A 144,179-nucleotide genomic window follows, 5' to 3' on the forward strand; every position below is an offset into this window, starting at 1 on the left:
AATGACACAATCCAAAGTATAAATTATAAATAAAGTGCAAACTGAGAAATTGTTAATAAAGGGCAAACTGATCTGTAAAGGTTATTAATATTTTTCTTCGTATCAAGTGTTTATTTCAATGTCCCAAATTTATCGTTTATGCGTGATTGGAGCTGATGACATATAATAACTGTCCAGCAACCACATGGCTTCAATAAACAGAAAATATGCATCAAGGAAGGATCATAGTGATTATATAAGGATGATGTTTTGAAGAAAATGAAACAGCTGTGAAGAGACAATATAGAAATATAGCTATTTATTTGGTAAACACTGTCTAGTTTCTGAAGTTTCTGAAGTTCTTTCGCCTTAGCAAAGGTTATGCAAACATCATATAGAAGGTTATGACTGTCTAATCTTTATTACATTAAGTTCTTTAAAGCTGACGGTTCTACACCACCTGTCGTTTATAAGAACTTTCATAGATGGTAAACAATATATCTGTCTTCCAGATCTTGATGATGTGTGTAATCTGACAGATAGTAAGCTCAACTGCTTAAGGATTATCGGTCAGTCAACGTCTCATAAGTGAAAACATTTGCAATGTCTGATCGTTGCATTATCAAACAATTCAGAGATCGCATGTTTCTCGTCAGTAATTTAAGATCGTGACATAGACATTGGAAATGGGACAGACGTTCTTTGCTGCCTATCTGGAACATTAATGAATCTGGAATAAAATGACAGATTTTTCCCAATCATAAGACCAACTCTATGTATAATAAGATGTCGCTACTTGCACTATTAAGGCTAAACAATAGTGTAAATAAAGTTAAGCTTGCAATAACAAACCAACTATGTCATTGAAAAAAATGACGACTGAGGACGTCACGCAAATCTTTATGAAGAAGGTTGAAATCAGACATAATATATATTAGTTCTTCAGATATAGATTATCTCTCGTAGTGTAGCATTATGGTTTACAGTTAACATGGGTAAATTTAGAATTGTATTAAACCTTAAAGTTTAATGCACTGAGCATTAAAATTTTATCACATTTAAGCCAGACAAATCTTTGAGAAGGGTGACTTCGATCTTTCTTCTTTTCTCCCCCATGTCAGTGTTAAGACTTGAAAGGCTAGAATTTTTGACTCAGTGAGATTGTCCCAGGCATTGCTACGCTGTCCTGAGAAAGTAAACATTTGAGCTACCAGCTATCACCGCTTGGTAGGAACCCATGTCAAATTATCATTTCAAAGGGAAATGTATATGCCAGTACTTCAAGAGGAAGATTCTACCCTTAATAGAATACCCGGATTGCAAAGAAGGAGTCCGTACGGAACTTGCCAGACGGCGAGGTAGAATTCGTGCTGAAATGGGGTATCTTGTTTCGATACGCCCGGAAAGGATCCGAAAGGTGTAAGCAAGTGATTATACCTCGATCTATGAGAGAAGAATTGCTTAGCCTAGCACATGAGATTCTACTTGGTAGTCACATGAGCGTATCAAGAGAAGAGATAGGTTAGAGAGGGAATTCTACAGGCCAGGTGTGTATGGAGATGTTAGCAGGTTTTGTCTGTCGTATGACAATTGTGAGTGGGTGGCACCTAAGACCTCACATCGCCCAGAGCCACTAGGAACCACCCCTCTGATTGATGAACCTTTCTCGAGGGTGGCGATGGACTTCATAGGTCCGATAAATCCTGCGTCAGAAAGTGGTAATTGTTATGTGTTAACGATTGTTGATTACGCTACCCGATACCCGGAAGCCGTTGCGTTGAAAAACATTGATCCAGTTACGGAGGCTGGGGTTCTGTTAGGAGTTTGTTCCAGAGTTGATGTTCCTGAAGAGATACAAACTGACCAAGGGACGCAGTTTGTTAGCCAGGTGATGCAAGAAGTGAACCAGTTACTTTCCATTAGGCACCTAACTACTACCCCGTATCACCCGCAGTGCAATGGTCTAGTAGAGCATGTCAGTGGGACGTTGAAGCAAGCTCTGAAGTTGTCAGACCCAAGGATTGGGTCAATACCTTCCCGCGATATTCTTCACGTACCGCGAAGTACCCAAGGCTAGTCAAGGATTTTCACCTTTCGAACTAGTTTATGAGAGGAGAGTGAGAAGACCCATGGCTGTATTGAAACAGTTATGGACGGATGAAAAGGCATGCGAGGAAGTACGAACAACGTATCAGTATGTTGTTGATCTCCTTAACAAGCTGGAGGAAGTTTGCAGCTTGGTCCAGAAGAATCTCTGTGACTCATTGGGACGTCATGCCAAGTACTACGACAAGAGGGCGAAGGAACGGAAATTTGAAGTTGGTGACAAGGTGCTGTTGTTGTTAGCGTTGGAGCACAATAAACTCCAAGTATCCTGGAGAGGACTGTCCGTTGTAACGGAAAAAAGGGTGTATAGAACTACCGTGTCCAAGTAGGAGATAAAGAGAAGTTGTACCATGTTAACCTTCTTAAACGCTATCGTAAAAGGGAGACACCCACTGAGTTCGTGGTTGCTACAGCTGTAACTGAGGAACTCGACGACAATGGAGGAGGGGCGGACGTACTTCCTAGTTGTCCTTTAACGAGGGATGAAACCTATGTCTACGTTGTCCTTGACGTAACACTAACGTCAGAACAACGTGAAGAGGTGGAGGAAATACTCCACGACTACGCAAGTGTCTTGAAAAAAAGACCAGACATGACGGATTTGGAAGAGTTTAGTTTGAAGTGGCTGGATGAAACACCTGTGAAACTGAAACCCTCTCCACTACCTCATGCGAAATTAGAAACTATATAGGACGAAATTACAACTATGCTTGACTTAGGGTTTATTGAACCAGCCGAATCAGCATATAGTTCACCGGTTGTTTTGGTCCAGAAGAAGAATGGTGATAACCGCTTTTGCATCGACTATTGAAAATTAAACAGGATCACAGAATTTCAGGTCCAAACGTTAACGGATGCTGAGTCTATATTTGCCGGAGTAACCAACGACAAATATTTTTCTGAAATAGACTTGTCCAAGGGATATTGGCAAATTCCAGTTCGTAGGGAAGACCGTCCAAAACTTGCCTTTGCAACACCAGATAGGACATACCAATAGGTAGTCATGCTGTTCGGGGTTCAGAATGAACCCAGCATTTTCACCCGAATGATGAGAAAACTGCTATAACCTTTAAGAGGGACCGAAGTTTCAAATTTCATGGAGGATTTGTTATTGGCGACACCTACTGGGGAAGAACGCGTGGTCTTATTGAGAAAAGTTCTGGAACGACTTAGACAGACAGGGCTTACTGCCCGACCATCTAAATGTTACATAGGATTTTGGAGGCTGACTTATCTAGGACACACACTTAGTGAAGATACAGTAACCCCAGACAGTGCTAAAGTCGACCAACTTCGGAACGCTGCACGTCCAACTACGAAGACAGAAGTGCGATCTTTTTTAGGAATTGCATGTTATTATAGTAAGTATGTCGCCAATTTCAGCGGTATTGCTAGTCCGTTGACTGACTTGACAAGGAAGAAGGCTCCGACGAAGATTATTTGGACAGACGCTTGTGAGGAGTATTTCAGACGTTGAAGGATAAGTTGACGTTAGACGCCGTAGTGAGACCACCGGACGTGACAAAGGACTTTGTCTTACATACTGACGTTTCTGACAGGGGTCTTGGTGTAGCTTTACTGCAGAAGCATGATGGGAACTTATTCTCGGTTGCTTATGGTAGCAGTAAGTTGTCGCCAGCAGAGCGTAATTATTATGTTACTGAAAGAGAATGCCTAGAGATTTTCTTTGGGATCTCTAAATTCCAACGCTATCTGTATGAGCGAAAGTTTATTCTGGAAATTCATCACCAACCACTTGCTTATTTGGCCCAAGCTAAATTGACAAATGGGCGTTTAGTGAGATGGTAATTATTTCTTCAGTAATATCAAGTTCAATTGCGCTACATTAAGGGAAGTACCGATGTCGGAGCAGATTGTCTGAGTAGACTAATTGATTCTGATGTAAAGGGGTCACTTCAAATGCAACTTCGAAATTCGGAGAGCAAAATCCCGGATTTTACTCTAAAAGAGCTCTAAGTGTAAAGTGTCGAATTTTGAATTGTATTGAACCTTAAAGTTGAATGCACTGAGCATTAAAATTGTATCACATTTAAGCCAGAAAAAGTCTTTGTGAAGGTTCACTTCGATCTTTCTTCTTTTCTACCCCATGTCAGTGTTAAAACTTGAAAGGCTAGAATTTATGACTTAGGGAGATTGATCCTGGCATTGCTACGCTGTCCTGAGAAAGTAAATATTGGAGCTACCAACCATCGCCGCTTGGTAAGAACCCATGTCAAATTATCATTTTCAAAGGGAAATTGATATGCCCGTTCTTCACAGGTTCTATGCTGTCTGAGATCTGAGGGAAAAAATGATCATCTTGGGAAAAATTTAGGAACAGCAGCTTACCATTGGCCAGAGTAAATTAGGGCGTACACTTTGAAAGTAATGTGAATTTAAAGTGACGACCTTGGTCGAAATTCTTTAGTCAAAAAATCCAGAGGGTAGTTTGATTCCGAGGACGCCTAAAAAGAACAATGCTTTCCTCGTTAAACAAGAAAAGGGGACCAGGTTGCTCTTGAACAGGGTTTAGTGCTAGGATGCGCAATTTCTGAAAGAAAACAGCATTAAGTTATGCAATTTTAATTTCCCATGTACTTTTTCTAATGTTTGATTGTTTGTTTTATGCAGATGTGTTGATATGACTATGATTCATATTATGTATCGTTTATTCAATTGCATGGAAAAACTGGTAATGCTAGAGTTGTTATGCAATTTATCTCTTTAATTTTACAGTTACTAGTTCATTGATAGAATTGACTATTGCATGCTAACCAAGTTTTGATATGTGTAGGATTTCATAGGGTTATATGAAATAATTTCCTTTGTTAGGACGATACAGATTATCGTGAGTTAACGATATTCGCATATTTATATCTGATTTTGTAATGTTTAAATAATCTTGTAAGTTAGGGATTGCTGTGAGCTAGAATTTCGTGAATTTTATGCAATAGTAATCGAGCATGTGGTAGCGTAGGTAAAGCGATACGATTACGTTCGACATACCACTAACGTGGTAATTATGGCCTGTCGCTGTGAAGAGAATGTGATGTTTTATCGGACGTGTTCAGAATGTATGCAGTGTGAAGAGCTTGTATGCTTCTGAGCAAAGTAAATTAGGGAATTTATGTACGTGTAGAAAGTGGTACCTATATAGATTTAGGGGTAATTTTGTCCTTTAAGGAACATCTTTCTGGTGAGAGACGGGACGGTCCGAAGACGGAAGTCCAAAAAAAGGAGTGACGAGTTCGGAATAAAGGATTAGGAAGTTTAGGAAGGGGTGAAGCTTAGAGAATATGAAGGCTTGAGCAAACATGAAGAAGTTGATAGACGGTCAAGAGAGAAGGTGGTGCAATCAGTCGTGGACATTGCGTTCTTTCACCACTCGTTATTATGATGAAATAAATCCAAGCTAGACACTGCTATTAAATTATGTTGGCATAATGACATTAAGTTTTTGTCGTGTTCTTTATTATAATGTTAGTAATATACTGCTTAATTATAACTAAGATTTTATTTTGTAAACATTAGGACTCTTCTATAAAGAGGTCTGCTATTAGGTAATATTTTATATATATATATATATATATATATATATATATATATATATATATATATATATATATATATATATATATATATATATATATAAAAAATGATAATTGTGACCTAAGGTTAAGTAGAGGACTGCATAAAAAATATTTCTGGAAAGTATTTTTTTTTGTGCTGTAAGATCTTAGCATAATCAGTTGTATTATTGTTATGTCCAATAATGACGTTGGATTGAAGCTTATTTTTCAAATTATTTATTCGCTGGAAATACAAAGTGCTCATCAAAAATAACATTCGTGGGTTTATAAATATTTTGTTAACACTGCTCGTAATTGGGCTAAATATTTCTTTTAACACTATTAGGTCAAAATTATTATGTTATTAGGGCTAAAATATTATGTAACCGCTGCTCATATTAGGGCTATAAACATTATGTTAACCCTGCTCACATTTGGGCTATAAATATCATTTTAATACTGCTCACACTAGTAGTAAAACGATTATGTTGACGCTGCTCACATTAGGGCTATAAACATTATGTTAACGCTGCTCACATTAGGGCTATAAATATAATTTTAATACTGCTCACACTAGTAGTTAAACGGTTATGTTAATGCTTCTCACACTAGTGCTATATTCATCATTTTCATACTGCTCATGCTAGGGCTAACAAGAGTACATTAAAACTTCTCACACTAGTGCTATAAACACTATACATGTTTAAAGCTGAATAGAATATTCTGTATTATGCCTTGTTTGATTTCCGGGTACATGTACTTATTTGTGGACAAGCGTTAATCTCAGTACAAATATAGTCTCCTAATCACAAGACACATTACCTATTTCAATTTTGTTATTTTTAAACATTTTAAACAACTAGTCAAGATATACATGTTTGACATGTTACTGATTTTAAAGTGCTTGCTTCCAATTTGATGCTGTTGATTATTGTTCTTCGTTTAAACTGCTTGAGGGATGTTGGGATAGAGTTTGTTTTTATAAGATTATCCTGTGTTTAAAACTATCCTCAGTTTCGTCTTACTCGTCCCTTTACAAAACTTGCTCAACGCACAATACGTATGTCATCCCTAATCAAACGTTGTTTTTTTTTCTTCTTTCCTTTCCTTGTGTTTCTTCATGGTTTACACGTTTAGCTCAGTTTAGCTTTCTCGAGTCGTAGTCTATATACTTTTAGCCGTTGATAAGATTTAAGAAAAGTACACCGTTCCTGAAAAAAACGCTACCGATAGTGTTTGACTTAACTGGTTGTACGAAAACTTCATAAAACATAAGGTTTATATGTCGTGAGGTAGAAAATATCGAGAAACAAAGAACTGCAAAACCACTGATCAAATAACCCCAATATTTCTTTTCCGGGAGTGGGGTGGGGCAATTATAATATAAAATAGCAATAATAAAACTAAAGAGTGTATAATCAAGTGGACCTGATCAAATAAGCCATGAAATGCCGGAATGGTTTACCTTTATCTTAATAGACAGAAAGCCTTAACGATTAACGGAAAACATTCCACGGAGGCAGAAATGTTTTCATATGAACTCAGATAACTCTCTCTCTCTCTCTCTCTCTCTCTCTCTCTCCATCGATCTATTATATCTGCTTGATACACTTCATAGCTTTGTCTAAAATTGGTCAGATTTAATGCACCCAAGACTAAGGTCTCAGTCATCAATATTAACTGAAGTCCTCGGTGAGGCTTAAATTCTATTATTATTCTACAATTCCTGACATCTTCAAGTGCTCGCTTACCATAGGATAACATCGAATTTTAATGGATAATTTACTATGGATTGAAGAAGACAGCAAGCCCATCTATAGCGGTTTCAGAGTAAATAACATATTTTTTGCACTAAATACACACCAGCTGGGGTATTGCTGCATTTATTTGGGCAAACCAATTATATTGTATAAATATGAAATCTGGAGATTGATACTCGTCATAATTGTAGAGTGCTTAATTTATTTTCCTTTAGGGCAATACATTTTTTGCATATAACCAAACACAAAAGTAAAAAATCAGGTTAACCCTATATTATCAAAACCATCCATAAATATTCGAGCTTTAATGGCGTTAAGATATTATCCACTGAACTAATATGGCGATTTCAACTGATACATATTTACGAGGTTGTTTGCAGTATCACAACAATAATGAAAACTATGGCCCATTGTATTGTTCAGCTTAAGAGGCAAAATAATTACTGCTATGTTGAAAAAGAGACTTGATGATTGTAATCTCAATGAAAATAAAGCTATAGCCACATCCGAAATTATTATTGTCTTTACACTCTCTGTCGCTTAAATTACTGTCATCTTACCCATGCTATTTGATAATATGCTAATATCTAAATGGATATTAAGTGTACGTATAAAAGAACTGGCATTAACTGGTTTGCAGCTGTTTTAATATGCTCATTGTAACCTCTTTTATTAGCTGTCTGCCATCTCTTTTGTTGCTACTGGAGAGATTTTTCTTATTCAGTATACCTGTGCGCTTCGTTTTCTTTGATGAATGCGTTTAACAAAGCATCGTCGTCCTCTTGAGGCGTTCCAGTTTCACATCCATTTACCATTGTTACATCATGAATATTAGTGTCCTTAAAAAATAGCATGCTCGTCCTGACTTGGATGTAGCTCGATAGTCTTTGTCTGGAAACTATTTAAAATTCTCCTAGGTATTTATGTTATTCTTACAGTAACAGGCATTTTGGAAATTTATTGTTATTTGTTATAATATAGCTGTACTATTGTGAGATACAGTAAACCACATCACATCAAATAGCACCCACGACGCATGCTTGGTGTTCTGTCCCGGAACAGCCTGATGGAGTCGTCCATGTCTAACTGCTCTGAAAAAAGAAATAAATAGATAAAAATATTCATGTAGTTATTGGAATAATGGATTATGGAGACTTTGCTTTTGGAGATTGGAATGTACGAGGTCCAATACACAATATAATGTAGATCGTACTGTCATTCCAATTATGCTATGAGTTGAGTCTGGAATGTCAGCTAAACGACAAGATAGGAGTGTTTTCTATATGAACCAACATATAAAACAAACCAAATACAAGCAAATATACTTACGCATCGAGTGTAGAGCAGCAACATAATCTTCTGCAATTTTCTTGAATAATACATCTAGATAATGCGAAAAGAAAAATAATTATAAAATTGTATCAACAAGAACAAAGAATAACCTACTACTACTACGAATACTAATAATAATAATAATAATAATAATAATAATAATAATAATAAAAATGATAATAATGGTGACGATGATTGTAAGAAGCAATTGAAGAAGAATTGAACCAAACCGTCAGTTAACAGTTCCACACATTTTTTTTACATATTTCACCCTATCTTACAACACTAACTAAAGACTCCTATCCGTACAAGATATCGGTATGTGAATCCTATCGGTACAAGATATCGGTATGTGAATCCTATCGGTAAAGACATGTGAATCGTATCGGTACAAGAATAGTTGCGCTCTATATGTCGTGGAAAGAAACTTAACAACTAAAATTCCTACCATCAGATAAGAAAAAAATTGTACCAGATTTTGAATAGATTCAACCGTCATCTATTGTAAATTCCAACGCGCCAGACTATAAATAGTTTTCCTCACATCAATGCATGACCACAAAATATCACAACTTCACAACTGCATGGCAACATCACAACTGCATGGTTTCTCCTTATTACATTTCCGTAACGTAGCGTCAGCACTTGACGTCGTAAAATATATTTAAAAAACTCAAACACAAAATACAAGGAACTATTTTCCTACACTAACCCTAGGTCAGTTAAATCGTGATTTAAAGCCTCATTTCGCCTGTAACTCAACACCATATTTACCACCACAACAACAATAAAGGCGTCTCCAGATAATGGAGCAATCCCTTCTCAATTACTTAATTGTACAAATTATCAATCCCTTTCACAAATACTTCACACGGAGATACACAATCAACACATTTAGATTTTAATAGGAACTACATGGCTAAAGGCCCGCTTATACGGCTGAGACCTGAACTCTCTAGGAAACTAAACCATGCCATCATGAAATCTCATCAACACTGCACTCTGTGACGTGTACCACTAGCGAGGGCTAAATACTCCGGATGAGGAATATTTCCACAACACAGATTTCCCATAATCAAACAACTACAAAAAAATCTCATCAATCTACAGAAATTGAGTTCTGTGAATTAAATTTCAAATAATACCAAATGGTCCTAAAACAAATTCAAGTACATAGAATGTTCTGAATGAATTCCAGCAGTCGCTAATACCCTCATGTACCAATAGCCTCGAATGTCCTGAAGGACCGAGAATCTTAAATGTCCTAATAAACTAATTCCGAATGCCTTTGAATGAATTCACAAAATTTCAAAGCAATGTTGTCACGGAATTGTATAAATCCTTTAATTTATTAAATACATGTACTCGGGTTTCGTTTTTTTTTTGTTTTTTTTTTTTTTGTTTTTTTTTTTGTGTACAACGATACCCAAGAGTGATTATGTATATTGTACACAGATTTCGAAATAGTGAGTTCGGTTAAATCATATGCCGCACGAGCGAAGAGCACTCGATGGGAAGAACAATACTTCCAGCGCACAGACGATGTATTGCGGCATCGTCTGTGTATAAATACCTCACCGTAGGTCAAAATCTTTACATTACGGAACGTCTTCTCAGTGAGCGGTCTACTTTAAGGACATGCACATCTTCAGCTGTAGAGATATGTGAGTTATTAATTTATTGTGTATAAGTTATAACTATAGTACTACCACGTTTTATTTTTGTATATTTTCTATGTTGCTTCGGCTTACGTAGAAACATGCAAATATTTTATATTCTTGTTTGTGACTTAGCAAGAGATTTATATTAGCAATATAAAGTTGCAATTTTAAGAAACGTTTATTACCGCAGGATTCTTATCGGGCACGGTTAGGATCACTTCTGAACTTGTGTATTGTTTTGTAAGTATCGTGCCGATAATGTAATCTGTGTAGGTTACCGTAATAAACGTCATTACGTTTTATCGTATATGCCCCTGTCATGCATAGTACACGGTGTTAGATGTATTTTCAGCTGACCAGAATGATCGGAGTGATGACCAGAGTGATCAGTTATCGCAGTGATCGGAGTCGACGTGGTACTAGCTGCAGAGCTAACCATAGAAGTTGACCATAGCAGATGTGAAGCTGATACATAGTAGCCGTAGCGCTGAGTAAACAATATTGCTGGTCGAGTAGCAGGTGATCGGGAGTTGCTGACCGAGATTGGTGGACGCTAATTGTTTGACTGACCGACATGGAATACTGACTGCATAACTGACCAGTGTGACTGGTAGCCAACTGTGCTAGTGACGGAGTGTGTAACTCCATAATGCAATTTTTTAGCCGTGGGCTAATCTTTGGGGATTGTAATACCCAGTGTGTTTTTGGGACTGTAAAGATATTTTGTTCATCTGTCCCTTTGTTTCCATCATTTTCACTATTTCAGTGAATACATTTTTACTATATGAGTAAAATACCACAGTTTACTATTTGAGTAAAACACATCATTCTTTCGTTGTGAAATCACTGTGAACCATTCATCCCTTGTTCTTGTACTGTGTAAGGTCATTTATTGTGGTGGAAGTTGTAATAATAATACCAGTAGCAGAAGTGGTGGAAGTAGTAGTAATAATAGCAGTAGTAGAGGTGGTGGTAGTAAAAGCGGCAGTAGAATTGGTGGAAGTAGTAGTCTTATGTATATTTGATTTAATTTATATTTGATTTAATTTAATTGTCTGTAAGTTTAAAAAAATTTATTACATGTTAAAATAATGTAATTTTGTTGACTGGAATTTGATATTTTCCAGAAATTAGTTTGACCTAACTGTTTTGTCGTGAACACCGGACGTTGTATCTAAAAGCTGACGTATTTCCTGGCCTTGATTCAAAATCAGTAACATTTGAGTAAAAGAACTTTTAAAAAATATATATTTTTATTGTAAGATACATAGAGAGAGGTCGAGGCTGTGCTGGAATACGTGACCTTAGACATGTAAATAGCTTCTACCCTGTTCTGGAAAGTGATCACGTGACCCTCGTACCGGTATCTATTTTGCGTCTTCCTTGGACTGTATAACCTTTGTCTATAGAGAAATTAATCAGTTGGGCGTTTTACCTTGTTGTGACCAGATGAGTTGAAATTTTAATTTTTGGACTCATTCTTGTTCCTGGAAATATCTGAGTGCTGTTGTAGAATTCTTGGGCAAAAACATGTTTTTAAATTTTATTCTGAATTCAAACACCGGAATATTATTGTTTGTGGATCACCAAAGAACTGTAGACACAACAGCACTATACTAGCTATAATATACGTCATCGCCTTCCATTTTGGTTTTTTCGTCGGGACTCGAACTCAGATTCATTTGAACATTTAAGTACTAGGACTTCAAATATTTAATTCGATGAGTATTCTTGGATTTTATTTTTATTATTATTTTTTATCTGATTCTTAAAACCGTAAGGTTTATTCCCCATTTTAACTTTGATTTTCCAGGGAAATAAAGTATTTGTTAAATTTTACAAAGCTTGTTGTTTTCACTTTTTCTTTGTTACTGTTTATTAGAACCTAATCACGTAACAGTAGTAGTAATGGAAGTAGTATAAGTGGTGGAAGTAGTAATAATAATAGCAGTCGTAGCAGTGGTGAAAGTAGTAATAATAATAGCAGTCGTAGCAGTGGTGGAAGTAGTAATAATAATAGCAGTCGTAGCAGTGGTGAAAGTAGTAATAATAATAGCAGTCGTAGCAGTGGTGGAAGTAGTAATAATAATAGCAGTGGTAGAAGTGTTGGCAGTGGTAATAGTAATAGCAGTCGTAGCAGTGGTGGAAGTAGTAATAATAATAGCAGTAGTAGAAGTGGCGGAAGTAGTAATAATAATAGCAGTGGTAGAAGTGTTGGCAGTGGTAATAGTAATAGCAATGGTATAAGTGTTGAAAGTAGTAATAATAATAACAGTGGTAGAAGTGGTGGAAGTGGTAGTAATAAAAGCGGCAGTGGAAGTAGTAGTAATAATAGCTATAGTAATTGGTGAATTAGTAAATGTACTATAGGTTGTGGTGATGATGGTAGTAGTGACATATGTAACGTTCTTACCTATATTTTCTCCCGTTTTACTGGATGTTTTGTATATATGAGCTTTACAATCTGAAAAATAGTATATACCGGAAAATTACCATAGAGTATAAATAGAAATCAAACTAAAAATAACGTTTATGGATGCTTGACGCGATGAAACAATTTATCAGATCGCAGTGTTATAAACTGACCTAAATATTTTCCATCCACCCCTCGCATTAAGTTCGGTTTAAATATTTAATAACTTTATTTAATGTTGGTCCTACGAGATGATGGCTAAGAGTGTGCAGATGAGTAAATGTCTAAGTTGCACAGGTACTACTGTCGCCTCTTGACTTCAAGCGACCTACGCTAAGCCCGAGTCTGGTAACAGTCTGTGTAACTAATCACGTTGTTGTGGTGGTGGTGGTGTTTAACGCCATTTTTCAGCAAAAGATAGACTATACATGGCGGCCAGTATAATATGTGTAGGAAGAACACAGGAAGACCCCGGAAAGAACCACCGACCCACGAGAAGCTACTGGCAAGCTTTTTCACCTACCCATATTGGAATGTATAGCTAATATATTGATAATTTTTACACACGGGCTACAACAGGCTATTTTTGCATATGCGTTAAATGTAAACATGACTGCTCTGTACTTTAGAAGTGAGCAGTAATTTAAATACTAATTCTGGGCCTTATACTTACATGTGACCCATCCGATATTTATTTTCGTTTGAAGCCATAGTCCACTCCCTTCTTAATCTATGAACCTTTTAATGGCGAAACATGGGCCACTGGACTTCAAAGTTAAATTTATAAGCCTGCACAACTAACACGTTTATGATAAAAACTTGGATCACTGGTCACCAAATTTTTAAGAGAAAAGCTGAACAACATGCGCTACCAACCCTCAATCTTTTTTTAAAATCTTGTGATAAAAAAGCTGGCCATCTAACCCACCAGCCTTCAAAATTTTAAGATAAGAAACGTAGATCACTGATAGGTGTATTAACATAGTAAGCAGAACGCATAAGATTACGTGTTTTGTTAAATGAGTCAATAGTTTGTTACATTTTTGGTTAATCTTATATATTGTTCCTTGTAGATTGCTTCTTCCTCAGAATAATTTTAGTTCCATCCATTCTTCTGTTTATTCCGTATTTGGGGCCATAGGACTCTCGAAAGTACATGATTATGTTTAATCTGAAAAATCTAATAACTATATCATGTGGCTCCTAGTACAAACAATAATGCATGGAGATGTTGATTTGCAAACAAACTTAATATATATCTTAAATCTGCTGCTTTGTGTCAACCAAGACATACAATTATTACCAATATTTCTTTCGTTTGGTAGAATATGCCCATGTGCTTATTATCCTTTATTTGCTGTAAATAAGTGTTTCCATCGCTCTCTTCATTAACATTCCTTTCGAAATCCTGTATAATATCAAAATCCAACAAATCTTTCCATTTTTTTTTCATGCATACTTTGTTGTTTATCATTAATTCATTGAGCTCTATATTTATTAAATCTGCTTTAAGTTGTACATTAATAGGCTTTCTGAGTTTAGGTTATGTGTTTGTATTTTCTGCATTCCATTTTGTCAAGTATAAAAAATAGCATCATTAAACAGTAGAGGATTTTTAATCTTTAGAATTTAAACTCCGAAAGATCCTCCAAAATCGTGCTGTTAACGCCTCCGCAGTAAAATTATTTCCAGCAATTTTGCATTAGTCCTTTGTACGTCACTTAACTAACTTCATATTATCGCAAAATGTTTGTGTTATTGGAGCTGGTTCACAGCCTTTTAAACCAGTAGTAAATCTGACTTCGCTAAAATGTGTAACAAAGTTGCCATTATTAGAATTTTTTTGTAGAAAGCAAATCACGAGACTGTTTGCGGGACGTTTTAATCAGAATGCTTTAATTTCTTTGCGTGCGTCCTCGTTTCAGCTACCTTTGTTTAAAGATAGGCTATATATATTTACAATGAAAATTTGCGATAAAAACGATGCCTGGAATCGATGTGAAAATTGGAATGATAGCGTATGTTCAAAAAAGGGCGGTAACCGAGTTCCTTATATGAAGACAAGTACCTCGCGTTTGAAGATCAGTGGCCAATGTTTGTTTTTTTTTTTCTTTTATCGATACCAATAAAGAGGATAACAAAAGAGTTGTCTAGGTTCTCGCCACACACACCTCTCCCCCCAAAAAAACAAAAAAAACAAAACAATAATATGACAGATAGGTAACATGTTAGTATTTAGATTACCACTCGAGTGATAGAGAATACTGGAATCAAGCGGATAATGAATCAATCAATGGGTGTCAGTCTGATGACTTTGACTTACACAATGTTTTAAGCTGAATTGAAACTTTATATTACCTCTGTGTGTGTATGTCTCTCTCTCTCTCTCTTATATAATATATATATATATATATATATATATATATATATATATATATATATATATATATATATATATATATATATATATATATATATATATATATATATATATATATATATACATATATATATAATGTCGTTAGATCAAATCATAAGCATAGATAGGAAAATGGTGTAACGGAGCATGTACGTGGTCTAATTGTTAAGAATGATGGGTAGCCTGCCTACGAACAAGAGACTTAATCATCGTCTCGCTAAGCCTCGTTTTGGAGACAACAGTGATCTTTCACCACAATCTCGCTATGCGTAGATCTCTCGTAGTTATACGACAGTCTGACTGAACGAAACTACACAGATTCGATATGTAACGTTACAAATTAAAGTGAAAATGTTGAAATTGTTAGCGCAAGTTTGCGTTCACTGGCTGTGGGGATGTTTTAATCTCCGGCCAAACACTTTCAGATGGTTTTGGGTTGCAGAACTCTATAATTAAGCATTTATCTTGCATGGCCGTGTTTTTAAACGGGTTTATCTTGCAAAATACAACACACAACATTAAAGTACATTAATTAGATCTTCCAGCTAAGTAAATGATATTTCTCTTTCTTCTAAAAAAAGTCCAAACAGATTACAGACTGGACCAATAATATTTTCTGAAAGGAACATAAATCAACCAATCTGTCAACCGAGGTGAATATGAATGATAAACAACACAAATTTACAATAAATCAGCTGACTATAGTACACTCTATCAACAACACACAGCTGAAAGACGAAGCAAATTTAGTTTTCCTAGGGCAGATGTTATTTCCGTGCACTCTTACTTCCACACTTTTTTTTCTTTTGCTGTCATGGCAGAGTTTAAGAAATGATGAGTAAAGCTTCTTCAGTGAGTTGCATATGCAATAGTTCAAAGTAGTATATTAGAAAATTGTTATCTTAGACAGTGAAAATAAATATATTTTGAAGAAACTTATGTGTCCTCATACCTTCTTAGACAACTGTCATGTTCATACAAGTTAAATATATTGATGTTTCATGGGTATTCCATTAAGTGTCCCCCCCCCCGGACAGCTGTACTTGATATAATATTAGCTTCCGGAAGCATCATTCTATACTTTATGTTTAGAGTGGTGCATTCACGCTTTTAATTTCCACCTTCTGCTAGAGTCATGCTGGTAGCTATGTCAACCTCTCTACAGCGTTGATTTTCATCGACTAGGTCCATTTTGGTTTCGCAGAGGTAAATTTTACAGTCCTACAAAAGGTAGAAGTAAATGGCTTTAGTTTCAAGACATGACTTGATGAGATTCAAACCAACTAATATATTTTGATAATTTAATTACAAACTCTGTGCGAAATCCGTTATTTGAATGTTGGTAAAATATTGTTTACATTTGTCAGTAAAAAAAAAAAATCTTTTTTATGTTGTAAGCTAAACATCGTGTAAGTCTTCGAACCTCACAGGATTTCTTGCGGGCTGCTTTTTGTAATACGTGTATCAAAATTAATTGGGCAAACTGTTAGGAACTGCCACTTCTAATGCCTTTTAAACAGTCATTTATCTTCGAGGAACGGAGGTAAAAATTCTTTTACAATTCCATCTCATTTAAGATAAATATTTTTTTCTACATCTTGATTACTTGTATGACACAAATTTTCTTTGTAAAGGTTTCTGTCTGAAAAAAAGAAAAAATATGCGGCTCCAAAGAAAATCCAAGGACCACTCCTCTGTAAGATTATTTGTGCCTAATTGAATCCAGTAGAATACAAAGTCTGTCAGTCTGGATTCTTTGTATTTAATCTCATACTGGTTAGTTTGTTTGTGAGAATAAAATTATAGAAGGATAAGATAATTCTGAACTAGAATCAGAAGTTTGTTTACAAACCTTTTCCGTCTTAGTAACTTCCTGTGACCAGTAGCATGCCTTGTCAAAGCTTTTTCGGCTCGTGACGTCATAGCAGATAATGACTGCATCAGCCTTCCGGTAGTACATCTTTGTTAGTGAATCATATCTTTCGTTTCCAGCTGTATCCTTTGAAGATTAAAAATCAGATTTTAAATGAGGTTAACAACAAATGCATGTCAATGTAATGATATGAAAGCACAAAGAGCCAACGCCTGCCAATTAGTAATATCAGAGCACTAACAACCATTACGCCTTCATACTGAAGGCTTCTCAATAAATTCTGGAAAATAGTTTTAGTTTTATTTGGTAAGGAAAGGTAGGACTGGATATGGCTTGCTACTGGGCACACAACGAAACTCCACAGGAGAAAAATCTTGGTTCTTAGAGCTGAACCCAGTAGGCATTGAATCTAATGCAATTCACCTTTCATTCAAGGCAATACCTTGAGAACGAAACAAGTCAATCTAAAAATTAATCAGTAGCCCCCCTTACCGTCTCTCTCTCTCTCTCTCTCTCTCTCTCTCTCTCTCTCTCCACACAAACACACATACACACATGTTTTAATTGTTCAAGTGACTAAAGGAAATCTCTGGTTCAGTTTCCCTGCATTTAAGGGGCTAATTTAAGAAAACATACCTTCCAGTGGGGGGTGGGTCAAATGAATGACACAACATAAGAAATGAAATTAGACGCGAATCGTGTAGAGCTACTCAACAGAATGGACGATACGATCCAACACTGTGTGAAAGAATCCCATTGATCAGTAACTTTCTCGAAACTTGGATTGCGAATGATAGACATATTGTTCACATTGCTTTTATTTTCGTTATACTAATTACTCTTTTGTTCCATAACTTTTCGTTATACTAACCAGTCTTATTTTTGAAAAGTTGCAATTCACGTGTAGTATGGGGTAAGAATACATTTAAAAGTCGTGTAGAAATTCTTTGGTTGCTGGAAGAAAAGAAATGTATATATTATCTGCATCGACAACTGAAGCATAATCAAACTACAATCAGCTTTCGGGGAGTGTACCATAATAAATCAACTCTCATTGCTGCGATCGTCGTCGTCATCACCATCATCATCAACAATAACAGCCATAACAAGAAGTAGTGTCATTATGCCATTTTTGCCTTTTTATTCCTGATATTCGTCATGGTCTTTACCCCCGACCCCCCACTCCCCACGACTTGTGCCCATTTTGGCAAGCAAGCCACATAATATGTGCAACCTGTGGGTTATTAATCCATGAAAGTTGAGATTGTTTTACTCAACTCGTATTGTCTGTAATGCCACTACGTGGTTTCTTATGTGTGCTCAGAGTTGTCGGTGATTTCCCAATTCCGCCAACTCAGTCTCAAACTGGGCCATGCTAATCTTTTAATTACAACAGAATACAGTTTACTAATCGTGTTGAGACTACTTTGTGTCGATGCAAGCAGTTCTAAATAGACACGTATTCGTGTATATAATCCTATAAAAATTTATTTACTAGCACCACCAGAGAACCGACAATAATTCTGATTGGTACACCTTGATGGTTGTCGTGGTTGAGATTCCAGTCACACCAAGACCAATAGTTGTTACCGCAGCAAGACCAAAAATAGCATCTACGACCAAACGCACGTTTGTATTTCATGATCAACGCGGTTCTCTTGGTGTTTTCATCTCGCAGCTGTTGCCCCGCTTTTTACCAATTTTTTTTCACGTCGATAACATTGAGGGTCCATCATAATTCTTCTAATAATAATACAATATCGTATTACAAATGCACGACTGGCAGACACTGTCCGGACTCACTTACAGGTGAAAGACGCGAACGCTCTTCTAAACAAATACCTTTTTTTACTGGTGCAATTTTTGAAAAATCATTCAAAATAGAAAATATCTTCTTGGAAAATATTAAAAATTTTGTCGATTGTGCGTTCTGGAGGTTTACCACCCTTTTCATTTAAAAAAGACCACAACAATTACGCTTATGCATTTTGCATCTAACAATCGTCTTTACCCAATAACTGTTACCCGAACAAATGCGTTCTTGTTGAATAACATTCGAGACCTTTCTTGTCTCACTTGAGTCAATGTGAGAGTACAAAATTCATTGGTGAATGTGACCGGAATTGATACAGTGGTGAATACCACTTTGCGAATATAGAAACAATCCCTGAATGTTTTGACACCTGGTAGTGTAGTCAGCTTTTGGGCGTTTGCCTGTGCGTCGATTCCAAGACCTCGAGTGAGTTGGCATTATTACATGAAGATGGTTCCAACTGCCAATTTCTACCTGACCTTTAACAAAATTATATGCCAGTTCATACGAGGATATGGTTAACACAATAGATGACAAAGTCCCCTTTCGGTTAAACGTTGAGTGCTTCGAACCGAATTTCATCTCCGGCTACTAATGATGCTGATAATGCAGATGTGTACAACAGAATATAAACTCACCTTCCGGCTTGTCAATATGTAATATTACTGGAACATAATCACGATCAAGATGCCGCTTATCATTTATTAACACACCAATTCCATCCGATGAACCTTTACTTCCAGTTAGGATAAACAAGTATGATCCAGCTTCGCGCAGCTTTAACAAGTGATTTTAGGTCTATTAAAATCATTTTTAACAAGAGAACCTACAATAAGTCGATCATTTGCTAAGGTTAAGGTTTATGTTTCTTCCTCTCCTTCTTTGATTAATATTCCCATAATTTATCTACATGAAATTACGCGTGATGGCGCGAACACTTTAAATATTTGTTCATCCACGTTTTGTTTTTTGGAAGCATTACACTGGTGTAGTCGAATAAAACACTGGTTGTCGTCCAGATCCGCCATGGATACTAGTGCCTTTCGTTAAATAATTAACAATTTCAACCGGTGGCGCAAGTCCGAATCAAAATACAAACGATGTTGATGTGTCATCACATATCTCTTGGCATCCGTCCGTCTACGGGAGACGATGGCGTAGCTCCAAAGTAAGCTTTTGTCTATCCTTCTTTCTAGCTCTCTTTTCAGCTTGTTTTATTCTTCTCTCTTCCTCTGCGTTTTGAAATCCCTGCCTGACAGCTAGGCGCCAGCTGGAACGGTTGTTTGCACAGCTCTCCCAGTCGTTGACAGTGATGTTTGCCGTCTTCATATCCTTCTTGCAAACATCTTTGTAGCGCAGGTGTGGTCATCCAGTTGGTCGTGCACCTTCTGCTAACTCCCCATATAACAGGTCCTTGGGAATGCGACCTGGGTCCATTCTTTTGACATGGCCAAGCCAGCGAAGGCGCCTCTCGCTGAGAATGGATGTTGCGCCATTGAAGCACACTGTGCTGTGCATGTTCTCGTGGAACGACATGATGACAGCAAGCAGACATGGGGGGCAGCCGATCTTTTCAGGAGTCTGAAGAGTCCATGTTGGCGCGTTCTAGAACCTCCGTGTTGGGTACTTTGTCCTGCCACTGGATGTGCAGAATGCGCCGCAGACATCTCAGGTGGAAGCTGTTGAGTTTCCTCTCGTGTCTTGCATAGGTGGTCCATGTTTCGCTGCTGTAGAGAAGTGAGCTGAGTACGCAGGCTTGGTAGACACGCAGTTTGGTCTTCTCTGTTAGGTTGGGGTTGTTCCAGACTCTCTGGTTAAGTCTGGCAATCACTGCTGCTGCCTTGGCAATCCTGCCGTTCACCTCAGAATCAATGGAGAGTGAGCTGGAGATGTTAGACCCGAGGTATGTGAAGTTCTCGACAACTTCCAAGTTGTACCCATCGATGGTGACAGAGGGAGGAGAGTCAGCAGCAGAGGGGGCGAATCGGACATTTTGTCCAATCGTTATTTTGCTTAATTATTACTTTCTGCACTCAACGATCTAGTGTCGTCAGCGCCTGGTAAAAAAAAACGACGACGTCGTTGGGGGATCGTCCAATCGTCATTTGGTTTAATTAACACCTTCTGCGCGCCGATCCCCAGCGTCGTCAGCGTCCGGTAAGCACATCGACGACCGCGTCGATGTCATCGCCCCCTCTGCTGCTATGATCTTACAAACAGAGTAACCACTAACTCCTCCTCTTGTTGATCAATTAGGTTATTTGACTGATCGGTGAGTCTGAAATTAATTCTCGTTAAAAACCGATTATGGCATCTCATATAGACCGGATTAATCGGACTCTCAACTATTAAAAATCCGGGAGGGGCTGTTGGTGAAAACGAATAAAGGATATACCCCTGTTGAGCCTGATTTGATTGCTTGGTATCCACCTGGTAACTCCCTTCGATAGCATCACACACTAGATTGATTGCTATCACCAATGCGATATTTACGTTGTATGGGGCAATATGCCTACCACCATCTCCGTTATCGTGTCTGAGGATATGAGTTGATGGACTGAGAAAATCTCTTAATGATTTTCTTAGTTCTGGCGCGTTGTATCCTGGAAACCTAAAATTGGGTAAATTGGCTTCTATAATATTATTCTGGGTTAGAAATTTTTGTTTATTATCATCGCTGTTAGTAGATATTGTCTCAACAATTCGTTTATTAATATATTCCATGTCTGATATAAGTTGATTTAACACCTCAACGTGTTTTCGTGCTTTTGTTTTCCGTAGCTGTTCTAGTTGTGATTGGCAAATATAATTAATCTCGATAAAAAAATTATTGATATCATTTAAACTAACTGTGATCTCCTCGCCGGACGATTTAGGAGTTTCCTTATGCGGAAATATCCATTGCATGGTATTCCTGTTTTGAAATATAAACCTACTGGGTAATAACGTGCCTTTTATAATAGACCAATCATTTCGATACCCGGGATTAATCTCATGATACGATTGCGCATTCGTGTGCAAGTCCGCGGGGATTTCATGAGGTGAATTCTTGGGCCAACCTAGTATGGTTCTTATTGAACTGTTGTAGATATCAACCATATACCCCGGTGTGCTTATTTCAATCGTCGACGATAACGTCGGTTCATGAACCGTAATAGCGATTTTTGACTCTTTTCCTGTGATCGATTTTATCCTGCGTTGAAATTCTTTATCGATTTGTTCTATTTGGTATGACCCAGTTGGTACTGTAACCTTCTTCCAGTCTGGGGTCCCATCGGGTTTATTTGTCCATGCAAAAACCAGCGAGTTATTAGGTTGTTGTCCGTTAAATGCTTCCGCTCGGATATTAGGCCAACTGTGATATACTCGCAATTTTGCCAGCGCTATTTCCTTCACTGGAACCGGCGATGGGAAGTTCACACTAAATTCGGGTTTCGTTGACGTTATTGATATCATATTTGTTTGTACCGGAGTGGTGTTCTCCGCGATCCGCTGAAGCAACTGAAACCCTTCGGGGTTCAGTGACATTATTATTATTCGTTGTCTTTAGTGTCTAATTTCAACAACCAGGTGGTTCCGGCTTCCAGTTGAACATCCTCGATTTTTGACATCGCGGAGCTATACAACTGGACCATCGTGGAGAATTCAACATCGGATACGAACAAATTATCAATCGATAACGAGATCAACCCGGATAATTTCGAGTACGCGTCGGATACTATTTGATGTTTTACTGTGTACTCGTTGAGTTTTTTCTGAAAACACGATGATATCTTCCTAGTGATTGCGTTGGCGACTCCAGCAATTGTTGTCATCGCGGAGACGGCGATTGGAACAGCGATCGGGGCTATCGTGGTCACCGTGGATAAAACGACGCCGGTACCGGCCACTATACCCGACACCGAGTACACGACCGCGTCGATGGCGGTTATTTTTCGGCGGTATTTTTTTATTTTTGCACGGTATTGTTCGGAAAGCGTTTTCAAGTTCGCGGAGAATTCTTTTGCGGTATCGAATCGATATTGATGTGACGTTGGTGATGCCTCTGATTCAATTACCCTGGTGGTCATTTTTATTCTAAAAGAGCTAGTGTTTTTAATTACTCACTTAGATTCGCTACAAATTCCACATACCATGTAATGTTTGCCCCGGTTAAATTTCTATCGACGGCATAAATTGTGAACGGTTCAGTTGCGTCCTTGTCTATAATTGTTGATATTGTATTGTCAAACCCGGATGAACTCGACGATAATATATTAAACTGCATCATTGAAACCAGTGTCAATCGATAAATACCCTTAACAGTTGCGGTGATATTTACTGTATTCCGTGTAGGAGTCCAAGCGAATGATCCATGCCGAATCGTGTATACTGTGTTGACGGTGTTCTCGTGAGGGATTTTTATTTTTTCGAGTTGCTCTGTCATTTTAGGTAGTCTGTCTTTAATCGCCGCAACATCAGTTTTAATCGTTCCTATTTCCTGTATATGCGTGTCCACATCTTTTTTGTTCGCTGCAACCCTAGTAATGAGTGTATTTATTTCCTGTATATGCGTGTCTATACTTTTTTTGTTCGCTATAACATTAATTTTGAGTACTTCTATTTCCCCTTCATGCACGTCTATACTTTTTTTGCTCGCTATAGCATTAATGTTGATTGTTTCTATTCTCTGTCCATGCGCGTCCACATTATTTATGATCGTTGTAACATTAGTAATGAGTGTATTTATTCCCCGTTCATGCACGTCTATACTCCTTTTGTTCGTTGCAACATTAGTGTTGATTGTTTTTATTTCCTGTCCATACGCAGTGATATCATTTATAGTTATTGTAATCTCATCCGGTTTGACATTTTTTTTACCAAAGAATTTATCAACGGCGTTATCAACCCTGTTAAAATTTTTTCGTATCGAGGTAAACTGACCCGACAGCGTCGTAAACTCCGAAATAGTATTCTTTATTGTTGCAATATTTGGTTCGGTTACCGGCGGGGTCCCAAAAAAACTAGCGGTAGTGAGTTGTATATCGGTTACCAATCTATCCAACCTTATAAAACCGTTCTGGGCGGATATTATCCTATCCGTTATCATCGATATATCTTCACCCGGTTTGAGTCGTCCGTCGCCGGTATACAACACGATAGCGTTCTCGGCGGCATCACGCTGTCGTGTTAAAACGTCATCCAGCGACACATTACTGGATTTCAATTTACCCTGGCGGTCTTGAAATACAACTATTTCGCCCGGGTCAACACTTGTTAGATTCAACATATCAGCGATTTCATCCTCAATTAGTTTTTTTATGTCGGCGGCGGCCGTTTCCGTGGATTCTTTCAGCGCCGAAACCGGTCGTCCCCAAATATCAATCATTATTATTGTAAATGTTATTCTCTAAAATCCGTTGAGCTTCTACGACCCCACTAGTGTATTCGTTTACAACCACATGAGGTGGTTTCCGCGATGATGAAATCGCCGCGAGTACGTTCAATACCTCACGGCCACATATCGGTGGGTCACTTAATCGCTGTGTTGGCAGCGTGGAATAAAAAACCCGGGCTGAACACGCCCGGGCTGAACACGCCCGGACATACCGCATGAACTCTTTCGGCGGGGCTAACCCGTATGAATCAAAATAGACGATCGCACGCGGATCAATCGCGTACGCAACCCAATGAGTTCCCGCTCCGGAGGACCCATCGAGGTTAATTATGCCTGTTTCAATATTCTTTGGTGCCGCCGGTAATTGATCCCTCATAAAAACACCTCTGAAGTTTTTTATCGCTAACGCGTTTGCGGCGTCTATTAAATCAAAATTAGACATTGGAGTCATAGACTCAGGAGTCATAGACTCCCGAGTCAATAAACGGTTCCCGGTAGTCTTAGACCCTTTCCCGAATACCATGAATACGGGGTTCCCGGTAGTCTTAGACCCTTTCCGGCCACGGGTCGTTTTTTTTTGTAACCTTTCCCGGTTGCCTTCTTTAATGCCATCCCCGCCGCGGTAGCAACGGCTCCTAACGCCGCCGCCTTAGCCACTGCTGGTGCGGCCGCGGCAATCAACGCTGGAATCGCAGCTAACAGCGGAAATATCCCACCGGTCTTTTCCATGTTTTTAATTGCTGCGGCTGAAAAATCTATTTGAACTCCCTTTTTATTCTTCATCGCATCATTGAAATGTTTTATTTGACGCGCCGTCAACGATATCTTATGATTACCACCCGCCATCTGTGACGGCTTCAGCGTTATTGTGGTCCCGTATTGTTTAGCCGACTTTGATCGTAATTTCTTGACTTGACCATCAGTCAACTCTACACTGACGACACTATACGACATTTTATTGTAAACGCGTTTGTGTTTTCAATTACATGTTTTCCACTGGCGCATCAACGATTCTCATTCGTCCACCAACACCTTCTAGCAGCATTGATTTATCGCTGAGAATGACAGCAACCGCTCTATAATTAACACCACCCGGGGCTATACGAGCTCGGAAGTGTATATCAACAACGGATTGTCTCGTTAAATCAAGATGTTCCAACGAAAAATAATAAATCGGATACAGGTTTTTAAAATCAAGTTGCGATATTTGCAAACCAGTGTCGACGTTTTGATCACGACCCATATATGACAGCAATCGATGATACACACGTGCGATATGGTTGTCGCCGTAATTAAGCTGTATGTCCTCGGATGGTTCCTGTTGTCCGTTTATTCTCAGCGAAACATCCCTGACTCCTAATTGATCAAATATCATATGGCTGCGTTCTTGACTGCCCAATCGTTCCCTATTCTGTAGCGCTATGAATATATGACGCGGGGCTGAAACACCCTGTTTTGATGCCAAGTGTCATGTAAACGTATCGGCGACGTTATCCTCTTTAGCATCAGTTGTTACCGCTAGCCAACTCAACAACGATTTTCCTCCCTGTTCCATAAATGCTAACAATCGTGCTTCCGTGGTAACTGATGGAGTCAGCACCGGCATCCACAATGCCATTTTAGTTAAAATGACTTTACCGGCAGCGACGCCAGCAGCACGCCATATTGCATTGTTATCATTGCCCCTTCGCGTCAGCGCGATTGTATGCTTAGCCCCATAGACAACTTTTCTGACATTTCTGCAGAATCCAAATATGTGATGGAGTGGAATCGCGCATGAAAACTGTCGGCGTGGTCCTTGCAACATTCCTACTCGTGCTGCGAATCCTAGATTGTAATCATTGTTGGTGCTTTTTATAATATTGAAATTAGCGCCTGGTCTTGCTCTGCGGTCTGGATTGGCTGCTTCAGCCTGTGGGTCAGTTGCGGTATCTCTTTCCACCAGCACGTTGATGTACTGAAGATGATCAGCGCTATTAGCGGTGTCCTTCGCAAACATCATAGATGGGCCCGCCGATCTTGTATAATCATCCGAGTATCTCGCTAACCCAATTATCGTTGTTGCAACATCAACCTCGCGTTCTATTGATTCAATTTCTCGCCCGTCAATAAGATATCTGGCGCTCTCAAATAACGCCATGATACCGTTGTTGACAAAGCCAACTCGAACACGATGGTCATCTGCGTATGGTGCATTATCGGCAGCATTTGTCACGAGTTCTCCCTCAATTTCGATAAACGCTTCACACGGCAGAAAGTATTTACTGGTATCTTGGACTTGAAGTTCAATTCGCGATCGTAGGTCAGGTTGCGCTGCATAATAAGAATAAAATTGATAATCACGGACAGAATCATCCCTGCGCACTGGGGCATCCATATCAAACGCGGGGTCAGCGGTTCGCGCAAACATTTTATTATTATTCATGTCGGTGTTTTCAATTGAAATCCATCAACGTCGTTTTCGTCGTAGACCACTCCCCGCTATCGCGTTCATGAGCGCGTTGGTTGCCGCATCGGCTGATGGCGAAGTCGCCAACGACGGAGTCGTCGCCAACGACTGAGTCGTCGCCAACGACTCTAATTTTTCTTCCACGGCGTTATTTATTACTTTACTGACATTTGCAGGCATCACTGTCGTTGATGGCATTACCGGTGGTTTCTGTTTTCTTTTTGAAAATCTCTTAGATTTCACCAACGACATTAGTTTGTCCCGCGCGGCTGAAAGCGCCTTTCCGGCAACATCTCCAATAGCGCTGATTCCCTTATCACGAATAACATCAATAGCCTTCATTCCTAATTGTTTGGCTAACGGCGCTACTTTTGGAGCCATTCTTGTAAATAACCCCGCAATGGTGCTACCGAGACCATCTCCATAGTACGCACGGTAAACAGGCAATCGCGAGTTTACCACGTAGACGAGTACTGGTTTATCATGGTTGTAGTGTATGATCATCCTTATTAAAAACACCAGTTTTCCAATTAGTGATTGTGATCACCAGTGATTGATTACCCCCCCACCGAATCAAAAACCGGAATAAATTTTATCAAAATTTCCTTGGGTTTTTGCCCTCGATAAAAATCTGGTTTTTTTCTGGTTTTTTCTTGATTTTTAGTCATTTTTGGTCGTTTTTTGTTGCCTATAGTCGTTTTTTTCTCGATTTTTCAGAAAAACATCGATTTTCTCTAAATGATTTCCTTGGGTTTTTGCCCTCAAAAAATGGCCAAAAACAGTCAAAAAATGGCCAAAAACAGTCAAAAAATTAACAAAAACAGTCAAAAAATTAACAAAAACGATAATTTTATAATTTTATAATTTTTTTAATCATCCACGAGCTCGTCTATGAGCGTTCGATATGCATTAATGTCCATAATACCGCCTGTAAATAACCGCTTGCAAATATCAGCGGCCTCATTGATTATTTCCGTAGAGTTATTTCCGGCTCGTTTTCCTCCGATTAGTACTTCCAGCCGTGATATATCACTGAGAACACTATTAGGACAGGTAACGCCGTAGGATTCTTTACCAACAGAGTATCCTTTTCCTTTTTTTGGTGTTATACTCTTAACTTCCTTGTGGAATGCGTCGTAATCGGATTTACTATGATGTGGTAATGCATCTTTATGTTTACTTGCTAAATACACTATTCTTGCCCAGTCCTTTAACGACTTTATATTTTTCTCGTAACCGCTATTGATATGCTTCTTATCTCGTATGCTCTTAGCAAAATTGTTGGCAGTAAAATTAATTAATTCTTCCCTGTTGCTGAAGCCTCTAATTTGATCTATTGTGCTCTTCTTGAGTACAATACGGGGTATATTCCCCTCTTTTTCTTCCGGTATTTTTTCTTCTGGTATTTCTTCTTCTGGTATTTCTTCTTCTGGTTCTTTCGCAGTAGCGCCTAGTTCTTCCTCGTCGGCCATTGTAACATAAGGTTCTTGTGGTTCGGTTATAGCGAGTGGTGGTGGCCTCCGTGTTGTAGCAGCCGCTATTTTTGCAGGGAGTGTTTCTAAAGACCTTTTTGTTTGTTTTGTCTCTGCCGCTATCTTTTCAAGCGCACCAAGAACGGGTACAGTTACCGCCGTAACATCCTTAGTCGCTTTAGTTACCGGGGCAAATAACTGTTCACTTCCAACAGCAAAATCAGTTTGCATTTGTTGTCGCGTTTGAAGTTTCTCTCTCACTCTGTCTCGTAACGGTATAAACTTTATAAGCGCTGCTAGCCGCTCTCTGGCTAGCCGAGTAGTAAGTGATTCACCTACCATTATTGTAAATTGATCTGCAATTTCAAATAAAATTTTCCGCCGGGTCTTTCCATGGTGGCAGAAATATATCGTGTCATTGTGTACATCACATATATATAATGTTACATTTGTATGCCGACTTCGTCACGCGACGTGGGCATAGGTAACTTCAAGCTGAGGCTCCCCACAGGGGTTTCGTCTATGATCCTCCTAATGTTTTTAATCTTACTAGAGATCTCGCGGCGTTTTTCATAAAGCTGCCCGAGTTTTTTTCGTATTGTTTCAACGGCAGTGAATAACCCAATGAATACGCTTACGTCATTGCTATACAGGTTCTCATTAATTGTATGTTGTAATCGTTTTATAAAAGAATACTCGCGGGCTAGCGTAAAACGCCCTCGCTTCGATTGTTCGTTTATAGCCTCATAATCGGATAATATTTCCTCGCTGTTGAGCCTATCAGATAATACAATTCCTTGATTTTTTAATTTTGAAATCTCAGTTAATATATTATTGATGTCTAGGGAATCCATATTCTTATAAACATCTTATTTCTAATATCAAAAATTTTATTAAAATCTAGGTTTAAAGTTTAATAAAATTATTGGGGGTCATTTTTGACCCCGTTTATTGTATGGACAGTACAATGCCGTAAATCTCCACTCGAGTGTTGTGGCAGATTGCAGGCATATACATATACTTAATTATGGACAGTACAAACAATGACGGGGGCGTGGTTTGCACTCAACCGAACCAAAACGCAACCCATGAAAATCAATCATGGTTGCGTAGTTGGAAAAAACCAACCGCGCACACACTAGGAATGATAGTGTGGGCTGCGTTTTGGGTCGTTTTGAACTTCAACGAAGGGGGTTTTATCCCCTCCCCCCAATTATATAGAAAAAAAAAACATCTGACCGTTTCCCGCCAGGCAATTGCCCGCTGCGAGGCGCGAACCCGTAAATTGTTGACTCGAGTTTCATAGTCAAACATGTTTGCATTGGACTACGGACCGCACCTAACAAATAACGAGTTTTTAAAAAATATAAGCACGTAATGCGTTCCAGGTGAACGCGCATAGGTAACTTATTTACATTGAAACAGACGACTATTTGCAAATCACGTGACAGCATAACTCTATCATGGTGACTTCGTCATACCCTCACGAGTTATCCCCCTTCAAATATGAAAATCGAATTCTATGTCCGTTTTTACTTGAGAAAGCTGTTTGATATACTCGTTCTGCAACAAATCGTACTGAGGCGCTACAAATGTCAAAATATTTTCCTGCCTCATTCATTGACTGAAATATTTTTTCCTCGTGCTTTGACGTATCAAATGATTTGACGCCCCTTGCTGCTTTTGAGTACTTACCAGTCTGGCCTTTTTTAATATTTTCACTCTGAGAGATAGCTTGCAGATTACACAGTCTGTTATTTTGATAATTAGAATCAATGTGATCAATAACGAGACTATCTTTGATCAATCCGTGGAAACATTCATAGATGATTCTGTGACAGAGATATTTTTTCCCTCCAGCAGTAAACATTAAATACCCGTGATTGTTTTTCCATCCAACCGGCTTCTTCAGTCTGCGGTTTCTAACAATACCGTCGCGAGATGCCTCGTAATTGACGAGCAGGGGATGCGGCTGAAATTCTTGGTCCATTTATATAATAATACTACTTGTCTAATTTATTATTTGGTTTAATTATAAACCTTTCAATGTAGTCTTGGGGGGTTTTGATGACGAAGTCGGCGGTGGGGTCAATGACGGCGTTTTTTATTCGTTTATCGTAATAGCGTTTTAGTTCCCTGTATCGCTTTCCGCCACAATTAATACACAACTGCGATTTTCCTCTTACACCAACGTGACAAACCAAGCACGGGAGGGGGCCAAGAGAACCATTACGAACGCTTTGTAAATGATACCCGCAGAATTCACCTCTACATGATTTATTGCACGGGGTTATCGACCCAATCATCAACCATTTGCATTTATTCATTATACTATATTCTTTTATTTAAATACTTGTTTTAATTATATGGATGAGTTTGAGAGATTAGCAGTAATTAAGCCCTGGAAAAATATTAGGTTTAATCTCGATAGAGTCCTCAAGGACGTACCAAAAGCGTTAATAAACGATAAAACCCTGTTGAATAAAATACGCGATTGTATCAATGAATTCAAACGTGATGGTGCATCTCATAGTTGGTCAACATTTCGAATTGATGGTGTTGTTGATGCTACCATGAACGACAACCGCGCAGCAATGATAATATCACAACTTGACGGTAAAAGGTATTTCTTCAGAGTAAAATTCATTGTCCGGGTGGAATCAGGCGATTGGATCATGCGTGATAAATTTGAACCAGTTCTCAGCGACAAGAAAACAGTCACTGTCAGCCGCGACTCCAAGCCGGGGTTGTTAACCGGAATTGATAGACCATACTATGAACGAGCGTATCCTGAAACAGCAGTTGTTTATGGAATATACCCATTAAATAAGAAACCTGATATCGGAAAACTGAAACCGATGAAACAGTCAACTGGGATAAATTGTGTAGCAGAACGAATAATAGAGCATTTTACAAATGCATGTCGAGGAAACAAATTGACTGATTTACGACGTAGCAAAATCAACCAGTGGGAACTAACCGTAAAAGAGCGTGGAGCGACCATCAGCGACATAGCGAGATTAGAAACATCGCTGAGATTTCCAATAACCGTTACAACGATCACCGGTGAAGTATTATACGAATCGAAGTATAAATCGAAGGGAGCCCCAATCAAAATTATTGATCATAACGAACACGCATGGACGCCCGCGATCACAATATTTCCACGGGATAGAACAGTAAAGTATATACCCGAAGAATTCCTGGGAGAAGAATTCTCCAAGGACGGTTTTCTCGCGGAGAGGAAACTATTTGATGCTATTGCCTACTTGTGTAAAAACGACCCTGTATCAGTGTGGTTACTTCGCAGCGCTGAAAACGATGCGGATACCTTTGATCAGTTTGTAAGACCAAACGGCGAATTATATCGCACTGAAGCATTTCACAACAGGATGAAAAAAACCGCCATGGAATTTGAAGAGCATGATGAACAACTGCTAACAAATTGTTTTACGATTCCATCGGTTGTAGCTCATGTTGCAGCAAGGAAAAATGCGTGGAGACCAACGCGCAAGGAATTTCTGCCGGATGTACAATCCAGTTGTTTGGAATACTATCACGGTGGACTATGGAACACTGAATACAACCGCGACGCTATGATCTCGGTTGATATGGTTGCCTGTTATCCAGCGAGTTTTCTCGGGTATGGATCCGCCGCTGAGTACTTTAGACGATTTGGACACCCCAGTCATGAAATGACTCGTGTTGCTATTAATGGACCACTGCCTGATTTTGATTTAACCGGATTCGCTCGCATAGTATCATTTGAATTCGCGGCAGGACTCCATCGCTGTTGCTATATTTGGATCGGTAGACACATGGCTGAAAAGAAGTGGTTGCCAATAGCGCTGCTACGGTATATGATTGATTGTAGCATGCTAGTTTCGTTGATTGTCAGTGACGCGATTATATCATACCGGGCGCAGACTGAAGTCTGGTTACCAGAACCGGAGCGTCTAGATAGCATAATTGACGAGTCCAGGAAAAACATTGATGCCGACGAGGAATATATCATCGAATGGTCCAGGAGGATATTCAACCAACGAAACCACGAGGCAAAAGATCTCGGTAGAAGAATAATTGGTAAGTTCACACAAGGTGGAAAAAACCACGACTACAAACGATATTGCTCACGGCTGATTATAGATGACGCAGAATATGATTTCGTAATCAAGGACGCAGTGGCAAAAAATAGATACGTGAACTGCAAAACAGCTTTCTTGTCCAATGGAACGAGGTTGGGTACAGTTGTTACCTACAGCGATGGAGACAGCCCGGCATACCCGCATTTGAGGGCGTCTATGCTGGGTTATGCCGCTATCAATTTATTCTCGATGATAAATAGATTCCCCGATACCGCGGTTAGAGTAGCCGTTGATTCGTTTTATGTTGACGTAGCGTATAAGGAAAACGTAGCCGGGTTTACTAGTCCGGACGAGAGTTGGGGTACATGGAGAATTAAAAATGAAATACGACGCGATTATTCCCCGTCAGCAGATGTCACCGTTGAGAACAACTACTTACGCGGTGATAAATTGTCAGAATGGTCTAATGCACCATCGTGTTCTGATCCAATTTGTAGACACAAGACGGTTTATTTAAGCGGCTGTGGCGGGTCAGGAAAGACGACTCGGGCAATTGAATTATTTCGAACGCGGGCAAGTATAATCGTGCTTACACCGACCCATAGACTAGCGCGAGAGATAAAACAACGAAATGTTGACGCCGTTACTTATCACAGCTTTTTTCGATACAGCGGCGATGAGTGGACTCCTGATCGAATGGGTGAAAAATTTATTCCCGACATTATCATCTGGGATGAGATATGTACTGTTTCGTTAGATACTTTACAAATGTTTCTTGAGTGGTTGCTGCGCGCGAATACAGCGGTAATCATGTGTGGGGATCATGGCCAACCACCACCATTTGTCGGCGAGGGTCCACATGATTGGTTGAGCGGGTTCGTGGACTATTATGAAGAAACCGATACTGATTACCGAGCACTTGATGAACAACTGCGCGAGGTTAAAAAACTAATCAGATTACAGCCGGATAGAGTTCAGTGTGAAATAATCCGCGAGGTGATTCCGGAAACACCGTTGAATGAATTCTGGGAAACATGGAGACCAAACGATTTGATTGTAGCGAGTAGAAAGATAGTCAGAGACACACTTCAGCGGAAGTTGTTTACGTTGCATAAGGAAAAGTTTCCAACGCGTCCAGTGCCGTTATGTTATAGACCCGCGGACACACGGCGGCAGAACATTGAAGTTGAAATTCCAGGCCGGACAGAAAAACAAATTCTCGTGCTGAATGATATCGTGCTCGTTGATATCGGTGTCGTCGAGGACGCGCTACGTGCTGATAAATCCCCGTGGACGCTAGGATACGCAACAACAATACATTCCTCGCAGGGACTAACCATCACGGACACAATTGTTTGGATAGTTGATAATCGCATCGAATGGTCGAATCTAGTCTATCTTGCAGTATCCAGAGTACGAAGGATAAATCAGCTTCGAAGAATTGTTATTGACGAAGCCACCGACGAAGCCGGCGACAAAGTCACCATCGATGCAAGCGTCATTGATAGAAAACTCTCGGGTTACCGCCAACAGGATAAAAAAAAACAGCGGCGTTTTGATATTGATGCCGAATTAATAATCTCGCTACGACAACAACAGAATAATCACTGCGCGAGTTGCAATTGTATAATGAGTTGGCGTTATTCGGATAAAGACACTCGCCAATTTACCGTGGATAGGATCGATAACAGTCTCGGTCATGTCAAAAACAATGTGAGGTTGACCTGTCTTGAGTGCAATAGACGCAACGGCGCTAGTTAATACCACGTGGGGCAATTGAGTATCGTTAGGTATCACTTGTAGTTGCTCGCGTGTAAATCCGCGCTGAGGAGCAGTTGAATCCAGTCTATAGATCGGTGGTCTACCAGTTGATCGTGTTATCGTTGATATGTTATGTGTTGTAACACTCCAAATAGGATCGGTAGCCCTTTTTTTACCGCCTTCAAGCTCTCCTGGTTCATATAGATATCTAACAGTGACATCGCCGAGAATCGGCTTGGAAACGCTATTTATTTTTGATTTTCCGGGTATATACTCGTATTTAATCGCGTCGCTGGGCTTCATGTTGATTGCTCGGGTAATCTCGTTATTTAACGCTGCAATTACACCTGGCAACCTTTTAACCCATTCACGAGATCGTTTTTCTTGGATGAATTCCTTCGCGTATTGATATCCAAATAACCGTTCAGCGAGAGTCCGATTGAATCGTTCAACAATTGCCTGATCACGATGTAGCGCAGTATGACCTCGTCGTATCGCGACGCTATGATGTTTCAGCGTTGATAAAACAGCGCCGCGAAATTCACTACCGGGATCAACTTGTAATAGATTTGGCCAGCGCAGAGGGCCTCTTCGATAAATCCGCTCAAACGCATTGGCCACTTCAGTTGCTGACTTTGTTTTCAACGGCTCCGCTTGTTTGTATCGACTCGCAACATCAACTACGGTTAGCGCGTATTTGTAACCGTTGTCATGCGGCAAAAATAGTATATCAGCCTGATGAACTTCATTAGGTACGCTGACATCAAAGCGCGAAAAGTTGATTTGTTTAGGCGGTGGTAGATAGATTTGCCATATAGCCTGTTTGGATAACCAATTAGTCGCAACGGCCCTCGTTACTTTTGCAGCGCTTGCAAGCTTACCAATTGCGGCCTTCCCCTTCCAGTATCCTCTCGGAGAATAATAGATGGATTCCATGTTGTTATTATAAACGCTATCGTTTTCAATTACCAGCGCCAGAAGCTCCGCTTCCAATCATTAATTTACCTTTCATAGCCGATTTTACCAACCATGAGGCCAATTTTTCTTTGACGGATTTATCAGGAATAGCATTTAACGCGTGAATTAATTTTACATCCGCGATATGACGCTGTTGCAGATCGCTACTTTTGTAAGCAACATCATGAGCATGACACGCCTTATCGATAGCGTTTATTGGATACTCACCGGGTTTGGGCTGATTTTGATCATCGAGTCTAATATCTAATCGTGTTCCGGGGCCACAGTAGTTATATCCTGGGAGGTGTTTTTCTCCTGGATACTTTGCCCACGGTGTTCCGGGGAGTTTTGCCAATTTGGCTGCGATGTCACCTCCTCGCTTTTTTTTAAAACATCCCCGGGTTTAATAGAAATAAATCTAAATTTCTTTGTACCGCATTGTACACACTTGCCAGTAAGGGCCGATCTGTTATTTCTTGTTGTAGCGGTTGTCATATCATTTGTGCCAGTACGTACTCTACACTTCACACAATATAGATCCATAATTTATGTATAGAGATATGAATATAATTGACTTTTCAGCGACTAAAACAAGAGAACCAGTTAAGCATGTTGCAGCGTTACCAAACTCGATCCGGATGATTATCATCGGACCATCTGGATCCGGCAAGACGCAATTGTTACTCAATTTAATAATGAGATGGATGAAATGGGATAAGTTGTATTTAGTTGCTCCTAGCGTAGATGATCAACGATGCTACGAGGTGTTGAAAGATTTCAACGAGAATGCATCAGCGATCGCTGAAAAAAATGTTATTGAGTTTATTACGGATATCAATGATGCACTAGGTATTGATGATATTGATGGCGACGTTAACAATCTAGTCGTGTACGATGATGTTATGTTAGACAATCAAAAAAACCCAGCTAGGATATTTTCTAGAGGCAGGCATAAAAACACCGACGTGATATATGTCACTCAACGATACACTCAGATTCCAAAAGTAATTAGAGACAACTGTAATATTCTTGCTGTGTTCAACGGCGTTGATACACACACACTACGAAATATTTGGCAGACATGGTGCGGCGGTGACATGGACTTTAATGTTTTTCGAAACTTTTTTAGTCATGCTCAGTCGACCCCACATGGATTCGTAACGATAAATTTACATGATCCTCGGACACGATATCGTATCGGACTTGACCAAATATTCGGTTAGTTGTAAATAATTTTCATTGTAAATAACTACTTAGCAGCAGAGGGGGCGATGACATCGACGCGGTCGTCGATGTGCTTACCGGACGCTGACGACGCTGGGGATCGGCGCGCAGAAGGTGTTAATTAAACCAAATGACGATTGGACGATCCCCCAACGACGTCGTCGTTTTTTTTTTACCAGGCGCTGACGACACTAGATCGTTGAGTGCAGAAAGTAATAATTAAGCAAAATAACGATTGGACAAAATGTCCGATTCGCCCCCTCTGCTGCTGAGTCTGCGTTCTGCGCCTCACATTCGTTTTCTTATAACTGATGGTCAGTCCAAATTCCTTACAAGCATGGGAGAGGCGGCATATCAGCTGCTGCAGTCCATCTTTCGTGTGTGATGTCAAGGCTGCATCGTCGGCGAAGAGCAATTCACGGACGAGTACCTCTGTGACTTTATTCTTAGCACGGAGACGGACGATGTTGAACAGCTTGCCGTCAGTCCTGATATGGATGTACACTCCCTCGCTGCAGTCCTTGAATGCGTACTGGAGAAGCATGGAGAAGAAGATGGCAAAGAGCGTCGGCGCAAGGACACAGTCTTGTTTGACTCCGCTGATGACTGGGAATGCTTCAGATGTTGCGCCATTGAAGCACACTGTGCTGTGCATGTTCTCGTGGAACGACATGATGACAGCAAGCAGACGTGGGGGGGGGGGGGCAGCCGATCTTCTGCAGGAGTCTGAAGAGTCCACTCCGACTAACCAGGTCAAACGCCTTCGTCAGGAATATGAAGGCAATGTAGAGGGGCATCTGCTGCTCGCGACACTTCTCCTGTAGCTGACGTAGTGAGAAGATCATGTCTACAGTTGACCTGCCGGCTCGAAATCCACACTGGGACTCTGGGTAGACGTGGGAGGCTAGGATCTGCAAGCGCGCCAAGGCAACACGGGCGAAAGCCTTTCCAACGATGCTGAGGAGGGAGATGCCCCATAATTGTTGCAGTCGCTACGGTCTCTTTTGTTTTTGTACAAAGTGACGATGTTGGAGTCACGCATGTCCTGTGAGATGTATCCCTGTTCCTAGCAAAGGCAGAGGAGTGTGTGTAGGGGCTGGAGCAGTGCTGGTTTTCCGCTCTTGAGGACTTCAGGCGGGATGCCGTCGCTTCCAGGAGCCTTCCCACAGGCAAGGCAATCGATGGCTTTTCCAAGCTCTTCCAGGGTGGGCTGTGTGTCTAGCTCCTCCATGACAGGCAGGTCTGGAATGGCGTCCAGGGCAGTTCCAGTGATACTGTTTTGGGTTGCATATAGCTCGAGATAGTGCTCAACCCATCGCTGTAGTTGTTTCCCCTGGTCTGTGATGACTTCGCCCGTCTTGGACTTGAGGGGGGGGGGGGGGCCTGTCGCCTTTTTGATACCCTCATACATTCCTCTTGTATCCCCGGTGTCAGCAGCCGTCTGTATACTGTTGCAAAGGTTCAGCCAGTAGGTGTTGGCACAGCGGCGAGCAGTCTTCTGGGCATTGGTCCTTGCAATCCTGAGGGCTTGTAATGTTCTGGGGCCAGGTGCAGCCTTGTATGCCAGGAGGGCTTTCGTCTTTGCCTCAGTCACGGGTTCCATCTCCTCCCAGTTTGCCTCATACCTCACATATACAACCCAATTAATGCGAGGTCCTGTTGTCAAAACATTTTTGATAATGCCGGTTTCAGGTGTGCACGGTACCATTGATACAAGTTCATTTAGCATAAAGAAATAACGAAAATGACCTACTGCGTCTTGTACATGGTAACTAAAGACCTCTTCCCAATTGTAATCGCGCACATTTTTCTTTTTGTATAAACCTAAAAGGTCCACGAAGCACAATGCGACTAACTACTGCCTTTTTCAGCGCCATTTCTAACCCGCAGGTTTTGCAGCCGCTGAAGCCGCTGATGCTAACAACGCTGAAATCGCTGCAAGGAGTGAAAATATTCCACCGGTGTTTTGCGTTTGCGTCACCTCAGATTTTGAATAACATCAGTTTCACCAAGGTGTTATTGTGTTTGGCTGCATTAAGCTGAGCGACTTGTGTTTTGGTCAAAAACACGGATACAATTCAAGTTAATTTTGTTGAAGAAAGTTTCTTTGTGACCCCACAATCGTGTTTCAATTTTTGTCAGCTGGTTTTCAATAAAGCCTACCTTCACTTCGTGATTATTATTTATTATTGAAACACTTTCAATTATGTGTTTTCTACAGGTGCATCATGAACTTTTGTTCGGCCAAACCAACCCTCCAGCAACAGTCTTATCCAAAGAATCACAACATAACATCGATAACCACCACCAGCGTTACCTACACGTGCATGAAAATACATGTCGACAACGTATCTTCTGAACAACACCAAGTGTTTCGATGAAAAGTAACCGGGTACAATATCATGAAGTCATACTGGAAAATCTGCAGACCAATGTCAAAGTTTTGATGCCATGCCCGTCCATACGCGACAATAGATTGTGTTATGCATTTTCAGTATGTTTGGTTTCAAAGGTAAGCCAAATTTCTTCAGAAGTTTCTTAATGACCGTTTAACAACACATAAACTTCATTCACTTCTAAGTTGTCAAATATCATTTTACTTTTCGTTTGGGCATTGTCTCAAAATTGTAGGCTGAAACGCCACAAACACGTGTTTTGGTGCTGTAAGGCCATGTTGAGTACCTTTTAGCCATATAAACTGTCCCACAATAACACCTGGTGGGTGCGCATGTGTGGTATGCGCGAGAAACGACGACGTTTAAGCGGCTTTAGATTGCATAAATGATAACAAATGTGATTCGCTAGTCAGTGAAAGAAATAACACATGCATCCACAATGTTGATGTTTCTAATCCAACGCCAACATCAGCGGCACTGCACCATGCATTATAGCATCGTTGAAGTTGTTCTTTCGGGTTAATGAGACTGTTTGCTCGGCTCCAAAATTAACCTTGCGAATATCTCTACAAACCCTGTAATCATAATGAGGCTACACGAGGTTGGGAAATCCACCACTGTTAAATTTATATACGTCATTGAGGTAATTATGACTATGATATGCAGTCAGTTTGGATCTTGCATGTAAAAATTGTTCGTTTTCTGAACATCTTTGGGCCAACCAAAACCTGTTCTCAACGACGACTATCAAATGTTAACCAAATATTGCTGACATTCAATTGCGATGAAGGAGCTGAGTGTGGGCTCATGTTCACGTATATAAAGTTTAGAGTCTTTACCGGTCAACATCGACATTCTTCGTCGGACCTCATAATTGATTGAGGTAATATCATTCGCATCTATAGGAATTTCTAACATACCTCAAGATATTCAACTACCTTGTGAAAATATAAATGTGTTATTTGTGGGCAGACTACCAAACGGTTGTGATCGTATATTAGGCCAACTTTAATAAATTCGCAGCGAGGCAATGCTATCTCAAGTGTGAGTGATTCACCACCGGTAAACGGTGTAGAAAAGGTCATACTGAATTCTGCTTTCATTAATGATGATTGTGATCATCGACGTAACACTATGGGTTATATTTACAACAACCTTTTGCATTGTAACATCTTTTCACTCAAAACCGCCTCCGAACTCGTCATCGGTGTCGTAGTAATATGCATTATTGATATCTCTGGCAAATTCATGCATCAGCGCGCGATATGTTTTTCTATCTATGATGCCATTGGTGAGCAGTCACTGACTATTTGATGTAGCTTCACCAATGAATTCAGGTGCGTTGTTACCGGCACGAAATGATCCTACAAGTGTTTCCAGTCGATCAGCAAGGTCGCTAGAGTCACACAGTCCACCAAGGCCGCTTCCTTTCCTTTCATTTTCTTGTATGGTTGCAGGTGTACGTTTTGGTAACTGTTGCTGGTCCCACCTTTTCATTTTTTTCTTTAATCCATTTGTCTTCTTCTTCTTGTTTTTCTTCTTGCGTGAATGTAAGGTTTGGTTGCTGGTCCATTTACCTCTGTGGTTGTTCCGGTTGCTGTTCTTTCCTCTGGACCTACAGGGCGCATTGGCAAGCGTGTAACAACCTCTGCACATATTCTTGCTGCTTATTTATATCCTTGGCGCGCTTAGACATTTTTGAATTGGATCCTGTTCTACTTTTGTTTCTGTTAGCAATGCCAATCCTTCTACTGTTGCTCACATTACCTTTATAATATCCTCGGCATGTTCCGCAATTTATGTTAGTTTAATCAGCGGTGCAGATGCTTGTTCGAAGCCTGCCGTTAGATCTTTAGCAGTTTATCGCAACTATATTTTCGACCTGCAATAACATTAGGAATCAGTTCCTGGTGTTCACGAGTGGTTTTACGACGTCGCTTCTCCTACTCGCTTGCAGACATTTAATAAAATTATTTTGATTGTTAAATTGCCCTGTGAGACACGTTCGTATCGAGACCCGCACAATACTTTCTTCCGCGAATGCAAGTTCCGGTCATATCATAATGAGAAAACCGTACGGGTCCGGTGTGATCCGTGCAAACATGTCACAAAATTCATCCCACGAATGATCAGCGGCACACAAAGTCCAACTAATATTTGCAGGGTCATGTGCATCAATGCCATGAAATTCCATCAACATCTTACAGTTGCTACGAATCACTTTCGGCACATATGCATATCGTTGAGTCAAATATATTTGATCGGTGTTTTTGTGTCGATATCGTGAAAACATTTGTGCGGGATTGACTTGGTACTCAAGCATCACATCGTCGTATACTACAAGATTGTTTTATATTGCATCCAAATTGTCAATGGTATGTGCCTCATCAATAGTGGAGAAGAAATCAACGGTGGCGTTGCCACTTTTGCCGCTCATCGTCTTTTTATATAAAAAAAGCTTTCAAAACATCATAACAAGGTTGATCATCCGCCACGGCGCCATCGTGTACACCCCACTTTAGCCATAGTAAAATCATATTTATCAACAGCTGAATCTTTCTTGATCCAGCTGGATGAATCAGTGCATGAACTGAGTTTGGAAATGTAGCACCATGCCTGGACAGTTTCGGTGTTGCTTGTACGGAAATGTCCAATGAGGGAAAATCTTTGGGGTTTTAAAGCATCTTTGAATTTCCTTTTACATTTTGCCGTTGAATAATACAATATATAATACAATTAAGTCGTCATATTTTGTACCATGTCAGGCAATAATATATACTGCAAATCTAACTCGAGCTTAAACATGTAATGAACGAGCAGCGAACACTGGAACTTGAGTTCCTTGTGGAGCAGAGAAGCAACTTTTGGTGGAAGTAAAGGTCCAGTTTTAAAAGTCGGTGGTGATATCGCGGCGACATTAACAAAGTCACCAGGGACACCATGGAGTAAATATCCCGGTGAAAAGCACATCGATGGATACAGCTGTTGGCCTGGTACACGGCTGGATATACGATTTGATTCTAACAACCAACCGAAGCTTGGTGAAGCACCTATGAATCGTCCTGATGCTGCGTGCTAACGACTTGACCTTGCTTATAAAGCATCTCACGATATCAGTGCACGTCATCGCGCCGGTACGGATCAGATGCAATTGCTGAACAAGGTACTGGAGAACGAATCGCATGATGGATTATCTTATGAAGACTGTTTCGGAGGTTCCACCTCTCATGGACAAAAGTCCGCTCATTAAAAGTAAATTATACCCATATAAACAAACGATGGATACCAAACATGTCGGACATTATCAAAAATATACTATAGTCCGCGTGAGTATTGGAAAGGTGAAGCGGCCGTGGAAAAGTTAACAAGCGCAGCAAAGAGGCCACTCATCGTGTCTTATAAACATTCATCACTAACATGGCTACGAGTATTACAAGTGGATCCTGGTAAAGAATTTCTCTGGTATTTTGCTGCACTAAACTTACCCAAATTTTCAATGTCACTTCTTTATTATCTATTTGCTCTTTCTTTTCATTCAGAGATGCGCCTATCGTCTGAAAGAAAAACGCAGTACGGTGAAGGTACCCGCTGTCAAGGTTAATCACAATCTTTACATGGCAATACAGTATCCGCAAGGTTGCGTAACAAAACATATTGTATCTCAGACTTAAAATTTATATATTAATTTTCAACAGCACATAAGATCATTTAGTGCCGAGTGAATGGGAATGCATATAAATACACCACGAAAGCCAACCCATGCTGGTCCGGATAGGATTTGAACCAAGATCAAATAGTCTGGATGATAATTACTAGCCAATTTGAATCCAAAGTTTGTAGTACATTTGTACAGTAAAGAATTAAGTGTGGCAAGTTCGACATTACAAATTTGATTTTGGTCGGTAGCATTTTCCATAATCCTTGTTTGTCCATGTTCTCGCTCACTGAACTGTGACAAGTTTACATTTCCGTCAATGCAACACTTAGAATGCATCTTATGTTGACCTTTTCTGTCCATTTTTATTATAGTTTCAGCTACAGAATCTTCATTTCTTTCTGTCTGTCAATCTGTCTATCCGTATGTTCTTGTGCCCGAACGTCCGTCCCTCCTGGTAAGGCACTTCGCATGACAAAAAAAAAACTAATCCATGTAATCAAAAAAAGCCGTCAGACGTGTTTTATTATATACAATTAAAGTATGTAAATGTTAGAAGTGTTTTCCATTTTTTATTTATTTATTTTCTTTTCAAAGACTGGAATTTTGGTTAAGAAATGTTTAGCCTGTTTACACAAAAACAATTTTGCAATGACAAATTAAAGTTCGTGAACATGATTGTATGTAAATGCTGATGACTTGATTTAATTTTCATGGTATTAAAGCAGTTATTCCACTTTTGGCAGTTGTGAACTCTTTTGGCTTTTAAGAATATGCGTTTTGCAAACACAAATCTAGTCAAAACTTACTCATCTGAGATACTGAAGTATATAAGCCAGTCCAAAGAATAAAGTCTTCATCTAAAAGCCGTATGTGCCAATAAATAACAGTTCATTTGTACGTTCGGAGGAGAATGTTATACTTACCGCATCAACCATAACGGGAAATCTGTCATGAGTATATCTAAGCAAGAGACAAGTTTTTCCCACGAAGTTGTCACCAAGCAATACGACTTTGCAGTTTAAATTAACACTGCTCATTCCTTTTCTAGTCAAATTGCCACTTGTATTTTTCAACTGGAAATGTCTGAAATGTAAACGGATTTTCCCCTAAAAAAAATTTCAAATGCACTTCTGAACAGTTTTAAACACTGTATTATTTTTAAACAAAACAGAAAAAAAAACAGCATCTTATTTTACAAAAATACTACTTTTCTCGGCATATCCTGCTGGTTAAAACAACTTATATTTTAAAACTGAAATTTCTGATTATTCAGAGAAGACAATTATATTTCTCTATCCAAATCAGTAATTTCTATATGTAATGAAGAAGACAATATTGTTTGATATTTCTGGAGAAAATGCATAATACGTATAAGACATAGTCACTGCACGTTTGCGTATCACTTCTTACTGCATTCAGTTATTACACGAGTAATAGTTCCTTCCGGACACCACTAAATTCATCATCGCTTTGAAACTTCCGATCATGTAATTAAGCATCCTGGTTGCTACAAATATCTACATAATCAAGAGAACATTCATTTCCGCAGGGACGTGTATAGCTAAAGACCTTTCTAAAATTACCAAGTGAACTCCAAATACGTCACCCACCTTGCCCCATCCTCACCCCGACAGCTCTAGCCTTCGGAAACCATGTGTCCAGGTGACAGTACAATTATGTACCGATTTTAGATGCCACATTTTGTTTGATTAGAAACTGACAACAGATATACACTGTACTTACCTCTAGGAAATTTGACAACGGTGTCACATGATACATCCGGCTTTCATAGCGCTTGAGTAAATTTAGCTATTGTCGTTTGCTTGGTGCAATCTTACAGGCACTTGATTCAGAGGGACAGTAATAACAATTAATAGGAGAAATGGTATCATTAGTTTCCCCCTGAATCAAGTGCCTGTGTGCAGTCTACGTTTTCTATCCAAGTGCGAATAATTAATACGAACCTTTTACCTTTTTTCATTGTTCTCCATTCGCAACTTTATGCCGTGTACTTTGGGCATAACTACGTCGCAGTACATGACGAAAGTCGCTGCGGGCAAGTCAAGTAGTAGATAATCAAAAGCTGAAACAGTTGCTAATAATAGAATGTTTTTAATAAAAGCGGTTTTTTTTCCCCTGCTCAGTGCGCGATCTCTATTGCTATTTTAATAACAAAACAAAATGGGACGCTATACCTCAATCAAATTAAGATAATCCGTCTTCATGTTTAACTCAATGGCTGGCTGCTTTGTAAGAGTTCACAAGATGCAATCCCGAAGTCCATTTTCTATCTATCCGAACCTACATTTTTTTATACAAATTATATTTTCGAATCTTAGAATTATTTCCCCTTCTTACCTGTACCGTTCTTAAATGTCCAATTCTACTATTAATCGAGCGCCGTTTTTGAATGATTTCTTTTCCTAATGTACTACACTGTAATTGGAATGGACCGCCCAGAAAAGATGTTTCCTATGTTAAAGTTAGGGACATATGTACGGAAGCCCATTGGTGTTAAATAATGTCTGTAAAAAAAAATATTGCGAATAAAGGCAATACTTATTGCGAATATTCGCAATAATATTGCGAATAAAGGCAATACTTATTGAGAATAAACGTAATACTTACTGTCGCAATACTATTGCGAATAAACGCAATACCTACTGCGAATAAACGCAATACTTATTGCGAATATTCGCAATACTATTGCGAATAAAAGCAATACTTATAACCCTTCATTGTTTTTCGGTAAGAAATTGGATACAGTTTTGTTCGTGTTTTAGGAGTTTTCTTTACAGTTTATTGTTACTTTTACTTTTTATTGGAATTTTTGATGATGAGACACATGTCAGTTCAGTGTGAACTTACATTTATTTCAGTTTGTTTCATAGTGATCCAAGAGTTGCAGGTTCATATAATTTTGTATTACACATTCGTAACCCGTCTTTGCCTATAGGTAAGAAATATCATAGTTTTGTTGATGTTTAAGGAAGTGTTTTTGTGCAGTTTCATTGTTACTTTTACCTTCTGTCTACATTTTTGACGATGTGGCAAATCCAATCTTAAGGGAAGAAAATTCATTTTAAAAATATTGAAATATTTATATGAAAAGAGAGAGTTCATCATGAGTGATGCTTATGGCTTGTAAGTTGTGATTCTTCTTTTTTGTTAATGGCAGTTACAATAAAGATATAAAATAAAACTTGACCTGGTCTTGAGTTCATTTTTTATTTAGATGGTGTACCTTTTGCATGATTAATTACACTGTTAGATAATTTCTAAGAAATGAAATCTTTTTTAATAATGTTGGAATCAACATCAATGTCACAATTATCGTTAATACTTGTTAAGTTTTTTTTCATTTTGGTCCATATATTCTAAGCTCTTGATTATTTCCTAAACAAGCAAAGAAGAAGAGGAGCATGTGATGAAATATTGTCACTTAAGTAACCCCATATGTCTTATCCTTGCCCATAGCGTCATCTTGAAAATATACATACATTGTATGCATTTGTTTTTCCTTTACTGTCTTGGATCCATGACACCTACATTGTACTTCAGTTCTACCTCTGTTATGAAGCCTGGAATAGAGATTTATACCCAAAAGATTTTGATAGTGTTGTGTACAAAGACGTAGTTTGGTTTGTAATTGACAAAGATTACACTTTGCTAGTTATATACATTAAAAAGTTTTATATGATTTCAGAAATATGGAAAAGTGTTTGTGCAACTCCATAAAATTTGTCAAATTTCATATGAAATATAGTAAAGCTCAACAGACTGACTGCTAGCTTAATTTCCACGTTACCGCTTGGAATTGCAAAATGACAGAACCTTGGAAAAATGTTATACTTCGCGTCATCAATTAAGGTGTAGTAATCTGAAAAGTATGCAAGAAGAATAGTGGAACCAACATGGAACTATAAGTGCCCAGCTTCATTTAATGGTATGAGGAGAACACTGATAATATACCTGTCTCTTCCATAAGGGTGCTAAAACTCTTGTCCATTTGACACTATTATCCATGTCCAAGAAGGGGTAGCATTTTGGCACCCTTCCCTTGGATATATATAGTTATATAGGTACGACTCTTTGGTATTAAACTAATTAACAGAAAAGAGTGAAAACCAACAGGCTTTGCAAAATTTAACAAACAGTTTATTTCCCTTGAATACAATGTGAAAGTTTAAAATGAACTTACAGTATTGTCAAATAAGTTCCGAATAGTCCTATACGATCTACCACAAGTATATAACAACTTTCAGACGACTGCTCCTTCATATGGAATAAACATATACCAATTGAAGAACTTTTCCAGGAACCTAATAACCTGTAACTTAATAACCTGTATCCAACTATAAACTTCACAAAGAATGAGAGTGAAATAAGCATTCCTTTCCTAGACATTCTCGTCAAACTATCTGGAATACATAATACAACTGAAATGTATAGCAAACCAATTGGAACATATAATTATCTCAATTTTAAATCCTATCATGCAAAACATATAAAGGTGAACATTCCTTTTAACCTTGCCTCAAGAATGATAACAACTGTAGAGAACAAACATACACAAAAAACAAAGACTGGCAGAGTTATAGTAATATCTAGGAAGCAAACGACCCAGACGAAAGTATCGATCAAGGAATACTCAAAGCGAAAAGAAATGGACCAATCAAGGGAAATATCCGTGAAAACATAAACCCATCATGAAATAAAATTCCTTTTATTACAACCTAAAATCCACGGAATACAAATATCACACCGCTGGTACGAACATGTGAACAATTAATCAAACCTTGTGATAAAACGAAAAATGTCTTGGAAACACGAAAAAATATTAATAGTAAGAGACAATCCAAAATTTTTGAACAAATTCTTACCAGATCTAAATTTAATGTCATTTAAAGAAAGACATGAGTAACCAAATGTGGAACGAGTAGATGCAAAATTTGTTCCAATATAAAAGAAGGAAACCCAAAAATGGTAAGCTATTTAAACTAGACATTAATCACAATTCAAGAAATGTGACTTATGCATTGATATGTGTGCGGTTTGAAGCTTTTTCCATACGTCAGACGAAAAATGAACTAAGGGAATGACAGTACAGAGCCGTAGAAAAATGAATAGAAGAGCTCGATTTATGAAAAGTCAATAAACATACATAACTGTTCAGGAGGAAATTTCAAAGTCCTTCCCTTTAATAAATTATTAACTAATAATGAATCTTTAATTAATGCTGAGCGACAAGCGAGGCAGCTGTTAGTACCATTTTTGCAAGTCTTTGGCATTACTCGGCCGTGGATCGAACCCACGACCTCCCGCATCCGAGGCAAACGCTTTTACCACTAGGTCACCGGAGCGGTTTATTTCGAAAGAAAAGACAGATACATAAAATACATGCAATATCAACTAAGCGATTTTTGTCTTATACAATCTTGCTCAGAATATAAGATACTTGCTCGGAAGCGAGTAAGGAAAGCAAGAAAGCAAGACAAGGTCAAATTATTTTTTCTTGTGGCAACACATTTTTATCATGATATCTAGTACCATAAAGTGTGTGCTTGCAGCAACCGTTACCAGTTTCACATATTTGTCAGGCAACAATTCAGCAAACATTTCACCCCACAAAAACTGCAGCTGTTGTTTGCTAGTTGACATTACGCCGTCTCGCCTTTTACAGATGATACGGATACTAACTGATTCACTTTTGTCCTTCCACCCTTCATTTCTACTTAAAACCTCCCCCTCCTCAAACCAGATTGTCGCTCTCAACCGAAACCACTCATATGGCTGCAAGATATATGACTTTCAAATTAAAACGTAATTATTGATTATATCATTAAGCAATTTCCCTTGGAGTATTTAGAATAGTTGCTTAATTAATTGAATTCTTCCAGTCCGTAGCCAATCTACGGCATACACGAGTGACACAGAGATATCTGTAAAGTTGATGATACACTCACTGGTCACGAATTCCACATCAATGCATTGAAAATTCACTGGCTTATTTCTGTTACATCTTCTATTTTGGCAAAAGTTTCATTCTTCAAACGAATATAGCCTTAGGAAGAATGCGGTCACTGAAGACTAAGGAAATTCAATTTCTCGTACAATATACATCGGGCATGATTTCTGCTTTATTACGCATAAATAATTCATTGTTTCTATCCTTGAAAAGTGGATTCAAAATTATCTTGGTAATCTTGTTTGTGGGGATTGAAGCCAATCGCTTCTATTATTGTCCGAACTTCGTAATTATTTAGCAAAATAAATTCCATGAGTTACACCTAGAAAAAAGGGTTTTGTAGTAACAAGCACCCCGCTTCTCTCGAAACCACATAATTTCTCTCTGATGCCTCTCACTCATTTTGCTTATCGTTAGAATCATTGCATGACTGACTTTAAAAGTGAAACTGACAGACGCATATGTTGACAAGAGAAACGACTAGAAACTACATAAACTACATGGGGCACACCTGTAACACCTGTATCAAGCTCTTTTATGTAATTTTACCTTTTTTGCAGCTAAACATTTGCAATAAATTGTAATTATCAATTAAATAAAGATATAATTAACTCAGTAGATCATTCTTCCTATCTCAATTTTACCTACAGCTTTAAAGACATTACGTTTTGGTAAAAATTACAAACTTTTATCGCAAGAATATTTTTTGGGATAGTAGTTGTAGCGATGTTAAAAGGTTTATTAATTTTTAGAGACAACACCATCCATCACAACTGAGATACGACGCAAACGATCAATAATAGAAATCTTGATATGTTTTGTAATAATAAAGGGGTAATTTGCCACTAGTTGAACGTTTAACACAAGATTCATCAGAGGCTATTGTTAATGTTGGATTTAATAGATATCATGAAAAAAATCAACAAATCTCCATTTTTATATACATGGCACATTATGCCCATCTGGTCTAAATATGTTTTTGTGATTCACTGGCTTTGCATAAATGTATCTGTAGTCATCGGTTAAACGTTAAGACTCCAACACATCCAAGGTTAGTTATCTCCTCCAGGTTCTTTGGCTTCCACCATCTCAATGACCACAGCTGCTAACATCAGAACCGTGTGTTATACCCGTTTTTAAAGCCACCCGATTTGTTGTACATACAATATAAATTAAATAAGTACACATATATGTAGATGTCTTAACATTTTACACGTGTAAGTGTATTTCGTGACATCTTACACATATATGTACGTTTCTTTACATCTTACACATCTCTTTTTCGTTTTACACATATATGTACATTTCTTTACATCTTACACATATATTTACAATTTTTATATCTTTACTAAAGAAATAAGCATCACTGGCCATTGTTTGACGCTCAGCTACCATTACATCAAAAAAAAAAAAGAAAGAGAACAAAATGATAACAGGTTTTATAACGGGTAAATTACAGTTCTATTTAATGCTGCCATCAGGTCAACAATATAACAATACTTTGATGGTTGAGTATATACTCTTTGCGCATGAGAAGTCCACAATCATATACAGTATAATACTTTGACAAGTTAAGGTTATTTATTGGCAAACACAACGTCGGCTTCTTGCCATAACCTAACACATGTATAGTGGGTACACTGAGAGATTTAACCAACACGTGCATAATAAAACTGTTTACGTCGTCTAAAAAAAGGTTACAAATGGCTTGTGTTATATAACCCAATACTGACATGAATTGATGTTTGAAATAAAAGCATAAAATCTAAAATCTAATGTTGTATTCATTGCACGTGTCATTCACAATAAAATAACCTATCAATATCTTTCTAGGATACATGGAGTATCGCTTGTATTGTTTCCACATCAATGCATACAAATTCTGGTAATTGTCCATTTCTCAAAGAAAAATAAAATACCAAAAGCGTAATATCGCAAGTCGAAACATGTTATCGAGGCCACCAGAATGTTACCTGTGTGTCATACAGTTAACATAATTCTGGCAACATAAATAAATTAATGTCATATGATAAGAATACTGTTATACATTAGACACTGTTTATTATGAATCGAAACTAACAATTATCATTATACCTCACACTTAGCAATCGACTGCAATTGCTTCCTCAGCTGATACAATAAATGGAAATGTTGTTCTAACAGAGAGTAAATATGCGGAAATAAACAGATGATCTTCGCCATCTTAAAGTCATGATTACGAGATCTTGTATCCTGACTTTAGAACAAGATATGGCTGCGTCTGTTCTGAGACAATGGGTAGAGTAGTAATCGGGAATAAATCAAATCCAATGTATCTAGATGTCTACTTGTATAATTACCAAATGTAATAAATTTAGTTGTGATGAAATCTGCTTTGATACAGATATTGATGTAATTTTATGATCTTAAATTAAGTAACAGAAAGAAGCGACAAAAACAGGTTTTGTAAAATGCAACAAACAATTTATTTGTCTAAATACAAAGTGAAAATTTAAAGGGACCTCTGAGTATTGTGAATTATATCCAAACTAATGCTAAATGTTCTTACACAAGCCCAAAAGTATAGAATGTTGCGAATGAATTTCAAGAGTCTTGAATGTACAGATGTACCAATAGTCTTGATGTATCACAATGATATATCCAGAATTTCTTTGAATGAGTTCTGAATAATTCCAAAGCAGCGTTTTAGACCAAAAGTAAATGAGCATTTTGTACATCCGATGAATTATTTAAATAAACACTATTTTTAACTGCCAAACATACATATATGACACATATGATTTGAAACAAAAATCAAATTATTTACTATGAGCAATGAGGGGGAATCAAACAGTTTTAAAACATTGTCTCGTTACGAAAAAAATATTCTGATTTGGAGAAGCATTAGGTGTTGTTAATGCCTTCAACAAAGTAACAAAATGTAATTACTAGGTTTTAGTGAACATTGTATCAAATATAATTCACGTTAACTGCCGTTGAATGCACGTCCAATCGGGAAGCAAGCCAATTTGCAGGAGGAATGACTGTATGATATAATTCTGAATAGTTTTAATTCCTAATACAGGCGAAAACATGAATCGTCATCGGGTACTAGATCTGGATCCTTTTATTGTAATATTTTGTTTGAATTTGAAAATAAAATAAAATAAAGACATTACATATTTCGGTCTTATTAGTAAAATAATAATCGCAAGAATCAACAAGATAAACTAAAACAATATCAGATATGTGGGTGTGTACAGTCCATTCCTAGCTTGTTCGGTACGACATCCTTTACTATTAAAAAAAAGTGCAGAACAGTTGGTTTCAGAGTGTCAATAAATCAATAATGTTTGCCAATGTATTTTCCCAACACACACAACAACTGCATTTAATAAAGAGGTTACGAAAGCCAATAAAATCTAAAATTTAATGATGTATTCATTGCACCTGTCACTTAGCTACGTCACCTGCGATGCCCCCCCCCCCATCCGCGCCTTTTAACCACTCCCATTCCCCAAACGCGTCTGACGCTCCCACCACCACCACATTCTAGATACTTGAGATGTATTGACCTGTGAAGAACCTTCCTGGAGCTTTGTAACTGTTTGCAATGAAAATGACTTTATAACAAATGTGGGAACACTGAATGAATCCGAGTCTTGCCAAGTTGACTGCTTGTCAGTTAATCTACAGCGTTTCCAGAATTTCACTAAATGTAGAATTTAATCTGAATACAGAAGTGGATAAAGTTTCGAAGGAGTTATTTGCACACTAGTCGACTCGTCGTGCTAATGAATAATTAATAAGTCCAACTGTAATCTACTGGTATAGAACAGGCGAATGACACTCTACTGTTGTAGAACAGGCGAATCACACTCAATTACAATTTGATATCAGCACTCACATTAGCGCAAGTCTTATTCTTTCTCAATGTATCGTAACATAAATTTAAACATTTTAATTGGAAATGCAAGCTAACAATGTCTGATAAAATGTTACCCTACCATAGCTCTAACATATATATGACAATTATGAAATTGCCAATACGTTACCCCGAGAGGAATCACATCAATTCGTTCTATAATAAAGACTTTTGCAAGGAACGGGTCACGTACACTTTTTAAGGCAATACATAGTCCCTGACTGAGGTAAAAAAAAAAATTAAAAGAAAGAAGGAAAACGATTGTTCACTAACAAACATGCTGAAAGACGTCACTACGAGGAATGTAACCAAATTATGGGTACTACCACAACCGTTCATGAGTACAGATAAGCTTTCACCCCTAAAACTATACTTTCCATACATATATATATACCCATGTAATTTGTCTAAACAACACAAAGAGACATCGGTTGCAGTTAATGTAATTCAAATTCTGCATTCATAGCCAAAAAGAAAATATTGTAAATACAAAAGCTGCGAGACTGGCGATCAAAATTATTCCATGAAATTCGTTGCAGATCAAGATGATCAGATTTTAGGAAAAAGAAAATTAAAGAATGGGAAAGGAGTAGATCAAATCTCTAATGCTAGGAAGAGACCATCCATTCTTAATTGAACATATTTCATATTTATTTCTCGAAGTTGTAGTGCTAGCAATTTCCCAATCAAGCTGGAAATCATTCTGCCCTATCTCTATACACAGATTTGGAAAACCTTGGATCCCAAAAGTTTACACAGGGAAAGCCTAAAGTGGTTTGTATTCATAAAATCTTGTTTTCGCGAATAAATTATATATAACATAAACCCCACCAATTATCTAGTCCTACTGACTAAAGCTCATGGTGGGTTTCAAATTACTAACATCTTACTACTGACAATATTCTGCCCTTAGGTGGGCTTAAATTCTCTTATAATCGTCTACTTTTAATTTTGATTCTCTCTGTGGTGGTTTAAAAAAGCTATATTTACCACTAATAATACACCAAAGTGGACACTGCTGCATTTTTTGGATTACTTTGTCAAACCAGTTGTATAGTATCAATGTGAAGTCTAGTTCTTAAAACAGATATACAAAGTCGAACAATATCTGTATCAATTGTATAGTCGTTACTTTAGTAGCCTTTAAAACCATGCACATATATTGCATATAAATAGATAAAATATTGCTTACGCTATCTTTACAATATTATTGATAAGCACCGAAACCTTTTTGGACATTATACTCTTATCCATCCATAGCTGACATGGTGATTCATTTTACAGGGCTGTATTAAATATCATAATAATTCTGACAACAGCACATCGTCATTCTAAACTCAGATGACAAATGTTTTTACTACCGTATTCAATAATAGATTATATGATTTTCTTGTGTATGTTAATATTCTCAATGCAAATTAGGTGGATTTAGATACGGAAGCACCACAACCGAAAATACGTTTCGCATTACACTTTCTTTCTTTTGGAAATAATAGCCTCTTGCCATACATTTGATAAAACCCCAATGTCGAACATTAGATTCAGCAATGATAGGTAAACAGGCTTTAAAATGTAAACGTATGTCATTAGCTGCCGTAAACGGGTATTAACATGTAAGCATATACCATTAGCTTTCGTAAACGGCGTTAACAGGTTCGCGTCACTTTTGACGTGATTGTTTAGTTGCAGACTTATTATTCTATCTTGAAGATTTGAACTTATCATCTTAGCTCGTATTTTGTGACAAATCCGTTTATCATCATCTTCGCTGTGGATTTCAAATACAGATTCATTTGCTATTTTTGTATCAGAAGTACTTACGTCTGTAAAATACTAATGAATATCATCCAGACTTGAATGTTCCTCGATATCCCTTACCTACACACAATTTCCCTTACCTACACACAATTTCCCTTACCTACACACAATTTAAAAATCTCATAAAATCTTTGGATATAGTTGCCTTAACGTTTTCTTGATAGATTGGCATGCTGTCTAATTATCTACTTTATTTGTTCATTACATTTTTATACGACTAGTCTTCAATTAGCATTTTTGTATTCTAGTGTGATAAATATATTGTGTGCAATAACATCTAAGTTCAGTGATATTGCCCCATAGATTTAGTATTTTACTAAAAATTTTGGGGTTTTCTTTGTTTTAATCAGAGGTACTTGTATATTTATCGTTATTTGTTTAGATAAAAGCAGCGACGAGATATCATATCATATAACATCATGTCAGATGACAACAATGGTGTAGTTTTGGTGACTGGTCATGGAACAGCCTTATGGAGTTATTTCTGTCTAAACGTCCTAAAAAGAAATAAAGAAAGAATTAAATTAATCAGTTATTTCATAAATCAATGTATTCACGAGGTTCAAGAATTATAAGATTACGGATATTTTGAATATTGAAATTCAAATATGTTATTCCATAATTCCAATATCATTAAGCTGATGTCGCTATTTAACTCATGCTATGAGTTGAATCTGGAATGTTAGCTAACCAAAATACGATTTTGTTCTTTACGAACCTCGGTATAAACGACATATATACACACACATGGTTGTGTCCAATCCATAAAAATGTACTCACCTATCAATTGTTTGTCAGTGATGTAATCTTGTGCAATCTTGTTGAATAATAAATCTGGATAAAAGAAACAACAAGAAAACGCTGTATCTAAATGCAGAAATACGTTCGTTGTGCAATGATAATGACGATAGTGTTACACAAAGACGAAGATAAAGCATAGAATAGCCTTTGCTGAACTCTTTGTAAACAAAATTCCTCTTGTGAAGACTTTGTATTCGAAGTTTTACTCATTCACCTACTGCGTAACACACAGTGAAGACCAGCGATTCTCGCTAGATGCTATAGTTACTATAGGATACAAATTAATAACAAATCCTGTAATCTTGAAACATGCAAAACATTACATAATTTTAAATATCCACTCAGAGGTTCATTTTGACAATGATGCAAAGAAAACTTCATAAAGTGGACTAATGTTAAGCACATAAGCGATGTAAGAAGTCACTTTGTGTTAGTCGCAGGAGAGGCAACAATAAACGGACTCAAAAGATTTAGTAATTAGGATGGCAAGAAAGTTGGCGAATAAAGAGATCTGAAAATATACACAGTTTTGTCCCCTATTACATAAAAGTTCAGGTTGGCGGTCAAAGATCGAAAATTTTGAAGCTCTCTGACTGGATAGAATGAAAGTCGGACTAACAAAACGTTCAAGATGTGTCTCTTTTACAAACAGGCACGGTTTAATTATGTATGACTACTCCGACATTAATATTTTGCACTTATGAGCTAACGCTAGAGTTTCTTACCCAAATCCTTCTGAGAACATGTGGCCTGATTTGCCGTGATTATAACAATATGCTATTATTTGTAGACAAACAGTTCACACCAATATCACATGCAATGGCGGGTGGAATAAATCCATTCTCTAACATTTGCTAAACGAGAATGTTTTTTCAGGGATGTCATGGAATATAAAGATTGCAAAAATATTTATTTTTTTAAATGACAGCACTTGTTATGTACTGTGTCACTTAATATAGTCAAAGTATTTATCAACAAGGACTTTAAAACGCATCCTAGGAAATTTAACTCATTCAGGAAAAACACCCCACACAAATGCATTTCGTAATTGAGTAAGTCTGTATTTTTCAGTTTAGCAATGTACACTTTCTATCTTTGAAATATTTTCAGAGTAAATAGATCTATTTATTGCTTTAATTTATAGTGTTCTGCCGACAACTCTAGATCATGTTTCGATGTAAGTGTCAACATCACCCATCCTTTCAATCGTGGACAGGTATCTCATGTTAAATGAAGTTCATTCAGTTTGTTGATTTCTTTTTCGTAAAGTAAGAACAGATTCCACAATTAGGTCTTAAATTGCATTTCTCGTCTCCTTTGTTTATTATCAAGTACTGTACAGCTCTAAGATTCAAATACCTTTACGATGTTGCTATTGTCAGATTGTGTTTAAAGGTAACACTGTTTAAATGGCAATGGTGTTGGATTGATTTCTAATTTGAAATTCACTTCCTCCGTCATCTCATTCACGCTAATGTTATGAACGGGTATATATTCCTCTATTTATTGTTCCTGTTGTTGGTTTAACGCCATTTTCAGCACACGATACATGGTGGCCTGTATTCATTGTGGAAGAAGAACCGGGCAAAAACCAAAAAGAATCATCCACCCATGGTAAACCGCTAGCAGGTTTCATCACAGTCACAAATTGGCCGAGCCCGAGACTTGAACCACGCGGACAGAGGTGAGATGGCAGTGATCGGTAAGAGCAAGCACTTAAGAGCATTCGGCCATCCGGACCCCTTCCTTTATTTATTATCCGTGACAACACATTTATTTTATTTTCAACAGCTTCTTCCACGTAGTGTCTGAACCTTTTCTGCATCCCGCTATATAGTCTAAGTTCACCAGCTTCCTTTCATTCCTTGGTTATACATACATTAATGATTTTTTTCAGTGATACGAGCAATGTTAAGAATTTGCATAAATGGGAGAAGCAATTAAAAGTCTGAAAAGCTGAATATTGAAACCTGATTCATTTAGCATGCTGGTGTCAATCATGACAACACAGCTTCATTATGTTATTCAGTTTTACAATATTCGATTCAACACATCTCGCTACAGCAAAGATGATTTCTATTCCTTTTTCTTAACGGAAGATATATTTATGGTTAGATATCGACATGAATACACAGTGATTGTTAAGCTATCTCTTGATATGCATGTGCCTTATGTATATGCGCAAATGAGGTCAGTGTATTAACAGTGTCAATATATTTTTGTACCTGTCATGTATTGGGCTCTTCAGCCACCAGCGCGCGTGCAATAGACGTGGACATCCCCCTTCCTAAATCTTCGCAAGCTAAGTCAAGCCAGCTAACTATATTTTGTGTCCTTATTACATATAAATACAGTTTCCTTAACATCTTGAAGCAGGTCTTATATGGTAGATAGCCGGTTCTGTAAGAGACCTTAGCAGTTTTATATAATTCTCTTTAATCTATTAGAAACTCTTGAGCTTTGTGACTATAATGGAGCTACAAGCGTCCTATGGCGTTTAAGAGTAATCACAAAACTTTGCACATTAACCATACATTTTCGCCATATTAGTTTTAATGAGTACAACAATAACTGTAGATAGTAATGAATCCTAATGGTTTTATTACCTAGATTACTTTATGGTAATTCATAATAGTTGAAATATTTATGAAACTGCCACCAAACCAAACAGTCTGATTTTACTTTAGTTTTTAAAGTTTCACCAAATTGTACTATGTCCATCAGGAATCCACAGTCCCTTCTCTTGACATTGCTCATTCAACTATCTAAACGCACCGACTGACCTGCTCTTGTATCAATTGCTCTTCATAGTGTCTTTGATACCACAAAAAACTGAAACTGTTGGCTTATACCGAAATTTGCAAACCATTTTCTCCATGTATTAAAAAAACTCAAAGAATTAGAAAACGATAGCACTAATCTCAACACCAAACTGATGATGTTTTCCAAGAAAATAACGTTTGGATGGTGGTGTTTACTTGAGTTAAATGATTGTAGACTAGTAAATATTGCGTCCAACGTTTTGACCAACAAGTATCAACTAATAATGCAATATATTCAAAGGAAGTATTATTTATAAGTTACTGCATTTGTATGGGAAAATATGAACGAGTTTTTCAGATGGAATAATGCACGATCTTGGGAGTGCAGTATATCCACCGACAAAACGTGTTCATATTTTCTCATACAAATGCAGTAAACTTTTTACCATATGCTCATTTTTTTAATTCTATTATAGGCTTAATAACATAAACAAAATACACTACAAGAAACAAAGTAACTGAATGTATGTCGTATTCCAAACTAAATACACAAGCGCAGATTCATCATTCCACAACAATGGGCACATAACTCCGCCCAGATAAATCTGAACTTTGTCGTGCGCTAGACATATCTTTCGAAAACAATTTCATTTTGGTCTACTTAAAATTGAAATTTGGAGTCATATTGTGAATGGATGCGCATTGCAACAACTTTTCTATTTGATCTGGAATAAATAGATTTTGGTATTTCTGTCGAATCTACAAAATTTCGTGATTATGGACTGGATTCATCTGTGCAAATTCTATATGAAATACATCGGATTTAAGCAGCAAGGGAGAAGCGTGTTGACATCTGCAAGTGTGTTTCTGTTCTATCATTGAATATTTGAAATCGTAACGTGTGAAAATATGAAATCTTTCAATTGCAATTATCAAAAAGACGCTATGGAATTTAATGTTTATTTCATTTTGAGTGCATTAAGGAGGAAGTAATTGCACTTGGAATATAGTCGAAATTACAGTACAATTTCGAAATGTGTAATCAAGCTTGAAAACCCATGACATGGCTCATGTAATTCGGATTTGCAAAACTAATAAATTACATTAAGAGGAAATTCAGGATGCAAAACTGTTATCAAATTTTTCGCCATTCTTATTACCAGCTTGTCACTTCCATGTTATTTGTAGGTATCCAGCAATTTTATGAAATCTGGCGTCTATCGCCCAACTAAATCCGAAACATTGTATCAAAAACTTTAATGCGGAATGTAGCAAAGCAGCTGGTATGTGGCAGTCCACGAAACATCTGCTTTAGTTCATTCAGAAACAAATTTAATCAATAAAATGTAAAGGGCCTACTACGTGAGTGTACATGCTTTGTTTACAAATCAAAAGTGCTGGCGTCTGTGTCCATTGGTTGTTTACAATAGAAAGTAGTTCATTTATGAGTGCAATATGAATTGTGAGCGCGACTTCAATATCGTAAAATACTGCACGATTCTGACAATGAAAAGTTAACGGAGAAAAAAATGAGCATATAATAATAGTATTTTCATATATAATATAATAAAGTAGGGTCATAAATGTATAAATATATTATAATGCGCTTATATTAGTGAGGTTGAAACTTAGCTTTGTATCAAACTCGTGTTGAATGAAAAACACCTGCTCATAGTACTTAGATCACATCATGACAATTGCATATTTAAAAAAACAAATAATTTACTGAACTGCAACTAAAACAAGCATTTGTTTGTTAATTTATGAATTCTCAACAAAGCATGATAATGTCCAAAATATTTCATAGTTATTTTAAAACAATCTCTGAAGGAAGTACGGGACAACTTATGCACGAGTTTCCACGTCATCGTGATTCCTACGCAGGATATATTATTGGGGTCAAATTAAAGGTGGCCAAGATGGCAATACAAATAACTTTGTCATCCGCTGGACTGACACACGAACTGACCGATCATTTTACATGGCCTGTATTTGATGGCACATATATTAGATGTTGTTGTTGTTGCAGCTGCTGCTGCTGTTGAAGTAGTATTATTACTAACAGAAGCCATATGAGCAGTAGTAACAGAGGTGGTCGTTGTAATAGTACTAGTAGTTAGTTGTAGCAGTCATAGTGCAAAAGGAAGCAGTGAAATTGTACTCAAAGTATTATCAGTTGTGTAGTAATAGCAGTAGAAATGGTAATGGTATTAGTAGTAGTACTAGTAGTAGTAGTAGTAGTAGTAGTAGTAAATATAATATCAATTGTAATACCATAAGCTGACATAAATTTAAAATTAGTGGTATTATTTTTGCTGGTGATAATATATTTGATGTCCTTACCTACATTTTCTCCCGTTTTGCTGGATGTTTCGAATACGTCACCTTTAAGATCTAAGACACGATATATACAAGAAAAAATGAGAATTTTCATATGGTGTTTGAGTCAGTAAGAACAAGCGAATTAAAATTTATATTTAGTAATTTCTAACGCCACGGATTTTTTTTTATCAGGTCATACATTTAGATATTTATCCGAATCGATTTCAATACATCACAACTCCCACCCCTTTCAATTTTGATTTGAATATATTTCTTTGCGGATTGTTTTCTGTTCAACTAAGAGTATTATCTTATGACAGGAACATTTTCCCCGAGCGTAAACATTCTGCGTCAGACACGAGGTTGTTTACCCTTGTGAAAAACTTGCTCAATGATACCAATGTAAACAAGGGGAAAATATAGTCCACTCATAAGATTAGACGAAAAACACAAAACCAAATGGTATTCCGTCAAATCATCTTGGATTTGAGATCGATTTTCCTTTAATAAATTATAATGAAGCTGAGCAAAAACAGAAAAGAATTTTTGGCCAGTTAGTGTGCACAATGACTGCAGTATTAAATCATATGATGAAAGACCGCAATCACGTGACGAAAAATAGGGATGTTTCAAATCGTTGTCATACATTAGAAAACACGTTCGCATACACTTAGAAATGTAAGAAGAAAATATTCCCCGTAGTTGTTATACAGTTTTGTTCCATCACGATATTCCTCCTAGGTCTTACATGCCTTACTCACACAGGACACATATACCTGACATGCCTCATAAATACAGAACGCATATAGAAAGCCCCACATGTCTTATGTATACAGGACATGTACATGGTCCTACATGTCTTATGCATACAGGACATGTACAAAGGGTCTTATGTGTCTCATGCATACAGGATATGTACAGAGGGTCTTACCTGTCTTATGCATACGGGAAATGTACAGAGGATCCTACCTGTCTTATGCATACAGGACATGTACAAAGGGTCATATGTGTCTTATGCATACAGGACATGTACAGAGGGTCTCATGTGTCGTATGCATACAGGACATGTACAGAGGGTGGGTCCTATGTGTCATATGCATACAGGACATGTACAGAGGGTCCTATGTGTCTACTGCATACAGGACATGTACAGAGGGTCCTATGTGTCTTATGCATACAGGACATGTACAGAGGGTCCTATGTGTCTTACGCATACAGGACATGTACAGAGGGTCCTACGTGTCTTATACATACAGGACGTGTACAATAGATTCAGAACATATATAGAAAACCCCACGTCTGATACATACAAAACATAAATAGAGGACCCCACATGCCGTATGCACACAGGACATATTCAGAGGGTCTTACATATCTTATTCATATAGGACATGTCTCATACATACAGAATATATACAGAGGGTCCTACATGTCTCATGCATACAGAACATGTCACATACATACAGAACATATACAGAGGGTAAAACATGTCTTATGCATACAGGACATGTCACATACATACAGAACATATAGGGAGGGTCCTACCTGTCTTATTCATACAGGACATGTCTCATACATACAGAACATATAGAAGGTCCTACATGTCTTATTCAGATAGGACATGTCTCATACATACAGAACGTACATAGAGGATAGTACATGGCTTATGCATAAAAAAAATTTGTACAGAAGATCTCATAGGTTTAGCCAGTAGCTTCTCTTGGGTCGGTGGTTCTTTCCGGGTTCTTCCTCCACCATTAATACTGGCCGCCATGTATAGCCTATCGTGCTGAAAAATGGCGTTAAACCCCACAACAACAACAACAACTCATAGGTTTATATACAACGATACATACATAGAGAATCATACGTGTCCCATCAGTATATATATATATTGGTACTATAATTGAAAAATTCCCTAACGTTTCACTTCTGGGACTAGTACACTGGATAAAATGTGTCCCGTCAATTATTATCACTATATTCTATGTTTAGAATGGTGTATATTCCTTCAAAAGCTCACCTTCTGCTTTCTTCCTTGACAGACTTACTTCAACGTCCCTAGAGCATTGATTATTATCGACTAGGTCCTTTTTGGTTCCGCAGAGATAAATCCTACAATTCTACAAAACATTGAAGAATATGAATTTGATTTCAAAGCATAACTTAATGAAATAGTTCACGTTACCTAATGTAGTTAAACAATTTTTGTATGTCTGTAATTTAAAATTAATTAAAAAATGTCGCATGTTTGACATAATCCTTAATTATATAACTTTTGTGAAAATTTTGAAGCCGAACTGGGTTTTGCACGGCTGATCGCCGTCATACACACAAAATGTTGGGACTGAGCACAATTAGACGATACTTTAACGCTTTGAATAGGGTTGCAATCGGGGGATTCAACGTTTTAGTTTCAATAATAAAGTTTTGTTTGGAACAACCCTTAATTTAAAGTTATACTAAGAGGAAACAATTAGTGAAAAACAATTAAATTTATAATTCTCAGAAGCATACATTTAAAAATGTCAGCTCCTACTACTACTATTTCAACGCTCATTTATGGCCATTTCGATTGCTGTAAACTCTACGATTTATTAAAATCCACACTTTTAAACAAAACATTGAAAGTTTTATAGTTATTGTTATTCAAAGGCGGTAATTTGTTTCAAAAGTTTTCTTCTTTGTGGTCTATATCAATATTTGCCGAATACACCCATTGTGACGTGTACTTCTCTTAGCATAGTCTGATCTCATTCCTTGGAGATCTGATATGTTGCATATTTATGGCAGAAATTGTTTAAAGTAGATAGGGATTATTAAAACACGTACTGATGAAAACATATTTTCCAAATTAATTTTCACAACCATTTTTTTTCTGCCCAGAGTCTAAATGCCCATGAAACAGTCTAGGTTTTGTCGGTAATGGACGACCAGTTCATGACTTAGGGTGGCTGGACTGTGTGCAGGTTAGTTCCAGGTGCAAAACAGTAAAATGCGCTAAATGTATGCGCCTGCATTGGATCAAACTGTATTGTTAGGAAGTGTACTCAATGTACGTACTCAGATCACATTTTGTGATTTAGATATAGATGACAATGATTTCTTTAAGACAGCTAATGTATGGGCATATTTCCAATTTCTTCTGTACTTATAACTTTCTATTAACCCAAGCACTATAGTCATTTCTATTAGCCCAGTCACTGTAGTCATTTTAAATTGCATTCAGTAGGAAACATAAATTTTGTTAATCTTGACTGCATCCTTTAGATTTTATTCAAGATAGTTCTGCCGTAAGAATAGAAGACAATATTATTACATAAGTTTGAGATACCAACCTCCTCATTTTTTATTAGCTCCTGTGCCCAGTAATAGGCCTTGTCAAAGCTCGTCTGTTTTGTAATGTCATAGCAGATAATAGCCGCATTGGCATTCCGGTAATACATCCGGGTCATGGAATCGAATCTCTCGCTTCCGGTTGTATCCTTGATGAAGTATAATAGGCAGATTTAAAATGATACGAACAAGATATGTGAGACGCAGTAATAATATAAAAGCACTATCAATATGCATCTCTGCAAAATAGGCATGCTCAATTTTGGAAAGCATTTCATCTTAATTTTCTTTGGTGACGGAAAATGGTTTTCATAAGCCTGCTGCTTTTTAACAATTACCTTTGACCTTTAGCACTTAACCTTTACATTTGACGATGGGAAGAAATGGTATTGATACAGTCTGACGCTGTGGGAATTAAATTTATTGCAGAAAAGATTTTATTCAACTCTAAAACTCGAAAATTAGTGTTGAGTCTGTTGACACAGCTAAATGTCACTATCATACAGTTTTGTCTTTGAATAAAAAAGTAAATACGGAAATAGTACATTTACGAGTGCGTTCCATATCTGCACAATCTTCGTGAAGTAAATTTACCAGAATTAAATGAATAATACAGAACTCGCCATTACAGAGTCACGATCAGTCCTCGAGTTCATCAACGAAATTACTAGGTTCGTAAAACAGTTACATTTTGCTATTAACAGGTCATATCTTTACCTCATATTCGGAACAATGTCTAGCTCGTGAGATGCAAGTGTAAGTTTCAAGGCGACTGCTTTGTATATATGTACACTCTACGTGTTAACATTTCAAAAAAACTCGTCAGGTCTGTTTATTCACATTGTTTTACATATACGGGATCTACAGAGCAGGTATCGTTCCTGCCAGGCTAAATAACTATTTAGTGCTTGCAATGGCGGAAAATGTTGAAGAGATAATTTCGCAGTACAGTATGTAGTAGTCTGCGTGACACGTAACAATTAAGATTGATGTTTGGGCTTGGCTCGCAATAACTTGCTGAAAGCGAGGGATGGGATCTGCTTTGTTAGGACCTTTAATTGAATTGTAGGGTCCATTCGATAACGGTCCGATAGATCGTTCATTATAAGGTCATATAGCGGAAAATGGCAGAGTCGAGACAAACCAGGGCTACATTTGTGGGAACTCTTGGGCCATTTGAAACGAAAATAATACTTTCTAGAATAGTTATTAGTAAAGCACGAGTAGAGCGATTATTCTGACTTCGATGGGAGTGTTAAAATGTGTGGCTGTTAGAGAAAGTAATCTTGATTGGCTAAGCTAGACGATGGGTTGTGTGTTCCCAGGCGGAATTCAAGATAATCTTAGACAGTATAAATTTCTGAGGCAAGGCAGAATTGTAGCTCCGGGGAAAAAGAGGTACTTCTCGTTAGATTGTCCAATGACAATGGCGTCTATAGGTGAAATCTAGTAAAGTGGCTCTGTAGATTGTGGTGGTTATAAATGGTTATTTTTACAGTGAAAAGGTTCATAATTGTTGGGAAGATATGTGAATATTCAAGGAATGCATGGTATATAGCATTACTGGTGGATCATACTCAATTTAGAAGAAGAAAAAAAAGTGTTTTTCCACTCAAAATTCGATTATGATGTGTAGAGATTGAAGTTTAGTGGTGTAGTTTTGAGACATTCCCTACCTGATTTGTTTGACTCGTTTACTTATTTCAGCGTAATTACGTGTCTATCAGTTTCCTTTAATTGTAAGAATTGTTTGGCATATGGTGAGTAATAACTGTCAGTATCACAAATGAGTAGTGAGAAAAACTAATCCAGGAAAGATTGTCTACAAGCATGAGTGGAAAGAAAGATCAAGGCAAGCAACAAATAAAAACCACACAGAGTGGTACCCTAATGGCACAAGTTTGAGTGAATCAAGCTTGAGTACAATTCAGCTGGACTAAGATGACGTAAAGCAAAGTCTCGGAGGGAGCATGTCAAAAGCAGATTTCACGTCATCTGATATTGCCGATTTGGTGAAAAAAAGATAACCTAACAGAACTTGTCTCAACTAATGTGAAGAAATTGTAAGAGAATGTGAAGGAAGAGCTGAGAAAGGAGATAGTTGTAGAAAGTGAAAGGGTAGTAAAGGATAGGACATGAAAGTTGATGGATAGGGTGGATTCACTGGGATTCGAAAACCACCAATTGCGAGAAACATTACAAGAGGCAAAGAAGGAAAATGATAAAATGAGGATTGACATGAAAGATTCTGACAGGAGATCGAAGCAAGAAAGTGCGGCTTTAAAACAAATCGAATAATATTCAAAGAAGCTGAACGTTAAAGCTTTAGGGCTGAAGGAGGAGGAAAATGAAAGTCTGAGAAAGGATTCCGAAATTGGTAAAGAAAGTCACAAAGATTAATTTGGATAACAGGGACATAGTGGCTGTGCATAGGATCCCAGGCCGACTGGACAACCAAGGCCAGTGACTGCCAAATTCTGGAGTCTGGATTGTAAACTTCCAATTATCAAGAAACGGAAGGATTTTAAACAAAACAAAGTAATTAGACTGGTAGAGGATGTGACCAGGATGAATACTGAACTTATCAATAAATTATCCAGACATCAGGAAATTGACACTGCACGTTACTTTAATGGATCTGTATGGTAAAACCAAATCAGGAATACTGAGAAAATTTGACATCTATGATGAAATCGATGAGAAAATTAGAATAAAAATGTAATATGCAACTCTGTGAACTTATAAAATTTACCAAATAGGTATGTGAACTTTCGTTTTGATACTCCTTTTTCTACTCTAATTTGTTTTAATATTTTTTATAAGACACTTCTTTCCCTCACCAGTTTTGTCATTAATATATTTGTTTATTCGCTCTTCCATTGTGTCATATCTCTCCCTAATCAATTCGCTCACTAGTTCATAAATCATCTTTCACTCATATACACATTCATTTACTCAGTTGTTTATTCACCTTATTCAACACTACTCTTCCTCGTCAAATTTTTCAGTCTCACATTCTTGCTCATACATTCAATCACCCACCACTTCCATGTATGGTCTCATTCATACTTTCTTTTTCTTCCCTTTTACCCCTTCTTTCATTCATTAATTTGTAATTCATACTCTTACTAATCTGTGCCTATTGGTTTACAAAACTGTCTTAGCTCTGGAAAGGTCTGTCAAAGGTGCATAAGAGTTATCGCAAATGGAGTTGTTTCACTTGTTGTCTATCGTATAATGTATCAATGATAACTGCAGCCAAACCTACAGCATGTACTGTAACACCATGGATGATTTTATTATGGATGTTTGTATTCTGTGTGAGTGTGATTGTGAAAGCCATGCATATGATAAACTCAAAGTGACAATTACTGCATACATTTCTGTACAAGAAAATGTATATGTAAACTTTCTGCTGTTTTCATGCATAATAACATAAACATTATATCTATAAATGTTAGAGGCCTGCAAAGTTCAGTCTTTAAACAAACGGACATTTTCCACTTGGTAAAACAAAATAATGTATCTATAATATGCTTGCAAGAAACTCATAGTACAAAGGACGATGACATATATTGGGCAGCTGAATGGGGATACAAATGTATATTTAGCCACTGCTCTAGTAATAGTGCTGGGGTTGCAATATTTTTTAGAAATACTTTTGAATTCGTAAGTCATAGAGAAAGATCTGACAGCCAAGGTAGATTTATTTTTTTAGATATTACAATTAATGGCAACAGAATAGCCCTCGTGAATTTGTATGGTTATAATGATGATAATCCTAGCCTTTTTAGAAAATGAAAGGAGAAGATCTTATTTTTGGAGAACTCATCAATTATAATATGCGGAGACTGGAACACTGTTCAAGACATAGATTTGGATACTTATAATATTTTACATGACAAACACCAACAGTCTAGGGCAGTGATTCAAGACCTGAAAAACGAATTGGAATTAATTGACCCCTGACGAAATTCCAATCAAGTCCTAAAGATGTATACCTGGAGTTAAAAATCTCCCTTGAAACAAAGTAGATTAGATTACTTTCTTGTATCGGATGACATTCATATGAATACAGCTGATGCGTGTATCTTACATGGGTATAAGACTTATCATTCAGTTATTGTTTTGATTGTGGCTTTTTCAACGTGTCCAAGGGAAAAAGGATATTGGAAATTTAATGCCCAACTGTTGAGGAACATTGAATATACTGATTTGCTCAAAAAGTGTATAACTGGCACCGTAAATGAATATTATAAAGGGGGATATAAAATTGACTCTCTCCATGTTTCTCTTTCCTGTAATGATCAAATGTTGTTTGAAAGTTTGAAAATGAAAATAAGATCTGAAACCATATGGTATTATATTAAGAAAGCAAAAACAAAACGTGAAAAATTAAAGAAAATTGAGCAGGAAATAATAGAAATTCAGGGGGACTGTCGAATATCATTGATGGGGAAACTCTGAAAAATTAAGAGAAAAAAAGCAGAATTAGAGGAATCTGTGAAAAATACACAGAAGATGTTATATTAAAATCTAAAGCTAGATAGTATGAATTTGGGAGGAAAAAGTACAAAGCACTTTTTAAATCTTGAAAAAAGGGAAATAAGAAGTACTTCTCGTTAGATTGTCAAATCACGTGTGTCGGAAAGTTGAGGACACGGAAAGATAGCGATTTAGCTGAACTGTAAGGGCAAGTTTCAATAAAGCACATTAAAAAATAGCTTCATACCTGTACTGCACAGTGGAAAGAGCACAGCCTTCAGCTCAGATGGTTGATAACCTGAAGAGGTGAGAGAGACAGACAGAGACAGACAGACAGACAGAGACAGGGAGAAAGAGACAGAAGGAAAATAAATACGGAGAACTCTGTCTCAAACTGTTGCCTTGAATAAATCCAGGTTTACGCAGGGACACTTACTCTGATTTATTTGAATTTAAGGGTGCAAATTTATTAACAATAACAAATGAAATCATATTTTAAATTGAAGGAATCAAAGTCAATTTTAAAAAAAAAAACATTTAAACTTTATGCTTAGAAAACTTTCCTTTAAGTTATTCTGTTTGAAAAGAATTACGAATTTTTAAACGGCAAAATCAAGACTTACTTTTTACAATTGTTTCATATAATGTTTCTTTTCTGATTGTTGTTCCGATATATGTGAGCATCGGTAATCTTATATTTTAAAGCGTATTGAAAGCCTGTTAAAGGACTTGGCTTGAACTCTTTCAAATGAAAACTATTCAACCAGTTAAAAGACTGAGTAAAGCACAACGAAGCAATATGCATTTACAAATTTCAGAACAACCTGGCACCAGATTATCTGGATATGATTACTCTGTTCTATGAAGTTCAAAATTATCTTCTGAACTTTTGCGTATTTGATTATCAACACATCTTAGAGCAAACCGACTATTAGCTGTATCAAAATTTGTATATAATTTGCTAGATTGGTAACACGCTCATTGATTACTTTTAAGTCATTCTTGATTGTTTTTTACACAGTATAGCTTCTTTTTCATCTGTTTGGGTGTTTTTGTATAAATGTTTAAGACAAGAACTCATAGGACTTATTAAACATATTCCTGTTTTTTATATCTAGAGACAAATATTTCACTTTCGGTGTACGACATCAAAGTTATTTTCATTACATTAAATCTTGTATTACAGGTACACCGTGAAAGAATATAACATTTCAATCTTCATCTTTTATGCTCATATTTAATTTTGGTATAGTTACCATCCTAAACTTCTTCTAAGATCGATATACATTCTATGAAAATACAAATATCGGTGCAATTCAATTTTGAAACAAGCTAATCGTTATAGTTTCTTTTAGTCAGTTTAAAAATGATAGCAAATGAACCTTTATGTGACAGATTTCTTAAACTATCAAGGCAGCAACTGTACGAGTAAAGTAAATGTCTTTGGGCCATGGAAAAACTAAATTTGTGTTTTAAAAAGTAAATCAAAGAAAAATTGCGATTATCCAAATTAAAAGTTAATTTCTATTCACTTTTTAGTATGTCGTTCATACACTAAAAACAATGCACTTCCCTTGTATGGCGGCTTTCTGTCCATCACGTTCCGCCCACCAGTTGTGTACTTTGTGCAGTATTTGTAAAGGAAAAGAATTGCCTATGATTTACACACTGGTTATCCTGGTAATTTTTACAAAGACTTTGCCTATCTGAGGAATTGTTAAAATGATTTTTAATTACCTTTAATTAGGTGGAAGATTGGTGAGTTTCGGTTATAGAATATACAGTTTGACCTTACTTCAGATGTGCACAACTTAAAAAGACTGTTAGATCTGTTTAGTGGTTTCCATTTCTGGATCTCAGATGTAAAGTGTATGAATGACAGTTTTACTTTTTGTATATTTTATAATTCATTTCTTGCACGTGAAGAAGCTGGTGATGTCTTCCCTGGCAAATTTAAATTTCACTAACTGATAACTGCTAATGTTAATGAACTTGAAGTAGCTCAGGCTCATTTCACTGGCATATGAGAGCAAACAGTTTGATCAGTTTTCTGCTTTAGATTTCATAATGTTAATATACTTAACACTTGGAAGGAAATTTAAGTCACATATATAATAAATCAAAAAAGCATAATAATAATAATAATAATAATAATAATAATGAAGACTTTGTATAGCGCCTAATCTTCAGAAGATCTAAGCGCTTTACAACATTAAACAACACATAAAACAAACACTATAAAATTAAAAAACATAAAACAAGCTGAAAATATTTAAGGTAGGAAACGTTACTATGTCTTTAAGTTTGTTGTTGCAGTCGAAATAGGTGCGTTTTAAGAGCACTCTTGAATGAGATCACTGTGTCTTTGTGTCTACGTTCAGTGGGTAATTCGTTACACGTTGCTAGGCAATGGTATGCAAAAGCACGTTGTCCATATTCGTTTTCATAGTGGGAATAATGAATATACAATTGTTAGAAGAGGAATTTAAGTATCTTGCTGGTGTGTATACATGGGTGGAGTAGATATTAAGACGAACCAGACATAATTGAGTTACAATAGTCCAGTCTTGAAAGTACTAATGAACACGCAAGTGGTTTAGTGGCATCAACTGAAAGATATTTCCGAATGGAGCTGATGCGTCTCAGCTCAAGATATGCAGCCTTGCACATGTTCATGACATGTTGGTGCAATGCGAGAGTACTATGGAGAGTAACACCTAGGTTTCGTACAGACTGTGTGAATTTAATGCTGGTGTTGCTGATATTTATTGTTTCAGGTAAATGGTGTGAATGAAAAAGTCTTTGTGTTGTGATCAGAATGGCCTCAGTTTTATCATCATTTATCTGCAGCGTGTTACATGTCATCCATGATTTCACATCAGAAATGCACCTCTCTACACCTTGTATGGTAGCATCAATTTCAGTTGGGTGGCTAGATTTGTATATTTGGGTGTCATCATCGTACAATTGGTGAGACACTGGATGATGATCTATGACCCTTGAGAGCGGCTGAGTGTCTAGAATGATGAGAACAAGTCCAATAATACAGTCCTGTGGAACAGCACAACATAGTTCAACTGTGCTGAAGTGTATTCCATTTGCGGACATAATTTGTGTCCTGTTGACCAAGTAGGACTTGAACCACAGTAAGGCTGTATCATGAATGCCAAATACATGCTGGAGACGGTAAAGTAATAAATCATGGTCTATTGCGCCAAATGATGCAAAAAATCAAGGAGGGTGAGGACTGTAATCTTTCCGCTATCCAAAGCAGAAGGAGGGTCATTAACTGATTTCAGAAGAGTAGTTTCAGTACTGTGGCAAGGGCGATATGTAGACCTGATATTGCTGAAAAAACTGTTTGAATTCAGATAAGAATCAAATTGTGATAGAACAACTTTTTCTAAGATTTTGTATATGAATTTGAGATTAGAAACTGAGCGGTAGTTCTTTAAATTGTTATGGTTGAGTGTTGGTTTCTTCAGAAGAGGCTTTACAATGGCAGTTTTGAAAAATGATGGGAATTCCCCGGATGAGAGAGAGAGAGAAGTATTATTGTGCATGTTGCCAATGTAAAGAACTTCATAGTATACCGGTTCCTCTCTCAAAAGTATGTAATAACAGTAATGGAGAACCTCAATGAATCTTCGATAATGTGATCTAGCCAATAATCACTAAAAGCTGAACCAGGGGTGCATACAGGTAGTGTTCACAAATTTCTAAAAATAAACTTTGGAGGAATACAAATGTCTAATTACACTAACAGAGTTAGACACTTATGCATGGAAGACAGGGACTTTTTCGCCAAAAAGTAATTTGAACCCAATTCTAACTTTGATCAGATATCACCAAATGTGTGACCCATCTTGCACAAACTTTTTCGAGCTTCAACTGATTGTTTAATATATTAACAACAGCTGAAGAATAAATGCCCTTGATAACATAAATATGTTTTCCACTTAGTATCGAGTATCTTCATCAATTGCTCCCTTCACAGCAGCCATTAGGCCGATAAATCAACCTGCAAATCTGGGTCGATACTAATGGACGATATCTGGGTTTGATGTCGACTGTTTATTAAAATGTGCAATTTTGCTGCATACAAATCTTTCCGGAACAAACCTACGTACACTTTAGATATATACCGGTAACTGGTAACAGTCATATCTAGCGCAAAATTCGAAATGGCCTTAGGACAGAGGGTTGTGCTATTCCACGTGGATTTACATGTCACCAAACATATTATTTCCTCCGGTATTATAATGAACATGTCATCAAAATAACCCTTCAACGGGCGGTAACTCCACAGTCGGATGAAATACCGGTAAGTGTATAAATGCACACCGATGCGTGCAAACAAAACTGTCTGCAGACTTTTGCTGGTTTTAATGAAGAAGTGATATCTGCCCCTAAACCACGAATCTATATCATCACAGGTGAGGGGCTGATTTATCGGTCTAAACAGCCACGTCCCTCTCATCAATCGCTAACAACGGTCTTCCAGAACGTGGGTCATCTGCCATGAAGTCGTGACAACCTTCAGAACAATGAAACTACTACAACACTGCAGACTATAACAAAGAATTGCATCCAAATCAGCCTTGTTATGATTCGTAGAATACCCACAGAGTGCCCGGATTTTACAGTATAGTCTTCACCAAGTTACAGAATTGTTCTCTCTCTCTCTCTCTCTCTCTCTCTCTACCGCTTTTGCTCGTCACTGTCAGTTCTCTTTGTTTTATAATAGGTGTATAATTTACAGTTCTGAGAACGTTATTTTCTGTATACGCTGACATTAAATTTATTGTCAGGTTCAAAGAAAGAAATGTGATATAAAATAACATTCAGAACTTTTCAAATACCCCGTGTACCCGATCTCACATCTATATATGTTTTTCCGTTCATCCATTTCTTATTTTTTAAAAATCAATTCAACTTGATACATGTCATTTTATCTGTGACATATATTCCCCTTCTCTTTAAGTTTACAACTTTATAAACTACTGGATTGCCTAAAATTACTTGCCGATTTTTAATATTTTCTCTGTAAAGTAAAGAAGTTAGTCCTTTGCAAATATTGTTTGCTATTTTGAGATTCTAGCCATTTGACCAATGTTCGATTTGGGCGTTCTAAATGTATCAGTTGTCAAAAATCGAATAGATTTTTCTATATCTTTGAAATACTTGATATTTGGCATCGAAAAGTCTCTTAAACAAAACCAGAACAATAAATATATATGTATACATTCTATTGTACATGTCATTTCTCAAGGGTATGAAATGATCATGCGAACATTTACAACTTCGCCCAGCTGCCTAATTTCTTGGCAGTGAATGTGGTTCAAATTTATATTAGCGCATAGCACTTACCCATATTCCAAATATAACTTCTTTATCGTCCGTTTGCTCTTTCTTACGAACAAAATCTATGCCGATCGTCTGAAATACAAAATACAATAAGCTGTGGGGGCAAACTGTCAATATGTACCACCATCTTTAAGTGGAACTATAGTATCTTCAACGTCGTGTGACAAAAAACACGAAGTATGCTTGCATTTTACTGAATTGTGTTTAACGGTACATCATTAAACGAAAGACTATTAAGTGCCGAGGTAATACACGTATCGTCCTTTATCCAAAGGCACACCATGACAGCTTATCTGCGGCGGACTGAGACCTGCAGTTTAATCATCAAACCATATATTGAATACGTCAGTATTACGTACTGCATTACGTGCTGCGAGTCAGACGGTAGTATTTCATGCTTCATAACATTGACAATATGTCTGCACAAAGGAGGAAATTGTATTGCTTAGATTTAAATCAAAGCATGAGTAAAAATAACTAGACAAGAATTACTTGTTTCTTTTATCATTTATAGGAATAGATACATGGGTGAAGTTCACTAGAGAAAAGGTATTGTGGCATGACTACATTGTACATTCTAACGATATATGGAGAATATTTATGTTTGTGGGATAGATATAAGCAAATATTTCAGTCGTGATATGGAACAATGTTATACGGTCAGGAGTGAAATATCTAATATTGAAAAATATTAATAACAAATTAATATTTAAAACCTGATATTTGTTGTTCAGGGTTCATTTTAATGCATTCTTCATGGAACTTTTTCATTGATTACATTATCATATACTTTTAGAGTCAATAGTCTTTACAAATATTTAAATATATTAATCCTCACTGGAAGAAAGACGGGAAGGACGGCGAGAGACAAAGGGTGAGAGGGAAGAAGAAGAAAAATTAAAAATAGGAATAAAAATATATAAAAATGCGGGTCAGAAGAACATAGAGAAGGGCAGATATACTTCAAAAATGGCAAAAGATAGCTGTAAGAATGATGTCACCACTGTGGCGCTGTCATATTTCTCTCAAAATTAAATTTCAATATCTAGTTATGCAGTACATAATAAAATTGTACCATGCAACCAAGATGCACGGTCACCACTGCCTACTGTTCTATTTGTGCCATGACAATTGAACGTATGAACTATCATTTTTAGTCTGAATAGAAATAACCCATTTCCGCATTCGTTAATGGTGATTTCGTTTGAAGACTGTAATTTCTTATATTCCACACCGGGATTACACAAACATTCGTTAGAATCCATGATCTTGGTGTAGACTTCTTCTAGCTTTCAAGTAGAAGACCCGGACGTTTAATCAAAACTCCGTTGTAAGAAATCACGTAAAACCTTTGAAAATTGTCTCAAGTCTGTTACAGAAATAAAGTGTTCAATATTGACGATTTTATGCAATATTCGCTAATCGCTTAGGAAACATTCGATTTTGAAGTTTCCAGTAAATTCTTGCTCGAATAGTATAATGTAATTTAAGGCCATATATCACGAAGTGCGTATAGTAGGTGAGGCAAATTCAAGACTTGCAATTTGTTGGTGGTTAAGATTAACAATTAACCGTAGTGCTTGTCTCTGCGGCGCGTATCAAATCCAGTAAAATGCATGCCTCCTTCAGTGGCCATTCATTCGCCTTTGCAAACGGATCGAAAGATTTAGACATGGTTACAGCTTTCGAAGCAACACACCAACGGCACCATATCGAACCTCTATACCAGATAAAACCTCCTTTTTTACACCAGAAATCAGAACCATGCTCGAATCATTTAATTACAAAACAAAACAAATTGCATCATCTTTTAATATTTTCTTTCGAAACCGACAGTCTCGCAAAATCCTTAATATTGACAAACCGTATTTCCAATATTTTAGAAAAACATAATTTACTTATGCGGTCTTGGAAAAGTATTTTGTAGTGTTGGGTGTCTAGTTTCATCGTTATTAAGCGTAATAAAAGAGTAAATAAAGCAACCAAAGCTACCTTTTGCTGAATTCAATATTACCTATAGCGGCTTAAAATACGATATAAATTATCTGAAAACTTCGCAAGCGAGTTAAAGAACAGCAAAGCCGTCATTGTAGATGGTACTCCTTAGCTCTATCGCTCCCGTAGAAGACAAAGATATCTTACCATTGCATACGGTAAGAATGGTAGATCACACCAAACTGTATTTTTTGCCACTGTCTGTTGACAGTGGAGAACACTCTTGTCAAGTGTTTAAGGACTTCTGCTATGTTAGACAGAAACATTTTAATGTGGCCACAATTAAGAGACTGTTTGATGATTTTCCATCAAAGACTTGTTGGACGTTTTAAAGGACTGCGCTTGGTACAAAAAAAAACTGTTGACCCTGTGATTTTACGGATGTCATGCCTTTTATTTTTCCCTTTTATTGGATATATATTTCTATAAGAATCTTAATGTATTTCCATTTTACCTTGCTTGACTACATGTTTACGATTATTTGGAAGGGATGGTGTTCCTAAACTCTGCAATGTATGCATTTACAGTTGTATAGCTTAACTTTGAAAAGGCACAATATAGTCACGATTGTACTGACGTGCCATTATTATTATTATTATTACCAGGTTCGTAATTGGAGGAACGCGAGTCCGAGTTTCCTCTAACACTTATCACCCTATTTTAGATATTTTGACATTTATGTTTATTTATGTTGGGGTCAAGATATGCAACAATAGAGTGGTAAGGGTCAGAGAAAAAACCTGTTATTGGGGGGAACCCAGCTATTCACATGACCTGTATGATTTGTACTATAAATTAAAAAAAAAAAAAAAAAAAAAAATATTAAGTCGAAGAAAATTGCAAAGCAGTCGGAGTGTGATAACGAAATTTCGGCATCGGAAATAAGGCTTCTTTATCGTCTTGACTTGTTAGCTCTGAGGTTTTCGCTTTTCTGCCTAAACTCGCTTTCTTCACTTGCATTTTTTGCTTCTAATTTTGTGCGTGAACTGACTTGTAAAATGTAGCATCTCTGAGGCGGACGGGATAGGCCTTGACCTTAATATGGCTTTATGTTCAGTATGTATAGACCACAGAGTTTGAATCATTCCATTTAAGAATTGTTATGAACATTTCTCCTAAACAAGTAGTTAATTGATCTGTATTTTCAATGATGCATGTCTCACTTTCATTTGGGACATTACCGATATCACATTCATTCATTTGCTTGGTTGAAAGTTTGTTTTGTGACTCAGTGAATTCATCCACATCGTCAACTTTATCATCTCAACTTTCGAATGGACCAAATAGCTTGTTCAGCCACAGACACGTCTAATAAATCAAAACCTCTGGTGTCTGCTACAAAAGCGTGCATTGTATGTTTACACTCAAAAGTACTTCCTAATATACGATGCTATTTTTAGACACTTGTCTTGCAGTATTAAGCAGTGAAGTATGAAGTTATAATGCACGATTTTGACAGTAAATAACTGAATGGAGAAAATAATGAGCATAAACATTTGGACACAGTGACCCTGTACTAATGTTAAACGATGTATGCACATTACAAGAGGAAACTCTTCAGTTGAGAACGTTTACAGGCTGATGATCGAGTGGAAATTAGTCAAATTCAAAAATGTATGTGTGCAGTGTAACAATCTCACCATGCTAGGTGGTACATTAAATAACAAGTTGGTACATCATACTTTATAATTACCATGTTAGATATGGTATGTAGTCAGTATGCCAGTTGGTATATTATATGTTATACTTACCATGTTAGATGTGGTGGAATATAGTCAATATGCTAGGTGGTACATTAAATGTTTTACTAACCATATTAGATGTGGTGGAATATAGTCAATATGCCAATTGGTATATCATATGTTATACTTACCATATAAAATGTGGTGAAATATAGTTAATACGCCAGTTGGTATATTCTATGTTATACATACCATGTTAGATGTTGTGGAATATAGGTTATACGCCAGTTAGTATAATATATGTTAAACTTACCATATTAGATGTTGTGGAATACTTGTTATGTATATAGCGCTCGATGAGTGAAGATTTTCCAACGCTGGCGCCACCAAGCAACACCACCTTGCAGTCCACGCTACTCATTGCCATTCTTTTCCAATTACCCCTTTATATTTTTCAGTATAAATTTCTGTAATTTAAAAAGATTTTAGCCTCAGACCATGCACTTATATTCCAGTTTTTAAGCTCATTCACTCCATATGCCGTGGAAACAATTATGTCAACTATATGTATTGCAAAAGAGACAGGGTAATGTGTTGAAACTGTATTCGTTGCACATGAAAGTACGTCATTCACCTTTTGAATCACAACATACGTAAGATATGTTTCAAGAGAGCACGCAAAATGAATCACCGTATAGATCATTTTCAGGTACTACTTTTATCTGGCCAAACCTATCCCATAGCCGCATCCGGTACGGTCATGCACATTTGACGTAGGGCAACTGTGATAGTAGTATACAATAATATGCTAGCCCACAAGTATAATAGTTGAACTATACGTTTTCATCAAGTATTTTTAACAATAAATGAGTACCTATTGTTTTATATCACTACATCGTGACTCTCATCTTAACGCCGCCCCCATCCCCCTCTTATGACTGCATGGTCATGAATAATCCGACAATAACAAGTTAACTTGTCTAATTAGCAGCAAACAATGAACACCAAAGGCGGCACATCACATATTAAGCAGATTCCTCAAAGATTGCCATTTAGTTAATAAATTAAATGGAAATGAATGTAAATCCTAAAACTGCGTATCATACATTGGATTGGCTAAGGAATTTCCTCTCTCTCTCTCTCCTTAGTTTTCTAACTCCTTGGACAAATATGGATAATAATGATGAGTTAACTCATCCTGCGATACATTTGCAACAGCCAGTTGCTACAGTACTATCAGCTATGTGTAACTCGTGTGGCTTCTTGGATTGGGCTAGGGATCTGATTACGCTGGCATTGATAATGCGGTGTTTACCTATATGCATTCATCCACTATGACATTGATTATATGCAACAAAGAGGTTTGTAAGTCCTCATGTTTTCGTGAGTATATAGTCCTGAAGAGTCATCCAAATACACGTAGATCTGTACAAATAGTAATTCTGGTAACATAGGAAAATCGTCCACCCACCCCTTTCCTTTCAGAAATGGATCATCCAACTTTGTTAAGTCCTATCCATGACCACGGAGAGGGCAGGACAAATTATGGGGGACCACAACGGTCAGGGGCTCCACCGTTGTTTAAATTTGTGATTCACTGGGGCCTACTGGATAATTTTTCCTAGGGCCCACAAATCATGTCCGCTGTTCTGGTCCTCTCTGATGCTTTGTGTGCTCATATATGCTTTTAGGCAGATTAATTAACTATTCACTCATGATTTTTAAACACTATTTCTGTAAAGGGTGTACAGATGTCAAACCTTACAAATTTGTTTGAAACTTTCTTCACGAACATACACTATGTTAATGACAATCGCTTAAAAGTTGCCCTACGTTGATTGCGCATGCGTTAAATATTGGAGTGGAAAAACCCAAATTCGACTTCCTGAAAAAGGTCTATAGAAACTTGTAATCGTTAAATTAAATATCCATGATCTTACAGCCCCTAGGTGAACACTTTCTATTATCTACCCTCTCGACGTGTCCACTGAACTTATTAAAACTGATCTTAAGCAACTACGTTTCTCGGTGTTCTGTGGTTCGTTAAATATAAACTCGAATAGATTAAACTGTACATACCTATCCCATAGCAAACTGTAGTATGGTAACAAAAATGTCTTCCTTATATATTTAAATAACACACAGTGGGATATTCCTCAATTATACATGTACGGGCCTTTAACTGAGTTTGAGTAACTGTAGTTACCGCTGTCTTCTTGATGCTTTCGTTAATGTTATCAATCCATTCCTGCTTGAGATTCAACGCTTACAACCTCCTATTCCAGGTACTCAATTCTCTTTTACCGCTAGGTGTGTACAATAGGTTTACTTCCTGCGTAGTTCATTCAGGAAGTTGCTGATCAGTGACCTGATAAATGGAACGTGATCTGAAAACAACCAGCTTGGGGTCCATTTATTTATCGCAAACCACCACAAACCTACCGCAAACCACCTTTAACATGCATTATAATGCTAATTTATCAGTGAAAATATGTTGTAAGTAAACAAAATGTGAAACCTAGTATATAAGACATTGAGGAAATTAGTAAATAAGAATGGCTTCCAATCAAATTAATAACAATGTATATAAAGAGAGCCGAGCAATATAAGAATGGCTTCCAGTCAGTTTAATGTTGTGTTTAGTATGTTCTTCAATGAGTCAGCATTATTGTTTGTCCATTAGACATTTTGTAATGAGACTGTTAATTTTAAGTCGAGTCCGATTTGTAGCTGTAAAGTGTTGTTACGATGTATGCATTACTTTTTCTATTTCACTTCTCGGTCTTTTCCATTGGTTTGGCTTTCGGGCAACGTTCTTAGCACCATTTGAAACAGAATTTTCCATTGGTTGAACTATTTATGTTATATCTTGCTTTTTGTTTTTCGAATTCTTAAAGAATTTCTGGAATTTGTTTGCTTTTATCCTCAGTTTTGCAACGCCATATTATGCTGTTGACGCCGTGCGCGGCATAATTTCGGTGACAACGGTAATTGCTTTCACCATGCAGTGAACATCAGAAATCTACGAAATGGGGGTATACTGCTTGAAATAACAGCTGAACCAGCTCAGGAGTATACATTGGCTTCCAATAAATTTAATGTTGTTTTTAGTATGTTGTTCAATGATTCGGCATTATCGTTTCTTCATAAGTTTTCGTTGAGTTTTTGGTGCTTGGTTCATTGATATGGCAAAGCAATTTCTTTTACGTGCTGTCATAATATTTAACGAAGAGAGGGTGGTCACGAAGAAGTTTTATTTCCGGGGATCTACCCTCAAAGAGAACGGAGCTGTCATCATTAACCAACCCATCGTCGCCAAACATTTTATCTATGACAGTTCTCTTCAGATTCCCAGTCACGCCAACTTTTCTTTTCAGTTGTAATTTAATGTTTTTCTTGATGTGCCTTGTACATTGCACTCAAGACACATTCGGGAAGGATATCTCCAGAGTGCAAGTTCTTCATCTATACCAAATTGCACGTGCTGTTCTCGAGTTTGGTTTGGTTGTGTGCTAGTAATGAATCTGTATGTCTCATAACTTGGCGTCTTTGTGCAGAAGCACGGTACCGAAAAAATGGGATGTATGTTCATTGGTATCTTTCCTTATGATGCTCTGTTTTTTTATACTATTGTTGTGAAATAAATTCTTCCCAGATTAAAAGTCGGGTCGATTCCGATTGTTGGCCACGTGTTTTTCTTTTCTCCACAAAAATGGAAGTCTGTTATTTGGTTGTCGATATATAATACATTGTATGGAAATTTTTCTCTGTCGTGTATTTTTCACTTTACAAAAGAATGTTTCCCACATATACCGATTATCTCTGACAGATCATCGGCAATATTTCCTGAGCACGTGTTTTGGCTTTGCTATTTTCTTTTACAATATTCTCAATACGTTTTGTTTCTTGCTTGTTATAAGTTTCGTGGTCCATTTAAAGAGTCCTCTGGTTTTAATTCGTTATAAACTTTCATAGGTTTTGAGTAAAGCAATCTATCTGATAGTTTATCCGTCGTTTTGGGATTTGTTCTCACGTACGGTTGATTGGCATATGGTTGGAAAAAACACATCTAACTGTTGTGAATAAACTACCACCCTATGACCCATGCATGTTACTGACACTGGAAACTGGTGTAAAAGTATGCACATATTCAGATTCATTTTGAGATTTTTAAATGTATGTTAGTGCATTTGATTAACATTCAATACAAGCTATAACAGTTCCAGAATAATATTCTAGTTTAAAAAATGAACACTTTCTGCTTTCACTGTACACTCCAAGCAAATATTTTTCCTCTCGAATAATATCTAAGTACAACATAAAACACATCTGCAGACTTACAACAGGAATACAGATGTGACTGATTCCAAAATCGGAATGAAACTGATTGCTCAGCTCTCTCTCTCTCTCTCTCTCTCTCTCTTTACATACATTGTCAACTGCGACTGCATATCATAATAGACCCCACGTGACAGAATGCACTACTCATTTTGGCCTATTCATGTGACCCAGCCCAACCAAAAGGAAGTTACATAATTATCCTAGAAACGTCGAAACCCCATCAGCCACTGAGAAATTAGGTCATGAGTGCCATTTAAGTCTTATTATTAAGATTATTATTAATAACTGTCACCACACACGGAAACTTCTATTTATAGATCCTATGCAATACACAACTCTTAAGATACTCAAATCACGTAGGGACAATTTAATTAGATATATTCTGTACATTCACAGCCTAAATAAAATTATAAAATCATGTACCAAGAATTAAAAAATATTTAGATATACATGTCAATATATTTATAAAGGTGGTCTGCGGTGGTTTGTGGTGATTTGCGGTAAATACATAGACCGCACAACCTGTACATATCGTTAATTCTTGCTTGATAGCCTTACATCAAAGGTGTGAATGTTTTCAGATCATTGCACAATATTCACTGGATTTTACAGAATGGTCAGTAAACAAACTGACACGGTATATTCCTGATTAGTGCACCTTAATTAAGAAAATATCAACTATAATTAGACCATGCATCGTAAAAACTTAAATCTTTTCAAATATAATTGATTCACAGACTTCATTCTTCGATGTAGTCCCAAAGTCCATTTTGTGTTATCATTGCCATCATTTATGTCCAAAGATATATTAAAATGGTATTAAGAGTAACTTTTCCTTTGCATCTGAACTGTTTATTAATGAGTACATAGTGCATTAAGCACTGTTGTTAATTAGTTCCTTTTATTTTATGTATTGTAATTGGGATGAATTGCAAAAATGTCGATTTACTCAGTGAAAATCTATGGCTACTGATTACCAGAAAATGTAACCGAGAAGACTATGCCGTGACTAGTGTTTCTCACAGATGAAGCAATATATAAAGGATGTGACATGAGTATACATTTCAAATGAAATTTGTGTAACGAGTCCAATAATTTGCATCTTTTGCGAGCTTTGGCAGCACCACTACGACTACAATCATCTAAATTTAATGCTTCAACTGGATATAAAGGTTTTACGTCCTTATTACCGTTACTAAGTTGGAGCTTGACGGTAGGCAGGGAGCATTTTCCCAGAAGATGAAAGTGTTTCCAGAAAAACAGATTTATTTATTGACTCTGAAACATTTGTACTACATCAATTCTGCAATAATTATTATGATTCCTTTTCCGTGTGAGTCATTTGTAATCACTAATACTGCACATTGAGAACGATTGATTTAAGTATCAACGAGCGTTGAGGTTAGACCACTACAATTGTTCTTGACTGTTTACGATCCGTTTCAGCTGTCCTCGATCATTGTGCAACGATCGCTGCAACGATTTTCAAGTTTTGAGGTCATACCATATAATGGAGAGACTGAACTTTATTTTAGGTACCATTGTGTTCCCTTGCATATCATTTGCAGTACTGCGTTATATTTGAGGTGGGTTGCGTTACTGTTGCTTTGCGTTACAGATGTGCCACATGAACTGCATGGGATCGGCGCTACCAGTCAATAGTGTAACTAAACGTTTCTCTATTTCATAAACTAACCATTAACGAGCCATGTCCTTGGCTGTATTATGTTTGTGCTAAACTGTACTTCGGCTATCTTCACATCTAAATAGCAGGTGTTGAGCACGAATCATGTAAATATATGGCTAAATATGACAGGCTCGTCCTTTTCATCCCATTCAAATCAAATTAACCAGTCACAATATTGCTTTCACATACTTCGTTATCTGTACCACATTTGCACATCTTTGTGCAGCATGGACCTGTCCATCAGCTGAAGCACCGTGTGATGTTCAAAGGAACCTTTTAAACATACACAATGTTAGAGATTCCATTGCTGCGTAATAGGGTGCAGACAGATGCACACTTCTTGAAAATTAAATTATATCCATCTTCTAGTTGCCAGCAAACGTTACAAGCGTCAAAACATTTAAATTCTCAACATCATCATGCCACCACTGAACAGACACATAACGATTATGATAAATTACTTAAAATTCTTGGTGAGTGAGGAAAAAAGAAAAGTTGATCTTTCTCTGGTTCGCTTCCTCTACCTACTAATATTGTATAGGAAAAGGGCTGGTTCAAATCAGATACATGTGAAGCTTTTCGTGTATTCCTTAGTGGCTTTATGTACGTTATTGTGAGGAAAGATTTAATGATGCCTTTAAAAGCTGACAAAATGCAACTGCCACAATGTCAATCTCCCATTACATGCAGCTTCAGGACATACATACATACATACATACATACATACATATATATATATATGTATGTATGTATGTATGTATGTATGCATGTATGTATGTATGTATTTGCATATATATATATACAATCTGAATTCATTATTATTCATAAAGAATTTTCGTGATCTTTAGTCATCGATATTTTGCATAATTAGTTTGTTATTTCAAGTTTCAATTTATTAACATTATTTTGTAGCCTTCAAGTAGGAATAATGGTATCTCATTATACTTTGATTTTTCTTCATATAAATTCCAGGAAATTCAAATGTATCTTCTGAAAATGGTCTTAGGACCAGCACCCAGGTATCTGTTGAGATTCATAAATATTCCAGATAATTCATGTGCCTGTTTAGTAAGATGTTTTCTTAATGCTTAGTACCAGTCAAAGCTGTCTCCTGATGGTGACTTACACTAGTTTTGCCAATTATTAACCTAACCATTCATCAGGCATATGGACCTATGTTGAGACTTCACACGATTTGTTACTTTACATTTCCGTTCTGCAGCCATGTTGCGCATATATGGTTTATTTACTACGTCTAAATGTAATTTATTTCCAGTTCAAAACCACTCCTACCTCTGTCAAGATTACTACCAAAGACGGAATAAAAATCTTTAGTAGTTACATTATCTATAATGTTTATATTTAAAGTGCACGTGATTGTTGTATGACAGAGATTTTGGCCTTCACCCCGCACCAATTCAGCTACCCTTACTACCGTATTTAATTTCGTCTGTATTAGTTTTATTTCCTGTCCGATGATTTTAACCAGATTTCATTACTACCGTTATCACTGTAAGATCGCAGATGAATGGATGCGTTAAACAAAAGAACTGTTGAGCTTACAATTATTTTCAATAAAATATTTGTTTTCGTGTACTACCTCCTCTTGTACAGTACATTTTCAACGGCGACAATACTAACTTAGTTTCTCTTTCGGGATATGGTGGCTGCTTTGAAAACCCGGTCAAATACATTGGAAGCATTTGGTTTCATGTTCCTTAAAGGTATTTATGCTTTATTTTCCGTTTAATAAGAGACTGTAGCCATCTGAACCCTAGAGTCACCTGAATCTCCTACAAGTCAGTTCCGTATGAGAGATTGGTTATTCGCGTTGTATTTATTTTGATACCACGTTACTACAAAATTTTAAATAAAATTTTTTTGGCATTTTTTGTGTCCTAAAAGAGATGTAAATTAATGATGAAGCACAGCAAAGAGTCTACCTACAACAAAACAAAAATAAAACAAGAACAGAGTTGTTATATAAATACTGCAAAAACGAAGACTGTAACTGTTTTGGGGTTTTTTTGTTGTTGTTTTCTCCTGTACATTTTTTCTTTCTTCTTTTTTTTAAGACACGTTCGTTGCCTTAGCTGAATATCATTAAAGCCAATAGCTATTGATACTGGAAATAATGAAAAGATTCATGGTAATAGGCCACGTTTTGCATTGTTTAAAGCCAATAGCTATTGATACTGGAAATAATGAAAAGATTCATGTTAATAGGCCACGTTTTGCATTGTTTAAAGCCAATAGCTATTGATACTGGAAATAATGAAAAGATCCGTGTTAATAGGCCACGTTTTGCATTGTTTAAAACGAATAGCTATTGATACTGGAAATAATTAAAAGAGTCATGTTAATAGGCCACGTTTTGAATTGTTTAAAGCCAATAGCTATTGATACTGGAAATAATGAAAAGATCCGTGTTAATAGGCCACGTTTTGCATTGTTTAAAGCCAATAGCTATTGATACTGGAAATAATGAAAAGATCCGTGTTAATAGGCCACGTTTTGCATTGTTTAAAGCCAATAGCTATTGATACTGGAAATATTGAAAAGATTCATGTTAATAGGCCACGTTTTGAACTGTTTAAAGCCAATAGCTATTGATACTGGAAATAATGAAAAGATTCGTGTTAATAGGCCACGTTTTGCATTGTTTAAAACCAATAGCTATTGATACTGGAAATAATGAAAAGATTCGTGTTAATAGGCCACGTTTTGCATTGTTTAAAGCCAATAGCTATTGATACTGGAAATATTGAAAAGATTCATGTTAATAGGCCACGTTTTGAACTGTTTAAAGCCAATAGCTATTGATACTGGAAATAATGAAAAGATCCGTGTTAATAGGCCACGTTTTGCATTGTTTAAAGCCAATAGTTATTGATACTGGAAATATTGAAAAGATTCATGTTAATAGGCCACGTTTTGAATTGTTTAAAGCCAATAGCTATTGATACTGGAAATAATGAAAAGATTCGTGTTAATAGGCCACGTTTTGCATTGTTTAAAGCCAATAGCTATTGATACTGGAAATAATGAAAAGATTCCTGACAATCGGCCACGTTTTGCATTGTTTAAAGCCAATAGCTATTGATACTGGAAATAATGAAAAGATTTATGTTAATAGGCCACGTTTTGCATTGTTTCCGTCTGAGACATATCAGTTCGTAAACAAGAAAAAAATTAAATTTTGTTTACCCAGTAAGACAATATGAATGAAAATAACTTTGATTCCATTATGATCATATACAACGAGTAACACTTGGTATACAAAGTGAGTATATGTTACGTATAATAATATGACACCTGTGTACTACATGTTTTGATTTCCTTTCCCCAGTTCTTCTTCATTCCTCTTCCTCGTGGCGTGCCCGTGCATATTTTTTTGTAGGTCGCATCGTTATATCACTACAACAGGGTCATACCTCAACATATCTAAATTTGTTTGAAATAGAACGAACAGGGCAACATCCGGGCCACTTTTAGGTATTAGGAAAAACGACCAGACGGAGGTTTAAGGACCCAGAAAGAAGACGTGTCCGAAAGCATGAGGACGTGTCCGGGACAAAGGGGGCGTATGGTACATACATGATAACTAATGAACAAGCCAATGTTTCAAGTGAGATCCAAAATGAGGACATATCTTTCCGTCCGATCGTGACGAAATGTATCCACACATACACGTACATGACATTAAAGCGAACTGGAAGAAAACTTAACAAAAGTCGCTAAAAAATATATAATATTGGTCCCAATCAAAGCATTTGATGGTACAGAATTTACAAAACTATATCCACTTAAAAAATAACAAATGAACCTAGAAGTGAATGTTGTATGGACGCTGACATGTCAAATTACAGATCAAAAACTAATTTATCGAAATACTTATGTAAGAGGTGTTTGTCAAACAGATGGACGAATAAGAACTGTACTAGACTATTTCTTCTTGTTTATCGATTTTACTAGCTGCGAATAGAAAAACAAAACTACGATCAAATTTAACGTGGCCAACAAATATTAAAAATGAAGAAATTCCAAGATACATGTTGTCAAAGTAAATAAAAATAACGAAGTATTTCCCACAGTGGACTTTCCGGAGAGTAGAGCGACTGCGCTATAAGTTCTCCTTCTGTAAGAATCAAACTTTCAGGTAACATATAGCAAAAGCTGTCCTTGACAAACAAGAAAATGCTTATTTACGCTTTTGAATTAAAATTTGACCCATTTGGAAGACAGTCACCGTATTCTAATGCATATCAGTGGCGTAACTGTTCGATCTGTGTTATTCAACCATTCCATCGGCATTGAATACTAGCAGTTATAATGAATCCATTTGCTCTGAATTATGAGAATAAATAACAAATCACCAACCAACTAAGCTAACAAGCTTCTTAATTTATTATCATCTGATTAAAGACTAATACAGAGGTCATGTCGATGCAATATTTTGAAGCCATGCGTAAGATAAACGTCAAATACTTTCATGCATACATGGATCAGATTAAGTATGAGATAAAATGCATATTGTCCCTGCTTAACTGTTTGACTGTCAAAAACAGTCAACTTTAGTAAATGTGGTGCCCACGGAAAAAGAGTAAGTGTTGCAAATTTTGATGAGCAAGAAGGTGGTCAGACGTAGCAAAGTTTCTAATCAGACAGACGGTTAAAGAAACATGATAAAAATCGTTGATCAAGAGTGTGGTCTATTCGGACTTACTGATGAAGGAGTGGTCAAATGCAGTAAATTTCTATCCAGTGAAGTGTCTATCCAGTAACGTATCTATACAGTAAAGTGCCTATACAGTAAAGTGTCTATCCAGTAAAGTGTCTATCCAGTAACGTGTCTATACAGTAAAGTGCCTATCCAGTAAAGTTTCTATCCAGTAAAGTGTCTATCCAGTAAAGTGCCTATCCAGTAAAGTATCTATCCAGTAAAGTGTCTATCCAGTAAAGTATCTATCCAGTAAAGTGTCTATTCGGACTTACTAATGAAGAGTGGTCAAATGCAGTAAATTGTCTATCCCGCAAAGTGTCTATCCAGTAAATTGTATATCCAGTAAAGTATCTATCCAGTGAAGTGTCTATCCAGTAACGTGTCTATACAGTAAAGGATCTATCCAGTAACGTGTCTATACAGTAAAGTGCTTATCCAGTAAAGTGTCTATCTAGTAACGTGTCTATACAGTAAAGTATCTATCCAGTAACGTGTCTATACAGTAAAGTGCCTATCCAGTAAAGTGTCTATACAGTAAAGTATCTATCCAGTAACGTGTCTATACAGTAAAGTGCCTATCCAGTAAAGTGTCTATCCAGTAAAGTGTCTATTCGGACTTACTAATGAAGAGTGGTCAGATGCAGTAAATTGTCTATCCAGTAACGTATCTATACAGTAAAGTGTCTATCCAGTAAAGTGTCTATCCAGTAACGTGTCTATACAGTAAAGTATCTATCCAGTAACGTGTCTATACAGTAAAGTGCCTGTCCAGTAAAGTGTCTATCCAGTAAAGTTTCTATCCAGTAAAGTGTCTATCCAGTAAAGTATCTATTCGGACTTACTAATGAAGAGTGGTCAAATGCAGTAAATTGTCTATCCAGTAACGTGTCTATCCAGTAAAGTGTCTATCCAGTAAAGTTTCTATCCAGTAAAGTGTCTATTCGTTCTTACTAATGAAGAGTGGTCAAATGCAGTAAATTGTCTATCCAGTAAAGTGTCTATCCAGTAACGTGTCTATCCAGTAAAGTGTCTCTCTGGTAAAGTGTCTATCCAGCAAAGTGTCTATTCGGACTTACTGATAAAGGAGTGGTCAAATGCAGTAAATTGTCTATCCAGTAAAGTCAGTGGCGTCGCTGGTGGGGGGGGGGGGGGCGGTGCGGGGGGTGCGGACCGCACCGGGTGACACCATCTCAGAGGGATGACACCAAAATGAAAAATTGCAAATTTTAAAGAGCACACATATAAAATAACTATAACTTAACATTGTTACAGTTCTTAAATACTTTTACCTTCTGACCTTCAATTAATTTGTTTTTGTTCTTGTCATTTTTATACTGTGGACTTATTTTAAGAAGAAGAAATCCATGGTGGAAGTCTGGATGGGTGACACCATGAGTTTACCGCACTGGGTGACACCAACCCTAGCGACGCCGCTGTATACAAATGATTATCAAAGAGTCTTGTCAGGTAAACTGTGTGTCTGTTTGGACGTACAGAATAAACTGCGACATCATTTAATTTAAAAATATACATCTATGATGCATTCAATTCTTCGACCACAATACGATTTATCAACTAGCACTACAGCATTGTTTCTTTTTGTGCGTTGGCTGAATTCGAGTATCCTGTTTCCAAGACAGCCGTATTGCATCTTTCGCTGACACGTCTGAAAATAAATAAATAAATAAATAAATAAATAAATAAATCTATAAATAAATCAATAAATAAATAAATAAATCTATTAATAAATCAATAAATTAATAAATAAAAAAATATTAACATTAAGCGTTGTATATTAAAAAAGTTATTTACATGTTATTTTGAAACGATTAATAGAAATATTTATTTATTTAAAACATGTCTCTTTATTTAAATACAAGTGATTTCGCTTAGGAAAAATGGATTTTGATGTCGCCGATAACTTCATAGAGCTGTCTTATGCAACTGGTATATATGCTTTGCGCATGGATTTCGGGAGGCGGGTCAAATTTAGTAGTCCTTCATAACTTTAGTAATTGTGTACGGCTAGGACACAGATGATAACAACCCCAGGATGTTACATATTCAAATTTGTTTGCCGTAGTTCTTTATCAGTATTTACAATTGATAGTGTGTCCCCCTTTATTCGTTTTTTTTATAATTATTATTCTTTTGGCAGATTCTGGCCTCTTTTGCACCACTCCGTGTCACTCAGGGCAAGTAAAGGCCATCGGATGTCATTCCACAAAATAGTAAAGGGAGAGGAAGTGTAACTAATAGACACACGGATGAACATATGAACAACCTGAAGGAGAGAGGATACCACGATATTCTCGACTTTTGGGAGGGGTGCGGCAGCCGGGGATAACTGGGTGCAAGAAGAAAGGATCAGGGTATTTTGCCATTGTACGGAAGAAAAGTTCTGAAAACAAGTGCAATCACCTGCATAAAGTTATCACGACATCCTAGACGATTTCTTGGGAAACGGCGAGATAACTGTGTATGAAATGGAAAGGACCAGAATATGCTCCCATTGTACTAAAGATTCACATTCATGACAAGTTTCCCAAGAAATCGTCTAGGATGTGGTGATTACTTTATGCCCACCGAATATTCTTCGTGAAAAATCGGATTGCCACATGTAGCAAAGGAATATGCTACGCTTCTCTGCCATTTAGCTGGAAAGGGGTGGAATACCTAGGTGTGAATCAAGCGCTTGGCTGCCCATGAGCTGGGAAGGGATGGAATACCTAGCTGTGAATCAAGCGCGTGGCTGCCAATTAGCTGGGAAGGGGTGGAATACTTAGGTGTGAATCAAGCTTGGCTGCCATTGAGCTGGGAAGGGGTGGAATACCTAGCTGTGAATCAAGCGCTTGGCTGCCATTGAGCTGGGAAGGGGTGGAATACCTAGGTGTGAATCAAGCTTGGCTGCCATTTAGCTGGAAAGGGGTGGAATACCTAGGTGTGAATCAAGCTTGGCTGCCATTTAGCTGGAAAGGGGTGGAATACCAAGGTGTGAATCAAGCGCTTGGCTGCCATTGAGCTGGGAAGGGGTGGAATACCTAGGTGTGAATCAAGCTTGGCTGCCATTGAGCTGGGAAGGGGTGGAATACTTAGGTGTGAATCAAGCTTGCATTGAGCTGGAAAAGGGTGGAATACCTAGGTGTGAATCAAGCGCTTGGCTGCCATTGAGATGGAAAGGGATGGAATGATTAGGTGTGAACAGACTGCCATCATACTAAAGATTTACAGTCATCAACTGAGGATTAAAATCGAAAACAAAGTGCACTCACCTAATGCATTTTCAGGTTGATTAGAATCCATTGCGATCTTCTGGAATACGTTACCTAGGCAAATCAAAAGCAGAAAAGCATAAATGTATAAAAACCTGAAAAATGATTGAAAAATACAAAGCTAAAAATTTAATTAAGTTGAAGAAAGAGAAGCTTTGTTATGTACTTCTATAAATGATTGTCTTCTTGTAATCGATTTGTATAATAGAAACGTACACTCACTGTATGAGAGATTGCTTCTTCAATGTCCAAGACAACTTTGATGAAAAATATGTCAAGGTCACAATACAGTATTAGTAATGGCATCACGGTATTAAAGAGAAATACAGTAGTAGTAATAGCATCACAGTAGAAATAAGAGATACAGTAGTACTAATGGCATCACAGTAGAAATAAGAGATACAGTAGTAGTAATAGCATCACAGTAGAAATAAGAGATACAGTAGTACTAATGGCATCACAGTAGAAATAAGAGATACAGTAGTAGTAATAGCATCACAGTAGAAATAAGAGATACAGTAGTAGTAATGGCATCACAGTATTAAAGAGAGATACAGTAGTAGTAATAGCATCACAGTAGAAATAAGAGATACAGTAGTACTAATGGCATCACAGTAGAAATAAGAGATACAGTAGTAGTTATGGCGTCACAATAGAAATAAGAGATACAGTAGTAGTTATGGCGTCACAATAGAAATAAGAGATACAATAGTAGTAATGGCATCACAGTAGAAATAAGAGATACAATAGTAGTAATGACATCACAGTAGAAATAAGAGATACAGTAGTAGTAATAGTAGCAGTTGCAGCAACTGTATTAGTAGCAGTGATAGCTGCAGCAATAGCAGTAGTGAAAGTCGCAGCAGCATCAGCAGTTTTAGTAGCAGCAGTTGCAACAGCGGTATTAGTATTGAAAGTGATGATACTGACCTACATTCTCCCCCGTTTTGCTGGATGTTTCAAATAAATCAGCGTTAAGATCTGAAATTATTGCAGACATATAAATGGATTATCAGTGGCCAGTTTACCAGGACAAGCTTAACTGTTAAGGAAATAATCTGTAAATTTACCAATTGCAGAATTCGTGCTATTTTGTTCGAAATTTAATGTAACAACAAACATATACTTTATGATACAAATACTTTTGTAAAATAGTTATCACATAATTTAGGCCCAGGGGGCAGCGTTATTTTTTAATAATATAATACATGTTCATAAATCGATTTTCTGCCCATTTAAAAACTGTCAGCACATACGCGTTATGTGTTTATGTCGGTATGTATGTGTGAGAAAAAGCCGAATTTTTAAAAGCTGACAGTAAAAGTGGACCTTAAGACATTTATTAAGGTACATTTTTAAAACAACAATATTTCTGAAAACTAGTGAATCATTAAGCCATTATCTTGTAATTCTTGTTATTCCGTATAAATTCGCTTATAAGACGGGCACAACTCCTAACTGCACAGACCCAGCTCTGCCGTTATATAATGCGCCGGCAGATCTGGGTCTGTGCAGTTTGTAAGGAGTAATCAGTAAAATAAACAATATAGACCCTACTCCGCAGGCGCATTTTGATACGGCAGATCATGATATTTGTTCGCAATTAGACTCGACTTATGTGATAATTGAACACATGACTAGAACGTTATGTCATTTATCTTGCCTAACTTAAATATGATTTGTCACTTATCACCTAATATTTGTATCCTTATCCATGAAAATAATTATTATGTTTACATGTTTACTGCAACACTTCAACTTGTGAAAAGATCCGGTAGTTCTATAATGTTCGTTTATTTCGTTGTTATTATTATACTCTACAAATAAGTTAATAACAAAGGGGAATATGTTATTTCCGGATGAAAGTTATCTTATCCTGAGACAGGAGGTTTTATAACGAAAGACACAAACAAAACACCTGCCTCCTGCTAGAGCCCTGGCCATATTAATGTCAACATCTCTTGAATTTAGACCGCTGTCGACCAGATCCTTCTTTGTTCCACAGAGGTATATTTTACAATCCTACAAATAAACACAATTAAAATTAGAATTTGCATAAGAATGTATGAATCAAAAAACCAAGAGATTTTCATTATGTCGGTCTTTATATTTAATTACGTCAAAGTCAATATTTACATACAGAACAGGTTTTCCACTGGGATCAGCCGAAACAACAAATACCGTACATATTCGTGTAGAAGTTGTGTCCAACTGCAAACTGCGTAAACCCGATCTATGTTAAATGCCATTCATGAGAACAAAGATAGGCCCTTTTCTGTAAATGTGTATTTGCGACGGCAGATTTTGGTCTATATTGTTTGATAGTATAATTCATGAGAACAAATGAGATGGGCCCTGTTCTGTTTGTGTATTATGCGACGGCAGATTAGGGTCTATGCTTTTTGTTAGTACAGTTCATGAGAACGAAGAAGACGGGCCATGTTCTGTTTGTATATTATGAAATGGCAGATTAGGGTCTATGCTTTTGTTCTTACAATTCATGAGAACAAAGAATATGGGCCCTGTTCTGTTTGTGTATTATGCGAAGACAGATTAGGGTCTATGTTGTTTACAATTGGATCAGATTCATACGCGAGTACACACGGTATTTAACTGTTTCGTAGAACTTAAAAGTTGTCAGATTTTATACTTAAATAGATTCGAAATAGATTTTGGGGATTTATTATATTATTTATTTATGCTATGTTATGTATATTTAATTTGCATTACTTTTTAGTTGATTTTTTAAAAATTATTTTATTACATGCTTTTGTAATGAAACATTGTATGTTGAATTTAACCTTGTCCAGAATCAAGTTCATTTTCTACTTAACATTAATTACTGATTTATTTAATTCTGTCAACAACTAATAGCTAAAATGTTCTCTCTCTGTATTGATTTAGTATTAGGATTATTATTAATAGAAATAAGCATGTTTATTTGGGTCTGGATCTAGGTTATTGGGATTCCCCTGGTATACCTGACATATTTCTTGTTGTCTATTACATGTGAGTAACAGACCTTCTGATAATAACTAACATTTCATCTTGTAAACATTTTGAACCTTCCAGGTTGAAATAATCCATTCAGTAATTGTTTTTATTAGAAAATGCTAATGATGATCTGAGGACAAGTAGAGTACTATATAATCTTGTTACTGGAAATATTATTTATTCGTGCTTTAAATCAAGCAGAATCAATGATATTATTGTTGTGCCAGTAATTAATTTGGGCTGAAATTTATTTCTTCAAATTATTCAAGTCAAGTGATTTTTCCCTCAAAATAAAGAGTGCTTATTGAAAAAATAATATTAGTGGACAGATAAAATAAAGGGGATTTATATTAAATTCATAATTGGAATTAAAATTATTGTGTTTCAACAAGATAATGTTGGTACAACAACACAACACAGGCCGCCACCCGCAGTAGTGAATGGGGATACTATACGTACAATGGGAATTAGCATTAAAAACACCCTTGGGAACATATACGTACAAGGGAAATTTAACATGGAGAAAAATCGTGGGAACATATACGTACAAGGGGAATTTAACATGGGAATAAATCGTGGGAACATATACGTACAAGGGGAATTTAACATGGGAATAAATCGTGGGAACATATACGTACAAGGGGAATTTAACATGGGATTTTTTTTTTTAAATTTTAAAAAAAAACGGGTAGGCAATTGAAAGGCTATCTCTTTTCGAGAAATATGGATGGCCCTGAAAAGGGCCTTTGGGTTTATGTTAATGTATTCATAAACATAAACGGCACCGCATTGGTCTTCTTCTTGTCCTTAGGCTCCGTCTTACTGTTGGTCCGTACATCAGCACTCTTTTCAGGCATCCTTGTCTTTCGACGTAGATCCTACGTATCCACAGGCTGGTGTTTGTCCTGTGGACAACGGTCCACTTCGATCGGACATACATGAGCAAGTCTGTCCGAAACATCATGGAAGACACAAGGGTGGATGACTCAACTGTAGTCCACATCTTGAAGCGACGAGAACAGGTGAATCAATGCATTGAACGGCGCTTATTTATAGGCGGAGGAAGGATTGAAACGGATTGAGTTCATTCACCAATCCGAACACGCGTTACAGAATTCAGTCAGCCCGCATCCAATCCGAAGAGAGCAGTCTGTGACGTCACGTAGTCTATATAGATTCGCTAGCGCTTGTGTGCAGTCAATCTATGCGACAGCGATTCAACATGACGGAAACTCAGAAAACGATCCATTGGGGTGCACCAGCAGGGGAGACTGCCCAAGGGAACTCGGACTTACTTTCAGAAGAGGTGAATTGGGATTTTGTGGATTTTCTCTCCTCGCAAGAATTTGTTCCGGAACCTTCGTTACCTTCTTCATTACCGCAAGTGGAGAATTTTAGACAGAGACAGAAAGAAGAATTGGAGAAATTTATACAACGACAAAAGGAAGCGGAACAGGCTTTTCTCCTACAGCAACAGCAACAAGAAGAAGAGGTAAGAAAAAAACAACAGCAAGAAGAAGTAGCAGCAAAGAAACAAGAGGGTGAAAATCAAACGGTCACGGTACTGTTGGACATTTTAGCGGAGTTAAGAAGTCTGAAACAAATGTATCAGACTTCTTTATCACGACCGAAGAGAATACGACCTTCCCGAGCTAAACACGTCAACCCTGTGACTAAGCCTACCGTACCACCCTTAGTGATTTCAACCCAATCATTATCATCATCATCAACATTACGCAGTCCAGAAGTAGGCCTTGGCCGTGACAAAGGCATAAGGCAGTTAAAGTTGATTGGTTAAACTCACCCCTTCACCATGAAGAAAAAGGCCCTTTTCAGGGCCACCCACATTTCTCGAAAAGAAATACAATTTCAATTTGCCAATAACTCAAAAATAAACCCCACCCATTTTACCCTTATAGTACGTGTCTGTGTATGAGTGCGTGAGTGTACGTTCTTATTTTAAAATCATAACTCAAAGACACTTACCTTATATCATTAATTTATTCTTTTATCCATTTTTTACAATTCAATTCACAATTCACAACACAACACTTTAATGAAAAGTTCATTGACTTCTTCTGTCTCCTTGTTTAGTCTCTCTGTTTTTTTAATTTCTTCACTGTCACACTCTTTTCCTCTTCTTCCTCCTCACTTTCTTCCCTTCTTCTTTTCTTCTCCTGTTTCTTTTTCTTCACCTGTCTGCTTTCTTCCTCTGAAGAATCCCTCTCTTCCTCCGAAGAATCCCTCTCTTCTTCTGAAGAATTCCTCTTTTCTTCTGACTCCTCTTGTTTCTTTTTTGGGCAATCTGGAGACCAATGTCCTTTTTCTTGACAATAATAACAGGTATCTTGACTTTTGTCTTTTTTAGCCCCTGTTTTTGTTCTTTTTTGACGGTCTGGACACTCTGAAGACCAATGCCCTTTCTTCTGACAGATATAGCAAGTATCTTGACTTTTATCTCGAAAGGAAGGAGAGTAGTCCGTCGGCTGGTCTGAAGAGAATTTTCTAATGACCCCTCGCAAAGCTCTGACGAAACGTTCCATCTGGTTAGTCTCTTCCATCGTTGTGCTCGGCTTGAGAGTGAAATGAATAGTGAAAGGACAAGACACACACCCTTTTATATACACTGGTCTGCTATGACTATAAAGTAGCTCATGGTGTTTAAACTTGAGTCATTTGACTTTTTGCTTTCAAGATGAAACGATCCTATTCATTCGAGAAGGAAGAAGAAGAAAGTAAGAGGCAGAAACGTGATCTATCGCCTCGAACCAAGGCTGAAATCTTGGCACAAATTCATGCCAGTGATTTTGAAGAGGACATGAGTGAACCAGAATCAGAACCCTCTAAACCAAGTTCACTACCCTTAGTCAACCCTGAAAAGTACTATTCCATTCGAGAGACGGAAAAGCGCTCCTCTAGAAAATTTAGAACCACGGCTTACAAATACACGGTGAAGTTTAAAGATTTCAAGGCTGAAGTGCCGTTAGAGAAAGCAGAAGTGTTTATCACTGAGGTGTGGGATTCTTTGCTCACTGCACTCAAGCAACAATGTCAACCCAAAGAAGACGATCGCTTTCCATACAACACGACGGTTTGAAATCCCCTGTTTGGATCGAGTTTAGCACCCCTGCAGAATTGACCGCTTCCAAAGTCATGGACAAGATTCAACACGTGCAACAATCTAATGACCAGTTTGACATCACCGATGGTAAAGCCACATTGGACATGACCCACGTCTCTCCTCCTCAAGGGACCGGACGCAAAAAGATGTTATTGGTGAACGACCTTCGCAGCATTAAGCGTAGCCTTGTCCAAATTCACAATCCTCATGACCAGATGTGTTTAGCCCGTGCCATCGTGGTGGGACGAACCTATGCCAACAAGAACGACACGGTAGAATGGAAAAGAACCTGGAACACTATTCAACGTTCCTATCGAGCCAAACAACGAAACGAAGCAGAACTCCTGTTACGACAAGCCGGCCTGTCCAAAGACACACCCTGTGGCATTCCTGAGATGCAAAAATTGCAAGATGCCCTAGCTCCACGATACACCTTGAAAGTGCACCCTCAAGAAGTGCGCGGGCCTCTGTTGTTTCGAGGGCAAGATTTTAAGGACGGAAAATACATTCACGTTTATCATCACGATGACCATTTCGATACCATTACCAGTATCACCGGATTCCTGGGATACGGTTATTACTGTGAGAAATGTGACCATGGTTATAATAATCGAGAGCAACACAAGCATTGTGGATTGAAATGCTCAGGATGTTTGGCCTCTTCACCCTGTCTGAGCGAAGAACCAGTGCCTTGTTCCACTTGTCTGCGCACGTTTGTCAGCCCTACCTGTTACCAACAACATCTGAAAACGCAAGGTTCACAGCAGAAATGTGCTTGTCAACTCCTGAGATTGTGCCCTACGTGTGAACAAGTCATACGTACCAATAGTACCAAGGCACACGTATGTCGAGGAAAGAAAAAATGTCACATTTGTCACCACATCGTGGACTTGGAACACCAATGTTACGTGCAAAAATACCAACCCCCACCAGAGAAAGAGGACGGTCACAAGAAGAAAGGCAATTTCATCTTTTTCGATTTCGAATGCATGCAAGAGACCGGCATTCACATTCCTAATTTCTGCGTGGCTCATCGAGCGTGCGAGAAGTGCATTCAAGAACCTATCTTCAGTCATTGCCCTCACTGCAGCAAGATTCCCGGAGGGCGTGAAAAAATCTTTTGGGGACCGAACACGTTAGCCGATTTTGCCCAATGGGTCTTAGACCCCGTCGACAAGACGTGGAGCCAAGAGGACATCGAACGTTACGGAGATTGTCATCGTCATGCCACGGTGATGGCTCACAATTTCTCCGGATACGATGGACAGTTTCTTTTGAGATACTATACAGAACAAGGCACCGAGCGTCCTAAAGTGACTTTGAACGGAGCCAAAATCATTTTCATGCAAGTGGGACAAGTACAGTTTAAAGATTCGATGAGTTACTTGGCCATGCCTTTGAGTCGAATGCCTAAAACGTTTGGAATGACAGAAATGGCTAAAGGGTACTTTCCACACTTTTTCAATACGGAAGCCAACCAACATGCTGTCCTACCCCATTTACCTGAGGCTCACTATTACGACCCCGACAACATGCGTACCGAACAACGAGAAGCTTTCTACGCTTGGTACCAGGCTCACGCCTCGGACCCCTTCAACTTTCAGGAAGAAATGCTAAAGTATTGTCGTTCTGACGTGGACATTTTACGACGTTGCTGTGGAAAATTTCGAGAACTGTTCATGGAACACGGAGGGGTCGATCCTTTGAAAGAAGCTTGCACCATTGCCAAAGCGTGTTCCTTAGTGTATCGACAACGATTCATGCCTGAAAACACCGTGGCTGTCATCAGTCCTCAAACGACCCACTATGTCAAGCGTCAGTACTCGGTCAAAGCCCTACGTTGGTTACATTACTTGTGCGACAAGGAAGACAAATGGATTCAACATGCCCGCAACGGAGGAGGCGAAAAGACCATCGGAACGTATTCGGTAGATGGCTGGGACTTAGAAAACCCCAAGATCGTGTACGAGTTTAACGGTTGCTTATTTCACGGATGTCCCGTCTGTTACCCTGACCGTGACACTAAAAATCAGTTTTTGCAACGAACCATGGAAGACTTGTACCAGGACACTTGTCAGCGACGCCTAAAGTTAGAACAGCAAGGATACCAAGTGGTGGAAATGTGGGAACACGAGTACGATCACCGTTTGAAAACCGATCCCGAGTTTAAACGCCTCGTGGAAAGTTACCAGTTCATGGACCCGCTGAACCCGAGGGATAGTTTGTACGGAGGAAGGACCAATGCCACCTGTTTGCTGTACCAAGCCGACGAAGAGAAAGGAGAAGAAATCAAATACTTGGACGTGTGTTCGCTGTATCCCTACGTGTGCAAATATTGTCGCTTTCCTGTAGGGCACCCGCAATTGCTGACGGAACACATCGACCTGAAAAACATTCGACAATACGAAGGCTTGATCAAGTGTAAAGTTTTGCCTCCCACGAACCTATACCATCCCGTCTTACCTCACCATTGTCAAGGCAAACTGATGTTTCCATTGTGCCGTACTTGTGCCGAAACGTGCAACCAAGACCAACCTTGTCAGCACACCCAGGAAGAACGGGCCTTGACGGGAACCTGGGTCAGCGTAGAATTGTTCAAAGCTCTGGACATGGGATACCAACTGTTAGAAGTGTACGAAATTTGCCACTTTCCCAAGACACAACAATACCACAAGGGTGATCCCAGTCAGAAAGGCATTTTCGCTGACTACGTGGATGCCTTTTTGAAACTGAAGCAAGAAGCCAGCGGCTATCCTTCCTGGTGTCACACTCCCGAAGACCAAATAAAATTCAAAGAGAAATATTACGAACAAGAAGGCATCACTTTAGACCACATCGAAAAAAACGAAGGTAGGAGATCGTTTGCCAAAGTGATGTTAAATTGCTTGTGGGGTAAAATGGCACAACGACCGTGTTTACCCAAGACGGAATATTTGACAGAACCTTCCCGCTACTTCCAGATGATTCACGACAAAACCAAATACATGAAACACGTGGACGTCGTTCGAGAGAATTTGATCTTGGTCAATTACGAAGAAGATCTGGACTTTGTACAAGACGACCCTTTTGGAAATGTCATCATTGCGGCTTACGTGACAGCTCATGCTCGCTTAAAATTGTACGAAGCTTTAGAACTGTTAGAAGAACGCGTCCTGTACTTTGACACGGACAGTTGCATTTACATCCATCACCCGATTCAACATCACCCTAACATCGAAGGAGACCGTTTAGGAGCCTGGACAGACGAGCATCCCGACGACAAGATTCTAAGTTTCGTCAGTGGCGGTCCCAAAAATTACGGCTACGAATACCGGGACAAACAAGGAGAAGTGCACACGACGTGCAAAGTGAAAGGACTGACTCTGAATTATCGTACCAGTCGAGTGGTCAACTTTGGGGTATTGAAAGAAGCCTTGCAATCGGGAGAGGATGGAAACTTTAAAGTGACCACCTATCAACCGAACAAGATTGTACGTTTACCCACTCACCACATCGTCAGTCGACCCTTGGAAAAAGTCTATCAAATCGTGTACCAGAAGCGAGTGCGACTTCCCAATCATTTCACCTTACCGTATGGACACGTTGGTATAAAACATTGGTTGTAAGAGGATAGTTACCCCACCAGAAAGATGACTTCGCCACAGCAAGAATCGAGTGAGAAACCCGATGAGAACTCCAAGTTCAAACCCTACCATTTTCCAGTCTTCTTACCTGACTATTGTGATTGTGCCCGTCGATTGGACACGTTTCAGAAATGGCCTACGGATAGGGAAGGATTACCTTCTTCGCATGTTTTAGCTAGAACAGGATTTGTCTACTTGGGACCTGAGTCAGGATTGGGATACGAGGTACAGTGTTTTGCTTGCGGACTGAAGTTACGAATGGCTCTATGTATCTATAAAGATTCAGCTATTCTGGAACATACTCGATGGTCTCCGCACTGCCCTTACCTTTCTATGGCCTTTCCACCCATCACACTACGGTACAATGTTGACGGTACCTTAGAGACGGTACCTTCCGAAACAAGACATAAAAAACGTAAAAAAGGAAAGATGTACAAGCTGGAGACTGCATTGCGACTAGTATAAAAAGGGGCTATGGTCAAGATCGATAGTTCATTGTGACTACCAAGACCGAGCGAACAAGATGAATACTTTGAAAAAGACATCGTTTCAGTTTGGGGATTGTAAAAAAGTTGTATCTTCCTCTAGTGTGACTAATATTGGATGGATAAGACCCAGGCATTGCGACGGAAAATGTCCGGAAGGAAACTGCGATTGTCCATGTGGTTACCATTGTAATTGCGTAACGGAGTTTGCAGACGAGTGCGATTGTGAGCCTTGCGATGGGACCGATGCTGTACGTTGTGACCTGAGCGATGCCGTAAAGCATCATGGGAACTTTGTTCTCACTGCCCCTGTCATGGAAAGTGATGCTGTGCGTGTCAAACCTGAGGGATGCGAAAGCGATGCCGCTCGTCCTCTTAGACATTTTACCGGGTTTAAAGGGGAATGTCAACCTTCACGTTTACCTCCCTACGGATGTCATCCAGCCCTGAGCAAACTCCTGTTCCTGTCACCCAACCCTCATCGAAACGAACCTGTGAAAGACGAATATTCGTTCCCTGTGCGTTTGTCGGAATACTGCGACTTTGAAAATCGTCTTCAATCGTTCAAAGGAAAATGGCCAAAGTATCTGGGAGGACCGACCCCCGAAGAATTAGCCAGAGCCGGATTTTTCTACTTGGGCGAAGGAGATAAAGTCAAGTGCTTCAGTTGCGGTGTGTCACTTCACCACTGGGAACCGCAAGATTCGGCCTACGTTGAACATGCTCGATGGTCACCGAATTGTCATTACTTACCCTTAGTGGGACCGAGACATTGAAGTGACTTCTTACCATAATAATCTGTTCATGGATACTTTACAAGAGAACATTCGTGCTTTGCCTGTGGAGTTGAGAGAACGCATTTACCGAGAGCTGGTCAAAATACAAGTGAAACGTAAAGAACAATTGCATCCGTTACGTCACCGGTGTTTGAACCACTGGTACCTGAAGGCTATACAAGGATTGATTCAATTGAAAGTGTTCCATCGGACAGACATTGATGAACGATCCTCTAGTTTTAAAAAGGATTGGTTTGGTATGGACGATTGTAGTTACATCATTGTAAACGTACTGCATCGAATTCCAGAGGAAGAGTTAACGAATTACCAACATCTTGAACACAATGTCAACTTGGTGAAAGAGGAAACTTCTGAACGAATTGTAATGTGTAGATTAGTGACTCAACGATTTAAATTCGACACTGAAGTAAAACCATGTTTGTGCAAAGAGTACATTTCTTGTGTCAGACCAAAGAGGATTTAGTATGACCTATTCATGGATACTTTGCTAGAGAACATTCGTGCTTTGCCTGTTGAGTTGAGAGAACGCATTTACCGAGAACTGATCAAAATACAAGTGAAACGCAAACTCAAAGTGATTCATCCGTTTTTAAATTATGCTCTGTTCCAAAGTACAAGAAGACTGATTATGAGTGGATATTACATTAGGCACAAAGTTAAACGAGGCTATTGGCTACCACCCAGCGATTCCAAAAACAGTGTATATACTTATGGATACTTTACAAGAGTACATTTTGGGCTTGCCTGAGGAGTTGAGAGAAAGGATTTACCGAGAGCTAGTCAAAATACAAGTCAAACGTAAAGAACAATTGCATCCGTTACGTCACCAGATCTTTAACCACTGGTACCTGAATGGTATAAGAGGACTGATTCGTCAGAAATTTTTTCACTGGTCAGACCTTGTTGAATACTTTCAGTATATGAATGATGATGGGCTAGACGTTCGTAATTTTGGTTACTTGGAGATTCACTTACTGCAACGTATTGAGGAAGACGAGTTAAAGGATTACCAACATTTGTTACATGGAATCTGCTTAGAAAAAGACGAAACATCTAGACAAACTCTGACGTTTCAGTTACAGTATGTAACATTTAAATTCCCTACTGGAGAACGAACGTGTTTGGTTAGAAATTACCTTTATTGCTTCCGAAACAAAGACACTATAAAATCAAGTTGCCATGCCACGGATTATGTCACATATCATTCAACAGATTCCGTGGAAGGAACTCAATGACCATATTCAAACCGTGGATCATTACCATCGATTATTACAAGAACTGTATCCGTTCAATTTGGGACGACAAGTGGTGTGTGTCTTAGTGACTTGTTTTTTGGGATTTCGTTTACCATCCGATTCTTTGTGGACTCTTTACGATCAGTACTTACCACCTCAATGGCCTTAAATGGTCACGAAAAACTCCTTTTGCTCAAAGCCTTGCGATTTCATCTGGATACTTCTCGACCTCAACAGGAAAAAAAGATTCGTCAACTTTTAGCTACCCAAGACGTGTATGACGATGTGTGTGTAGCTTGTGACTTACATCCCCATTGGACAGATGTCCGTGCCTGGAAAGAATGGGGTTTTGAGGTTTGGACCCAAGAAGTGGCCCAGTATGCACGACAGTTGTTCAAGGAAAAAAGTTACTTTTCATCCCGTGTTAGTGACGGTGCCAGAAGAACCCGTCACCCAGGACGGGACTGTCGTGGACAGGCCTGAAAGACCCTTTCGGGAGGACACTTGTGTGACCTTACCCCCTGTTGAACTGGTTAGAACATTACCCAAAACATGTGGTTGTTGTACAGACACTTGTGTTTATTCCACATTCATAGTTATCATGTGCCTTTTATCCTTGTACTTAAGCCTTTGGCTTTTATGTATTTTTGTCTTTCGTATTCATGTTTGAAAAAAAAAAACATTCAATAAACGTGTTCTGAAAAAAGTATATAAACTCTTGTCTTGTTTGTTTTTCGTGTCACAAGTGACATTTCTCACACCATGGCTACCTCTACTATCTCTGCTCCCTCTTCCTCTACTGTCAAAGTCATCGACGAACACTTAGATCGTGCCAGTTGGGAGGCTTTGTATCTTCGCCATCCCTTTAACATGCTCATTGCTGGACCTAGCGGTTCAGGCAAAACCGAATTCGTCAAACGTTTGATCGAACATAAACATCATTTGATTGATCGGCCCCCTCAACGGATCGTGTGGTGTTACAAAGAGTGGCAATCGGCGTACAGCCTCTTGCGAGAAAGTCAAGGCGATTCCATCGTGTTTGTGGAAGGCATTCCTAAAGAAGACGATGGCATCGTCTCTGACTCCCGTCTAACCCATTTGGTCATTTTCGACGACATGTTAGGAGAAGACGAAGAAGAAATTAAACTGTGGTTCACGCGCAAAGGGCATCACCGTAATGCCAGTGTCGTTTACATCACCCAAAATTTGTTTCAACAAAGTAAAGCCCATCGCACCATCAGTCTCAATGCGCATTACGTGGTCTTGTTTAAAAGCCCTCGAGATAAATCGCAAGTGCAAGTCTTAGCCAAACAGTTAGGAACGCCTTGGCTGACTCAGGCGTACGACGATGCCACTCAAACTCCACACGCCTATTTACTCGTCGATTTGAAACCTACGACCCCCGAGGATTTGCGATTTCGTACCCACTTGTTTCACCACTGGTGCCAAGACGGAGGGCCTGTCCTGTACACGTCTCCGTCCTCGACTTCATTTCACTCCCCATGAAAAAAAATCTATAAAAACCTCAGACCCTTTTTCGTCTGTCTCACACAGTGTGAACATGACGTCCCTTCAGTCGCATCTTCCCGTCAAATTGATTCGTGCCTTGTATGGCATCAGTTGAGAAAAAGATCCACAAACACGAGCCCGTGTCTTAGAAGCTAGTCTCAAAGAAGTCTTACGATGGTTCACGGTGACGGCACGTCAATTACTCCAAGGAATCATTCAGATTCCTCATCAAACCCAACGCTTTTTCGATCGAAACAAAGTCGCTTTGGTCCAACTGGCCGATCCCCGCATCGACACTCAAACCAAAAAACAAATCATTTTGAAACCTGGAGGGAGCGGTACTCTAGGAGGGGTCATCATTCGCTCACTCTTAAGATGGGATCCTAATGCCCCCAAAGTTATCCCCAAGACAAAAGTTCAACGAAGCCCCAAGAAGAAAAAGAAAAAGACCAAGTCCCCAAGAAGAATAACTTCTCCAGTGGCAGGACCCTCCTCTTACCAGACACCACCACCATCACCCCGGAAAAAGAAAAGAAGCCCCCAGAAAAAGAAACAGAGAAAAAGTCCCCAGAAAAAGAAAAGTCCACAGAAGAAGAAGAAAACTAGTCGCAAGAGAGGCACTTCGGCCAGGACGCAACCTTACACTCGCAAGCCACGACCTGCCACAGCGTCTCCGGCAGCCTCACGTTTGTCCACTTCTCCGTTGATGTCACCAGGAACTGAAGAGTACTTGGAGACGTTGATCACACCAAGAACTTCTCCGTTGATGACCCCCAAAAGAACTTCCCCAGTGGCAGGACCTTCCAATTTAGCGGCAGTGGCTGCTGCTCACAAAGTACCTTCTCCCAAAATCAAAGTCCAAGAAAGATCGGGCATGTTACAAAGTTTACTGGATTTGTCCAAACAAGAACTGGCTCGATTTAGTCCGTTACGTACCCCTGCACGACGTGTCATGCCTGTCCTCAAACTGATAAAACGTAAAGACAATCAGTGGCGACGCGTTCCAGTATAAAAAGACCTGTGACCAAGTCGGGGGTATCAGTGAACTTGTAAAAGATGTCACCTCCAAGAAGCCACAAAAGAAAGAGACAAAGGCAGACGCGTCATCCGACAAAGCGCTTAGCCAAGCATCGACGTTACCCTAAAAAAAGACACAGTCGTTCCAAGAAAAAGAGGCATCAACAAAGGGGAGGATTCCTTGGCGATTTTCGGAAAAACATTGTCACCTTTATGACAAAGCGATAGTCCCAGAAAAAGATAAAAGGGTGTGCGTTAAGTCATCGACGTTAGTGTCTGTTCGGTGAATGTCCCGGAACCCACAAGCAAAAAATGTCACCCTCCAGAAAACCCCAAGGAAAAAAAAGGAAAGGACTGCCACCACGTTTAGCCAAACATGGGGACATGTTATCTGTCCTGTCCAAAGCTTCTCCACCCCTACGAAAAAAACTCATTCAAACGGCCTCCAAAGAGGTCATCGATACCGTGTGCGAATGTTGTTTGAACGTTTTGAAAGGTACGATCCCTTTGTCCAAACACCAGAAACAATGCTTAGGCAAACATCGTCACGTTCTTCGGAAAATGGTTCAAAAGAAAATTCCCATTCGTCAAAAAAAGAAGATGTTGGTCCAACGTGGAGGCATTTTACCTCTCTTGTTAGGCCCCATACTAAAAGGAGTCTTGGGAACCATGTTGGGAGGACTGATGGGAGCAAGATAAAAAGGCCTTCGGAAGTCCCAAGATCTCAGAATTCACCCCTGACAACCCATGGAAGGACGAAAACTAGCTTTAGTGCCTTACAAACGATGGATGGAATACCATCGGTGGCAAGAACAACGCACCCCGCATTTACCTCCCAATCCCAATTTGAGCGAGATGTCCCAGTTACAACACGAATTGCAATCCTTGCTGGATCGCCAAGATTTGTCCGAAACAGAAAAATCGCAAAAGTACGGTCAACTCTTGCAAAGACTGCAACTCTTTCACCAGAAAGCTTTAGACGAAACAGCTTTACCCACTCTAAAAGATTTTAAGACCTTGATGAAAAGTCCAGCACCATCATCATCATTACCACCACCACCACCACCATTACCATCCCCAAGGGTCACCAGAGATGCTACCCCACAAAGACCTGAGGAAGAAGAGACGCGTGAAGTGTTTCAAACACCGTCAGCAGCTCCCATTTCGAGTAAGATTGCAGCATCCTTGTTGACCCCGTCCCCCACACCCCAACGAGAAGAAATGAAAGCTTGGGTTAAAAAGATGATGTCCACGCCTCCTTCGACAGAAGTGAAAAAGAAAGAAGGGAAACCAGAAGCGAAAAAAGAAAAGAAAACCAAAGCCATTCCATTGCCACCTCCACCACCACCACCACTACCTTCGACTTCTACTCCCGTAGCCCATCGGACACGTAAATCCGTTTCCAAACCACCCTTTCGACCCACCCAAAGTAGCATCACCGAAGAGTGGGTGACTTATTAACACACCAACACAAAAAATGGAAAAAGTCTTAGCCAGCATTTACTACGATCCCTCCCATCCTGCAGGTTACGCAGGAGTTCAAAAATTGTATAGTGCTGCCAAAACGCAACTGAAAAGTCTCCGTTTACCTCAAGTGCAACGATGGTTACAAGAACAAGCTACCTACACTTTACACAAACCCATTCGACGTAAGTTTGCCAGAAGTCGCACCCGAGTGGAAGGCATCGATCATCAATGGCAAGCCGATTTAGCCGATGTCTCTCATTTGGCCAGCTACAATCGTGGCTACAAATATTTGTTTTGTGTCATCGACGTCTTTTCCAAATTTGCCTGGGTCGTGCCCTTGACTTCCAAATCCAGCAGCGAGTTAGTGCGAGCCCTGCAACGGGTGTTGAAACAAAGCGGCCGTCGCCCTCTTCGATGGCAAACGGACAAAGGCACCGAATTTCTGAACCAAGCTTTCCAAAAAGAATTAAAGAAACGTGACATTCATTTTTTTACCACCGAAAATCCCGAAACCAAAGCCAGCATCGTGGAACGTTTTCAACGCACTTTGAAAGAACGCATGTGGAAATATTTTACGCATCACCACACTCTGAAGTACATCGACATCTTACCGCACCTGGTGCAAGCGTACAACCAATCTTACCATCGAAGCATCGGACGTGCCCCGCAAGACGTGACCTCCGAGAACGAAGTGTTGGTGTTTGAGCGCCTGTTTGGTACGTCCCCGACGAGGGCTGTCCCCAAGAAAAGTGGAGAGTTGACCGTAGGAGATTGGGTGCGCATTGGCAAAACCAAACGCACTTTCGACAAAGGTTACTTACCTAACTGGACGACCGAATTGTTTCGCGTCACTGGACGAGTGCATGGCCGTCATCCTACCGTCTATAAATTGGAAGACATGAACGGAGAAGTGCTCAAAGGAACGTTTTATTTGCCCGAGTTACAACGTGTCACCAAAAAAGAAGACGACGTGTACGACATCGAAAGCATTCTCGAACGCAGAACCCGTAAAGTGGGCAAACGACGTGTCAAAGAAGTCAAAGTACGTTGGAAAGGATATCCACCCAGTTTCGATTCTTGGATCGACGCTTCGCAAGTCATCGACTATAAAAAGAAGAAGTGACCATCATGCCCTTTCACACAGCAGCAGACGCAGCTACGTCGACCACTCCTTCTTCCCCTAGTTCTTCTGTGCAAGATTTACAAAAACAACCCTTGTGGGTGTGGTGTGGAGAACGTGTGCCTAAAACGCAAATCGTCTTTTTCTGCCAAATCTTCGTGGTGTATTGTGTCATCGGGGCAGCCATCGCCAATTTGAGTTTGCAACAAGGAGACAAACAATTGTGGACCATTTTATTGAGCAGTTGCATCGGTTACCTGCTTCCCAATCCCTCCCTGAAATTCTCCTCGAACGGGAACGTTGTGTCCAGTGCCAGTGCCAGTCACCACTCCAACAACCACAACCAGAACCCCATTTTGGGCGGAGACACGCCTCTGACATCCAGTAATATCCCCTCGGACAGCCACAGAACTCTGGAATTATGAGTCACCAAAACCAATATTACTTAACCTTACCCAGTGACAGTTCCATGGAGGTGTTTCCCAACAACACGTTGTGCTGTTACACGGCCAAATTACCTCAAGCCATCCCCTTAGATCACGAAGCCCATTGGGAAGTGGCTTTGGTAGAAATGATTCACCCGACCCAAGTCCTCAATGTCATTGACGATCAAAGTAAATTTACGGTGGAAGTTTATGACGAACCATTGCAAAAGTGGATGAATGACAATAACAAATATCCCCATAAAACAAAAAACAAAGTCAATCCAAATTGGACCGACTATGAGTTGTTCATTCCCTCAGGCTATTATTTTAGTGGTCAACATTTGGTCAGCGCCATAGCCTCCAAGTTTAATGGTGTGTTTGGGGAAGCTTTTAAGACTTTCAAGTCCAAAGCTGTCACACTGGAATACCACAAAACAGCTCGTCGCTTCCTGATGAAATTTCCTGAGGAAAAAATCATGGGTTTCTATTTTAATGATGAATTGTTTGACATGTTGGGTGGTGACGTAAAGATGAGGAAGAAAGTAGAACAAACACTAAAACAAAAAACCGTCATTTACAGCAACGAGTCTTTTGGCCAGTATTTTCGTGCCCCGGTAGAACTGAACCAAGGACTGAATTTGATCTTTGTGTATTCCGATGTGGTGGAATACAACGTGGTGGGACACACCTCCGTGCCGTTACTGCGTGTCATTCCTTTCAAAGTGGACTCTGCCACAATCGCTGACGAGGAAGGTGGAAACACTTACCACGTCCACCGCGAATTTGTCCATTCTCACTATTTGCCGGTCAGCAAGTCGTATTTGGACACGGTCAACATTACTATAAAAGGAGATTTGGGACAAAATATTCCATTCACCAAAGGAAAAGTCACGGTGAAACTCCATTTTCGAAAACGGTTCTCTCACGACTCGTAAGTAAGTAAGTCATGTATCCAGTGTACCGAGGGGTTGCTCGACAGCGAGGACACGGTTTAGGAGACATGTTAAAATCGGCCTTTCGTTCGGTGGCTCCAGTCTTGAAACCGATGGTGACACGAGGATTGCACGCCTTGAAAGATGCGGCACTGACACAAGGCAAAGAATTTCTCCAAAATGTCATCATCGACAAACAAAACCCTAAAGAAGCCTTCATGAGGGCAGGCAAAAATGTCTTGCTGCAAACGGGCAAAGACATTTTAGGCCGACGAGACACACCTATAAATGCCCTGCACGCTACCGAGTCAAGCATTCAGCAAGGACAAGGCAGAAAGAGACGACGAAGAAGAAAACACCCTTTCACCAGACTTCAAGCGAGAAAGGCCAAAAAAAGAAGAACCGTTCGAGACTTAGACGTTTTCGATTATTGAGACACAGCAACAACAAAAAATGATGCACCGAGAGTCTTGCGCCTGTTCCAAGACGGAACTGGATCTGTTTGCCATGCCCCCCACCATGATGACGATGCAAGAATCCCAATGGGTGGAATTTCATCCCGTCTCCTCATTGACAGCCTCAGCTCCCATCGAGTTTGAAATCAAAGGACAGCCCGAAGATTACATCGATCTGAATAGCAGTTACTTGTACTTGAAAGTCCAAGTTCTAGATAAGGATGATGGTGGAGTAGAAGACACTGAGATTATAGCTCCCGTCAACAATTTCATGCATTCCTTGTTCAGCTCAGTGGACTTGTACTTGAACAACAAACTGGTCAGCAGCAGCATGGATACTTACCCTTACCGTGCCTACCTGGAAAATCTCTTGACGTACGGACCAGATGCCAAGACAAGTCATCTCAATGCCTGTGTGCTGTGGGTAGATGACGAAGCGGGCAAGTTTAAGATAGCTGACGCAGGTGACAATGACGGCTTTGTGGCAAGACGAGACAGAATCACAGGCAAAAAGAGTTTAGAACTGATGGATCGTTTGCATTTGGACATGTGGTTGCAAGAGAAATATTTGCTGAACGGGGTCAATGTGCGCCTGAGACTGAATCGCAGCAGTGCCACTTTCCATTTGTTGGCTGATGAAACTGCTACTAAGGGTGGCAATCCTAAAAGCCAAATCGAACAGGCCAGACTCTACGTACGACGCGTGGAAGTGTTACCTAAAGTGGGAAACGACATCAGTCAGACGTTGAGCAGAACGACCGCCAAGTATCCCATACGACGTGTGGAAGTGAAAACGTTCACCATTTCTGCTGGACTGCAATCCATAACCGAAGATCATCTGTTCCAAGGACAGTTACCCAAACGTTTAATCCTTGGTATGGTCTCGAATGCAGCCTTCAACGGAGCCTTCGCTGAAAATCCTTTCAACTTTCAACACTTCAACGTGTCCAAGATCGAAGTCAGTCGCGATGGCAAGACCTTGTGTACCCGACCTTTCGAACCTAACTTTGATCCCACAAAGATGAATTACTTGAGATCGTACTTGTCCCTGTACGAAGCCACCAGCCAGTTAGGAACCAACACCAGTCACGGCATTACGTACGACGATTACGCAGGAGGCTATGCTTTGTGGGCTTTCGATTTCACTCCAGACCAAGGCAGCGACGAGGGACATTTCCACCCTATAAAATCTGGCCAGATTCGTGTGGAACTTCAGTTTGCAAAAGAACTACCAGCAACAGTGAACGTCATCCTGTATGCAGAATTTGACAATACCATAGAAATCAACAGTTTGAGAGAAGTCATTCTAGATTATTAGAAGCCATGGAAGACTGTTATCCCTCTTTACCTAGTGGAGAAACTTTGGAGATGAAATGTGAGGAGACCGTGGAAAAAGAAGAAGAAGAAGTAATCATGATGAAATCGAGATGGCCAGAACAAGAAGCCCATTTAGTCTCCTGTTTTGCCAAACACTTGGTCGACAAAATGACGGAATTGATCAAGAAAAATTGTTATGGATGTCAAAACGATCATCCCAGTCAAATTCAACACGATAAATGCCTGATGTTGAGTCAAGAAGAAAAATTGGACGAGTATCTGGACGAAGCTTGGAGTCTCATCTCGAACAAAGACGTGTTGCACCAGTGGTATAAAGACTTGCGTGAACATTCTTGTCCACCATTAACCACTCAAGAGATCCATCGTATCGAAGCTCTCCTGAATCAGAGTGAGGAAACAGAACGAATAACCGTTTATTCGTCAGACATTTTCAAGCAAAAAGTCAGGATCGAATTGACGACTTATTATTACCTGTGAAGAAGAAAAAAAACATGGATACCGGGGAACTTTATTACCTTTTGAACCACAGTTCGTATACAGCTTCTTGGAATCCTGTCGTCTGTGCTAAAGATGAACTCCCTCATCGCAAACCTAAAGACCATCAAGCTTACGTGATCAACACGGACGACAGTCATCTCCCAGGAACCCACTGGGTAGCCGTCTACTTTCCTCAAGAAGGATGTGTGGAATATTTCGATTCGTACGGATTGCCCCCTTTGGAAGACGATATCATCGACTTTATGAGAAGAAATGCTCAGACCACCCGATTCAATAACGTGAAATTACAAGGCACAGATTCCTTAGTGTGTGGACAATACTGTGTGTATTTTCTGCATCATCGCAGCCTGGGCTATTCCTTAGAACATTTAGTGACTCATTTTGATCCTCGTTCTTCTGCTAGAAACGATGTGAAAGTAGATCGATGGTTTTGTGACCATTATGCTTATCTTTTGTCTCAAGCTAGGAAACGTAGTGTCCATCAATGGCCTAATGATTTCCAATAGTGGAAATCACAATTTCATTCACAACGTTGTCAGCCTTGTTCAAAGTAGATTGTATTTGAAGAAAAATGTTTGTGATTTGAAAAAAATTGTTTGATGTTATAGTGTTGGATTATTGTTAAAAAATGTTGTTGTTTAGTGTTAAGTGATTTTTGAATAAAAAATGTTGTGTTTTGAAAAAATGCCTTTGTCTTTTGTTTAGCTATAAGAATGTTGGATTGATGCTCTTTCATTTCTTACTATCCCTCTCATGACACTCACTGAACGTTGCGGCTCGAAAACCGTGTGGGGGGATGTTTTCCTTCACGTCCGCGCTTTAACTTTAAGAACCGGGGTTGTTTCCAGTCTAACCATCCATTGTCGACTCATCCTTCTACGAAGATGTGCTCCAAACTAGCTAAGCTCAACGAAGCCTACGTGAATCTGCATAGGGTCAGACACAGTCTGATACCGAAGCCAGAAGAAATAGAGAATGTGAGAATGTTAAAAATCACTGAAGACCTGATAGAAGAGCTCTTCAGAGAAGAAATGAACAGGGAAAAAGAAGAATGGACAGAGAAGTACAGACTTCAGAGACAGCAGCAACAGCAGCAGCAACAGCAGCAGCAGCAGCAACAGCAGCAACCTGAAGCTGACAGAGGCTTTGTCGATTGTCGTATCGACACCAAAGAATTCTTCTTCTCTTTCCGAAGAAGCAGACCTATCGCCAGAAAGTCTATCCTCAGAGGACATCGCATTCTTAGAAACTAAAAAAGAATGCCATAGCAAACAAAAAAAACAGCCCTTTTCAGGGCTACCCAATACTCTAGAAAAGAAATAACGATCGATTTGCCAATGTGTGTAGGTAGAGTAGTGTGAAAATAAACACTAACTCTTTTTCAAAAAATGTGAGGGTATGTGTTTGTGTATAGGATTGAGTGTTTGTGTGTTTGTAAGTGATCAAGTACGTTGGTGTGGATAGTAGATTAAAATGATGTCTTTTTTTGGTGTTTGAGGTGTATATTTGGGGTTAGATTGGATTGCTTTTGCTTATGTGGATAGTCTATTGAAGTGATTTATAAAAAATTTTACAATAGTGATGGGTAGCATAAAAAAGTGAGTGTTTCTTTTAGGTCCGCGCGTTGTTGTTGTTTTTTTGGTCATGATCTAGGTAAGATCAATTTCATGTTATTAGGGGATGTTTTCCTTCACGTCCGCGCTTTCAGTATAAATTAAAACTCGTTCGGCAGTCCAACTACCCTTGTTGATTGATCAACACCAAGAAATGAACACGAGACTGGAGAAACTGTTGGAACTTCATGTGCATCTGGAATATGCCAGGCGCATATTAAATGAACTGGCCGCGGAAGCCATTGTCGAGGAGGGAAGGATAAGAGAGGAGGAAAGAAGAAACAAAGAAGAGGAGGAGAGAAGATATAAAGAAGAAGAGGAAAGAAGATACAAAGAAGAGGAGGAGGAGGAGGAGGAGGAAAAGGAGAGAAGAAAAAATTTCAGAATCCCAGAGAGCGAAAATTGGGATTCTGAAGCGACATATCCTGCCTCTGCTCTCTCCCCCCAAAAGGTAAAAAGTAACTGGGGGATAAGATGTGTATGTGGTGCCAGGCCTGGAAGGTGCCACCATTAACCAGGTGTCCATGAAGTTCCAAACAAAACAGCCCTTTTCAGGGCTACCCAATACTCTAGAAAAGAAATAACGATCGATTTGCCAATGTGTGTAGGTAGAGTAGTGTGAATATAAACACTAACTCTTTTTAAAAGATGTGAGGGTATGTGTTTCTGTGTTTGAGTGTTTGTGTTTGTAAGAGCTCAGGTATGTTTGTGTGAATAGTAGATTATGAGTTTCTTAGCGTATGTGGAGAGTATAGTTTGGGTTATATTATATGAAATGAAAAAGTAGGGGGATGTTTTCCTTCACGTCCGCGCGTTGTTGGGTCATGATCTAGGTAAGATCCATTTTATGTTTTTAGGGGGATGTTTTCCTTCACGTACGCGCTTTAAGTATAAGAACCCACAGTATTCGTCGTTCAAACCATTCTTCATAGAAGATGGCTTCAAACCACCTGGATAAATTTCAATCATTGCAAGACGTCTTTGACAATTTGGGAATGATAGAACAAATGCTCGTACGACTAGTTGAAGATCACTATTCTTATAGTCCGCATAGAGTAAAAATGGAAATTAATAATTTAAGAAAAGCAAAGGATATGATAAGTGGTGTGATGAAGGAAATAAAGGAGGAGAAGGAGGATGAAGAGGAAAGGACAAGGATGAGAGCATGGAATGAAAAAATTGAAAAAGAAGAAGAAAATGAGAAGAGGAAGAAAGAAGAAGAGGAGGAAGAGAAGAAAGAAGAGGAGAAAAAAAAGAAGAAAAAGAGTGTAGGTGAGAAAATAAGAAGTTGGTGGAGGAAAAGAAGAAATTAGAAGCAGAAGAAGAAAACCCAAAGGCCCTTTTCAGGGCCAGCCATATTTCTCGAAAAGAGATAGCCTTTCAATTGCCTACCCGTTTTTTTTAAAATTTAAAAAAAAAAAATCCCATGTTAAATTCCCCTTGTACGTATATGTTCCCACGATTTATTCCCATGTTAAATTCCCCTTGTACGTATATGTTCCCACGATTTATTCCCATGTTAAATTCCCCTTGTACGTATATGTTCCCACGATTTTTCTCCATGTTAAATTTCCCTTGTACGTATATGTTCCCAAGGGTGTTTTTAATGCTAATTCCCATTGTACGTATAGTATCCCCATTCACTACTACCCGCACATCAACACCTTCAGCACTGTACCTAATTTGGAGTTATACTAAAGTTTATTTAGAACTTTTATTACTAGGACGTATGTCTGTAATTCAATCATTATTTTGGGATTTAATTCGCAATACCGTAAGTTCTTTATTTAATGTTCATTTTGTATTGTAGAGAAACAAATTCTCTGTTCAATTTTACAAGCTTGATGCTTTTCACTCTCTTCTGTTACTTATTTTAAGAGCATATTCTCGTAACAGTTGATAATCTGCCTTAAGTACATAAGGGCTTCAAATATATCACGTTGTTAGCTTATACAAACGGATAGACTAAACGGAAAGTAAACCACTGATTTTTTGCTGATTGTGTATATTGTTATGACTATTTAATTTATGTTGTGTGCTTGATGATTTGCCGTGATTTATGGTAGAGTTTTTGCACACCTAAATTTGGCCTATTTATGATTGAATATTGTGAATGTGGTATTTGTCTACCAGACATTTGTCATCATTTCAAGTAGCTAACAAGATGTTTATTGCAATTTGAGCTCATAGTTGGTTGAATTTCCTAACAGAAAGTTTGGGTTTTTCCAGAATAATGTATTGTGTCTTAGATCACGTGAGTATTTGCATATATAGCGGTTTTGTAAGCAATTATTCATTCCATGTTTCATGATCAGTCTCTGGAATCATGCACAGTTGTATTCAGATCTACTTCTCTAAGAATCATTCATTTAAAATAGTCATTGGAATTGCAAAGTGATCATTGACTCTTTGTATTGAAACACACCATTGGGATTATTGACAAATCGTTGAAAGACAATCTGGATTGTATCATTGTGATACAGGGCATTCAAACCTATTGGTACTTCAGGACATTTAGGACTGTTGGAATTCATTCGGAACATTCTGTACTTTTTGACTTGTTATAGGACATTTAGGATGATTTAACTGTCTCTTAAATTTTCACATTGTAACAGAAGGACAAACTATTTGTTGATTTTACTAAACTTGTTGTTTTCACTTTTTTCTGTTAGAGAGTTAAAGACCTAAAGTTGTCACAATATGCCTGCATATGGATCTGTCAGTTCATGTTCATATTTATCGCATCCGGCGAATACATTTACCGTTTGCAATCGGAATTTAATTTATTTTGATGTAAAAAAATGTTGCTTCTCCATCATTAGAATGCAGTCAAAATTAAATTATATGAATCAAAAGGATTAAAGTTGTCCACACCAAAGAATTCATTGACCAACCTCTTCCATTCTTTGAAGTTCCTGGGCCCAGTACCGAGCCTTAACAAGAGTCGTCCGGTCCGTGATATCATAGCAGATAATGGCCGCTTTTGCCTTACGGTAGTACATCCGGCTCATGGATGTGTATCGTTCACTGCCAGCTGTATCCTGATGAATGTATATTTAATTATTATTCTTAGAATGACTACACATCATTATAATATTCCTTTTATTTGAACCTCGATTTTTAAAACGAAAAGCATCACGGATATTAAAAGAATGCACAAAACTTATTCATTTCATTCATCAATTTATTATTTCTAACCTAACTGTCGCCAGGAAGGACCCTACATTGTTATTGTATTAACATTTCAAACCAAATGGAAGCTACCCAAATAACAATCAGACACAGTTCATTGTCCTTTTTCGGTTTCTAGAACAGTTCATTTTCAGTTCAACTACTTCATCTGCAGCCGTTATTTGCAATTTCTAGTTTCAATATTTCTATTTTAAAAAATTGAAAAAAAAAGTGTAAATCTTGTACACACGTGTTTAAAGGGATGTAGCTCCAAACGTTGCTATAATTTACTGGATTATTCAGATTTTATCAACCACGGCGAACTACGTGATATTTGTTGCCTGAATATATTGTCTCGTACACGCAAATATGGTGACCGTGTTACCAAAGAAACTGCCGATCGGTTTGAAACGTCAACATGTTGACAGTGTTGGAACCCACCTGGCGACAATCAGTTAGAAATTATAAATTGATGAATAAAATGACCGAATTTTGTTTTCGTTTTTAAATCAGTATTGGATTTCAAACAAACATACAAGTAAGCGAATTATATAGCTGTGCAGCAGCTGATGCTGTCGGGGATAACATTACGTATATAAACCACACAAAATTGATTGATATTTGGTACCTGGGCAAAACGATTTATTGTTATTATCATCATCATCATCATGTTATGTCCCCATGTTCCACTATGTCTTCGCTTAGTCATCTTTGTTGTCTCCATTGCGAAAGACCGTCTTAATCGACCTAGATGCATGAGCGGCTTCTTTAGTAACATCTCGAGTCGAAAAAGCCGCTGTTTACAACGTTCATTTTAAAATTGTGTTCTCATTATTATTTCTGAGTGGTAAATCAATTATAGGTACAGTTAAATCGATGATATCTCATTATGTTTTGTCTGTCTCCTTTCTTCTTATGAATAAGAGTGGTCATATTTTTTTACTTGTTCACACCTGTATCATTGTGCGAGCTATCTGTGGTACACATTATCAGACGTTGTGTATTGTCCTGACAATAGTCGTTCAAACCACTGTTCTTAGAAACCTAAAATGTGTTAAAATGACATTCACAGTTCAGACTGAAGTTTTCATTGTACACCTAACTTTTTAACGCTCTACCATAAGATAAGAAATTTTTTCAAAGTCTGTTCTGCTGATTGAAGGCTATATCGGTATTGATATTACGTCATTTTGACTCATACCTTAGTTATTCTTTCAGAAATATGAGAAAAAGAATCTTTCATTGTGATATTGTGTAGGGAGGAAAAGTCCACCCTTGGGTCGAACAATGCCTCGTGTATGGCAAACAACTCTGACCCTGGAGATAACTTTTTCCTAACCTACATCAATGCATGTGAATTAGTATATTAGTCAATACTTGGTTTGGTTGGGCAGAGGCCGATTTGAGGTATTCGGCTTAAAATTCTTTTTTACCAATCGAAATGCAGAGCGTATTTTTACTGATACACGATTGATAAGTATTTGATCTTAAAAATATATAATGTATTTATTTACAATTCTTTCTTAACTCAGAAGGCATTTATTTGTTTATTTATTTATTTATTTATTTCAAAAGTGTTATTTATATAAGCTCTACTAATTGGTTCCAAAAAAGCATAGTTGTCTATATAGAGAGTACTATTGCAGTATAAATAATGTTTGTATCAATTTCTGAAACACAATAAATTCCTAATTTTAAACTCAGAAACAAACTTGCCAGTTATTTATGAACTATGTTATTACACTATTTAAAAAAAAAGTGGAGGAAAATGGAGAAAATTAATTTCATATCATAAACATCCATATGCAGTGTTTAAAGAAGCTGAACCGAACGTATCCATGGTAGAACAAATCCATAACAAACTCTTTGACCAAGTATGATTAAAACAACTGTGTTCAGTGTCTTTAAAACAAACTTTGCATTATCGCTTAATTTTAATTTATTTTTTATTTTTTGCTTAATTTTTGACCTGGTTTATTTGAAAACCATAATTTTTTCTTAATTGCTTCAGATGTCAACGTATGCATTTTAAGACCATGCATGCTAATTTAAACATCTCTACTAAACTTCTTACTAACTTCAAAGTTTAGGAAAAGACTTCAAAATAAAACGGCACGACAAAAATTACAAACGGACTTAACATACACTCATGGATGAAAGACGCACCCGGGTCGATACCATACATCTCTTATTCCCTTTAGGAATGTTGGCTAACGAAAGGTAGCGGACATTGTAACAAAGAGCGTCGCGGGCATGGTAACAAAGAGCGTCGAGCATAAGGGAACGTGCGGATATATTGAAACAAGATTTGGTGATACATAGGAACAAAGTTGCGCACATAACGGAACTTGTGGACATATCAAAGCCAAAAGTCGGAGACATATTTAAGCAAACAGTTGCAAACATTGGAACAAGATGACTGCGGACATAATCGGAATGAAAAGTTGTGGACACATGGAACAAAAAGTTGCGCATATGACTGAACTCTCTGAAAAGTTACAGAAATAACAGAATGCACGTACATATGGGTGAAAAACTTGCGGACATACGGGAACGTGCCGATATATAGAAACAAAATGTTTTGGATATAATGGAACGCACGGATATATCGGAACAAAAGGTCGATGACAAAACGGAACGGACAGACACATCAGAACGAAATAATGCGGTCATAACGGAGTGGATGACTAAGTAAGGACATGTTGGAACACTGTGGACATAACGGAATGGATGACTAAGTAAGGACATGTTGGAACATTGTGGACATAACGGAATGGATGACTAAGTAAGGACATGTTGGAACACTGTGGACATAACGGAATGGATGACTAAGTAAGGACATGTTGGAACACTGTGGACATAACGGAATGGATGACTAAGTAAGGACATGTTGGAACACTGTGGACATAACGGAATGGATGACTAAGTAAGGACATGTTGGAACACTGTGGACATAACGGAATGGATGACTAAGTAGAACATGCTGGAACATTGTGGACATAACGGAGTGGATGACTAAGTAAGGACATGTTGGAACACTGTGGACATAACGGAATGGATGACTAAGTAAGGACATGTTGGAACATTGTGGACATAACGGAATGGATGACTAAGTAAGGACATGTTGGAACATTGTGGACATAACGGAATGGATGACTAAGTAGAACATGCTGGAACACTGATGGAATAACGGGACAAAGCAATCATTATCAAATTAATTAATTGCCGATCCGTATAATTCAGAACTCTTTGCAAAGAAAAATAATTTTAAATCTATGTTTTTATTAACAAATGTTTTCAAGGAGGCGTCAAGGGAAGAAAGAATGATCTTAAAAATGCCAGTTTGAAAAGCACAGAAACGACCATTAACCGACAATAAAATCTCTTTCTACGAAACCTTTGCATCTAAATGAAACGAAACTCACCCATATTCCTAATATCACTCCTTTATTCCCAACTAGCTCTTTCTTCGCTGCAAAGCACCCACCGATCGTCTACAAAAAGAGAGCAGAAAGTAATAGAGGCACACAAAAAATTTCAGGGTCCATTTTTATAAATAAGCCTTTAAACCACAAATGAGCTAACAAATATGCTGGTAAAAAAAAAATGTGTACCTGACTATATTGCAAAGTACATTGTGGATTATTGGGGGGGGGGGGGCGCACTTGGCGATCTGATCAAAATAGGTCTCTTGTCCTTGAAATGCCACATCCCAAAATATGGTAATGTTTGTAAATGTAAAAACATAACTGAGTAATTTCCTTATATGAACATACTATTAATTTTGTGAAAAGCGTCAGAGACATTGCGATCGCCCCCGTCTGATCGTGCATCCATTACGATATCGCAACTAGTTTTATAGTTTTTATAAATGATTATATGACACGACCAATTAAACCAGCAACATACCTCAGCCATGACTCTATGAACATACGGAATCATTCGGATTTAACTGCGGTATACATCCAGTTATTAGTCCATATAGTGCACTTGCAGACGACATTTCATGCAGAAGCATGTAACTTAATAATCAGTGGCTTATTTACATCTATTAACCAAGGCCTTGTTATTATGTGTTCCGTTCGATTTTTAGCTGACACAGATTATTGTTTTTACTGATATTCTTAACAGTCCATGACAAACGTTGTTTCCTCCCACTGGTCTCTAACTTATCGGCCCCAAAATAATAACATCTACCTGTTTTATTTCAAAGTACGTGCGTTTTAAGAACAAAAGGAAAGCATCATAATTTTAGAATCTCTAAACGTAGTAGACACATGACTTTGTGAAGTAAACAAAGAACTTATTTTTGCCATAAATACACGAACCTCTTATATCTAAACACTTGTGTAAAAAGATGTTTTAAAAGCAATGCATGCTAAACAAACGAAGAAAAAGAAACAAGCAAAAGAATTTCTTGTTGGCCTTCTTATTTGTGATAACGCAAATTAATTTTTTGTCAAAAATTTACATAAACAGTTAATTTGGTTTATACGAAAAAATCAACATGACACGCAAATCAAGTTCTTGTCATATATATATATATATATATATATATATATATATATATATATATATATATATATATATATATATATATATATATATATATATATATATATATATATATATTCTCTTAAATATGAAATCGAAGTCTATGCGAGCCGAGGAATGAGATCATATTTCTGGCAATATCAGCTCTCCATTATATATGAAATTTACATTATCAGCTTTCTAGTTTAGGTGATTGGTACGATATCAGCTTTCCTGTATATGTCTTATTTACTGTATCAGCATCCCAGTATGTGTGGTTTTTGTGGTATCAGCTTTCAGGCATACATGATAATACTGTCTATATCTGCCTTGCCCGCTGTGTCAACTATTTTGGTTGATTTTAGACATATGGATAATAACCCTCTTTAAAGCTGACTGCCGAAAATAATACATCTAAAATTAAGCATTTGCAGCCACTATACGTAATAGCCAATGCTATTATTATAATTCTGGATTTTTTATTTGCAATATTGTTTAAATGATGTGTTGATTTACGTTAATTACGGTTGATTAACTCTGACACTTATTTTCGTTTTCATGTACAACGTTTGCTTGTGGTTTTATATTTAGGACTGACTTGCGTGCCAAAATCCTGACAGAATCGCCCTAAAACAGGACACCAAAATAAATACAATGGTACATAGTATGGATCCAATGAAAAACAATGATGAAGAACAAATAAATAATTATTGGCAATATTCAATAACTCTTTTACATGTCTTACATAGTCAAACACTATCGTGCCTCTTTTCTCTATAGTCAACCACTATAATGACATTTCTCTTACGGTCAACCACTATACTGACATTTCTCTTATAGTCAACCACTATACCGACATTTCTCTAATAGTCAACCACTATAATGACATTTCTCTGAAGGTCAACCACTATACTGACATTTCTCTTACAGTCAGACACTATAATGACATTTCTATGATAGTCAAACACTATAATAATATTTCTCTTATAGTCAGACACTATAATGACATTTCTCTTATAGTCAAACACTATAATGACATTTTCTTCCAGTCAAACACTATAATGACATTTCTCTGATAGTCAAACACTATAATGATATTTCTCTTATAGTCCGACACTATAATGACATTTATAGTAAAACACTATAATGACATTTCTCTTATAATCAACCACTATAATGACGTTTCTCTCACATATGACCAAAGTTTACTTGACATTTCATTTGATGCTCTTGACCCGATTTCTCGGCTCGGTCACTTTAACCACCCAGGCTTTCCGTGCCCACATACATTGGCACTTCTCCTGGCGGTCTTTCATCTCTCCTTACTACAGCATCCTCTAGCTACATCAAGTTAGTCTGATCCCAGTTCACCACACCTAGTTCTTCATACCTAGTCATCATACCTAGTTATCCACACCTAACACCTAGCCATCCACACCTAGTTATTCACACCTTGTCAGCCAACTCGTTGGCTTGAACTAGGCAAAACATAAGGCTATCCCGCCCCGACTGCAAAACGTACAAATAGCTGGATATGTACGCATGATATGAAGATAAAGTCATTTGTGGGTAGGAAGTCTTAACCTAGATCAGTAACAAAAATCCAAATCCAAGCCATTCATTTCATACTTTTCAGGGATATATATATATATATATATATATATATATATATATATATATATATATATATATATATATATATAACTCACAAAATACCATAATGCAAGTTGTCTACGCAAATTCAAAATTCATAAATTTACTGTCAATTTGTCCTAACAATCTTGATTTAATATAAAATAAAATGGTTCTATCACATCTTTTGCAATAAAAAGATGACTTTCTTTGCTGTATTAATGATTACTTGTAGAAGTGTCGTTTATATGAATGGACCCTTCTGGCCCACTCAGCAGATCCGCCTTGCGATCGTACAGTAAGCATATTCAAACTACAGCACGCAGACCGGGACCGCGACCTGATGGGTTACATTTTACAATATTTATTTACATTTAAAGATCTCTATCTGGCCCGCGCCATGAAGGAGTAAAAAATGAATAAACCATATTCGATTCCGTTCATAAGGCACGACTTTGTCTCTGTGTCTAGTACTCGATTTGTATAACTGATCTGAATACGCTTTAGGCAATGGCCTTACACCTATGGCCTCGTTCTCGACACGCTCTCACACAAACTGAGCACGGAAGGCAATTGTTATATGGGATTGTGACATGCAGCTAACCGCGTGAGATGTTATAAAGTCGTAATTTATTTGAGGTATGTATGACAACTGATAAAGTTATTGCAGTCAATGAGTTTTCATTTGCGTATAACTAAATAAGTCTAACAAATAACGATAAAGATAATGGGAAAAATTATAATGAATAGATATTCCCGCCGAAATTAATCAGAATCACTCAGTCATATTAAATGTTCCGTTATTGTTTGCTTTTCGAAAATTTTAAACACATTATGGTAATCCCCCAACACAGCCGCGTGTGTGTGTGTCTGTGTTTGTGGTGTTTTTGGTGTGGTCTAACAATCGCCTGTTCAGTATAACCTCTTCGTCTATCAAACTTACCGTTGTCGTTTTGGTGAGAAAGCGATCATGAACGTATCTCTCCATGAGGCAAGTTTTTCCAGTGTTGGTCTGACCAAGCAATACCACCTTACAATCCACGCTACTCATTATATTTTGTCTCCAAATATCACAAGCACGTATTCAGTTATACCAGGAAGTTGCTCGGTGATCACATAAATACAAGTAAAATGTTCATGCATGTACGTCTCTTTGTATACCCTGTAAGTTACTTCATTGTGAAACTGATCCCATAGAATTGTTCTACTCCTACCATCAGCGAAGTCACAGTTCAATATTTGTTAGAAACAAAAATTCCATAAAATGAACACTCAAATTAAATTTGCAACGTTTTGGTTATATTATATTTTCACACTTGCACTCATCAGGTACGTTGACCGTAATGTCCGTCTGCTTAATTCGTTTACAGTTTAGTGACTGTACATTTGTAGATAATTCCTATCACGGTCAAAAGCGGTAAATCTGCTTTAAAACAACGCATTATATACATCGTCAAAACTTCCGATCATTAAATTATGCATCCTAGTTGTTAGAAGGATGTACATACTCAACTGAATACCCAAATGAAAGTTTCGAAATGCGGATCGTTTGAAGTTAAGCTTTGCCCCTCCTCTTGTGAAACCTTTATCTCCAGTGGCGTCACTAGGGGGTGCGGGGATGGGGGGGGTGAGGACTGCACCGGATGACACCATCAGAGGGGGTGACACCAATATGACTCTCTATAAATTTGTGTGCAGTGTTTCAACAGAATGTTTTTAAAAAAAATATAATTGTTTATGCCCAGTGGCGTCGCTAGGGGGGTGCGGACGGCACCGGGTGACACCATCTCAGAGGGGTGACACCAAAATGAAAAATTGCAAATTTTACAGAGCACACACTGCTCGGTCTAGTCGGATTTCATAAGCGGATAACCGATCACAGTTAAATACATGACTAGCAGGCACAGCAGTGGCGTCGCTAGGGGGATGCGGGGGGTGCGGACTGCACCGGGTGACACTATCAGACGGGGTGACACCAAAATGACATTACTAAGGATTCTGTATGGTCTGTTACGGAAGGAGGACCATGAGGGTGACACCATGAGCTACCGCACTGGGTGACACCAATCCGAGTGACGCCACTGTTTATGCCACTACTATTGCCTGTACTTTCAGTGATATACGGGAAATACGATTTACGAGTAATATTAGTACAAAAAACATTACTAAGGATTCTGTATGGTCTGTTACGGAAGGAGGTCCATGGGGGTGGGGGGCACCATGAGTTACCGCATTGGGTGACACCAACCCTAGTGACGCCACTGTTTGTCGCCAAGTATCTTTCTTTTGTCTTCCAGATATGGTTCTCGATAACTGCTTCTTTAAGTATCCATCGAGTTTAATACCGACTATAATAACAAACCACGTTTTGGTTCTTCAACTTTGTGCTTTTTATTTCGATGGCGTGAGGTCAAAGGTTTGAAGTAAATCTATACTCGGTTATAAGTCTAGTCCAACTGCAAACAACATACACCCTGGTCTGCCGTTGCATAATGCGCGGGCAGTTCGGGATCTATATTGTTTGTTCTACTGATTACCCCAAACAAAATGCTTAGACCCGGATCTTCTTGATCCGGGTCTGCTGCATTTTGCAGATGGGTTTGATATATAGTCGAGTACAGACGGTATATGAAGTAATCTGTACAGTGTTAGGAAAGCAGTAAGTGGCTCATAAACTAAACGAAATGTAGAACCCGGAAGTAATAATAATATTGAATTAGAAGATAAAAATATCGCACAGGTAAGTCGTAGTCAAAAAGGCAAGTTGGAACAAAAGTAGCGCAATCTCCAGTCTTATCCAGGCATATTATATTGTAAGAGTTGGTTTCATGGTTTTCAAACTTTATTTGATACGAATAGATAGCAACCGGGTAACATGTGCTACGTGTCAGTTTCGGATCTCATCTTTCAAATGAATCTCCTGTATAATTTTAATGAACTATGCATTTGACTTTCATGGTAGCCGTACACAGGTTTTATCAATATAAAAAACAACATACGTGTTTTGTTCTGCGATAGCGGAAAGAAAGACCAATTTGGCGTCGGGATACACCGAGGCCTTCCGACTAAGACACGTTCATAAACCATTTTAAAGCGACTCTTCCGGTTCGGAACAAAGCAGGAATGCGGTTTTGAATTTATTACACACTCCTATTGTACGCTTTTAAAACATTTTTTTTGCTTGACAATAGCATTGCAAACGAATAAGGATTTTTTAAATTTTAAGTTTCATATATTTGGAAGGATAAGATTTATCAGTATCAATATGTCCATTGGATGTCTTCTTTTCAGGGAATAACAATTCCGTTTTAAAGATTCATTACGTGGAATTTTTGGTACAGTATTGTTTTAAATCGTCATGTGAATGCAAACAATATTTGATTGATAAGATAGACAAAGAAGTATTTGTACAGTGAAATGTAAGTAAAAGGACTTTACCGTTTCTTGACTTTTTTCTTCTTCTTTTGTATACTTTTTATGTCTGACTGACTCAGCTCCATACTGTGCTGATGCACCACCCATCTATTCATGAATAGCTCAGAGATGAGAAACAAGGTTCCTCTAATTTAAACCTTTTAATGTTCAAGATTACAAGAAATCTTTCACAGGTCACAGCTCTCTTAATGGAGACCATGACACCTCATCAGGTCCAAATGATATCCACCATCAACTTTTGAAGTGCTCGATACAACTCTCATTACTTAACTAAACGTTTTCAATAAAATATGGAAACTGGCAACTTCCTGTGGTCCGGGCCAGATGACGGCAGTAATACCAATACCCAGACCTGGAAAAGAGCATGCTGATCCATCCAAGCATTGCTCTTTACCTCAAACAAGCTGCATTTGTAAAACCATGGAACAGACGATAAATGATTTACAGCTTGAGTTCAACGAACTACTATCAGACGTTTAGTGTAGACACTGACCTTGAATTTCGAACAAAAGAAAATATATAAAACTTCAACGGAATTACGATTTTAGATTACTGATTTAGTTCACTGACTGGCACTTATTGACCATATTAGTCAATTTCGTTTTTTCGAAAATAAATAAATCGTTATACTTAAGGATTTTCCCCACTGTGCGCACTCCACGAGAGAAACTTTGAATCAAACAACTTAGGTAAAAAAAAGGTAAGCACACTGATAGTATGGATGCATTTAATTTGATGCATAATCAATCATTCACTAAAAAATAACTGTAAAAAATTAAAATTAAACATCGTAGAAAAGTAGACGATGTTAAAGAGGGTTCAAGATAAAAAAAACTACAGATTTGAATGAACAAAATTAAAAAAAGAAAGAATTAATGATAAATAATTTAGAACACGTTGAACAAAATATGGACCAAGCTGATGCAGATGTAGGACAAGTTGATATATATATAGAACAATATTTTTATAAATATTGCACGAGTCAACTAAATGTAGGACAGATTGATAAAAATGTAGGACAAGTTGATATATATATAGAACAATATTTTTATAAATATTGCACGAGTCAACTAAATGTAGGACAAATTGATAAAAATGTAGGACAAGTTGATATATATATATAGAACAATATTTTTATAAATATTGCACGAGTCAACTAAATGTAGGACAGATGGATAAAAATGTAGGACAAGTTGATATATATATAGAACAATATTTTTATAAATATTGCACGAGTCAACTAAATGTAGGACAGATTGATAAAAATGTAGGACAAGTTGATATATATATATAGAACAATATTTTTATAAATATTGCACGAGTCAACTAAATGTAGGACAGATTGATAAAAATGTAGGACAAGTTGATATATATATAGAACAATATTTTTATAAATATTGCACGAGTCAACTAAATGTAGGACAGATTGATAAAAATGTAGGACAAGTTGATATATATATAGAACAATATTTTTATAAATATTGCACGAGTCAACTAAATGTAGGACAGATTGATAAAAATGTAGGACAAGTTGATATATATAGAGAACAATATTTTTATAAATATTGCACGAGTCAACTAAATGTAGGACAAATTGATAAACATGTAGGACAAGTTGATATATATATAGAACAATATTTTTATAAATATTGCACGAGTCAACTAAATGTAGGACAGATTGATAAAAATGTAGGACAAGTTGATATATATATAGAACAATATTTTTATAAATATTGCACGAGTCAACTAAATGTAGGACAGATTGATAAAAATGTAGGACAAGTTGATATATATATAGAACAATATTTTTATAAATATTGCACGAGTCAACTAAATGTAGGACAAATTGATAAAAATGTAGGACAAGTTGATATATATATAGAACAATATTTTTATAAATATTGCACGAGTCAACTAAATGTAGGACAGATGGATAAAAATGTAGGACAAGTTGATATATATATAGAACAATATTTTTATAAATATTGCACGAGTCAACTAAATGTAGGACAGATTGATAAAAATGTAGGACAAGTTGATATATATATATAGAACAATATTTTTATAAATATTGCACGAGTCAACTAAATGTAGGACAGATTGATAAAAATGTAGGACAAGTTGATATATATATAGAACAATATTTTTATAAATATTGCACGAGTCAACTAAATGTAGGACAGATTGATAAAAATGTAGGACAAGTTGATATATATATAGAACAATATTTTTATAAATATTGCACGAGTCAACTAAATGTAGGACAGATTGATAAAAATGTAGGACAAGTTGATATATATAGAGAACAATATTTTTATAAATATTGCACGAGTCAACTAAATGTAGGACAAATTGATAAACATGTAGGACAAGTTGATATATATATAGAACAATATTTTTATAAATATTGCACGAGTCAACTAAATGTAGGACAGATTGATAAAAATGTAGGACAAGTTGATATATATATAGAACAATATTTTTATAAATATTGCACGAGTCAACTAAATGTAGGACAGATTGATAAAAATGTAGGACAAGTTGATATATATATATATATAGAACAATATTTTTATAAATATTGCACGAGTCAACTAAATGTAGGACAGATTGATAAAAATGTAGGACAAGTTGATATATATATAGAACAATATTTTTATAAATATTGCACGAGTCAACTAAATGTAGGACAGATTGATAAAAATATAGGACAAGTTGATGCAAAGTAGAACAAGTTGATTCAAATGTAGGATAATTGGATGCAAAAGTAGAACAAGTTGATTAAAATGTAGAACATTTTGATTCAAATGTAGGACAAGTTGATGCAAAGTAGAACAAGTTGATTAAATTTTGAACAACTGAAAACGATGTAACAGAAATAGAGAAAATACATTAATGTCTTCACTATATATTATTAACGCTGTCATCATCAGACTTCTGTTATATAGTATTTACCCACTGGAATCAAACATAAAGATCAACGTAAAGAAGTACAACCAAACAAAAGAAATAAAACCAAAAAAGGTACACCAACATGTTTATTTTTCCTTTTTTTTCTTTTTTTTTTTTTTGACAGGAAATTATGTTCAAACATGGCTTTGGAAGTACTCTGTTTAAATATTACTGTTTATTTCTTGTGTCAATATCGGAGCATTTTCTTAGACCAGTGTATGGCGCTTTCATTGTGAGATCAAAGCGCGACACTCAATCCGGTTTACAAAGCTCATGGCTGGTCTCCTCTACAATATCTACGTACTATAATATGTTTGTGTTCTTCTTAATTATTACACCATGTATTTTGGCCAAATGACTTCCAATGACCACAACATAAACTATACACAGTAAATAGTTTTAACTGAAAAGAATGCCTAGATTACAGTTTTATAATTGAAAGTAGGTAGAAATAATTATCTCCTACTTAAACAAGCGCTTTTGAGTTTCTGAAACGTCGCCGGAAAAGATAAAGTGGAAAACATTTCATAACCGTTGTTTTTTAAGCAACCCCTATAAATGTACATGTGAGCACATGCACAGTCTTTATAACTGCATGTTTACGGGTTATTTGAAAGCTAAATGTGAAACTTTTGGACTTGGTCAATGTTTGGCGAAGTTGTGAAGCAAAAAAATAAATAAATGTATATATATATATATATATATATATATATATATATATATATATATATATATATATATATATATATATATATATATATATATACATACATACATATATACATATATATATATATATATATATATATATATATATATATATATATATATATATATATATATATATATATATATATATATATATATATATATATATATATATATACATACATAAATATATATATGTATATATATATGTATACATATATATATATATATATATATATATATATATATATATATATATATATATATATATATATATATATATATATATATATATATATATATATACTAGCATCGTCTGGGGGCCAGAGTGGCCGAGTGGTCTAAAGCGCTCTCCGTTACAGGCCAGAGTGGCCGAGTGGTCTAAAGCGCTCTCCGTTACAGATCACTGCCATCTCACCTCTTTCTGCGTGGGTTCGAGTCTCGGATTCAGCCAATGTGGGTATATGAGAAAGCTTGCCAGTAGCTTCTCGTGGGTCGGTGGTTCTTTCCGGGGTTTTCCCAGGTTCTTCCTCCACCATTAATACTGGCCGCCATGTATAGCCTATCGTGTGCTGAAAAATGGCGTTAAGCCCTTGAACAACAACAACAACTACCGTCGTTTATTTAGCAATAATTATAATGTATAGTAGTTTCGGATGTATTCGTGTGAAGTCATATGGTCAAAATGATGCAATGACCTCGAAAGGCACTTAAACCATAGCACTCATTTTGTGTCATGTAGTTCACGGAGCGGGCACATAATGACCTTACAAGGCATAAACGGAATAATAGCCATTTATAGGTATTTGTCACCAGTTCAAAACGTTCGGTATAACACTCCCACATGACCTGGTCATTGTGTACTTTAAAATAATTATTGAGTATTTGTGGTTTATCTCATCCAGGATGACTGACTCCGAATGAAAGACTTAATATATTGGAAAGAAATACAATAAAATTAGCGGTGAATTAAAAAACAAATTAATTCGGTTTAACTTTATTCACGTTAAATGAACAAAACATTCGGACATCTTAGGTGAGTGTGTGTGTGTGTGTGTGTGTGTGTGTATTTGGGTTTTTAACGTAGCTTTAACAATTGTTCAGTCATATCGCTACGATGTCTGCAATGTGACAGTTTATAGTGATGTCTAGCACTGGGGCAGCATGCTGCAGACATGTAGCACGATGTTCCACCTAGTCACATTATCCTGACACCAGTCCTAACACTAACCTCTTAATGCTGAGCGTCAAGCGAGGCTGCTGTTAGTACCATTTTTGTAAGTCTTTGACATGACTCGAACCTACGACTTCCCGCATCCGAGGCGGACGCTCTAACCACTAGGCCACCGGAGCGGTCGACATCTTAGGTGAAGTACGCGTCTAATCAAAACTGAACACGAGAAAGAACAAATGTAAGTACACTGCAAAGAGTGAACATTCCAGAGACAAAGAAAATGCCAATCATGAAAGACGACACCAATCTACCAGTCACCGTCCCGCAAAAACATGTTATTGAGTGACAAAGTAGTATTTAGTGCATAAAGTTACAAGATTTATTTCAAAATAAAACTCACGTTTTTGTTTGAAAAGTACCCCATTTTATTTGCATTCAGGTTAAAATAGTCAGTGTTAGATCACCGCGCATCTAGTTTAACATGAAAATAAATGAGATAATAAAAATTCTTTATTCGAAAGAAAAACCGTTGACTAAATAGTTCTAAATAGTTTAATCTTAGAGTAAAGGCTCGATTGCAAATGACTATGACAAATATAAGAGTAGTTCTTGTGTTAGACTGTCGATTTTGTACTAAGGATTAGTTGATATCACCACAATGTTGTCCTGGAGTACAGTTAAATTATGCTTTAAATGCATTCAGAACATATAATTTCTTTGAAGAAAATGATATAGCGCTAACTTTCGTAAAGACGATCACATTATAGAGTGTATCATCATTGATTGTTTTCTTTCCTTTCTTTCTTGTTAGTGAAATTAGGGGCCCAGTATTCTCAAATTTTCGGAAAGTTTTGGATGGTACATTTTGAGAGTTACTTCGGTTATATCTAGATCTCAATTTATTGCGCTTCAAACAACCTTCATTTCTCCGAAAATATTAAATGCGCTCTTCAAAATATATTAGTTCATTGATTCGTTTTAGCTCGCCTCGTACTACACTCTGTGTTGGCGTTGGTATCCGCAAAAATAAAGGAATATACGCATGAAGAGTCTGGCATCATTTCATCCTTTCTTATTTACTAGTTATTGGCAACAGCTTGCACTGGGTCTCATCGTATCTACAACTGGGAGTGGACTAAACGTGGCCAACCTTCTGCTTGAATTGTAAAATCTATGATAATCTGCATATCTTTTGGTATCACACCCTCACAACAAAAGAAACTCAGTTCTTGGGTTCATTTCGTGACGCGTGAGGTTTTGTTATGTCATATGCATACAGTTCTACCTAAGAAAATTTGGTGAGGGAATGTATCTTGATAATACAATAAGTGGTTGTTGCGGCCTATATTTCATGCTTCAGTGACTTTGTTGATAAGGAAATTTTTTACTTGTGCAAGGGAAACATTTTTTGTTGTTGTCAACGATGGCTGTGTCGCTACTTCTGGTGCATTTGTTAAAAACAAAGACTTAAAACAAGAAAAACAAATTTAATTTCTGGCATTTTATCAAGTCTTTATATTACTTTTACCTGACATCATACATACAAATGTTCCTTCTTTATTTATTATTATTTTACTACTTTAATCCTTGTCTCAGGTGCCAACATTTCTTGTTCAGTACCACCTTAGTATGAATTTATTTTCTACAAGATAATTGATACTTACAATGGCTACTGGAGACAATAAGAGGTTGTATATGTAAATAGCTGATTACATGCCACTGTAGAGGTGGTGTAAAGTCAGTTTCGGAGTGTGCTCTTTAAATAATTCAGGCACCAAAAAGGTGCAAGGTCATTTGATCTCTGGTTTTAAACCTATTTTATTACATATTAGATAAGCGAAAAGGTTAGACACTTGTTTTCCCCACTTATAATAGCTTTTCTCTTAACAAATACGAAACATAACAGTTCATGCTTCAAGTGAAACTTACAAATAAAATTGAAATGATGCTTTAATGTTTTACGAACTAAAAGTATCTAAAGCATTCATTGTTTGAGGTGCAAGATTATAACGGAATAAAGAAAGGTGAGGCACAATAAGAGAATCATCTTCGCTAGCCAATGCTCTGATATGTTAACCCTATGTACACCTTGGCGGATCGAGCAGATATTTTAGTGCTTTGTCCTAGCGATATCGATTGGATTTCATGAGTTTCGTCCTTAGTATGCAATGCCATATAACCAGCAGCGTGTAACAGCGGTGCATTGTACATCGGCCGAAAATGGTGGAGGCTATTGACTTCAAAAGGATACTTTGTAAGTTTAATATCAATTGTATGACTACGTACCAGAGAGAAGCCATTACAGGTGCATTTTGAGTAAAAGGCATTTGTACAAAACAAGAACCGGCAGTAAAAAATTGCTAAATAAAGAGTAAATTCAAGTTGTGTGCTCACCTTGTCTCAGTCATGTAGGAACAGTGTTCAAATTGGAGCAAATTGATTTTGATTGGCTGTGGTGGCTTGCCGCCACATCCAATGAAATTCACAGACCCGAAGCACATAAATATCTGCTCATACCGCCAAGGTGTAGACAGAGTTAACGTATCGGAACCTTGGCTAGAGAAGATGTGGGAGAATGGGTCTCTTGAAAGAATTAACGACTGATATCCACTCTACAAAAAGAACATCTGCAAGAATAAAACACAAATATATAGCAGTGACAGAGATGATAATCTGAATCCAGTCGACAGGTTAATGAGCTATTTGAATTTAATCAACAGGCGGATGAGTTATTTCAATCCAGTCAAAGGCAGATGAATTATTTGAATACAGTGAATAGGTAAATGAGTTACGTGAATTCAATCAACAGGTAGATAAGTTGTTTGAATTCAGTCAATAGGTAGATGAGTTATTTGAATTCAGTCAACAGGTAGACGAGTTATTTTAATTCAGTTAGCAGGTAAATGAGTTATTTGAATTAAATCAACAGGTAGATGAGTTATTTGAATTCAATTAACCGGTACATGAGTTATTTGAATTCAATCAACAGGTAGATAAGTTATTTGAATTCATTCAACACGTAGATGAGTTGCTTTAATTCAATCAACAGGTAGATGAGTTGTTTGATTTCAATCAACAGGTTGATGAGTTATTTGAATTCAGTAAATAGACAACTGAGTTATTTGAATTAAATCAACAGGTAGATTAGTTATTTGAATACTATAAACAGGTAGATGAATTATTTGAATCCAGCCAAGAAGCAGACAAATTAGTGGAGCAGCCGTTTGTCGCACGTAAGCATAAGTCCAACCTTCTTTGATTAATTATAGAAATTCTACATGCTGATCTTCTGTATAAAAGTTGCGTCAACCATAGACTTGGATTTGAGATTTAAGTTTTACAACCCACTGATACATGGTTTTAAATTAACTTGGTTGTAATAGTGAATGTAGCGCACATTTAACCATAGATTTTGTGTCAATAATTTAACTCAGAAGGAATAAATGCAAATCTCTGTTTGAAAATTATTGAATTGGGTGTTTTTAAAACATTCAAGGCATACATTTGACCGTATTTTGCATAATGACTCTATCCGCTATTACCGGTATTCCGGTTTACCGCGGTATATTTCCGGCGGTGCGTAGCAAGGTACTTTTTCACTGTACCGACATCGGTAATTTCCGTCAGTGACGAACGTACGGAAATTCGCGAGTTATATTGTTACGAAGTGAATTATATTAAAAGTATGTTTTGATTTTTCCTGACCAATTTATTTGAAAACTTTTTGTTATTTTTTAAGTAAAACGGCTGTGTTTGTCATAAATTAATTTTGAATATTACAAATATAATTAAATTTATGACCGTTTAATCAAATATTTGACACAAGTAAGGTGTGCCGACGTGGTGGCTAAATGGAATGCTGTGAAATATGTTCGAACCGAACCAAAATTTGAGAAAATTTTCGTATTTAGACAAACCAAACAAAAATCATATCGCCTTTTGTTGCTTACCAGCGTATATCCATGTGTTATGTACATGTATTCCTTTGTTGTTGTTGTTGTAGGGTTTAGTGCCATTTTTCAGCACAAGATAGGCTGTAAGTGGCAGCCAGTATTAATGGCGGAGGAAGACCTGGAAAACCCCCGGAAAGAACCACAGACCCACGAGAAGCTACTGGCAAGCTTTACACGTACCCACATTGGCCGACCCGAGACTCGACCCCACGCAGACAGAGGTGAGACGGCAGTGATCCATTGTAGACCACTCGGCCACTCGGGGCCCCGTATTCCTTTGTAAGAGTTTGTATCATTTTCAGTTGTTTTCTGTTTGCATTTTACGTAATTTCTCAAGTCAACTAAATATTCTCTGGTTTGTTGAGTTTTAAATATATTTTTATCACTTTTTGTTACTCTTTGGAGTGAAGCATTCATCAAAACTACTCAAACAGTGCCACATTGTAGGGGGCGCTCTACATATTTTATGAACTTCCGAAAGAGTGGTTGATGTAAGGTGAAGTTGTTTACATTTGCAACATGCACAAATGAGAGAATATTGGTATACCTGTATATTACTTTCATGTACTGAAATTTCTTTGGATATTGTTCTTTTGGAAATTGTATTTGATCAAAGCACACAACTAACTGAAATGACTGTTTCCTTGTGCTAAAAGAAATAGTCTTAATCAGTCTAAAGTATACAATCTTTAGCAGTTATTTAAATAAGGAAAATGAATTTTGCCAGACTAGACAATACCATCTTCTGAAAGGTCAATGAATGAATTACTAAATATATATATAATGTAAAAAATGTCATGGGCTCTTTTTTTATCACAATGTACCTCTGAAATCTAGAAAGTGAAAATAACCCAGCGGAGCTTACACTTTCTTGAGAGTTGCACATCTAAAGTAGGGCCAAGCTTTATACTCTATAACCCATATTACACATATCAATCATACACCAAAAAAATTTTTTTTAAAGGTTCCTTGAAAAATACCTAAGATATATATAAGGTCTGTTTTTTTAATAGCCAGTATGACCATGAGGAAAACCGTGGAAATTTTTTAAAAAGTACAACAACAAGAACAAAACATTAAAAGTTGTTTGTAAAATGCACATATTTGAATATAATTTATTACGTGTGATTCAGATCGAGAAGGCTTTGAAATATTATGCCCAATCTTGTAATATTAAGACGTTTTTAATGGTATGAGCAGTGAAGATGCAGCAAAGAGAATATACGTACGAATGAGACTTTAAGCCCCATAGACTAGTGTAGGATGGAACGACGAATATGGTATTATGATGTTAAGATAATCATCTCTCTCTCTCTCTCTCTCTCTCTCTCTCAGGAGTACACGCACACCTCTTATTCTTACTGGGATGTTTTCGCCTCCCATGAGAGGATCACTCTGCTTCACCATCTGCCCAGCACAACATATCTTATTAATCAATATTTCACTTGTTCAGGCCCGTCTGTGGAATACCAATAACTTGTACCCCACGGTCTAGCCGTGCGTTACCAGAATTTAGAACACGAGAAACATCAGACGAGAAAGCTGCAGTCATGCAATGATTCCAAATATCGGCTCAACTTGAAGGACTGACATGTAATATGTAATAACATCCAATATGATGTACGCAGCAAGATCTTTGTAAAAATAACTGATGTTTCCATGTTTGTATGACGAGAATGAATGGCAATAGTTTGGGCGGCGGGAAGAGAGGGGAAATGCAATAGAGGAAAAGAAATTTAGTAAATCCGGTTAAAATTCTACTTTTAAAACGATGTCTGTTCTATGTATTTATATCCTACTGTAGAGAAAGTAAACCAATAAAAATTAATTTATGCTGTCAATTTTTTTTATACTGGTTCAATCTGAGATATTTATTTATCCTAGTTTGACTATACTCTTACTAAGTTATTAGAAGAGAATCGATGCAGGATTGAAAACGTGCATTTTAGTTTTCTCTACCCTCAAAAAATCGGTAAACGCTCCGCTTACTCATTATAGATAAAGTTTTAAAACCTGCAGTTATCTTCCTTCAAAATTGTATAGATATAGAATTCGTTCCATGGTCGCTGAAGGAAAAGATGTCATGACGTCATCCCTTACATCCAGGTAGCACTTAGAGGTACAGTGTAACAATAAATACAGCGGACAGTATATATGACCATTACGCTGCAAAAGTATTGCCTTGAACTGACAGTTTAATCAGCACAACATAATTACAATTTGATTTTGCTGTCATCATCATTATTATCATCATCATTATTATCATCATCATTATTATCATCATCATTACTCTCATCGTCATTATCTTCATCGTCATAACGATCCTCATCATCATATGTTGCTGAAGCAACATATCAGTAAGGAAAGGGACCGGTCATTAATTTTTCTTGTGACTCTATCTTTTGGAGAAACCAAAATGCGACCCTCAGATAGTTTGAAAAAAGTACTCTTGCTCTGATTTGTAAAAAATATCAATCAGCCCTATTTTGTTGGAATTTTTTTTTATATCTTGAGATTAAATAAGAAAACCCTAACTTCCTCTGAATATTAAAAGGTCGGTCCCTAAACGTCGATATTGGGCCATAATTGAGTGTACAAGTATTCCTTTATGGAGGTTACCAACATAAGAAAATTAAATATAAACAATATATGTCATTCTTGTGAACTTACCAGTTTGACTGGTGATTCAGAAAATGTTATTTAAAGATTTGATGGTTTTGTTGGCTTTATGGGTTTAGGGTCGACACATGAGTTCGAGGAGATTCATTTTAATTCCCACATAAGGCGCTGGTATCGGATAATAAATCTCAGAATTGAATTGCATGTGGCAGCACAATTCATTGCCAATTTTCATCGAAATAACCATGAGAGAAAAATCTGCAATCCCCATTCTACAAATTTTTGTTCCAGATAACTACATCGTGCAACTCTTTCATTGACATACGATCGTCCTTTTCCATGCGTTTGTGTCCCTTCATCAGAGATTTACTTAAAATTGTACACCTTCCTATTGCCTGTATTTTTTATCGACCTGCTCCTATTGCACAAGACAGACGCACCATTATGTAGATTGTTAACGGATAAATACTGCTTTTCCAGAGGCTGATCAGACTGTACTTCTGGTGTAGACCCGGATGTTAATATGTGATGTCAGAGCCATCTTTTCCAGTTGTTCAACTCGTCTGTTTTTAAAATGCTGACACTGTATATATTATGTGGTGAAAATTCTGTCTAGGTGCTTATGCTCATGTGGCATGCTCTTGCTCCCCTGATCAAATCTCGCAATGATTCACATCCAGATGGTAACTGAACAGGTTAGAGAAACATTTGAATTTTGTCTTTGATATGGTTAATTAACAGAGGGTTGACTAGCACCTGAGTCACGCTAGTGAGAACTAGGGTTGCGACTGAAAATGGCTAACTAGAACAATGGCTGCCCTATATTGAAAGTAAACGAGCATCCGTTTCATGCTATATGGCGGAAGAGTTAGATATAATTGTTCAGGACAACAAATGAGACTCGATGAGAAACACTATGAGTCAGTTACAATAAAACTCTCAATATAAATCTTATGATCCTGATTTCAGCCTTAAGTCTGAAATTTCAAGTCAAGACGTACGATGTTTGATTGTTAAAATATAACTCAGAATTGAATTTATTTAAATCAGATCACTGGATTCATGACTTTTTCTTATGTCTGGACTTAGATTCGGCTCTTGTACTGAGTCTGAACTTGGATTCAGTTAATGCAGTCAGTGTACTCAGTTAGACTTGGATTCAGCTAGTGTACCCAGTCTGCGCGTGGATTCAGCTAGTGTTCTCAGTCTAAGCCTGGATTCAGCTAGTGTTCTCAGTCTAAGCCTGGATTCAGCTAGTGTGCTCGAGGCATGGGGATAATGATTGTTTCAGTCTTCAACCTGGACTTAAAACAAATTCGCCAGCAAACAGGAATAATGACAAAGAATGTTTTCATCGGATGGAATGACGACGTGAAAGCTTGTGTGAGTTTTTTAAGGTGGTGATGATGCTAGCAGTAGTAGTAGTAATTGGTACTACGATCGTGTAATTGTTGTACACACAGGTAATATCAGTAAACACGGTACTAATAATGGTGATAATTGGTTGTGGTGATGCTAGTAGTGGTGGTTATACTGACCGAGTTTTTTCTGTTTTACTGGATGTTGATATTAAAACAGAATTAAAATCTAAAATGAGTAAGACATAATCATAATACCACACATAGTTAATCTTTATTTTACCGTTGTGTAAGTGTTGGGTGGTTTTTTTACCATTGTGTAATTGTAGGGTGGTTTGTTTTACCGTTGTGTAATTGTTGGGTGGTTTGTTTTACCGTTTTGTAAGTGTGGGGTGATTTTTTTACCGTTGTGTAATTGTTGGGTGTTTTGTTTTACCGTTGTGTAATTGTTGGGTGTTTTTTACCGTTGTTTTATTGTTGGGTGGTTTGTTTTACCGTTGTGTAATTGTTGGGTGGTTTGTTTTACTGTTGTGTAATTGTTGGGTGTTTTTTTACCGTTGTGTAATTGTTGGGTGGTTTTCTCATGGATTCATTAGGGTACGAATGGTATGCTCTCTAAATTACTAGTCAAACATATTAGTGCAGAAATTACATAGAATCAATTTATCAATCAAGGTAACATGATTTTTGTCTTTTATAGATCTACTTTATTATACAAACATTCACGATGTCAATGGAAGTAATAACAATGCTGCTCAAATAGTGTAACTTTGTGACTTGTCTGAGAGATTATTTATTTTCCCAAAGATGTCTACTATAGCCTTAAGATAGTAAAAAAAATTTGGCAAACATTCTACATATTTATTTTCCGTTCCTAGTATATTTTTACAGGTTAACTTTATTTACCTTGTATTTCAAAATACGAAACTACAAGATTTCCCATCAGGCCATGCGACGCTTGAATATATGTATCTGAAGGAGTTAAAATGTCAACAGTTTTTTTTTTACTCAGGCATTAAAGAAAAAATGTAATATATAAAAAGACGAATATTACATTTTGTCAAATATAATTGATTCAACACTAGTGTATGTACGAGGTTAGCTCATCTATATCTCATTTTGTCGACAATTTGAAAACGCTAGTGTTGTCTCGCTCAAAATGACTTGCTGTTGTTCCCCTTTATCGCTGCTATTTTTTAATTGTTGTCCTTTTAATCTTTTGTACGACTTGAGTTATGGTAAATTTACAAAAGGAATATGGGTGCTGAAGAGTGATGCTAATCTTCAAAGCTTTGATTACGGAGCAAAATTGTATATGATCCAGAGGAAATATTTTCCTATGTTAGTTTCAGATATATTACCTAGTGTAATGTAAAGAACAAAACATTTTAATTCGTGTCCTCACCATCAGTTAAAATAACACGTATTTTACATCACTCAATGAAATGTATCCGGTATCAACATACTACAAGGAAACTATTCTCTGTTTTTGCCCAATGAAAGACAGCCAGAATGTAATATTATCGAGTGAAGAAAGCGAAACATTGAAAAAGCTGAAAGATTAATGCGGACGTCAAGACAGATATCAAGGTCCTTTTTATGGTGAAATAATATGGAAGTAATTCTGAACAATCTAATTAATCGGCACACAACTGTGCAAAGATGCCTTTGATATTTTATATAGCGAGAAATTATCGTATACATAAATGAGCCGACATAACTGCAATATTTCATAGTGAGGGAATATCGTACAGAATGTAGACCATCTCACAATCTCACTCTCTGAGTTTTGATCTCGCATAGAACGATACCATTTCTTTACGTGCCTTGATATTTTTCACGTTACATATTAGTTAAATTCATTCTTCACGATAAAATGCAGTTTGATAAAGCTGTAATAAGGATCAAATCATGTCAGACAATTGTGTGTGCATGTTCTGTTCGCTTTAAGCATATCTGATTGTCAAATGTGTGACAGTCTGAAATTGGGCACGAGCTATTTCGACTCACAAATGCCCATTTTCCAGCCCCACCCAGCCCTCATGTCAAATGTTAAGTCTAAAGATGATATACCAATGGCAAATTGACACGGTCTAAACTATCTGAATAGTAAATAGACAGACAGAATTAAGTGTAAAAGTGGTTGTGTAAAAGGTACATAGGCAAAGCAAGTCTAAAAGTTGTGTGAACGGAAAAAGAAACACAAACTTAAGTCTAAAAGTTGTTGTGTGATTGGAAAATTGACACACAAAATTCAGTCCAAAAGTTGTTGTGTGAATAGTAAATAGACAGACAAAATTTAGCCTAAAAGTTGTTGTGTGAATGGTAAATAGACAAGATTCAGTCTAAACGTTGTTGTGTGAATGCTAAATTGACAGACAAAAAGTAGGTCTAAAAGTTGTTGCATGAATGGTACATTGACAGACAAAAATTAAGTCTAAAAGGTGTTGTGTGAATGGAAAATAGACACACAAAATATGAAAACGTTGCTGCGTGAATAGTAAATTGACACAAAAATTTTAGTCTAAACGTTATTGTGTGCATAGCAAATAGACACACAAAATTAAGTCTAAAAGTTGTTGTGTGAATGCTAAATGTGCAGACAAAATAATGTCTGAACGTTGTTGTTTGAATGGAAAAGAGACACACAAAATTCAGTCTAAAAGTTGTTGTGTGAATAGCAAATAGACACACAAATGTAAGTCTAAACGTTGTGTGCATGGCAAATAGACACAAAATTCAGTCTAAAAGTTGCTGTCTGAATATTAAATAGACAAACATAATTAAGTCTAAAAGTTGTGTGAATGCGAAATTGACAAACAATTGACAGACAAAATTAAGTTTAAATGTTGTTGTGTGAATGGTAAATTGACAGACAAAATATAGTCTAAAGGTTATTGAGTGACTAGTAAATAGACAGAGAAAATTAAGTCCAAAAGTTGTTTTGTGAATAGCAAATAGAGACACAAAATTAAGTCTAAAAGTTGTTGTGTGAATGCTAAATGTGCAGACAAAATAATGTCTGAACGTTGCCGTGTGAATGGAAAATAGACAAACAAAATTCAGCCTAAACATTGTTGTGTGAATAGTAAATAGACATACATAAATAAGTCTAAAAGTTGTGTGAATGCTTATTGACAGAAAAAATTAATTCTAAATGTTGTTGTGTGAATGATACATTGACAGACAAAATTGTGTCTAAACGTTGTCGTGTGAATGGTAAACAGACCGACGAAAGTTAGTCTAAAAGTTGTGTGAATAGAAAATAGACACACAAAATTAAGTCTTTATGTTATTATGTTAATAGCAAATAGACACACAAAAACGTTGTTGTGTGAATAGCAAAGAGACACACAAAATTAAGTCTAAAATTTGTTCTGTGAATGGTATATCGATATACATCATTAAGTCTAAAGGTTGTGTGAGTGCTAAATTGACAGACAAAAGTAAGTCAAAACGTTATTGTCTGAATAGTAAATTGACAGCTAAAATTAAGTCTTAAATTTGTTACGTGAATGGTAAATTGACAGTAAAATTATGTCTAAACGTTGTTGTGTGAGTGGCAAATTGACACAAAATTCAGTCTAGTACTTGTGTTAATAGCAAATAGACACAAACTATTAAGTCTAAATGTTGTGTGAATGGTAAATGGGCAGTCAAAATTAAGTCTAGAAGTTGTTGTCTGAATGGTTAATACACAGACAAAATTCAGTCTGAAAATTGTTGTGTGAATACACTGGTCAACAGTGAAATCATTACTGACTTGAAAAGGCCCTAATCTGTAGTATTTTGGTGTGCCGAACACGAATATAACCGTGAAAAATTTGTATTGGCTCTCGTTTTGAAGATATTCATATACCTCATTTTCTATGTTTCGCTGTGTAAATTTCTCCAGTAGGACTGCAGCAACATCCGGAATAATGATGTAACATTGCATAATACCATCATGCTCACATCATCCACAGTTGATTGCATCATTTTCTGATGCAATGCAATACTAATGCCATGCGGCTGCTGAAGTAAGTTGACGTCAGCAGTGTACTATACATGTGTAGGCCTATTATACTAATGCCAGGCGGCTGCTGAAGCTGACGTAAGCAGTGTACTATATAAAGCCCAATCAGATAGGTTCAGCATTTAAAATATTTTAGACGTTGTGCGAGACAGTTCAAGCTACTGTTACATAAAACTTATTATTTTATCCATTTACGTACAATAAAGAACAGTAATGCCTCGAAAGTGTGTTAATACCGCGGACAATTTTTGCTATATTTGTGGGGAAGTGACATTTGCCAACCAGAAGAAAAGTATCAATTCTCAAGTAAAGAAGGCATATCTTTACTTCGGATGCAAGGTTGGTGACCAAGACAAGCCTTGGGCTCCGCATATATGCTGTGCTACATGTACAACACAGCTTTCACAGTGGTTGAATTGCAAAAGGTCATCAATGCCGTTTGCAGTCCCAATGGTGTGGAGAGAGCCAAGCAACCACCTAAATGACTGTTACTTCTGCTTGGTTCCTCCTCTTTCCGGCGGAATAACGAAGCGAAAGAAGTCGAGAATAGTCTACCCAAACATTCCGTCTGCATTGAGACCAGTTCCACATGGTGAGGGACTTCCTATTCCAGAACCTCCAGCAGAATATTCTCTTGATTCATCTGACGAAGACAAAGGTGAGTCGACCTGTTCTTCTCCTGGTCCATCAGCATGCAGTGATCCAGATTTTCACTGTGGTGCATCATCAACCCCACACAGAATAACACAGGAAGAACTAAATGACCTGATTCGTGATTTGGACTTATCAAAGAACAAGGCAGAATTGCTAGGATCAAGACTCCAACAATGGAATCTTCTAGAAGAAGATGTCACAATTACTGCATATCGAAAGCGCCACCAGCAATTGGAGCCTTTCTTCAGAAAGGAAAGTAATCTGATATCACTGGACAACAAATTTTTACAAAAGTCATGTTACTGAAATAAAATTAGTCAATTCTTATCAATTTTTATGTACTGAACACAAATATGACAGTCAAATTGCAAAATTGGCTCTAGTTTTTTTGTAATCTGCAAGAAATTAATGTTTACATAACGAAATGCATTCCAATAGTAAAAGGTCAACTGTAATAGCCTACCTATAAAAAATCAAGTCATTGACTACATCTTAGATTTCTTCGCCTGTCTCTTGTACAGCTGTTCGGGAGCATCTCTGAGGAGTGTCCAGCAGTAGTCAGCCAGCATTGTAGTGGAC

The 144,179-nt window shown here is 37.6% G+C and overlaps 3 protein-coding genes and 1 long non-coding RNA gene across 10 annotated transcripts in view; 1 reads left to right on the forward strand and 3 right to left on the reverse strand.

The window, feature by feature from the left end:
• Positions 1-8,039: 8,039 nt before the first annotated feature.
• LOC149795376 (ras-related protein Rab-24-like) lies at positions 8,040-44,874 on the reverse strand. Of its 6 annotated transcripts, none has more exons than XM_089965158.1 (8): positions 44,663-44,874; positions 43,228-43,387; positions 42,132-42,200; positions 17,092-17,238; positions 16,361-16,460; positions 12,821-12,871; positions 8,744-8,797; positions 8,040-8,505 (listed from the first exon to the last, which is right to left on the reverse strand). In XM_089965158.1, exons 2-8 carry the CDS (start codon positions 43,339-43,341, stop codon positions 8,426-8,428), a joined length of 615 nt encoding a protein of 204 aa, XP_089821284.1. In that variant the 5' UTR covers positions 43,342-43,387; positions 44,663-44,874; the 3' UTR covers positions 8,040-8,425. The 6 variants fall into 6 exon arrangements, with proteins under 6 accessions (XP_089821284.1, XP_089821279.1, XP_089821280.1 ...); XM_089965153.1 differs by lacking the exon at positions 44,663-44,874 and adding an exon at positions 44,276-44,617; XM_089965154.1 differs by lacking the exon at positions 44,663-44,874 and adding an exon at positions 44,269-44,615.
• Positions 44,875-49,152: 4,278 nt separating this feature from the next.
• Positions 49,153-79,059, reverse strand: LOC149795377 (ras-related protein Rab-24-like). 2 transcript variants are annotated; one of them, XM_089965159.1, is made up of 8 exons: positions 78,951-79,059; positions 77,058-77,211; positions 73,071-73,139; positions 63,218-63,364; positions 61,903-62,002; positions 59,901-59,951; positions 54,775-54,828; positions 49,153-54,491 (listed from the first exon to the last, which is right to left on the reverse strand). In XM_089965159.1, the coding sequence occupies exons 2-8, from the start codon at positions 77,169-77,171 to the stop codon at positions 54,412-54,414; spliced, it is 615 nt and encodes a 204-aa protein (XP_089821285.1). In that variant the 5' UTR covers positions 77,172-77,211; positions 78,951-79,059; the 3' UTR covers positions 49,153-54,411. The 2 variants fall into 2 exon arrangements, with proteins under 2 accessions (XP_089821285.1, XP_089821286.1); XM_089965160.1 differs by having other exon boundaries at positions 78,824-78,959.
• An 8,097-nt stretch (positions 79,060-87,156) lies between these two features.
• On the reverse strand, positions 87,157-124,241 carry LOC149795378 (ras-related protein Rab-24-like). Its single transcript, XM_089965161.1, has 7 exons — positions 123,676-124,241; positions 119,993-120,061; positions 116,291-116,437; positions 92,690-92,789; positions 91,698-91,748; positions 90,768-90,821; positions 87,157-89,161 (listed from the first exon to the last, which is right to left on the reverse strand). Exons 1-7 carry the CDS (start codon positions 123,781-123,783, stop codon positions 89,067-89,069), a joined length of 624 nt encoding a protein of 207 aa, XP_089821287.1. The 5' UTR covers positions 123,784-124,241; the 3' UTR covers positions 87,157-89,066.
• A 14,183-nt stretch (positions 124,242-138,424) lies between these two features.
• Positions 138,425-144,179, forward strand: part of LOC149795379 (uncharacterized) — a 14,152-nt gene continuing 8,397 nt past the window's right edge. Inside the window, exon 1 of the long non-coding RNA XR_016422318.1 lies at positions 138,425-138,956. This is a non-coding gene — a long non-coding RNA (uncharacterized LOC149795379). The remainder of the gene's footprint in view (positions 138,957-144,179) is intronic.

Source organism: Sinohyriopsis cumingii, chromosome 7 (genome assembly GCF_028554795.1).
Source record: "Sinohyriopsis cumingii isolate HCF-2022 chromosome 7, ASM2855479v2, whole genome shotgun sequence".
NCBI lineage: Eukaryota > Metazoa > Mollusca > Bivalvia > Unionida > Unionidae > Sinohyriopsis > Sinohyriopsis cumingii.

Coding starts and splice junctions, on each gene's coding strand:
- LOC149795376 (XM_089965153.1), bottom strand. CDS start 44,343: ATGTACTGCGACGTAGTTATGCCCAAAGTACACGGCATAAAGTTGCGA. Junction 43,388..44,275: donor ATGGAGAACAATGAAAAAAG/GTAAAAGGTTCG, acceptor TTTACATTTCAG/ACATTTCCAGTTGAAAAATA. Junction 17,239..42,131: donor AAGTGACATTGAAAATTTGG/GTAAGTTTAGTG, acceptor TAATCTTCAAAG/GATACAGCTGGAAACGAAAG.
- LOC149795377 (XM_089965159.1), bottom strand. CDS start 77,171: ATGGCAATGAGTAGCGTGGACTGCAAGGTGGTGTTGCTTGGTGGCGCC. Junction 62,003..63,217: donor AGCTAATAAAAAATGAGGAG/GTTGGTATCTCA, acceptor AATGTTTTGTAG/AATTGTAGGATTTATCTCTG. Junction 59,952..61,902: donor GTCAAGGAAGAAAGCAGAAG/GTGAGCTTTTGA, acceptor ATCGTGTCTTAG/ATCTTAAAGGTGACGTATTC.
- LOC149795378 (XM_089965161.1), bottom strand. CDS start 123,783: ATGAGTAGCGTGGATTGTAAGGTGGTATTGCTTGGTCAGACCAACACT. Junction 116,438..119,992: donor GAGTGATATTAGGAATATGG/GTGAGTTTCGTT, acceptor TACATTCATCAG/GATACAGCTGGCAGTGAACG. Junction 89,162..90,767: donor TCAACCTGAAAATGCATTAG/GTGAGTGCACTT, acceptor ATTTATTTTCAG/ACGTGTCAGCGAAAGATGCA.